Below are 144,179 nucleotides of genomic sequence, written 5' to 3' on the forward strand. Positions count from 1 at the left end.
CTGCTTCCTCCTCATCACTGTCCACAGGCTCCACAGCTGCCACAACACCGCCATCTGGACCATCCACCTGCAGAAAAGGCACCTGGCGTCGCAAAGCCAAGTTGTGAAGCATACAGCAGGCCACGATGATCTGACACACCTTCTTTGGTGAGTAGAATAGTGATCCACCTGTCATATGCAGACACCTGAACCTCGCCTTCAGGAGGCCGAAGGTCCACTTGATCACCCTCCTAGTTCGCCCATGGGCCTCATTGTAGCGTTCCTCTGCCCTTGTCCTGGGATTCCTCACTGGGGTCAGTAGCCATGACAGGTTGGGGTAACCGGAGTCACCTGCAAATGGCGAGGGACAACTGTTAGACACACACTAACTCTTAGGGACATCCCCAGACAACCATTCCCACTGTCTTGCTTCCAGGGGCTCACCTAATAGCCACACACGGTGCCTCTGGAGTTGACCCATCACATAAGGGATGCTGCTATTCCGCAGGATGTAGGCGTCATGCACTGAGCCAGGGAACATGGCATTCACATGGGAGATGTACTGGTCTTCCCAACATACCATCTGTACATTTATGGAATGATAACTCTTCCGGTTCCTGTACACCTGTTCACTCCTGTGGCGGGGGGACCAAAGCCACATGTGTCCCATCAATGGCACCTATGATGCTGGGGATATGTCCAAGGGCATAGAAATCACCCTTCACTGTAGGCAAATCCCCCACCTCAGGGAAAACGATGTAGCTCTGCATGTGTTTGAGCAGGGCAGACAACACTCTGGACAACACCTTGGAAAACATGGGCTGGGACATCCCTGATGATATGGCCACTGTTGTTTGAAATGACCCACTTGCTAAGAAATGGAGTACTGACAGCACCTGCACTAGAGGGGGGATCGCTGTCGGTTGGCGGATGGGTGACATCAGGTCTGCCTCCAGCTGGGCACACAGTTCATGTATAGTGGCTCGGTCAAGCCTGTATGTCAGAATGACATGTCGTTCCTCCATTGTCGACAGGTCCACCAGCGGTCTGTACACGGGAAGATTCCTCCATCTCCTCGCATGTCCCAGCGGACGGTGCCTAGGAAGGACAACAGCGAGCACAGAGTCAATCAACCCACAGGTACTTTCCTACAGCTTGCACACAACACAATTCACTATGCATTGAATGGTTTGTATGAGTGTTGATGCAAGGCCTAGGTATGTGTGACGCAGTAGAAATTAAGCCATGTGGGCCCTTGAAATGGCAGCTGCCTGACCGGTGAAGTGTGACAATGGGATGTGAGGTCAATGCGCTGGCGTGGCACACCGTGGCGGTAGGCGGTCGAAGACCGCGGCGCAAAGCCGCATTGGTTAACATTGAACCTTATGGGTTTCACGAGCCAATGACGATGTGCGCCGGCGGTCGCGGTACGCACCGCCGCGGTACGCACCGCCGCGGGCGTGACCGCCATTTTCTATCTACTTAATCACTCGATACCTGATCTTCCACAGGAGAGGACCTACACTGCAAGTGCTGCTGTGACCTCGGTCTGGAAGAGACAATGGCTGCTGCGACTGGGGAAAGGGCCCCTGCCTTCACTTCTGAAGAATTTTAGAAACTCGTGGATGGGGTCCTCCCCCAGTATGCGCTACTCTATGGTCCTCCAGACCAACAGGTAAGTACACTGGGACCATGCTTTGTGGCCAATGCCTGGGTTGAGTCGGGTGGATGAAAGATGGTGGGGAGGGCAGCGATTGAGGCATGCATCAGACGACAGATGAGAGCATGTGCCACATGGCAAGGGTGGGGATGGGGGGCCACTCACATCGAGCATGCAGAAGGTGCTGATTTTTTTTCTCCCCCTGTACATGTCACATAGGTCAGCGCCCACCATAAAGTCGCTATTTGGTGTGCCATCGCCAAGGACGTCCGGACCCTGGGGGTCCACAACAGACGGAGCACCCACTGCCGGAAGAGGTGGGAGGACATCCGACGCTAGAGCAGGAAGACGGCAGAGGCTCAGCTGGGGATGGCCTCCCAACGTAGGAGGGGTGCCAGTCATACTTTGACCCCCCTGATGTCCCGGATCCTGGCGGTGGCCTACCCCAATTTGGATGGGAGCGTGAGGACATCACAGCAGACACAAGGGGGTGAGTACACTCTCATTCTGGTGACTTTGCGCGCAGTGGAGGTGTCTGGGTGGGGAGGAGGGCCTTGGGTATCCCTAGGCCAGGGCGATTTCTGTAGGCTAGGCCCCTCCGTAAGGCATGGCCCTGTGCCCCCGCCCCCCACCTCTGTAGGGTGTCAAGTTCAGGTATCCATGGCCCTGTGTCATCTATGTGTGCAGTTGTCGTCCATAGGCTTGTAGGCCATGACCCACTGATTGAGTAGTGGACCCCAAGTGTGCGGCGTAGTGCAGGGGGCTTCTGTGTCTGTCCTCTCCGCCAACGGTGTCGCCTATGCATGCACTCAACATGTCTTTCTTTCTCCCCCCCCCCTTTTTGTGGTCATCCTGTTCATGTGTGCATTAGCATCATCAGGCGGAGGAGAAGTGATATCGGAGCACGAGGGAGCTGCATCCCACATGGCCCTGGAGGGCCATGCAACGGACTCTGAGTACACCAGTGGGACGGAGGGCGAGGGGAGCTCCACAGCGGGGACTCGTGCTGATGTCAGTGGCAGCGACTTGTCCTTTGAAGGGAGCTCCCTTGTGGTGGCGGCAACATCCGTGCCCCCCGCAACAACAGGTACAGCCGCCACCCAGCGCACCAGCAACGCCCTCCCACCAGCCCCTCAGCGTTTGCCCCGTGCCCGCTCACCCAGGAAGGTGGGCATCTCCTTCGCCCCAGGCACCTCAGGCCCTGCCCCTGTCACCACTGCTGCCCTCAGTGAGGAGGTCATTGACCTCCTGAGGACTATCATTGTTGGGCAGTTTACCCTTTTGAATGCCATCCAGGGTGTAGAAAGGGAGGTGCACTGGAGTAATGCATACCTGGAGGGCATTCATTCGGATCAGGCTGAACATCAGCGATCGTTCAACGCTCTGGCCTCCGCACTGATGGCAGCAATTGTCCCTGTCTCTAGCCTCCCCCTCCAACTTCCTCCACCCAGACCCAATCCCCAGTATCTCTGCCTATCCCAGACACACCATCAGACCAGCCTGCACACACCTCAACACCCAAGGGAAGCTCATCCAGACATAAGCACCACACATCACACAAGCATTCACACAAGCAACATCCACATGCAGACACACCAACACCCACTGCCTCCACTGTGTCCCCCTCCTCCTCGTCTCCCTCCTCCCTCCCTGTGACGTCTCCACTCACACTTGCATGCACAACATCTTCAGCCACTACGTCCATCACCAGCACACCCACCAGAACACTCCGCACACGTGCAGTCACCACCCCCACTACCATTTACACGTCCCCTGTGTCCTCTCCCAGTGTGTCTGTCACCCCCTCTTCCAAACCACACAAACGCAGGCAGCCACCCACCCAACAGCCATCCACCTCACGACAGCCTCCAGCCCAAGCACCTGCACCCAAAGACACCAGACTTCACATTCCTACAACCACATCCTCTTCCTCCACTCCCATACCCACTACACCTACCCGTCCCTCTCTTTCCAAATTGCTTTTCCTTTCCAAACTTGACCTCTTTCCAACAACTCCCCCACCCCGTCCATCTCCTAAGACTGCAATCAGCACCTCAGCCACCACAAAACCAGGACCTATCAAGACTGTTGTCCAAGGACTGTGGAGTCCCCCACCCTCAAGGGCAACTAGTTCTGCTAGGAGCCAAGGCACGGCCAGCCCACCCCCGGAAAAGCACCCAAAGATTACCAGTGCCCGGCGCGAAAGGCCAAAGACACCAGGGACCAAAATCCCTACACTGGCTCCGGCTGGAAGTGGGGTGCCACCTGGCACACTGCCAAAGGTGGGAAAGGGCCACAGACGACCAGGGAAGGGTGGGAAGGGCAGCACGCCCGACAAGTCCGGCAGCAGGCCAGCTGCCCAGGAGGGCCCCCCATCCCAGGTGTGCAGGAGGACCTCCAGAGGCCCGGTACTGCAGCCCAGGAGGGCCCCGCAAGCCAACAGACAGATGGGCAGGAAGGCCCCGCCAGCCACATGTCAGGTGGCGAGTGACATCCATGCCTGGGCCGGAACCGCTGCACTGGACACTCATCTCAAGCACCGCTGAACTGGGCCCTTCATCTCAAGCACCGCTGAACAGGGCACCGCCGTCTCAAGCACCGCTGAACTGGGCCCTTCATCTCAAGCACCGCTGAACAGGGCACCGCCGTCTCAAGCACCGCTGAACAGGGCACCGCCGTCTCAAGCACCGCTGAACTGGGCCCTTCATCTCAAGCACCACTGAACTGGGCCCTTCATCTCAAGCACCGCTGAACAGGACACCGCCGTCTCAAGCACCGCTGAACAGGTCACCGACGTCTCAAGCACCACTGCGCTGGGCCCTTCATCTCAAGCACCGCTGAACTGGGCCCTTCATCTCAAGCACTGCTGAACAGGGCACCGCCGTCTCAAGCACCGCTGCACTGGGCCCTTCATCTCAAGCACCGCTGAACTGGGCCCTTCATCTGAAGCACCACTGAACAGGGCACCGCCGTCTCAAGCACCGCTGCACTGGGTCCTTCATCTCAAGCACCGCTGAACAGGGCACCGCCGTCTCAAGCACCGCTGCACTGGGCCCTTCATCTCAAGCACCGCTGAACTGGGCCCTTCATCTCAAGCACCGCTGAACAGGGCACCGCCGTCTCAAGCACCGCTGCACTGGGCCCTTCATCTCAAGCACCGCTGAACAGGGCACCGCCGTCTCAAGCACTGCTGCACTGGGCCCTTCATCTCAAGCACCGCTGAACAGGGCACCGCCGTCTCAAGCACCGCTGCACTGGGCCCTTCATCTCAAGCACCGCTGAACTGGGCCCTTCATCTCAAGCACCGCTGAACAGGGCACCGCCCTCTCAAGCACCGCTGCACTGGGCCCTTCATCTCAAGCACCGCTGAATAGGGCACCGCCGTCTCAAGCACCGCTGCACTGGGCCTTTCATCTCAAGCACCGCTGAACAGGGCACCGCCGTCTCAAGCACCGCTGCACTGGGCCCTTCATCTCAAGCACCGCTGAACTGGGCCCTTCATCTCAAGCACCGCTGAACAGGGCACCGCCGTCTCAAGCACCGCAGAACTGGGCCCTTCATCTCAAGCACCACTGAACTGGGCCCTTCATCTCAAGCACCGCTGAGCAGGGCACCGCCGTCTCAAGCACCGCTGCACTGGGCCCTTCATCTCAAGCACCGCTGAACTGGGCCCTTCATCTCAAGCACCGCTGAACAGGGCACCGCCGTCTCAAGCACCGCTGAACAGGGCACCGCCGTCTCAAGCCCCGCTGCACTGGGCCCTTCATCTCAAGAACCGCTGGCCCATTGGCGGAAGGGGCAGTGCCGCATCTGTGTTGGGCAGGGCTGCACGAAGCACTCTGGGCACCAGTCCCCCTCCAGAACCAGTGGACACTGTCATCCACTTGAGAGACTGTGGCTTTGCACTCCCCAGGATGCAGCAGTGGGCAACCCACCCACTGTATGGACTTGAGAGACTGTGGCTTTGCACTCCCCAGGATGGTACAGTGGGCAAACCACCCACTGTATGGACCTGAGAGACTGTGGCTTTGCACTCCCCAGGATGGGACAGTGGCCATGGAGGCCCCTCGTAGATCTGGCGTTGTGTACTCATGTGGCTGAGGTGCCCCCCTTTCCCTTCCCCCTGAGGTGCCTGTAGTTTTTCTATCTGATGCCCCTGCAGTGTTCTCTCCGTTGGTGTCAGGTATCCTGTGTGGGCCTTGCCCATGTTATTTGGGCCCAGTGGTCCACGGACAATGACTGCTAAAATTATCAGACTTTTAATATTTATGTATATATTAGTTTTAAATGTGTGATATTTTTATAAGCCAATAATACAATATATTCGACTGTTTATGATCATTTCCTTTTGTCTTTGCATTCTTCTGGGGGGTTTGGGGGTTGTAACAGTAATGTATTGCTATGCATTGATGTGTGTGTTGTAGTGGGTGAGGGTGGTGGTCGGTATGTCGCGCATGTGTGCCCGTAATATTTTCTCCTCCCCCCTCCCCTGTGTCGTAGGTGCAGTACTCACCGTTGTCTTCTGCGCCGGCGTTCGTGCTCCTGGTAGAGGAGCAGGAATACAATAGCTGGTAGGATGTGTAGTTCGGGTTCCATGCTGTCCAGATTCCTCGTGGGGTGTATGGAGGTGAGCGTTTTCCGTTTGAAATGGCTCTTTCCGCCGTGTTTTTATCGGTGGGGCTACCGCCCCGGAAAAGGTGGCGGATTGGTGGGTTGTGATAGGGTGGGCGGTACATTGACTCCCGCCTGTCTGTTGGCGGTGACCGCCGCGCTGTTTGTTTGTCCCGCCGTGGCGGTCGGAGTGTTAAAGTGGCGGTCTCTGTTGGCGGTTTCCGCCAGGGTCAGAATTCCATTTTTTTAACCGCCAGCCTGTTGGCGGGTTAGCCGCCGCTTTAACACCGCCCGCCAGGGTTGGAATGACCCCCTTTGTCGCTGTAATTGCAAATACACTATTTTGAAATCACAGACAGACTCCAGATCATTTTGTGCTTTAGGTGTGTTTATTTAAATGCAAAATAATTGGAGGGGGAAGTTAAATGATGAGGGGTGATGGCGAGGAGTGTCCATGGCAGAGTCCAGTCTATTAGTCTCACAGCTGCATTGCCCATATGGGCATAGGAAGTGGAGCTGGGGCAGTTTAAATATGGACAGGGTGGCAAAGTGGGACAGTGGGATGACAATCAGGGTGGTCTCATTTCTTGGCGGGGGTCTTGGCATCGTTCTCTGTCTTGTTCCTGGATCTCAGGGACCGTTTGCGTGGTGGTTCTCCCTCTGCAGGGGGTGGGGTGCTGGTGTGGTGGTCCTGTGGTGGGACGTCCTGTCCACTAGCGCCGGCGGAGGTGGTGGGCAGTTCATCGTCCATGCTAGTGTCAGGGGCCCCTTGGAGTGCCACAGTGTCCCTCCTGGTGTTTAGTACTTCCTTCAGCACCCCTACGATGGTGCCCAGGGTGGAGCTGATGGTTCTGAGTTCCTCCCTGAAGCCCAAATACTGTTCCTCCTGCATGTGCTGGGTCTCCTAAAACTTGGCCAGGACCGTTGCCATCGTCTCCTGGGAGTGGTGGTATGCTCCCATGATGGAGGAGAGGGCCTCGTGGAGAGTGGGTTCCCTTGGCCTGTCCGCCCCCTGTCACACGGCAGCCCTCCCAGTTCCCCCGTGTTCCTGTGCCTCCGTCCCCTGCATCGTGTGCCCACTGCCCCCAGGTCCCTGTTGTTGTTGGGGTGGTGGGTTATCCTGGGTTCCCTGTAGTGGTGGACACACAGCTGATTGACGTGTCCTGGGGACGGAGGTATGGGCCCGCTGGGTGGGTGCTGTGCTGGTATTTTCAGAGGGGGGAAGGTCTGTGGTGGCCTGTGCCTGTGTGAGGGGAACCGACTGTCCCGAGGCCCACGATGGTCCGGGCTGGTCATCTAGATCCTGTTGGACAGAGGTGATGTCATCACTGTGGGCCTCTTCTGTGGGTGGAGTGGACATGTCTGGACCCTCCTGTCTGGTGACGTTGGGTAGTGGTCCTGCAGGGGTGTAAAGGCATGATTATTGCATCTGTGTGTGTAATGGTGTGCAATAGGTGGGTGACCGTGTACCCCAGTGCTGGCATTCCTGTGTGGGAGCTTGTGTGATGATGGTTTAGGGGGGTGTATGGATATGTGAAGTGGGCATGCTTTAGTGATGGGTGTCCATGCTTTGTTGTTGCATGCAGGGCTTGGTGTTGGGATGTGTGGTTTGTGATATTGGTACATTTGTGTGGAGTTGGAGTGATAGGGGTGAGGGGTATGTGAAAGCATGCGGGTAGGGTGGGGGGTGTAATAATTAAGATTTGACTTACCAGAGTCCATTCCTCCACCAACTCCTGCGAGGCCCTCAGGATGCAGAATCGCCAAGAACTGCTCCTCCCATGTTGTTAGTTGTGGGGGAGGAGGTGGGGGTCCGCCGCCAGTCCGCTGAACCGCCAGGTGGTGTCTTGAGACCACGGAACGCACCTTCCCCCGTAGGTCGTTCCACCTTTTCCTGATGTCCTCCCGATTTCTTGGGTGTTGTCCCACTGCGTTGACCCTGTCGACTATTCTTCGCCATAGCTCCATCTTCCTTGCAATTGAGGTGTGCTGCACCTGTGCTCGGAATAGCTGTGGCTCTACCTGGACGATTTCCTCCATCATGACCCTGAGCTCCTCCTCCGAGAACCTGGGGTGTCTTTGCCATGCCATGGGGTGGTGTAGGTGATGTGTGAGGTGGATTGTGTGGTGATAAGTGTGGTGATATGTAGTGGTGTGTTGTGTGAGGTGCGTGGAAGTTGTGTGGGTGATGGTGTTGTGTGCCTGTGGATGCTAGTTTGTTGATGGTGGTGTCTCTTTCTGGCCTTCGTTCATGAATTTTGGTCGTAGGGGTTTGTGGGTGATGTGGGTGTGTGTTTTGTATTGTATTGGGTGTGTGGGAGTGGTGTGTGTATGTGTATCAGGTGTGTGTATTTCGAATTGTCCAATGTGGCTGTGTTTTGTAATAGTGTGTGTATTTTGAGCGCGGCGGTGTGTACCGCCAATGGAATACCGCGGTTGAAAGACCGCCGCGTGGATTCTTGTGTCATGATAGTGTGGGCGTATTTCTGTTGGTGTGACGGTGGAGGTTATGTTTTCACCAGTTTATCACTGACCTTTGGTGTGGCGGACTTGTGTGGGTGTCTGAATTTTGGCGGATTCCGGGCAGTGGGTCATAATGACCGTGGCGGATTTCCGCGGCTGCGGCGGTGTGTTGTCGGTCTTCTGCACGCCGGTAAGCGCCTTTTACCGCCAATGTTGTAATGACCCCCAATATGTCTAATTTACAGTAAGGTTCATAATTAGTAGGGATTGCAGCATCTCTATATTTATGAGTTTTCCATGCTGGGATCTATGGTACTAAACTCCACTAATTAGCAAAATGTTTCAAAAGAATATGCAGCATGTGCATTTACTATGAAAGAAACCCCACCCCTATAATAGGAAGACCTCTAATAGAGAGATGATATGTAACTTCTGCCCGGAATAGGTGGTTGCACCATTCTGAGATAGATTAATAACATGAGACTCAAAACCAAAATTAAAACTGTTAATGACCTTTGAGAAATTAAGCACTTGGGAACCTGCAGTAAAAGAAGCAAAGCAGGTAGGCTCTATTACAACATGTCTCCTCTAATTGTAACATTTGGTATTTTGAGTGCATCATCCAAGTTTTGAACACTTCAGAAAATCGAACTCCAAAATCGATGCTATTGAAAATGTTTTATAAATTTTCATTCCAGAGCACAGGACCTTAATAGGCTTTCTAGAAGACACCCTCACATGAAGAAATGTTTAAATGTGCCAACCTGAGTCAAAATACTCGAAGAAATGCAACCCACTGAGCACTACTTGGGGCAGGTGTGTTTTAGGGAAAACTCAATACGGTGAGATATCAGTGGGCTAGTTAGTGGATCTCAAACTCTCTTTCACCAGGGAAAGGCACACTGAAGAACACTAAGCAATGAGGAATATACTATAAAATCCCTTAGTAGTCCATACAAGGTGAACACTAACTATCGTACCACAAAAAGCAGTAGTGGCAATCATACTTATCAGGAGAGTGAATACTACAACATATTGTAACACTGTGGTTGTATCATGAAGCTCATTTATCTTTATACTTCCCACTCCAACTTACTTTCATTTAACCAAACTAAACTTAGCACCAGAAATGGATTTGAATTTCAAAGATCATTCTCACATGTATACCTCCTCTGAACAATAGAACCAAGGTTCAGCAAAGTAACAGTGTCTACTATGTCTGTGTTGTGCATACATGGAAATAAGCCAGTCAATTAAAGACTAGGAGGCAGACTTATATTTTGTATTTTATACAACACACAGTCACTTTGTATGGCTTTGCATTGTTTAGTAAATACAAAGTAACACAAGGTAACATATAGCTCTGCCTTGTGTTACTTTGCTTTGGGTAGGCATTTACATGGGTAGAGCATGGATGTTCCCATGCATCCAGCCAGTTATTGTGACACAAACCCAGATTTACTAGTACTTGTGAACCTGAGATTGTGCAAAAATGATGCACATATCTGACAGGGGTGTATTAAGGAGAAATATCTTTATTTCTCCTTGTTACTCCCACCATCTAAGTGGTCTGCATTCTACAGCACATAAAGAAATGCCTCTAAGGATTGTTTATTGGGCAGAAAGGTATGCTTTCCTGCACAAACAAAATCCTGCATGTTGCACAGGCACCCTTGCACCACGCCTGCATTGGTGCTAGCCATTCTCAAGTGCGCCAGTGCAGGTAGTGAGCTGAAGAGTACCATATCTTAATAGATATTGTGGTCTTAAGCACTCTCCCATTCATGCAATGCAGTGCAGCAACTTATCTTTCTGCCCTCCATTTCCTGAATTATAATTAATCGGCACCTGTAACCTTCAGTGGAGGAAGCTAAATACAGCTCTGTATGGCCCTGATGTTTTGAGTCTCCTATACAAAGTACCTCTTTTCTGAATATTGTTAACCATCACATCACAATGAATAACAATATGAATAAATGTAGATTTATATTTGACAGTCATACTTAAATAAACAGGATTTATAATAAAACAATGAGGATATCTAGAAAAGATAATATATGGCATTTATAGCAGCATATGTGCTCCCAGTGGAACATGCACCATGCAGAAATCCTTGGCCCAGGAACAGGTATACCTTTATTATCAAGACTATGAGGTGAGACAATGATATTTTAATAACACTTTAAAACATTTATCACTAATTAATGTAACTGCAAACACTGTTAATTACAATTGTTCACTGCTCTTTTAGGCCAGTATTGAAACAATTTATTCTGCTCAGTTGAGAAATCAAAAAAGAACCACGTTCCATGCGTTATCCAGTTTTCCAAAGATCTGAGCAAATTTGCTGAATCAACAATGATGGTGAACTGGTCACTAGACCCAAGGGATGTGGCAAAATAAAGATGGCACCCTCTTTTGTTCTGCTAAGAGGAGTTCTACTGTCAGTCATGCATCTTCTCACTATTCAAAGATGGTCCATCTTTGTGAGGGGCAAGTTTTGTGACTTTCAGTGTGGCTAATGTGAAAATGTATGATAGGAGTGGTGGAGGAATATCAAATCAAATCACTTTATTCAGTTAGAAATCTTCAACCATGAAAACAAATAAATAAGCAGCACATCACATATCTCTTATGCCTCAGAGCCCCCAGTTATTTTTAAAACATTTAAGAATTACATTCAGAATTTCAATACCCAATAATGGTTCCAGATAGAATAAAAGTTTATATAAGCATTAAAAAAATATTAAAATTAACACTGTTCTGCCACGTTATAGCTCCCTTTAAAATGAACCAACTCCCTGCCACACCAGCGCATCAGAAGTCATACGTAGCCACAAAAAGGCTGGGCAACATTGCACAAAACCATTGTCCCTCAGCAGGGGGACTAGATAGCGTCACCTGAAGGGTGCATAAAAATCACAAAACAAAGTAAAGTGAATTAGGGTCTGTGGGGATACGCCGTCACACAGACACAATTTTATGGAATTTTGATCAAACTGGCCTAATGGAAAACACAAATTGTTCCTAATTACCCCCAAACACAATTGTGTAATGAGGGTCCGTTCCCATATATTTTTCACCTCCAGGAGGTAGGCCTCTGGGCCCGTCCCCATCTTTATAATTATAAAATCCCTCACAGTTTTTTTCTTAACTCCTCCTTCTCCCTCTTGGCCCCTGAGATTTTTAAGAAATTCTCCTTCACCCACCGTTTATCAGAGCTAGATAAACCCTCTGGTGCATAAAAAATGTCTAACCGACCAAGTTTTCTGGCTACCTTTCTTACCTAGGCCAACCAGGGAATTTCCTTCACGAGATTGCATTGCAAACAATCCAGCAGGATTTCCCCTGTTTAGGGACGCAAATTCATTAATCCAAATAGAAATCAACAAGAAAAGGGGAGCTATTTTGATGGCATCTTCTATAAAATCCAGATCCAGCTCAACATGCAGACAAAACCCAGAGATGTTTTGACCCACACCTAATAACCTTCTGCAAAATCGATTTTCCTCAATCACAGGGGCCCTATTTCCAGTATAGCCCCAAAGTGGGGCCCCATACGGCAAATTGGAAGGCATTTGCTCCTATATATCGCAAGCAGGGACTTAATAGGGTTGTTACCCACCCTGATAGCAAACTTAAACGTGGCACCTACAGTGGAATGAAAAAGCATCCCTTTCGTAGAGATACATGGTTTCCAGGTGCCCTTATCGTCAAAATTCCCCCCTAGGTAGGGGAACTCCTGTACTTGACCAATTACCTGAGCATTCTTCTTCAGCTCACCCACCGTACTGCCATAAAAGTTTCATATGCTTTAACTGCCTCACGTAGTACGTTCATGGTGTGGCCATAAGAACTGCATCATCCGCATAGATCAATACCGGGACATTCTTGCCATTGATTTTGGGAGCATCCTTACATCTTTCTACAAAAAAATCACAGCCCATTTGTGTATAGCAAAAAAAGGGTAGGGGCCAAGACACACCCCTGTCGCATGCCCCTATTTAGTTTACACAGCTCCGTACATTCACCATGTGGCCCAACCCTCACATTTGCATTAATTCCTTAACAAAGATAAATAAGCAGCTCTACAATATGAGGATCCATGCCCAGTCGGGTTACCCTTTCGCAGAGCTTGCTCCGATTTACCTTCTCAAAGGCACAGCTGAGATCCATAAAGGCGAGTTACAAAGTACCCCTCTTAGCTTGTGTATATTTGCCAGTCAGCATAAGCAGATTTAAGCATTTCTCTGTACTAACCCCTACTCAGGATTGAATTTTCAGACATCCAGTCCTCAATGCGCCTTAGGATGATCCAACCCAAAATTTGTGCTGAGGAGTTAAGAAGTGAGATTGGGCGGTACGACTTTGGTTCATTATGATTGCCCTTTTTATTGACAGGCACAATACATGCCGAACTCCAGGTAGCCGAAATTCCTACGGTGACTGCTGCATTAAGGACATTGAGCAGGATGGGTGCCCACAACTGAGGACAGTGTTTATATAAATTCATAGGAATAGTATTGGGGCCCGGGGCTTTGTTGCTAGCAATGCCTTTCAGCGCCTACTTCACCTCCTCAAGATTAAACCTAATAGCTAAATCTGAGGGGTGACTATGCTGTTTGCCCATTACATCCCCTATGGGGCCCCCCAAAAATATCCCACATAAATGGGTCACCCAAACCTCAGGGGCGATATTACAGGGCAGACCCTGAGAGGTTTCTGTCTCAATGGAGCTCCTGTTAACAATCTTCCAGTTGTTGCTTCCTGGCCCTCTGAGCAATTTTGTAGTGGGCCCTCGCACATGAGCTTTATTTCTAGGTTGTACTTTCAATGCCTTCCTCGGGGATTTCTTCGTCTCATAATAAGGCTTGCTGAACCAACTACCCTGATGCTTTCACAGAGTCTGAGCAGCTACGGTCATGCCTTCTTTGATAGCTACATTTACTTTAAGCATGGCGTCCATGACTTCCCCTGGAATGGGGAAATCGGCCAAGAGAATACCTAAGATCAGGTTAAAATTTTTACCCACCGCCCTCTGTGTTGCTTGCTGAATATTTACCTGTCTCCAACCAAGTCTTCTGCCCTGGTCTTTGGGTGTCAACAAAAATGGCCCACCTCACACTGATTTGCGTACTATCTCAGGAAAATTAAAAGAGATCCTGAGGGGATTGTGATCACTGAAGTACTGCACTACTACTTCACCATGCTTAACCATATTCTTTAGGGATGGGGACACAAAAATAGAGTCAATTGTTGTTCCGACCCCCCACCTACAAAAGTAGGGGCCTGATGTGTACCCACCACTTCCAGGTCGCATGTATTCAAAAGACCCAAACTCCTTAGGCCTTTAATCAGGACCCCAACCCTCACATCGTGTGATCCCTCACCTGAATATATCTCATAATCCTGCTCAAAAGGGTTCACCACAGTACTGTATCTCCCTATTTTGGCATTAAAATCCCCTGACACAACAGCACAAAATTCCAGTCCAAACCCCTCTAATCTGCACTTCAATTTCTGCAAAACAGAAAAGAGGACCCCGATTTGGCAACCGGAGTCCCAAACAGCATTGTAGAAGTTTATCAAGAAGACATTAAATTTGTTTGGTAAGACTACCCAGACAATTAAAAAGCCCTGATGTTTACAGGTAATTTGATAGGCTCTCGCTATTTAAAAAAATCGAATTAGGGTGACTAAACCCCCTTTAAGGGCGACCTCATTGCCGGGACAGCAAATCTTTGGAAGCCATCCCACACAGCCAGCCCATCCAACCAGGTTTCTTGGAGTAAAATGAAATCATAGTATGCCACAAACTTTATCCATTTACAGTCTGAAAGTTTAGGATCATACCCTGCTACATTCCATGAAATAAGGCCGCACTTTGCGGTCGATCCACCACAGCCTTCAGTGTTTAAGGCAGCAGAAGAAGATTTTATCACACCCACTGCGTGGCTCGGTACGTAGCATCAATCCACCCCCTCCAAATCTGGGGAAGTAGTAGAAACATTACCCACACTAGTTGGCTGTAAAGCACCCTGCCCTAAGTTACGATTCCTGGTTAAAATATCATTACTCAACCGGCTATGATTGTAAAAGAAACCCAAGGGGACCATACCAATCTTACTCTTCAACTGGAAAGCCAGTCGTTGGGATGAGAGGATCCTCTGGGCCAGGCCTGGATATCTACAATTTACAGTGATGCAATGCCCATTGTCAGCCTTTAACCGAGGCCCAAACCAATCAATTCTTTTGACAAACAGAATATCCTCAAAATCCTAACAAGCAAAGTCACAGTTTTTACTAAGCCAGTAGCAAGTCTTATTCTTTAGTTGGACAATGGATTCACTTTTACCCAACACTAAGGGGGGGGAATCAGTGAGCACCACCACATAAGGGGCACTGACCGGAGGAAGCTCTAGGCAGGCAAGTGGGGGGCCTTTAGACAAATGTGGGTTTTGAGCCTCGCTTCTGTCTTGGGTCACCCCCACATTGACCATGTGCCTACTACCTGTTGACCGACTATCCCTCATCCTGCGGTTTATCCCAGAACCTGCTGAAAAATCGCAGCTTAGAGGTTTTCCCATCTCTCTTATCAGGCGACTGGGGCTTTCCTCTTGTTCAAGCACTCCCTCGGACAATCTGCTTTGACACCTAGGATCCGAGGGGCCCCTTTTGGCTCAAGCCAAACTTGGCCATACAGGTCTCAATCATATCCTTAAACTTCGTCAGTAGATTTTCAATGCAGGGACCTGGGCACTGATCCGCAGTAACCAAGAGGATCGGGGTAGGGTTAGCAGGCAGGGGCAGTTTTGATTTTTCCCCAGTTTTTTAAAAAAATGTTTTCATTTTCAGGGGAGGGCTGCTACTACCAGGGGGAGAAACCATCAGAAGCCTCTTACTCCTTCTCTTAAATCCTTCCAAACCCTTTGCCCCTGTTGCCCCTGTTTCTGCATACACTGGGGTTTTGGGCAGATCCCCTTGGCCAATCCGAGGCAGCCCATCTTCATCCTCAGATAGACTCAAACCCACATTTTCTATGGAAGCTTGTCGCCAGTCGCATATCTCCAGTGAGTCTCCTCTCTGCCAGAGCAATCTCATTCTTAACTACCCCAACAGCTTGTGTAAGAAAGGAATCCAATGTTGAGTTTGTTTTCACCTTTTCCCCTCCACTCTGACCCCCGTTTAGCAAGGTCCTTCTCCTGCCCATCCTCACGATTTACCAGTGGGGCCTCTCAGGTATGTCACAAGTCAATTGCAGCCAGAAATTGGAACACTAATATCTCATAAGAAGCTTCTCTCCACCATAGAGGTTAGCTAAGATGAAGATTGTACATTGGTCTTATATTGGTCAATATAAGTTCTGACACTCCCCCACTGTGCCGAATGTGAGAGGAGTGGCCCAGCCCGGCCTCTTCCAGTCAAGGATGGGCAAGGGACGGACCCGTCCTTGGCCCAGGCGCGTCTCGTGCAGCAGTGTCTCGACGGCGCTTTAGAAGCGCTTCTGGTCTCTTGCGCCACACCCCTCCTGCAAGGGCCTCCTGGGACACAGAGTCCTGTGTTCAGCAATGCGCGCCCCACAAGATAAAAAGCCACATGCCTCTTCAGCTGCTTTGTTTTAATTTTTACCATACACTAGCACAGTTAAACTGGTAATGTCTAAAACAATATCAAAACATATTACACAGCAAGAAGGTGCCACTACCAATAAGGGAGCTAGTGATGGTATTATATACTTATCTATCTATCTATCTATCTATCTATCTATCTATCTATCTATCTATCTATCTATCTATCTATCTATTTATATATCTATGTGTATATATATATATATATATAAAAACATGTATATATGCAAAAAACAAAGGAGAACTCTGGGACATTCCCAAATTTAGGTGGAGAGCAGCTCTATATATATATATATATATATATATATAGATATTCACCACCAGTTGTCTTGCAGTTGCAACTTGTGTCTTTAAAGCCATGCACATACTTCAATTGACACGTTTCGACTGCAGCTTTTAGGCAGCAATAAAAAAGTCAAATAAGTCTTGTGATTATGTTTCTGCTATAAAAGGATCAGACTTTTGTCTAGTGTCAGTTTTGATGCCATAAAGTAGCGCAAAAGGTTTATATGCCTACTGCAAAATCAAATCTGTATTTTATGTAGATAGCTGAGTACGTTAGTAAAGTCAGCCATTACCTGGGCTATAATACAAATGAAATGTATGTGCAGGGGGCTATAGAGAGATGAAGGGCACTTTCGCTGGGTTGTAGTGAGGGAATCCAAGGAGGTCATGGGAGTGGGAGCAACAATAATGATTGTTGGACTGTGCGCTGGAGGTGCTAAAGACTGTGACGATTGGTATGTGACAAGGTGAAGTAATTGTGTGTCTTTTTTAGACTGTCTTGAAAGAACGAGTTGATTGAGGGAAGAAGCAAAGGTAAGGTGACCTCTACTGTTGTACGTATCACACACACACCCACCAGCAATTTTGTGACTGTCTACGGGGGCTAGTGTTTTATAGCATCAGTTTAGCCAGTAGCAGAGATGGCATCTCGTTGGATGACTGCTGCTCAAGCCCTCACTCGGGTTATAAAGGACAGCTCTGACGTAGGGTCAGAGACTGAGACAGCATATACGGAGACAGCATATGAGGGATAGGACAATGGTACAGACTCTGGGAGTGATTTTTCAGTTGGAGAAGTCCCATTTGATAACTCCTCATCCAGTGATTATGAGGGAGGCGATGAGGACAGTCCTGCTGTCCCTTTGCAAGCACAGTCTGTGCAACAGGATAATAGCAGGTTAGCCCAACCTAGAGAGCAGGTGCATGCGGCAGCAAGCACAGCGAGAGTTTTCTTTTGGGAGCTCTCCAATTTAGTTCAGTCCCAAATTCCACCGCCCAAATCGTATTGTGAAGACATCCAAATGATCTATCACAAAACAAACTGGCTTTGTAAGGCAGGAACCTATTTTTTAGGGCCTGGGCTTGGCGGCCATATAGGCAAACATACTAAACCCAGACATTTCTGGAAACTAGACATCCGGGGGAGTCCACAGAGGTGTGACTTGTATGGATTCCCCAAAGTTTTCTTACCCAGAATACCCTGCAAAGCTGAAATGTTGAAAACAAACTCCATTATTTTTCTTCCATTTCTGTCACACAAACTACAGGAATATGCTGGGATCCACAAAATTCCTACCACCCAGTGTTTCCCCACCTGTCCTGATAAGAACACTACCCCACTTGAGTGCCTGTACCTAGTTCCTGCATCAGGAATGGATCACCCCAGGGTCAACAGTCATGTAGGGACCAACATTGACAGTTGTGTGATCTATTCCTGTCGTGGGCACTAGGCCTACCCATACAAGTGAGGTACCATTTTTGGGGGAATGCTGGGTGGAAGGAAATTTGTGACTCCTCTCAGATTCCAGAACTTTCTTTCACCAAAATGTGAGGAATAAGGTTTTTTTGGCCAAATTGTGAGGTTTGCAAAGGATTCTGGGTAACCGAACCTGGGGAGAGCCCCACAAGTCACCCCATCTTGTATTCCCCTAGGTGTCTAGTTTAAAAAAATGCACAGGTTTTGTAAGTTTCTTTAGGTGCCGGCTGAGCTAGAGGCCAAAACCCACAGCTAGGCACTTTCCAAAAAACAAGTTTGTTTCAATGTAAAAATGTGATGTGTCCATTTTGCGTTTCCTGTCGCTTGCATTAGGCCTACTCACGCAAGTGATGTACCATTTGTATCGGGAGACTTGGGGAAACACAGAAACGCAGAACAAGTGATATTGCCCCTTGTCTTTCTTTCCATTTTTTCCTTCCAAGTGTAAGCCAGTGTGTAAAAAAGACGTCTGTTTGAGAAACGCCCTGCAATTCACATGCTAGTATGGGCACCCTGGAATTCAGAGATGTGCAAATAACCACTGCTTCTCAACACCTTATCTTGTGCCCATTTAGGAAATACCAAGGTTTTCTTAATACCTATTTTTCACTCTTTATATTTCAGAAAATGAATTGCTGTATACCCAGTATAGAATGAAAACCCATTGCAAGGTGCATCTCATTTATTGGCTCTGGGTACCTAGGGATCATGATAAGCCTACAAGCCCTATATATCCCTGGAACCAGAAGAATTTATGTAACAGTATATTGCTTTCAAAATTCTGACATCTCAGGAAGAAGTTACAGAGTAAAACATGGAGAAAAATGTCTGTTTCTTTCAGCTCAATTTCATTTTTTTTATTTGAGCTGGTGTTTCCTGTAGGAAAATCTTATAGGATCTACACAAATGATGCTTTGGTGAATTTGGTCTACTTTTCAGAAATGTTTAGCTTTCTGGTATCTAGCATTAGTTTCACAACCATTCCTGTCACTAACAGGGAGGAGTATGAAAGCACAAAAAATAGTAATAATGGGGTATGTCCCAGTAAAATGCCAAAATTGTGTTGAAAAATGTGGTTTTCTGATTCAAGTCTTCCTGAAGATGGGAAGATGGTTATTTTAGCACCGTAAACCCTTTGTTGATGCCATTTTCAGGGAAAAAAATCACAAGCCTTCTTCGGCAGCCCTTTTTTTTGCATTGTTTTATAACAAATGAAATGTTCAATGTATTTTGGCTATTTTCTTGGTATCCTCCAGGGGAACACAAACTCTGGGTTCCTTTAGAATCCCTAGGATGTTGGAAAAAAAGAACACAAATTTGGTGTGGACAGCTTATGTGGACAAAATCTTATGAAGGCCTAATCGCAAACTACCCCAAATAGCCAAAAAAGGGCTCAGCATGGGGGGGAAGGTCCAACAGCTAAGGGGTTGAGAAGTCACCAATAACCATAAGCCAATGCATACTCACCAATGTTTAACAATAGAGATTGTCACAAAATATGTTAGAAAACAGGTTTCTGATTGGCAGAGTTATGCACCCTTTCCGAAGCAGGAACCGCTAACATAGTCAGGGAAAGTCAAACACACCCTAAATTAACCTGTCATCATCCCCTGGTAGCTTTGTACAGAGCAGTCAAGCTTAACTTAAGAGGCAATGTGCAAAATATGTGCGCAACACTTCAAACATTAAAATAGTGGAAAACACCACACAAAAAGATACCACACCTGTTTAGAAAAGTAGAACCTAATTTAATAAATTGCAAGACCAAAACAACAAAAATTGAAAAAGTAGAACTGAGTTATGAATTTTTAAAGAATACACTGTAGAAAAGCACTTAGAAGTTAAAAAGTGTCAACTGGGGCTATATGGTCATGTAGGACCGGGACAAAGTCAAACGTTCAGGCCAACCACGATGGAGTCCGGGCAAGCTACAGGGACCCAGTGAGTCCTGCTGAACAAAAGTATCTTAAGCCTGGATGCGTTGATGTTAAGGATGCGGGGAGCAAGCTCAGGGGATCCCCGCTGTGGGGGTGATGTGTCAATCTTTTTCATGCAGTAGTGAAGATGCATTGATTTCTCCATACAATGTGCTTCAGGCCTGAAATAGGGTGGTTCCGAAAATGATGCGCTGAGGTTGATCCAGACTGGAGCGATGATTTGTCGACTCCGAGCCACGTAATGGGGCTGAAGCACCGGTTCTGATTCACGCAACAGGTATGGTGTGCCAGGTCTCATCCTCATAGGGCCAGTAATGCATTATTGCAACTGCAGCAAATACCTTAGGCCAGTTCCAAGGTTCTGGAACTGGCAGTGGTAAAACTTGGCAGGGCAAACTCTCAAATGGAAGAGTCTTGGTGTAGATGTATGGGATTTCGAAGTCTTTTATGTCCCTGAGAAATCAAACAAGCCAGCTGGCCCTTGGAGTCGCTCTAGGTTCTGGGTTTAAGTGATGTGGGTCCAGTCCTTCTCACCCAGGCAAGTAGAGAAGCAGGCAACAGGTCAGCACATCAGGAAAGAAGTTCTTCCAGAGCAGCAGTCCAGCAGAGTGACAGTCATTCAGCAGCACAGCAGTCCTTCTCCCTGACAGAGTTTCCACAGGTCCAGAGGTGTACTGAGGTGGTAGGGTCTGAGGTCCAGTTCTGATATTGAGTGGTGCCTTTGAAGTGGAGACTAGTAGCATTTAATTAGGCCCTGAGAATATGTAATGCACCTCACAAGGGACTCATAACTAAATGAAATATGCCAATTAGGTAGATGTCAATCAAACCTTGTTTTAGGGAGAGACTACAAGCACCTGAGCACTGGTTGCCAGTGGTAAAGTGTTGTGTTTAAAGGTCGACAAAAACAAATTCAGCAAAAGATTAAGGGAAAAGGCAAAATGTTTGGGAGTGACCCTGCAGAGAGGGTATGTGTGTATTTAATGTATTGCATACAGTGGACAACCAAATGCAATTAGTAAGAGCACAGCTGTGGACAAATACTGTAAAATACCAGAGAAAGGAGGGATGTCTGTAAAGGTTCATGGCATGTGACCAAATGTAGTATTGTTGTGGCATGGTATAGGATTGATAATCGTATATCCATATGTTATTCTTTTGCTGTGTAAGTAAACAAAATCACATGCTAATATCTACACTACAGTGGGTAGATGAACTCTTCATAATAATGATGTGTATAGGAACTCACAACAGACCCATCTTTGAGAGTGGTGCATATATATATATATATATATATATATATATATATATATATATATATGGATCTCGTAGTTCAGGTCCATATTCACACAAAAACAATATAAACAATACAAAATTTGTTAGACTTTAGATAAACAATTCTGATTTGTTCCATTCTTTAATTATTTCTACATCTTATTTACTTTTTGAAGACCGTTAGGTGCCTAGAAAATTTCTAAATATACAATTCCTTACATTTGGGTTCATACTCTTACATCTCAATGAAATTCATCTGTTTTGAATAAAAAATATGTATGGCCTTCTGTGGGTAGAGATTGTATTCTACCAACTTAAATCACCTCCTACTCCAACTATTCTTATAGGCATGAGTAAGAAGATTTTTTTACCCCTTGATAGTTGCTCATTAGCCTTCTGTTTTCATGTAATATTAAATATGTACGTAAAGTTCTTCATCAAGGGTCAACCCCCCTGGGTGTTTTGTTTTGAGTTTTAAATGTATCTTGACTCCTTTCTCCTCAATGTTGGATCTCTGTCTTCTCTTCTAGGTAATAAGCGTACTGTGTCCTCCCAATAGTATCTCAAATTCCTCCACATGGAATCTTTATGTACCTTATTGATATGTCCCACTACTACATATGTTGTATCTTTGTTCTCTATGGTTCTAATGTGTTCCAGAATTTTCCTTTTTAGTTGACAGATGGTACTGCCAACATACCTCAGCCCACACTAGCATTCAAGAATAAACACATCATATGAAGTTTCACAAGTGATCATTTGATGAATAACAATTTCCTTACCCTTCACATCTCTATATGCTTTAATATTCTTCCCAATAGTGTAGGCTTAATATTGGAACCATTTTTTGAAAGCTCTACTCATCTCATCAAGCCAAGATTTACACATTCTATCCTCAAGGTGGCTATGCACTAACATATCTTTTATGGATGGAGCTTTCTTAAAAGCAATGGAAACTGATGGTCCTATGTTCCCACTTATATCTGGATCTTCTTCCAATATATGCCAATACTTTTGAAGAGTAACTCAAATTTAACTACTTTCTTTATTGTACGACAGTATGACTCTTGATTTAGATATTTGTGATTTGTCTGCAATGAAATGTCTTTGTTGGCTTTGCACTAACATCTCACTTCGATGTGCTTGTCTCCCCTTCTCCAAATTATTAGACAAACTAATTGGCCATGTTATAGATCCTGAACTGAGCATTGGGGGGGTACCTTATTGTAGGATTAATCACATAGTTGTGGTACATGCAGAGAAAAACAGTATTTGTATCACATCTTTCATAAAGGTGGCCATTATTGGTGCATTTTGGGTATCTATGGCATGATGGTACCCACTCTTGCATTTATGATGGCCATTCTTTGGCATATTGTTGGCATAATTTGCAGTAAGAAGCTATATCCCTGTATAATGATGTGCTCTGCCTAATATTTGTCATAACTGTACTATTGTGGGCATCTTTGAAATGACAGTGCTAATCCAAGGATTATAGCTGTCCATTCCTCACATGTTGTGTGGATTATTATGCATTATAAAAGTCACAAGTCACACTTGTGCTATGGTGTTCATTGTTGTTGCAAAGTGTGTATGTAGTATGACGTTGGCAATCGCCCACCAGCACAATGCTTATGCTGGAGTAAGGAAGGTCACATGAGACATATTGTGGGCATTTTATTTTTTTAGTTGTTTATCTGTTTCTTTGTTTCCTTATTATTTTCAAGACCGTTCGCAAAGGTAATACAGTGTGTTAGAGAGAGCTATTGTACATGCCCAACCAATCAAAAAAAAAGCAAAGCACAAATGAAACTGCCAACCATTGTACATTAAAGATCCTAATAGTTAGAAAATTAGAGAGCCATTACAATATGTAAATCTATATCAATAATTTGTATCAAGTATTCAGTATTGGTAGAGTCAGTCAATCACAGCCATCATAACGGAAAGGGACAGTTGAACTGAATAATTCTATCTCTATTTAGAGGTGTTCTACAATCTGGGTTTCCTGATAGTTGGTGGAATAGATTTTCAAACCTTAGACACACAAGCTGGGATGTTTCATGTTTTTTTTTTTTATTTCATATGACCGCCAAGGTTTCAAAAAGTAGTTCCCTTAACGTAGCATTGGTATTTCTATGTTTTACATTTGAGTGCTTAATGGATAATACATGTCGGGTTGTGTTTGGAACTTATTTTAGTCTGATCATGCTTGGAGTTCTCTTATAACACCTTCATTTAACAGTGACCAACTTAAAGCTGCATTAATGACAACCTTGAGAAAGTCAAGAGTTTCTATAGACTGCGCTGAAAAACAAAATGATTTCTACAGATTTTAAAACTCTTCTTTAGGATGGATTTTTTTGTTTTGTGCCTATTGGGAATAGGAGTTTGGTTTGTGGCCCTTTTGGAGAATGTATGTGAACATAGACGATTAAGGCCCTATTTACAAAGGTATGTTTGCATGTGTGGATTTCATCACATGGAGACACATTACCATTTGATGAAATGACATTCTACTGTAAAGCAGAATCTGTTCATGTACTGAAATAGCAAAAATGAAAACATGATTGAATCATTAGCTTATGTTTCAGACCATATGAGTATTGACTTAAAATAAAATCTGGTATTTTTTTAGTCAAGTTTTTTTCATGAAAATTATATATTTGATTTGGAATAAATACTTTTATATATTCACATATGCTGTCCCTGAGGCACTGGGAGGCTTAGTAGAGACCAGAGGTACCATGGTGCTAGGATGCCTGCATCGGAGCTAGGCAGCACACATTGTGCCAGGGCGAGGAGGCAGAAGGAATGCTCTCTATCTTTGTTACTATTATACATTTTTGATGTCTCCCATGTATAAGAGAGTTGATGGTTTACTGGAGTGTGAGCCTTGGTCAAGCAAGAACCACATTCCCTTGCAGGATGAATCACAAAAAGTCACTACATTGACCTGTTCTTAAACTTGGGTAGCCTGGCACAAAAAGCTGTCAGGCTTAACTTAGAGGCAATCTGTACATTATTTATGCAGCAGAAAACAGTAATAAAATGAAAAAAGCACATGAAAAATCCCAAATCAATTTAGAAAAAAAAAGTTCATTTATCAATTATTTGACACCAAAACTACAAAAATCAAATCAGACTGAAGTTATGAGTTTTTACATTTCAAGGTTCCAAATGACCATGGACATCTGGTGAGACCAGCTCAAAGTCAAAAGTTAAGGCCCATCACAATAAGTAGCAATTCGCAAACAAGAAGTGGATTGGGCCTGGTCAGTGCTTATGTTTGGTCTTAGAAACATTTTGCACATATCTGAGAAGGTAGAAGCTCAGTAGGACAAGGCTTCATGAGCATCTGAGGAGGGAGCATTATCCTTGGATAGCTGTATAGAGCAGCACAGTGTAGAATTATGTCTTTGGACTTAATTGCTGAAAAGAAAGTCAAAAATCTCAGCGGAACAAAGCAGAAACCTGTAACTGAAGACACTTCTACTTTGTTGGATACCCCTTTGGCTAAGGGCAGTTGAAACAGATTTGATGCCACAGAGAGGAATGCAGCAGGAGAAACAGTGAAGTCAATTTGACCGGAGATGCAGCTCAGACAGATAGATGAGCAGTTTGGTCCTACTCTCCTTCCGGTTTTGAGAGCATGTTTTGGCCAAATTTTGTCTGTCCTCAGTTTTGGAAAATGGCCATCTTGGTAGCTTAAGCACCACAACCAAGGCTCCAGAAGTGCATTGTGAGCCTTTCGGGGTCTAGGCCACAATCAGGCTGGGTCCAGGTCTGGGTTCAAAATGGTCGGTGCCCACTATGCCCCTGTGGCTCTGAACAGGAGGCCAACAAACAAGCCTTTGGAATAATTTCTGGAGGTCCTAGCTACAGGACTAGATGTAGGGCTCAACAGCACATCTGGCCTCAGACTGTCCAAGGTAGGTTCGGGGCAACAAAGCAGTCTTTCCAGGTTCAGCAGCAGTCTGAAAGAGTTAACAGCAGGTTATAGCAGTAGGCAGTCATCTGAGGGTCCTTTTGTAAGTCCAGTAGTGAACTGAAGTGTGGGTCTGAAAGCCCTATTTTTGTACCCTGGTTCCCTGCTCCTAGAAAGTGGAAGAAAAGTCTGGAAAGGTTCTTTGAAATCTTGGAATTTCCTGACTTCTCTGCTCTGGTCTCAAGCTGGCTGCAGTGAACATGCAGGGTTATTAGGCCTATTGTAATGAGCAGGGCACAGCCTATTCAGATGCAAATGGGGCTGTGTTTAGCTCCTCCCTCCATCAAGACATTTAATGGCCCATTGAGGCACACTTAACCACATTATTGTGAGACAGCCTTGGAGGAATTCATAAAGTCTAACTGTCAGCTACTCCCATTCATGTGAACCAAGGCAGGCTGCACACACAAATGGCCAAGAACAGAAAAATGTCAGCTTTCTAAAAGTAGCATTTAAAAAAATGTAATGATAAATCTTGCTTTACCATTAAAGTAAGTTTATCATTACAATTCCATTAGTACCAAACATGACATATCTATCTTCTCTTATTTAAGAATTACAGCTTATTAAATGTAATAATAAATACACAATGCTATTCTAGTGGAGATAGACCTCACAGTAGTTAAAACTGAATTTGGCAGTTTTTCACTTCCAGGACATTTAAAATTAAATGTGCATATCCAACCTTTTAATGACACACTATCCTATGGGCCAAATACACAGAAATGACCCTCGTACAAAATGGGTTCCTAAAATAATAATCGCGTACTATGACCCACACATAGAAATCTGCCACTATACAAACATACAAACAAGTCTACCAGCCCAAAGGTCAGTGATAAAATGGCGGTACCAAAACCCACACGGTTACGGCAACAGAAATACACCCACAGTATTATGACCCATGAATCGCCGCAGCAGATATTCAACCGTGTTAAACCATTGGCTGTACATACTAGTGCGCTCAAAGTACACACACACATGCAAAACAACACCACATTGGACAATTCAGACTACACACACCTGAAACACATACACACACCACACCCACACACAAACCACTACAAAACACACACCCATATTACCCACAACCAATTAACACTAGAAACAATTTACAACAGAGAGAGAGACACGCCAGGAGCACCCACACAATCATAGCCACAGAAAACCATCACCCATACACCATCCACCATCCACGCACCTCACAACACACACAACAACACATAACCCCACACACCCTCACACACACCACTCACACTACACCCATGCCACCCAAAGACACCCCAGGTTGTCAGAGGAGGAGCTAAGGGTCATAGTGGAGGAAATCATCCGGGTAGAGCCATAGCTATTTGGATCACAGGTCCAGCAGACATCCATTGCTAGGAAGATGGAACTATGGTGGAGAGTCGTGGACAGGGTCAACGCCGTGGGACAGCACAACAGAACAAGGGATGACATCAGTAAGAGGTGGAACGACCTATGGGGGAAGGTGCATTCCGTGGTTGCAAGACACCAGATAGCTGTACAGAGGACAGGCGGTGGACCCCCACCTCTTCACCCACAACAAACAACATGGGAAGAGCAAGTCTTTGCAATCATGTGTCCTGAGGGCCTGGCAGGAGTAGCAGGAGGACTGGACTCTGGTAAGTCAAATCTTTACTACTTCCACCCTCCTACCTGCATGCCATCACATACCCTCACCCCTACCCCGATGCCCATAACCCCAACATCTCACATATAGTCCACCATCACAACCCACCCATCCCACCACCAATGCAAGGACACCACTGACAGCCCTGCATGGACACCCATCACCACAGCATGCACACTAGTGACAATCACTTAGCCAACCAAATCACAACTCACACAAGCCAAGCTGCCTTGGTAATAACAACCATAGGTAGGAAACATACCCATGCACAAGATGTCACACGCGGTAACAATAAAACTGCTTTTACATACCCACAGGACCTCTACACAACGTCACTCGAGAGGAGGTGCCAGCAACATCCAGTCCCCCCCCCCCCGAAGAGGCCCACAGTGATGACAGCAGCTCTGCACGCCTGGATCAAGATAATCAACCTGGCCCATCAGGGACAGTTGGTGATCCAGGCACAGTCCCATACCACCACCGAGCCTCCCCCCTCAGGAAACACCACCACAGCACCCACCCAGAGGGCCCATCCCTCTGTCCCCAGGACACGTCAATCAGCAGTGTGGCCAGCACTAAAGGGACCCCAGGCAACCCCACAAACACAGGATGATCAGGGACCTGGGGTCAGTGGCAGTGGACACACGGTTCAGGGGACAGAGGCACAGGACAACAGGGAAGCTGGGAGCACTGCCGTGCAACAGGGGGAGGACAGGCCCAGGGAACCAACTCTCCATGAGGCACTCACCAACATCCTGGGAGCCTAGTACCATTCCCAGGAGAGCCTGGGCCAGATACTGGCCAGGTTGCAGGAGACCCAGCGTCTGCAGGAGGGACAGTACCTGGGGATCAGGGAGGACCTGAGGGACATCCACACCACCCTGGTCACCACTGCAGGGGTGCTGGCAGACATGACCAATACCATGAGGGAGGCAGTGGCACACCAGCGGGCCCCTGACACTAGCCACATCGATAAACAGCCCTCCACCTCCGCTGATGCTATTGGACAGGAGGTCCCGCCACAGTAACAACAGGCCACCAGCACCCCTCCCCCTGCAGAAGGAGAAACACCACTCAAAAGGTCCCTGCAATCCAGGCAGAAGCCAGAGAGCATTGCCAATACCCCCGCCAGGAAATAAGACTCCCCTGAATGTCACCCTTGTGTCCCACTATGTCATCCTGTCCACCTTGGACTGCCATTGCTCCACTTCCTATGCCCCCTTGGACAATGCACCTGTGATACCAATACACTGAACTCTAACCTGGACTTTCCTCCACCAGCAGCCCAGCCCATTGCAATACCACCTCTACTTATTAGCACATAAATAAACACCTTTGGAACAAATACAAGTATGGAGTCTGTCAATTGATTGAAATTTGTATTTGTTTAACAAGCTGTAAACATTGCAATTCAACTGTACAGTTATGTATACATAGGTTATGTATACATAGGTATGACCTGTAGTTGGCAGCAGTAAACACACCAGGAACCAGAGTGGGGCACAGATATCTGAAAATAGAGATGCCAAAGTGTACAGTAAGTGGCCATAGAATTTAGAAAATCAGGCTGCCATGTACAATGTTCAACACAAAATTGCAATGGAAAGTGAAGTTACAGTGTCTTACCTATGTGTCACTGGAAGACTTGTGAATTATAGTTGTTCTGTTGTCCACATGCTCCTCCTCTGCCTCCTCTTCGTCACTGTCCACAGGCTCTACCGCTGCCACACAACCATCTCCAGCCTCCTCCTCCTGCAGAAAAGGCACCTGGTGTTTCAAGGCCGGGTTGTGCAACATGCAACATGCAATGATGATCTGGCACACCTTCTTGGGTGAGTAACACAGGGATCCACCTGTTAGATGGAGGCACCGGAATCTGGCCTTCAGGAGGCCAAAGGTGCGCTCAATGATCCTCCTTCTTCACCCATGTGCTTCATTGTAATGTTCCTCTGCCCTTGTCCTGGCATTCCTCACTGGGGTTAGTAGCCATGAGAGGTTGGGGTAACCAGAGTCACTTGTAAATATCGAGGGATACCTGTTAGCCAGAGCCTCACCCTTAGGGCCAACCCCACACCCATATACCAACAGACACTGGGTGGGGACCATGGGCTCACCTATTAGCCATACCCTGTGCCTCTGGAGTTGAGACATCACATATGAATGCTGCTATTCCTCAAGATAAAGGCATCATGCACAGACCTAGGATACTTTGCATTGACATGGGAGATGCACTGGTCCGCCAGGCACACTATCTTCACATTCAGAGAGTGAAAGCTCTTTCGATTTCTGAACACCTGTTCATTTCTTCGGGGGGGAAGGCAAAGGCAATATGAGTACCATCAATAGCATCGATGATGTTGGGGATCTGTCCCAGTGCACAGAAGTCAGCCTTCACTGTGGCCAAATTCTCCACGTGAGGGAATACGATGTAGCTGCACATGTGTTTCATCAGGGCTGATAACACTCTGGTCAGCACGTTTGAGAACATAAGCTGTGACATCCCTGCTGCCATGGCCACTGTCGCTTGGAAGGACCCACTTGCCAAGAAATGGAGCACTTACAGAACCTGCACAAGAGGGGGGATACCAGTGTGGTGGTGGATAGCCGAGATCAGGTCTGGTTCCAATTGGGCACACAGCTCTTGGATTGTGGCCTTATCAAGTCTGTAGGTTAGGATAATGTGCCTGTCCTCCATTGTCACCAGGTCCACCAGGGGTCTGTACACAGGGATATGTCTCCATCTCCTATTCATCCCAAGCGGTTGAACTATAGAGTGAAAAACGGTGAGCAGATGGTCATATTCAAAGATATCCTCAGAGTAAAATCCGTTACATTTTGTTACAGAATCAGTATGTGAAGGTGTAGGTCCGTTGATGTGCCTATGTCTGCTGTGAAGCAGTTAGGTGACATTGCCTGTTCCCCCCTGAAATGGTGGCTGCTTGACCTGTGAGGAGAGACAAGTGGAAGTGAGGTAATTCTGCTGATGTTGTGCGCCGTTGCGGGAGATGGTTGACGAGTTCCAGGAGCTAAGGATGATGTACGCCGGCAGTGACGGTACGCACCGCCATGGACGTGACCGCCATTTTCTATCTGTTCACTCACTTGCTACCTGACCTTCAACAGGAGAGGACCTACATTGCAAGTGTTGCTGTGTCTGGAAGTTACCATGGTTCGAGTGTCTGGGGAAAGGGCCCATGCCTTCACTTCTGAGGAGTTGGAGAGACTAGTGGATGGGGTCCTACCCCAGTACCGTTTACTTTATGGTCCTCCAGACCAACAGGTGAGTACACTGTGAGCACAATACATGGGGCATGAATGTATGGAGTGCTGTGTGTGTAAGCCTCGTGTGGGGGGTGGCTGAGGGGTCCTGGGAAGAGTGCTGCATGTACGGTGGGCAATATCTGTGCGTATAGGGATGGGAGGGATATGGTGGGCCATGAGTGTAACAGGCTGGACTGTATGACTAATACCTTTTCTCATGTATCTTTTTCTGCAGGTCAGCGCTCATCAGAAAAAGAGTATTTGGCGTGCCATCTCCAAGGAGGTGCGGACCCTGGGGGTCTTTGACAGGTGTAGCACCCACTGTCGCAAACGCTGGGTAAGGAAGAGGTCAGAGGCCTAGCTGGGGATGGCATCCCAACAAGGAAGGGGTTCCCATCATTCCCTGATCCCCCTGATGTTCAACATCTTGGCGGTGGCCTATCTGGAATTGGATGGGCCCTTGAAGGCATCACAGCAGCCACAAGGGAGTGAGTATAGTTTCAGAATCACAAAATTGCGTGTGTTGAGGTGTTATCTGGGTGGGAGATGTGGGTCTGTGGGTGCCCCTTGGCCAGGATGAACATGGCATGGTAGGTTCCATGATGGTCAGGCTCAGATGCACTCCAACCCCAATAATGTTAGTGGGCATCTACAACTGGGCAGGGTCCTGTGGGTTTCAGGTGTGCTGCTATTGGCGTTAGGCATTGTACCCCATAACCTGGTGACTAGCATTGTAACTGGTAGTGTTTGGCCTAGTGCATAGGGATGTTCCCTGTGTGTTGTGTACGCCAACAGTGGTGGTGTTGCTGGCATTGACCAAGTGAATCCTCTGTCTCTTCCCCCCTTTTTGTTTTGTCACCCTGTCCTTGTGTGCATTAGCATCATCTGGCGGAGGAGCAGAGACACCGGTGACAGAGGGAGCTGCATCCCACATGGCCCATAAGGCCAAATCCACCGATTGTGAGGGCACCAGTGTGACGGAGGGAGAGGGGAGCACCATGACGGAGACTGGGGAAGACACTTGGGACTGCGACACCTCCTCCGATTGAAGCTCCTTGGCGGTGGCGGACACCTCTGTGCCCACCCCAACTACAGGTACAGCTGCCACCCCCCCCTACCAGCACCGCCCTCCCAGCAGCCCCTCAGTGTGTTTCCTGTGCCCACTCACCCAGGAGGGAGGGCATCTCCTTCACTCCAGGCACCTCAGGCCCTGCCCCAGTCAGCCCTGCTGCCCTCAATGAGGAGGCTATTGACCTCCTGAGATCCATCTCTGTTGGGCAGTCAAACACACTGAATGCCATCCAGGGGCTGGCAGGGCATTAGCAACAAACAAATGCATTCCTTGAGGGCATTCATTCTGGCATGGCAGCCCAACAGAGATCATGCCAAGCTCTGGCCAACTCCCTGATGGCAGCCATTGTCCCTGTCTCTAGCCTCCCCCCTCCAACTCCCTCTACCCAGTCCTAATCCCCTCAACTCCAGCCTATCCCAATCACACCTTCAGACCAGCATGCACCCAAATCAACACAGAGAAGTGGCTCAGGCAAACCCAAGCACCACACTTCATCGCACAGGCACTCACACAAGCACCATTCAGATGCCGACACACCAACATCCACTGCCTCCACTGTGTCGCCCTCCTCCTCCACCTCCCTCACTCCCTTTTGTCCTTGCGTTATTCCTGTGGGGTACGGGGTGGATATGTAATGTTGTTGCATCTGTTTATGTGTATGGTGTTAGGGGTGGGGGTGTTGCGTGTTGCATGTGTGTGTCACTCTTTTTCCTCCCCCCTCCCTTGTGTGCTAGGTGCAATGCTCAACGTGGTCGTCTTCACTGTTGTTTGTGTTCCTAGTGTAGGAGGAGGTATACCAGCATGGGGAAGACCTGCATTCGGGCTCCATGGCATTGTGGTTTTTCCTTGAGTGTCAAGAGGTGAGTTGCTTCCCTTCTGTGTACTGTTTCTGCTGTGCTCTTGATGGCATTGGTACCACCCCAGAAAATCTGGCGGATTGGCTTGTTGTGATACTGTGGGCGGTACATTGTCTTCTGCCTAGCTGTTGGCGGTTACTGCTGTGGTGCTTGTTGCTACCGCCGTGGCAGTCGGTGTGTTAAAGTGGCTGTCTGTGTTGGCAGTTTCCGCCGTGGTCAAAATTCCTTTTTTTCTACCGCTGGCCTGTTGGCGTTCTTACCACCGCTTTATCACCGACCGCCATGGTTGCAGTCAGAGCCTAAATGTAAGGGACACCAATACACTCTTAATTCTTCCAGCTGCCAAATTTGTACAATAAAATGATAATAAACATAGTTTATTATTGTTTTATTGTATTATCGTTTTATTGTAAAAGAGGCGTGCTATGGGCTGAGATGGAGTGGTGTGGATACGTTTCCTTTAACACACCCCTTTCCAGCCCTCTCTTAATCTAATCAGGTGGCACCTGGCTGTCTGGGTTTGCAGTCTCAAATGTCTTTCCCTCCTTTGAAGACCAGTTTCGCTGCTCTCCCCCATCCTGTTCTACGATCTGCTGAGGCAGATACTTTGAGATAAAGTTTCTCCATGTTAGCTGATGGATCCCATTCATTGCAATGGGAAGAACAAATTTAGCTATTTTACCCCTCACCAAGGCTTATAAAACATATTTTATAAAGTCCCTGCTTATATTTACACTGCACCCAACGATGGAGGCAATTGTAGCATACCATAGGGGTGGCCTAAATATAGAAACAAAGGGGGTCATTCTGACCCTGGCAGCCGGTGACCGCCAGGGACACCGACCACGGGAGCACCGCCAACAGGCTGGCGGTGCTCCCGAGGGTATTCTGACCGCGGCGGTTTAGCCGCGGTCAGAAAGGGTAAACCGGCGGTCTCCCACCGGTTTACCGCTGCCCCATTGAATCCTCCATGGCGGCGGAGCGCGCTCCGCCGCCATGGGGATTCAGACACCCCCTACCGCCATCCTGTTCATGGCGGGTCTCCCTTTAAAATGACACTGCACACCACAGCACTGCACCTATGGGTGTACTACATATGCACATGCAAAGCTCGTAGTTAGCGGAAAATGGTGCTGTCTGGGACCAGGATGGACCAGATGGACAATACCCAGGAGGGGGGTTCATAGGGCACCCTCTGCAACTGACAGAGCCCACAGAAGGCCAGGCGGTGCACAGCATTGGGACAAATAAGTTGCAAAAGAGGCCCAAGCAGCACTACGACAAAGGCTCCCACGCCGCTGGAGAAGCACTCAGGAAGCTGTGCATTGCAGGATAGATTGCTGGGGGCCAAAGCCACAAGATGCATGAAGAACTTGGAGGAAGGATGCCAACAAACCTTGGCAGCTGCAAAACATACAGTGCACTGGTTACTGTCTTCTGTGGGGAGGCAAGCTCTTACCTCCACCAAAGTTGGACAGTGGGAAGTAAAGACCATCAGGACCACTTCAGTCTACCACCTATGATGCAGGATCCATGCTGCTCAGCAGGTGAGGGGATCCACGAAGCCGGTCATCATTTCAGTTGGTGCCTGCAAAAGCAGGGGAGTGACTCCTTCACCCCAAGGGAGATTCCTTCACTCTTCTGGTGCAGGCTGAAGCTGGGCTGTCCTCAGATGATGCACGACTGGGAAACAGTTGCAGTTACTGGCAGGTGCCAGAGATACAACGTAGCAGAAGGCGTCTTGCTTCTTTATTGCAGCTTGTAGAGTTCCTGGAGGGTCCAGATGCAGTTTCCTTGGTGCGAAGTTGAAGTGGAGGATGCAGAGGATTCTTTCTGGAGTCTTGCAATCTGAATACGAGGAACCACCCAAATTAGAGACCCTAAATAGTCCAGAAAGGGGGTTTGGTCACCTAACCATGTAAGCACCTATCAGGGTAGGGCTGTGATGTCACCTGCTGGCAATGGCCAGTCAGATGCTCCCAGAGTTCCCTGCCAACCTTGAATCCAACATGGCAAAACCCGGGGTCCTTCTAGAGGAGCTCTGAGAACCACCCCTGGGGTGGTGATAGACAGGGGAGTGTCCATTTTAATGCCAGAGCATGCCAGAGCAGAGACTGGGGTCCCTGAACCGGTGTAGATTGGTTTATGCAAGGAGGGCACCAAATGTGCCCTTCAAAGCATTTTCAGTGGCTTGTGGTGGCTACCCCTCCAAAGCCTGCAACACCTATTTCCAAAGGGAGAGGGTATATCAACCCTCTCCCAGAGTAAATCCTCTCCCTTCCTGGGCTTGAGCTTTTCAAGCAGCAGGATGGCAAAAACCTGTCTGTGAGGTGGCAGCAGCTGGGGCTGCCGGGAAAACCTCAGAAGGCTGAAATGGTAATACTGGGTCCTCTAAGGAGCCCCCAAAGTGGATAGAATCATACAGCCAATGCTTGAAAAAGCCTGGGAGTATGATTCCAACATGTTTGATACCAAACATGCCTATGGTCAGAGTTACCATTATGTAGCTGTACATAGGTAGTGACCTATGTCCAGCACACGTGTAAAATGGCATCCTGCACTCACGAAGTCCAGGAAAATGGTCCGGGAGGTCTTGGGGGCACCTCTGCTAGTGCAGGGGTGCCCTCACACACAGGTACTTCGCACCCTGCCCCTCAGGGCTGGAGGGCCTGCTATGGGGTGACTTAAAAGGGACCTGGTGCAGTGTAAATGGCAGTGAAAGGGGACTTGCACCTTTTCACACCGGCTCCAATGGCAGTCGTGCAGAAGCCTTTGCATGGGATACCTATGGGTGGCAAAATATATGCTGCAGCCCAAAGGAATCCCCTGGAACACCAACGCCCTGGCTACCTAGGTACCATATACTAGGGACTTATAAGGAGGCACTCACATGCCAATTTTGGGTGAAATACAGTAACCAACAACCATTTTTTAAGGGAGAGGGCATAACTACCGGGGTCCTGATTAGAAGGAACCCAGTAGACACAGTCAAACACACTGGCAAACTGGCCAAAAGTGGGGGTAACCAGCTAGAAAAAGGCTACTTTCCTACACCGCCATATTATGAGTTTGGCGGTCAGACCAACAAAAGACCATCAGCAGTCCGCTGGCACCCCCATGCGGCACAGACCGGTCTGCCAGCACCACCAGGCAGTATAGGCTGCCACTGTCACGAGGAAGCGCAAAGAGGCCAGCTGAGCCTGTGTTTCTTCCAGACTTATTATGAGGCTGCACACCACCAATGTGACCATGGTGGTCCAACCACCATGTATCAGAAGGTGAAAACGGACAGTCTTAATGGAGGAACCCACCTGCAGACAGCCTTTCACATCCAATGCTGCCTTAGATCCATTCACGAATGTCATGCTACTGCTGCTGATCCTGTAAGACAACAAAGTCACTATCGCCGTAGACACCAACGACAGTAAGTACTCACACCGACCTGCATCACCAACCTTTAAAACAGCTTCTAGCACTGGGGAACACATTGCCACTGGCAGTAAGTATATCACACACTCACAACGCACACTCACAAACATACATCAACACAGAGACGTACACAATCACAATATGCTCCCTTTGGGCAGCACACTCACACAGCACTGCAGCACCACATGAATACACACGGCTACACAGCTCAGGCACAGGAAGACTAAAGGCTAATCAACATTGTCTTACACATCAACAACAACACACCTGCAGCACATGTGCAAATACAACTCAGAACTCAAACACTCACATTCTACTCTGGCCAGGGACTGTCCTCACATAAAACACACTTATTTATTGATGTGTCATGGAACACAAACAACACCGTCAGTAAAAAACCCTGCAATGAACACATACATCACACATATCACAGCACATTTGAAGCACAAATGCACGCACAAAACACAGAGACACAAATACACCATGAACAAATGACAACTATACCTAGGCAATTGGAATGGGGCCACCTGGGTCATTAACAGAAGGAGACTGCACTGGGACACAAAACACTTTGAACAGGTCACAAAACAACTTGTTCACAGGAAATGGTCCTATATCAGTCTCAGGGACATACAAAACTAAAAACAATAGTCATGCATATCTTCACAATGGGAAATGCCAAGTCAAATAAGCACATGCAAACCCTCTTCCATAGGACAATCCTCTACAGGAACTTGCTGCAAGGGACACATAAAGAAATGGACACATGCACAGACAAATGCAAACACTGCTAGCACAGTTCATCATATTCCATGTCTGTACAAACAAAACGCAAGATGACTCACACCACATGTATACATAAGCCATATCAGAGAGACAAGTCTAACACCATGCCTGCCCACATTAGACAACACAAAAGAAGTACTTACCATACAAAACAGTACACAGTGCCATGACACCACCATTGTATTCACACACACACACACACACACTCACACACACACACCTATGAACACAATATACACCCTTTCTTGGGGGGACAACAGCAATGCACACAAACTCACATACTGCAAACAATAGCACATGGAGCTGCAAGCAGGCCAAAACACACACAACTAGAGGCACACAACCAAAGTCACTCAGGAACAACATCCAGCTAGAAAACGATTTGCAAGGCAAGTGTATACCTAAAATAAATACCTGTTTGGGATTATTAACTACGAAAGCTAGGACTGTCCAAACGATATTGGCCAGTCCATAAAACAGTTCAATATTAGCACAGTGTTGTGTATAAACATGACCCCCAACTGCCATTTAACTTCCACAGGAAGGGACATCAAGGGTACAGGCAGGTACCTCGGGGATTATCTCGGGGTTTGAGGGTATAGGATCGGATTTGGGAGGGGTGGTCTTCTTGGGAGGAGTGGGCTTGTTCTTCAGTGGCAGGCATGGGTACTTGTAGGGGGGCAGGGGAGGCTTTGGAGGTAGAAGAGATGGCCTGGGAGCTGGGTGGGATCCTCCTGGGTCTGGGATGGGAGAACAGGGCAAAGGTTAAGGGAAAAAACATTTTTGGGACAAACATGCATGGTCATCAGAAGGGGGTTGGGATTTGGAGGAAGTGGTTATCTGATGTGTAGGTGTGAATGTCATGGATGCATGCGTATGGAAGGTATGCTTGTCTCTGGTGGGTGTCTGTTGGGTGGGTGAGGGAGGGTGTTTATGTGTCGTTGGCTTACGGGATGGAGGTGCTAAAGGAAGATGTGGTGGGTAGGTGGGTGTAAGTTGGGGTTCTGAATGCAGGTATGGTGGATGTGCTGGATGTATGTGTGTCTGTAGTTGTGGTGTCTGTGGTGCATGTGATAGATGTCTGGGGTCTACTGGGGTGAGGTCTGCAGGTAGGATGGGTGTGGTGGCTGTGTCAGTAACTGTTGTGATGGTGTCTGTAGGTATGCTTGATGTCATGTGGGTGATGCTGAAGGTGGTAGGCTTCTCAGGGAAGGTGTGAGTGTTGCTGTGTCTGTGGGTGGATGTTTAAGTGAGTGCTGGTGTTTCTTGTAGTGCTTGTGTCTGTTCTGTTTTCTGTTCAGGTGGATGTCTGCAGATATTCTTGTGTGCTTTGCATAGGTAGCGAAAGGGGGATTTGGACTGAGAAAAGGGAGTTGGAGGGTGGATGGAAGGTGAAGGGTGACTGTCTGCTGTCAGTGTGGAGGCCAGAGCCTGGAAAGTTCTCTGTAGGCCAGCCATTGCACCATGAATGCCTTCCAGGATTGCATTAGTCTGTTGGAGCCGACTAGCCAATCCCTGGAGGGCATTCACAATGTCTGTCTGACCCACAGAGATACTTCTCAGGAGGTCAAAAGCCTCCTCACTGAGGACTGCAGGGGTAACAGGGAATGGGGCAGAGGTGCCTGTGGCAAAATGATGTCCACCTTCTTGGGTGAGTAGGCCCAGACAAATGGGAAGTAAGCAATAGGGAGGGACACAATAGAACTGGGGAGATGGACAAGGATGGTACTGGGGGATTCCCTGATGGGTCCATCACCACTAGGGAGTGGCCACTGGAGGAGAAATTTGAGGATGATGACGAGGTCCTGGTCTCCCCTATGGCACTCCCCTCACCCTCCAGGCCACTGGGTTCCTCTGTGTCGGTGGTCTCTTAATCCCATAACCCATGGCTAGTTGCTTCCCCACTTGGTTCAGCCCCATCTCCTTCACTTGCCTGTGCTGATGCTGCAACAAGAAAAGAGAAATAGTGTCATAACATATCCATTATAACATTTCAATCACAATTCTGATTGACATACAATACCTACATGTCAAGTAGGACCCAGTAAAAACATACATCTAAGTAGCACATACATGTGTCAACACATATGCATGCATGCCATCTGGATTTGGTAAAGTTGTCCACAGGAAAATGAGGATCTCAGACTACTACAATTACATGGTTGTGGTCTCGCAACTACAATAACCATACAACAACTAGGAGATGTCTCCATCCTCAAAGCTGTGCCACATGCAGCAGACTAAGTTAACTGTTGGCAAATAACGGAATCCCATTGCAAGGTCCATTCCCACATTTCACACACAAGGTCTTGCACACATCTATTTGGCACATACATAATGTACCAACAATTAGAAATGATGGCATGAAATACTGCTATGTTGATTACAAAGTGCAATATCCTGGAGTAGGTGACATGGAAATACCCATGTCAGACTATAAACATTTAAACAATGGATACTTCAACAAGTGACAACTGTCCCAATAGAGTCAAGGAGGTCGAATCCATATAATTCAGATAGGCCTCATATTTGCCATTAGAAGGAACACTTTTGGCATTCGGTTCAATATGACATGGAGAGATGTCTCCAGAATATACAAAACAATGATCAGTAAGCCTCAGGATAGTCACCACTAATGTCTGACACCATTACAATGACATTATCTGAGTGTGTCTGAAGTAACTATCTGTCCTTTGCCTGTTGGAGAGACACATAACTACCAATGACTTATAGAAGGACCTCAGCTTGTTGTCCATTGAGAAGCAACATTACTATCTACATCTTGGACGTGCCAACCTTGGTGTCTGTCTGCGGATGAATGCCTTTGCGCAAACACATGTGATGTCAAAATCACTCAACATCACTCCATGATATATGCCAACAGTTAGGGCACAATCCTCAACTATTACACATGTGCAGTGCACTTTTACACATGAATCCATATCAAGGGCACAGACAAACAGAGTGGTTCCACAATCTGGGCCTAAATGTCATGTCCCTCATTGTTTCTGCATTTCTACATGCCAAATTACATATTATGACTCATGGAGCTCTCTGTTAGACAATAAACAATGGTGACACACTCCTGTCTGTGGCACAACATGAAATGTGCCACAATTGTAACTGTACTATTCTACAAACACATTTCCATGCAAATATATGTGAGGGAATACAGCCATCATCCCACCAACATGGGTAGAACATGCACAAAACTGCAGATTAAAAATGTTTCCTAAAGAAAAAAGAACACATGCACATATCTACGCCCAATGAATGTTGGCAACAGCCATGGGACATAATTCATGTCAATGGACATTCCCCACTTACAAACGGAAAGTAGATTCCTATAACCCCAATTAGCCATGTAAGCCATGTGACATGTATGAAGGACTTCTACATATCACAGACTGCAGTGAGGCAACAGCACCCAATATAGCTTCTGGGTGGCAGATGTCTGCATACACATATCTCCAGACACATGACAGAAGACAGTAATCCATAACCTCCTTTCCTTAGGCCTGTAACATTTTGGGGTGATCTGCAGGTTAGAAATGACACCCACTACAACAGCAAACAGTACATGAATGATCACTCTACACAGCCATTTGTGGTCCTTGCAGAACAAGGGGCATTTTTAGGAATTGTGGCGCTGCACAGAGTACAGCTCCACTTTTTTTTTCGTCCCTTGGTGCCCCCCTACCGCCACCATGTGTGCGCAGTATTTAAAATACGGTGCACCAAGGCGCAGGGTAGGGGGCAATAGCATAACTTTTTTTAATGCCATTGATGTACTCTGCAGGAATAGTGCCAAACGTTTGGCACTACTCCTGTAGAGTACATATGGGCCCATTGTATTCAACGGCATGCCCCCTTTAATGCCTGCTGTGAGCAGGCATTAAAAGTGCCAAAAAACAGATGCAAGGAAATCAATTAGATTTCCTTGCGCCATTTTTTCGGCACCCTAACGGGGAACGCCACCTTTGCATACATTTTGCCTGGCACAAGCATAATGTAGTGCAAAGGGTTACAAAGTGTTGCAATGCATGCATTTCACCACTTTGTAAATATGGCATGACATTTTTGACCTTCTAACTCCACATTAGTGTAAATATATGACACTAATATGACGTTGGAATGGTGCTAAGGGCTCTTAAATATGCCCGCAAGTGTTTTGAGGATTCCCCTCAGTTTTGTACTAGGTCACAGGTTCAAAAGGCAAGGCACACCAGTGTAATACACAGGACTCCACACAAAAAATCTCCATTCTACTGTGTGACACATGGCTCATCCCTAATTATCTGGGGGAGCAGTCTGTGCCAGACTCAATCACCTGGGAATAGGACAGCCAGGAATTTGCTGTGAACTCACACCCTTTTGGCTGATGTACTGCCCTCATATGCCCATCAAGCTCTGAGTTAGCCACTGCCAGACTGCAGGCCACAGGGGGGGTCATTGTGTAGTGGGCCCCCCACCCATGTTGGGAGGACAGCCCCACCTGGGCCTCCACGATCTTCTGTGCCCAGCGTCATAGGTCCCCCCACCTCTTGTGACAGTGAGTGCTCCACCTGCTGTGGACAACCAGGGTCTGCACCTTCTTAGCAATGGCTCTCCATATCCCTTTCTTCTGATTGGTGTTATCTTTATGGATTCAAAAGACCAGAGAAGAAATTATGTCCACAAGTTTCATCCAAAATGACTGAGTCACATACATGTAAGTACACAAAGCTAAGAATATTCTTCTTTTGCCTAAACTGCTCAAGTGTGGAACACACTAGCCATTGAGTACTGGGACATGACCACAAACTCCTCTCAATCTGCTGACCAACCAACCACACTGCTCAGGCCCTCCCCTGACTAAGTAGGTCAACTGACATCTAGTGGGACATGCTCTGGCAATCTAACTGAGATCTGAGGAACTATGGGACACATCAAACCTCTGAGGTGGGGTGGGGTCCTGTGTCATGTACTTGTGCCGCAGAACATGCTTTTAGACTCATTATGACAATGGCGGTGAATCCTGCTTACTGCCACCGTGATGACCGCCAAGGTACCGTTGTGGAGGCGAACATCTGTTCGCCATATTATGACACACTCAATAAACCAACAGAATACTGCTATAAACAAAATCTGCCAGACCAAAGGTAAGTGGTAAAGTGTTGGTACGAACACCCATACTGTTACACCAACAAAACAATGCCCACCAAATTATGATTCACGAATCACCACGGCGGACATTCAACGGTGGTACACACCGACGGAGTCAGAATGACCACCCAAACACAAAACAATACAACATTGGCCAATACCAAAAACACACACCTGACACTAACACACACCACACCCACCCACCAACAGCACTATAAAACACCCACCCACATTACCCACAAACCTTTATGAACATGAAAAATAGCCAAGAGACAGACACACAAATCACAGACACAACTACATACACCACTAACACCCAGCCATCCGTCAGGTACCCCATATCCCACACCCCACCACATTACTCAGCACCCTTTGCACAACACACACCACGCAACACCCATGTCCCCAGCAAGGCATCCCCATTTCATAGATGAAGAGCTGCGGGTCATGGTAGAGGAAATAGTCAGGGTAGAGCCACAGCTATTTGGGGCACAGGTTCAGCAAATATCCATTGCCAGGAAGATGGAGCTATGGAGGAGAATCGTGGACAGGGTGAATGCCGCGGGACAGCATCCAAGAACAAGGGATGATATCAGGAAGTGGTGAACGGTCTATGGGGGAAGGTACGTTCCGTGGCAGCAAGGCACCAGCTCCCCATCCAGAGAACTGGTGGTGGACCCCCACCTCCTCCCCCACAGCTGACAGCATGGGAGGAGCAAGTCTTGGCAATCCTGCATCCTGAGGGACTCACTGGAGTAGCCGGAGGACTGGACACTGGTGAGTTAATATTTGCTACTCATCATCCCCAATACCTGCATGCCATCTCACCCCCTCACCCTGACTCCCATCACTCCACTCCATCCCACACAGTGCACCTACACATGTGACTAACCTCAATGCAAAGCCCTGCATGCCATACCAATGCATGTACAGCCTGCCCAGCCCTGCATGTACACCCAACACTAAAGCATGCACAGCATGGAGAACTAACAATCCCACAATACATCACCATACACAAACAAAGGTGGCAGTGCAACAGCAACAATGATGTGGAAGCTAGGGATGTACAATATGTCACAGACTTGAATCATAATGCATCACTTACAACCCCGCTGGTGCACCAGCCAATCCCAGCGGCGAGGAGGTGCCATGACTATCCAGTCCCTCACCAGAAGATGCCCCCAGTGATGACAGTAACTCTGGACTTCTGGATCTGGATGAACTACCTGGACCATCGAGGATCACTTGTCGGCGAGACACCCCAGCCCACTCCCAGTCCACCACAGAGCCTCCCCCCTCAGTATCCAACACCAACGCACCCACCCAACATCCCCACACCTCTGTTCCCAGGACACGCCAATCAGCAGTGTGCCCATCTGTACAGGAACCCCAGTCCACACCTAACAGCCAAGAATTTCAGGGTCAGTGGCAGTGGGCACACCGTTCAGGGGACACAGGCAAAGGGGGGACAGGGTCACACAGAGGATCACTATGCGCCAGGGGGAGGACAGGCCCACGGAACTGACTCTCCAGGAGCCAGTTACTAATGTCCTGGAGACTTACCAAAAATTCCAGGACAAGATGGGCCAGATCCTTAACAACATGCAGGGGAACAAGGGGATGCAGGAGGTACACCATCAGGAGATCAGGGAAGATGTGCAGGACCTCAACACCACCATGGTCTCCATAGCAGGGGTGCTGGCTGATATGGCCAACATCATGAGGGAATGGACAGTACACCAGCGGGCCCCTTCCACTAGCCAGTCAACTGAACAGCCCACCACATCTGCTGCAGATAGTGGACAGGAGGCCCTGCCACTGGACCCACATCCCACTAGCACCCCTCCTCCAGAAGGTGAAACACCCCACAAACAGTCCCTGGGACCCAGAGAGAAGCCAGAGATGCTAGCCAAGACTAAGACCACCTGCAGGAAATGAAACCCTCCTCAATGTCACCCTTGTTTCCCACCCTGTCACCTTGTCCACTTTGACCAGCCTTTGCTCCCCTTCCTATGGCCCCTTGGACACTGGATCTATGCTAAAAACAGACTGGACCAATACCGGGGACTTACCTCTACCATCACCCCATTCCATTACACATTTCTGTCTATAAATTTCACTACAATAAACACCCTTAAACACAACTTGAGTGATAGTGTTTTATGTCATGAAATATGGAAACAGTCACATCTTGTGCAAATGATCTGAACACTGTGATAGCATACAAATAATGATCTGTAGCTGTCTGTAGTCATCTTATCAGTACATAGGCCCTCATTATGAACACAGCGGTAAACACTGTCGCCCGCGGTGGCGACGGTGAACAGAAGACACCGCCAGGACCTTGTCGACCGAAATGCTGGTCCTCCCACCCTACCACCGCTGAGCATACAAACACCCGCCCTCCAAATAACAAAGCACAAATCACCGCAGTGGTCAGTGGAAGCTGAATGACCATTGGCGGTACAGACCGCCATGGGTGGCAAGTGGACCCAACAGCAAGAAATGCATACATTGGCAAGTTTGAAACCCACACAACTGACACACATCCACAACACTATAAAACACTCACAGACACACCCCACAATCCTTTGCAACAAAATGAGGGCAACTAATACAGAGAAACCAAGAAGCAGACACCAAACACCACAATACACGATACATACACCCAACCACACAAGAGCACCCTTACCTAGATCCACACAAGACACCATTCACAACACACACTATGGCACCCACCAAACACCCACGCTTCACAGAAAGGAAGCTAAGGACCATGGTGGATGAGATCCTGAAGGTGGAGCCACAATTATTCGGGGCACAGGCCCAGCACACACCCATCGCCAGGAAGATGGAGCTATGGCAGACAATAGTCAACAAGGTCAATGCAGTGGGAAACCATCCACGCACCAGGGACGACATCGCAAGAGATGGAACAACCTGCGTGGGAAGGTCAGGTCCATGGCATCCAGGCACCACATTGCAGTCCAGAAGACTGGGGAGGACCTCCACCAACACCACCAACACCACCTGACTACACTGACTGGGAGGAAAAGGTATTGGCCATCCTGCACCCTGAGGGACTCACTGGACTCACTTGAGGAATGGACTCAGGTAAGTCATCTACAATTACCCCATATCCATCTCACCTGGAATGCATGCACCACCTCACCCCTCCAACTACCACCAGGACCACAACCCTGCCCAGGCCACAATCACTACATACAGTCCCCCTGCATGCCCAAAAACCCACTAACAGGCCCACATCCTTTCCCCTGTGCACAGCCACCCACCCCTGAAAGGAATCACAATGGCCTACAGAACCCACAATGCACCTCCACATCCTAAGCAAAAAGCAGTGCTAACCTCACGAAAGCATCCTGCATGGCCCCAAAGTGTGAAAACCTGCACAAAACTGCCCAGTCCTGTGCACCCCATCAGATCATGCAATTGTAGCAGACATGTCCATTCCCCCCAACAGGCACCACCACCCATGCCACCCTGAGGACAGGACAAGGAGTGGCAGTGACAGAGGCCCCTAATACAGTTGTGGACTGTCATCATCCAGCAGCCCCACCCAGGATACCACTGACACCCCTACCACCCAGCCAACAACATCAGCCCAGGGCAACCATTCCCACATCTGTGTATCCAGGCCACAGACTGCGGGAACACATGCACAGCGGTCACAGTCACCCCCTACCAACAGACAGGAAGATGATGGCCCCAGTACAAGAGGTATCGCCAGACCTGTGCAGGGGACACAGGCACAGGGGGCTAGGCCCAGTGGGAGGGCATCACTGGCCCATGGGGAGGCCAAAAGATGGATGCTGCAGCCCAGGACGTGAACTCTGAGGTCCTGGGAGCATATCACCATACCCAGGACAGATTGGCCCAGATAGTATCCAACCTGGAGCAGAGTCAAAGGATACAGCAAGCACACCACCAAGAGGCCATGGGGCTGTAGAAACTGCACAATGCCACAATGGCCAGCATAGCAGGTGCGCTGCTGCACCTTGTCCCAACACAGCCTGAGGCCCACACAGACCAGGAAGCCCCTATTACAGGCCAGGATACAGACCGGACAACAACAGCAACGGCAGCAACTGTACATGTTCCACCTTCTCAGTACACACCGGGGACATCCATCTCAATCCGTACAGGCCAACACCACGCACTCAAACGGACCCTCAGGCCCAGATATGGCACTGGAACACCTGCCAAGACCAAGGCCCCCTCAAAGAAGTGACTCTGGCAAGAACTGTCCTCCAAGTGTCCCACTGAATCAGCGACCAAACTGTATGAAAACTACAACAAACTCCTGTAAACATTGATGTACCCACCACTGCTGCCAACAAATGCTGCGACCATGTTGACATATTGTACAACCACCAGTATTCCATTCCCATCACTGTAATCTGCACGATTTAATCCCTGCACCAAATAAAACACCAGTTCACCTGTCACAATGTCCCCTGTCATTATGTTTAAACAAAGTGAAGTATGGATGCAAGTGTATGATAACTCATTTATTATTATCTTAGTAGCAGGAAATGCACCACACGCATTACATGTTGTAGTGCCTACAGATGTGTTGAACTATTATACTATAATGTAACCTGTCCTATGCAAACCTGGTCACAGTGGCAATGAGTATTGACCCAACACCCCCTAGATGACAAGGCACACTGACAGTACACTGCACAGACAGCAATCTCATCCAATTGTCCTGCAGAGTGACTGGCACTAGAGTTGTATCAGTTGGGTCCTGGGATTTAAATCTTTACCCATCCTCATCATCACCATCACTCTCATCCCCTCTCTGAGGAAGCTGGTGTGGATATATAGTACCCTCCTCCTCCAAGAGGGGGATGGAATTTCTCACAGCCACGTTGTGCAGCAAGCAGCAGGCTACCACAAGTCTACACACCTTTTCAGGCCATAGGCCAGGGAACTGCCAGAGATATGTAGGCAACAAAATCTAGCCTTCAGGAGACCTATTGTGCGCTCTATCACCCTCTGAGTATGTCCATGGGCCTCATTGTAATTCCTCTCTGCATCTGTTCCAGGATTCCTCACTAGTGTCAGGAGCCAATGCAAGTTGGGATAGCCAGAATCACCTCCAAAATGGTGCAAAACAGGACTGTCATTGAAAACCCTCAGAGACACACATCCTGGCTGTCTGCTATGTGGCAATAAGTGTCAGAAACACCTACCTATGATCCACCCTCTGTCCTCTTGCAGTTGTTCCATCTTGTGTGGCACACTACTGTTCCTCAGCACAAAGGAATCATTGACTGATCCAGGGAACATGGCAGTCACATGTGAGATGTACTGGTCTGCAGTACACACCAATTGAATGTTCATGGAATGGAATTCATTGGTTAACATGGTTGTCAATGGGAATTGTTAGCATATCATGATCGCTGCCGGCAGTGACGGTGCATACCACCGTGGTGCGTACCTGAACTCATCACCCCAACTTCACTTGACTCCCGGATCTCGTGCATGCAGGTACTCCACTGAGTGTACTGCTGTGTCCTGCCTCTAGTCATGGAAATGGCACATGTTGCAGGGGAAAGGGCCCCAGCCTTCACCAACGAGGAATTGGAGAATCTGTAGGTGGGGTCCTGCCCCTGAATGCCAAGCTCTATGGTCGGCCAGAGGTACAGGTGAGTAGGAGGATTGGGGTGCATGGATGTGTGTAATGGTGGTTGTTGGCTGCATACATGTGTGCACTTGTGACACTGTATGGTCCACGGTTCCTGACATGCTGCATGTATGTGTGCTGTTAGGCTGTTTGAAATGTCTGTCCCATAGTGGACGTATAGCCAGCTGTATATGATTGGCCAGTGTCTGACCACAGTGTTACTTTTCTGTGTGTCCCTTATAGGCAAGCGCCCACCAGCAGAGGGGACTTTGGCATGCCATCACCAAGGAGGTGCGAACCGTGGGGGTCTACAACCAGCGGAGCACCCACTGCAGGAAGAGGTAGAGGACCTGAGGGGCCGGGCGAGGAAGATCTGTGAGGCCCAGCTGGGGAAGTCATCCCAACGAGGAAGGGGTGCCCGTCGGGCACACAGACACCCCTTATGCAACGCATCCTGGCGGTGGCGCACCCAGACCTTGATGGGCGCTTGAAGTATGCACAGCAGTCACAAGGGGGTAAGTACATATACCATATTTTGGCTCCTTTATGGATGTGTGAGTGTGTGTGCCAGGGACTCTGACTGATGTCCATCTACATAATGGCCCCCGTGGGGAGCAGGGATGTTTGGTTCAAGTCTGCAGTATGTCAGGTCTTTAAGTTCATTGGGGAATGGCTGTAGAGCAGGGTTTTGGCCACTAGTCAGGGGCATAGCCATGTGTATAGCGGTAGGTGCTGCCTGGTGGAATATTTTCTGGGTGGGTGTATGTGTGAACAACTAATGTACCTCCATTCAGCTATTTACAAGTGTCTCTCCTGTTTCTCCTCCCCATCCCTGTTCCCTTGTGTTGTCTGTGTACATCAGCATCATCTGGCGAGGGAGCTGAGGCACCGGCGAGTGGGGAGGCAGCAGCCCACGGATCCTCGGAGGCAGAGTCGTCCGACGCCAAGGGGACCATCCGGTTGGAGGGCGATGGGAGTACCATGGGGGAGGCAACTACCACTTGAGGTAGTGACTCCGATACTTCCTCCGATGGGAGCTCCCTGGCAGTGGCAGACCCTAGTGGGCCTACCCCTACTGTGTCATCTTTCACCACCCCCATACCATCACCACCCTCCCAGTTGTTCCCCACCGAGTTGCCCATGCCCGCTCACCCAGAAGGGTGGGCGTCTTCTTTGCCCCAGGCATGTCCTCCCCTGCCCCAGTCAGCCCTCCTGCCCTCACGGAAGAGGCTATTGACCTCCTGAGGACCATCTCTGTAGGGCAGACAACCATTGTCAATGCCATCCAGGGGCTAGCATTCGAGGTGCAGCGGACCAGTGCCTATCTGGATGGCATTCACAGAGCTGTGTCTGGCCTACAGAGATCTTTTCAGGCTCTGGCCTCCTCTTTGACGGCAGCCAGTGTCCTTGGTCATTCCGTCTCCCCTACAACCACCTCTACCCCTTCCAGCATCCCACTCCCTTCACCTGTCCAAAGCAAATATTCTGACACCCAGGAATACACCTCAACACAAGAAGCACACTTCAAAAGACAAGCACCACACCTCCCACCACAAGCATAAACACAGCCAACATACACATGCACGCACACCAACATCCACTTCCCACAGTGCACAGTGTGTCTCCCTGTCTGTCCCCTGTACATGCACCCCCACAGCCACTGCACTCTTTCAATGTTGATGACCCTATTCCTGCAGTCACCACAATAGCACACATCAATTCATGAACCCAGACACCACACCTGCACTCACCACAATGACTATAGTTGACATATGCAGCACGCTCACTAGACTTGCAGACACGCAGACAACATCCATTTACACTGGCACCCTGTCTTGTCCCACTGTGTCACCCCCCTCCTCCCAAGACACTCAAATGCACCAACATACCCACCCATCACACATCCACAACACCTCAGTATATTGTCCAGTCACCTGTACCCATATCACGCACACCTACACCTGCCACGACTACTCCCGCTACCTCCACTCCCATGCTTTCCTCCAGGTCCACCCCAATTGCACCTAAGAAACGTTTCCTATCCCGTGTTGACCTATTTGAACCCACTGGCCCACCTCGTCTCATCCCTAAACGTGCTCACCTCCTTGCCCTGCCCACTACTCCCACGTCACAGCCCGCCCCTGTCTGCCCTTCTCATTCCCGTGCTACCTCCCCTATGAGGAAGAGATCCTGTGCTGGCCCAGGAAAATCTGCCGCACCTCAGGCCAAGCCTGCTCCACCAGCTGCTGTGACAAAACCTAAGCCCCCTCCACCTTCCAAATGGAAATCTAAGCCTCCCCTCCCAGACGTAAATCCCCACTCCCACTTTCCCATGCCCCTGTTCCCTGAGGTACGTGGATGCCCCATTGTTGCCGCTGTGAGGTGGAGTACTGTTGCACTTGTGGGAGTCAAGTTGGGGCCATTGTGGCCCATCGGACTTCTTTGACAATGGACTGGCCATTGGCCTTCTCTGCACTTCTGTTGCTCAGTGAGCACCATAGAGGTTAATGTATGGCCTGTGTTGTTTGAGGCACATTCTGGATCCGTGGTCTCTAGTTTCATTGTTTGGGGGTATTGGGCACATGTATGTACTTTGGGCAGGTTGGATTTGCCTTGTGTCGGGTAAGTACCTCTTGCTGTGGGGTGTATGGCTTGTATTGCTGGGAAGGGTTGTGGGAGCGTTGCAGGGTGGGTGGAGGAGGTGGGTATGTAACTGTGCCCTTTCTTCCCTTGTTTAGTAGGTTGCTGTACTTATCATCATCGTCTTCATGGACAGTCTCGGTCGTGGAGGTATATGGCAAGGAGTAGGGCTGGCATGATCTGCAACTCCCTCTCCATGTCAGCTTTGGCGTGTTGTGTGAGCCTCCGGTGAGTTTTTCCTTATATTTAGTTTGTTTCCACCTGGCTTTGCGTGGACGTGGTTCCTGCCCCGGAACTGACGGCGATCTAGTGCTTCATTATTTGATGGGTGAGTAGGGCCTTTCTGTTGGCCTGTGGGTGGGCTCTGCTGTCGTTGTCTGCACTCCTCTGCTGGCGGTGAGTGGTTTTCAGGATGCCTGTGTTTCAGTTGGTTCATCATTTGGCGGTTCAGACCTCACGGCTGTTGGCGGTTGTCACCACCACCGCTGGCAGAGCGGTGTTTACCGCCATGTTCATAATGAGGGCCATAGTTTTTACCACACCAACATCTGTAAAATGAGAATCCATAGGTGACAGACAGTTGAGATGCAAAGGAAGTGAATGCCATCCTGCTACAGCCACACTGAAAACATAAATGATCAGAGGAATGGCAGTTCCACTGTCTCACCTGTGTGTCATTGGAAGTATTGACTTATAACTGATGATATGTTGTCCACATCCTCATCCTCTACCTCCTCATGCTCACTGTCCTCAGGGTCCACTGCTGCCACAAGGGCATTTCCAGTTTCCTCCTCCTGCAGATAAGGCACATGTCATCTGAGGGCCAGGTTGTGCAACATGCAGCATGCTACTACTATCACGCATACCTTCTCAGGGGAGTAGCACAGTGATCCACCTGTCAGATGGAGGCATCTGAACCTGGCCTTCAGGAGGCCGAAGGTACATTCTATGATTCACCTGGTTCGCCGGTGTTTATTAATTTACCAAATCTCAGCCCTTGTACTGGCATTCCTCACAGGGGTCAGGAGCCAGAATCACCTGCAAGTATTGAGGTACAAACATTAGCCTTACACAATGGTATGGGGGATGACTCCTGAAGGCATACATTGACATACAGTGAATGGGGACTCTGGCTCACCTATTAGCCACAACCTGTGCTTCTGTAGGTGTGCCATCACATTTTGGATTCTGCTATTCCTCAGGACGAAGGCATCATGCACTGATCCAGGATACTTAGCAGTGACGTGGGAGATGTACTGGTCAGCCAGGCACACCATTTGCACATTGAGTGAGTGTAAACTATTACGATTCCTAAACACCTGTTCATTGGCCGTGGGGGGGAAACAAACACAATAAGTGTTCCATCAATATCGCCAATAATATTTGGTGTATGTCCCATTAAATAGAATCCCGCCTTCACAGTGAACAAATCTTCTACCTGGGGGAAAGTGATGTAGCTGCACATGTGTTTGACCCAGGCAGACTAAACCCTTGCCAGCACGACTGAGAACATTGGCTGTGACATTCCTGCTGCCAAGCCTACTGACACTTGGAAAGAACCAGTTGCCGGGAAATGGAACTGATAGAACTTGCACAAGAGGGGAGTTCCCAGTGGGATGATGGATAGCTGATATCAGATCATGCTCCAATTGTGTATACAGCTCTGTCCAGTCTATAAGTCAGTATTATGTTCCTGTCCTCCAATGTAGCCAAGTCCACAAGAGGACTGTATACCGGGTCTTGTCTCCTCCCCCTTTTACTCCGCAGTGGTACGTATCTAAGGGACACAAGAGTGAGTATGGTGTCACAAATTGAACAATGGAAACACCACCTCAGTATACATGGAGCATTTATGTGATGGGACAATGTGAATGGCAATGTATGTGCAATTTACAACAATGACACAGTCTTTCAATTTTCAAAATGTTGTCCAACACCTTAAAATGGCGACCGCCTGTCCTGTATGTTGGGACAGGTGGAAGTGAGGTAACTCCGCCGGCATTGGGCGTCATGGCAGAAGGCGGTCTTGCACCGCTGTGCTACTCCTCATTGGCTAAAATGGGGCTGTATGAAGTACAGTGGCCAATGGGGATCACCAGCAGCGGTGACAGTGTACACTGCCGTGGACGTGACCGCCATTTTCTTTCTAAAACCACACTTGATTCCTGCCTTTCCACCAGACTACACCTACACTGTGTGTGCTGCTGTGACCTGTATCTGGATCCTGCCATGGCTCGTGTGACTGGGGAAAGGGCCCCTGCCTTCACTTTGGAGGAGTTGGAGCACCTGGTGGATGGTGTCCTACCCCTGTATGGGCCCCTAGACCAACAGGTGAGTACACCATGGGCACGATGCATGTGACAAGGTTGCATGGAGATGTGTATGCCTGCAGCGTGTCAATTGAGGGGATGTCTGGCATTTGTTTACATGGTGTGCGCCGGGCGTTGTGTGTGCCAATGTGGATGAAAATCGTATTTGTGGGCCATATGTGTGACAGGCTGAATTGTATGTTTAATGGTGTCCTCCTATCTGTATTACCTCTGCAGGTCGGTGCCCATCAGGAGAAGGGATTGTGGCGTGCAATCGCCAAGGGCGTGTGGACCCTGGGGATCTACAGCAGGCAGAGCACCCACTGTAGGAAAAGGTGGGAGGATCTGAGACGCTGGGCCTGGAAGATTGCAGAAGCCCAGCTGGGGATGGCCTCCCAACTAGTTGGAACCTCATCCCCCTGAGGGCCAGCATACTGGCAGTGGTCTACCCAGAGCTGGATGGGCGCTTGAGGGCAGCACAGCAGCCACAAGGGGGTGAGAACAGTGAGTGTGACAACCATTTTTATTGGTTGGCATGGGATCCTGGTGGTGGGTTTCAGTTAGTGGGTACCCCTTAATGTCGGCTCAGACAGAAATTTCCACGCAACACCCACCGGATCGACGCAGCCCCTGTGACTTTGTCCTGTCAGTGCAGGAAATCCACTCATCATCCCCGGGGTGTCCGAAAACCCTGCAACCCGAAGAGGATCCCCGACCGAGCACCGGAAATTGATGCACAGGCATCCTTGCGTGAAAACTAAATGACGCATCGCCATGTGTGGCCCGAGAAATCGACGCACACCTCCCTGTTTTCCACGCATCTCCTCCTCTGCGGTTCTTTACGAAGATTTCGAACGCAAAACAGGTACTTTGTGCTTGAAAGAGACATTTATTGCTTTTAAAAGACTAATGACACTTCATATCACTTTTACAGTGATATCTCAACATATACCCATTGCATTTGAATCATTTTGACCTGCATCTTATCAGATAAATATTATGGTGGTCATTCTGACCCTGGCGGTCTTTGACCGCCAGGGCGGAGGACCGCGGGAGCACCGCCGACAGGCCGGCGGTGCTCCAATGGGGATTCCGACAGCGGCGGTAAAGCCGCGGTCGGACCGGCACCACTGGCGGGGTCCCGCCAGTGTACCGCCGCACCATTGAATCCTCCGCGGCAGCGCAGCTTGCTGCACCGCCGCGGGGATTCCGACCCCCCCTACCGCCATCCAGATCCCGGCGGTCGGACCGCCGAGATCCGGATGGCGGTAGGGGGGGTCGCGGGGCCCCTGGGGGCCCCTGCAGTGCCCATGCCACTGGCATGGGCCTTGCAGGGGCCCCCGTAAGAGGGCCCCTACATGTATTTCACTGTCTGCTGCGCAGACAGTGAAATACGCGACGGGTGCAACTGCACCCGTCGCACAGCTTCCACTCCGCCGGCTCGATTCCGAGCCGGCTTCATCGTGGAAGCCTCTTTCCCGCTGGGCTGGCTGGCGGTCTGAAGGCGACCGCCCGCCAGCCCAGCGGGAAAGTCAGAATTACCGCCGCGGTCTTTCGACCGCGGAACGGTAACCTGACGGCGGGACTTTGGCGGGCGGCCTCCGCCGCCCGCCAAGGTCAGAATGAGGGCCTATATGTTTTTCTAAACACTGTGTGGTATTCTTGTGATGCTATACTGGGTTGTTGCATACTTTAGTGCACATATACTTTGCACATTGCCTTCTCAGTTCAGCCTGACTGCTCAGTGCCAAGCTACCAGAGGGTGGGCACAGGATAATTTGGATTGTGTGTGACTTACCCTGACTAGAGTGAGGGTCCTTGCTTGGACAGGGGGTAACCTGACTGCCAACCAAAGACCTCATTTCTAACATTGGTGATCAGCGATAAGGATAGAACTTGTATTTGTGCAGTGACATACAATAGGTAAGCGTTCACTACCTACCCCCAGCTGAAGGTCAACTTGATTTTTTATCTTTTCCTGCAATTTCGTTTTTCCTGACAATTGTTTTTAACTAAAGTCCTCATTCCACATGTTTCTGGCTGGGTCTCAATCAGGAGATGAAGATTTTTATCTGGCCATGGCCATCCTGGTTTTGGTGGACCATGCCACCCGCTATCCAGAGGCAATCCCTCTGAGAACAGTGACTGCACCGGTGGTGACCAGAGCCCTGATGGGAATATTTGCCCATGTGGGATTTCCTAAGGAAATTGTGTCTGACAGAGGCACAAACTTCATGTCTGCATACATGAAGGCCATGTGGGATAAGTATGGGGTGACCTACTGGTTTACCAACCCTCATCATCCTCAATCCAATGTTCTTGTGGAGAGATTCAACAAGACCCTCAAAGGCATGATTACTGGCCTATCTGAGGCCATGAGGCTTAGGTGGAACGTCCTCTGGCCATGCCTTCTCTTTGCTTATAGGGAGGTGCCCCAGAAAGTGGTGGCGTTCAGCCCCTTTGAGCTCCTCTATGGTTGTCCTGTCAGGGGACCACTAAGCATAGTGAAAGAGGGCTGGGCGAAAGCTCCCAAGGCACCTCCCCAGGATGTGGTCATCTACATGCTGGCCCTCCGCAACCAAACCCAACGCTTCTGGAAGCAGGCCAAAAGTAACCTTGAGGCCAGTCAAGAGGTGATGAAGGAGTGGTATGACCGGAAGACCACCCTGGTCCAGTTCTCACCTGGAGACAAGGTTTGGGTAATGGAGCCAGTAGAGCCTAGAGCTCTCCAGGACCGCTGGACTGGCCCATTTTAAATCAGGCAGCGGAAGGGGGAGGCCACTTACCTAGTGGATCTCAAGACCCCTAGACACCCCTAAGGGTTGTCCACCACAACCGACTCAAGCCTCATTTTGAGAGGTCTGAGGTCAGCATGCTCCTTGTGACAGATGAGGGCAAGGAAGGGGACAGTGAACCTCTCCCCAACCTCCTCTCTGCCAAAGAAGGTGATAGGTCAGTGGAGGGTGTCAATCTCTCTGACTCCCTGACTCTAGATCAGAGAGGAGACTTTTACGAGTTGCTTCCCTGTTTTCCCTTACTCCTGTACTCACCCACCTGTGTGTCCATGATATTGACACGAGAGGCAGTCCCCCTGTAAAAAACAAAATTTACAGGTTGTCAGATAAGGTAAAGGCCAGCATCAAGGAGGAAGTTTCCAAGATGTTGGCCCTAGGGGTTATTGAGAAGTCCAGCAGTCCCTGGACCAGCCCTGTGGTGCTGGTACCCAAGGCTGCTGCACCCGTTACCAAGCCAGAACTCTGGTTGTGTGTGGACTACTGGGGTCTTAACTCAGTCACACGGACTGACGCTCACCCCATCCCCTGAGCTGATGAGCCCAAAGACAGGCTAAGCACTCAGTACTTTTCATCTCACATCAGGGTACTGGCAGATTGCCATGACTGAGGGGGCTACAGAGAGATCTGTATTTTCAACACCTGATGGCCATTTCCAGTTCTGGGTGATGCCCTTTGGGTTAAAAAATGCCTCCGCTACCTTCCAACGGTTGATTAAAGGGGTGCTAGCTGGCAAGGATGCCTTCTGCGCAGCCTACCTGGACGACATAGCCAACTATAGTTCCAGCTGGGAGGAACACGTACTCCACCTCAAGGAGGTGCTTCAGGCTCGGCAACAGGCAGGCCTGACCATCAAGGCTAGTAAGTGCCAGATTGGGCAGGGTTCCCTGGTGTACTTGGGACACCTAGTAGGTGGTGGCAAGGTGCAGCCACTCCAGGCCGAGATTGAAACTATCAAGGCCTGGCAACCACCTAGAACACAGACAGAAGTGAGAGCCTTCTTAGGCCTCACTGGATACTACCGTAGGTTTGTCAAGGGCTATGGTTCCATTGTGACACCCTTGACAGAATCTACTTCCAAAAAGCAACCATGGTTGGTGAATTGGACAGAGGCTTGTCAGAAAGCCTTTGACTCCCTGAAGGAAGCCATGTGCATGGCCCTCGTGCTCAAGGCCCCTTGACTACTCCCAGGAATTTATTGTGCAGACAGACACTTCAGAGCATGGCATTGGGCCTGTTATAGCACATCTAAATGAGGAGGGTCCAGACCAATCAGCCCACTGGAACAGAGGTGGAGTGCTATTGAAAGAGAAGCATTTGCTGTGGTCTGGGCACTAAAGAAGCTGAGACCATACCTGTTTGGGACTCACTTCCGGGTTCAGACAGACCGCAGACCCCTCAGATGGCTCATGCAAATGAGGGGTGGAAATCGTAAACTCTTGAGGTGGTCCATTTCCCTACACGGGATGGACTTTACGGTGGAGCATCACCCAGCGATTGACCATGCCAACGCTGATGGTCCCTCCAGATACTTTTGTCTTAGCGATGAGAGCTCCCAGGAGGTTGGGTAGCTCTCCCCACTTTCAGCTGGGGGTGACACATGTTAGACCTGACAGCCTTAGGGTGGTCTCCCCTAACTTTTTTCCTGCCTCCCTCCAATTTTTAGATTCTGTTTTTGTTGGCTTTAAGACTGCACACTTTACCACTGCTAACCTGTGATAAAGTGCATATGCTCTCTCCCTTTTAAACATGGTAACATTGGATCATACCCAATTTGACTATTTAATTTACTTCTAAGTCCCTAGTAGAGTGCACTATGTGTGCCCAGGGCCTGTAGATTAAATGCTACGAGTGGGCCAGCAGCACTGATTGTGCCACCCATCTTATGTAGCTCCTTAACCTTGTCTCCGACCTGCTACTGCAAGGCCTGTGTGTGCAGTTTCACTGCCAATATGACTTGGCACTTATATGTACTTGCCAAGCCTAAAGCTCCCTTTTTTCTACATATAAGTCACCCCTAAGGTGTGCCCTAGGTAACCCATAGGCCAGGGTGCTGCCTAGGCAAAAGGCAGGACATATACCTGTGTAGTTTACATGTCCTGGTAGTGTAAAACTCCTAAAAAATTTTTTACACTACTGTGAGGCCTGCTCCCTTCAAAGGCTAACATTGGGGCTACCCTCATATACTGTTTGAGTGGTAGCTGCTGATCTGAAAGGAGAATGAAGGTCATATTTAGTATGGCCAGAATGGTGATACAAGATCCTGCTAACTGGTGAACTTGGATTTAATATTTTTATTTTAGAAATGCCAATTTTAGAAAGTGAGCATTTCTCTGCACTTAAAACATTCTTGTGGTCATTACAACCCTGGAGGATGGTGTTAAAGCGGCGGTAAGACCGCCAACAGGCCGGAGGTAAAAAAATTGCAATTACGACCGTGGCGGAAACCGCCAACAAAGACAGCCACTTTAACACTCAGACCGCCACGACAGTACAAACAAACAGCGCGGCGGTCACCGCCAACAGAAAGGCGGAAGACAATGTACCGCCCACACTATTATGACAGGCCGATCGGCCACCTTTTCCGGGGCGGATTCACCGCGGATAAAAACACGGCGGAAATAGGAATTTCGAAGGGAAAACGCTCACCTCTACACACTCCACGAGGAACGAGGACACCATGGAACCAGAACTCCAAATTCTCCCTGCAATAGTCTTCCTGCTCCTCTACCAGGAGCACGAACGCCGGCAGCGAAGACCACGGTGAGTACAGCATCTACGACACAGGGGATGGGGAGGCAAAAAACAGGGACACACACACGCAACACCCCCACCCTCACCCACCACAACACACACACTAATGCATATCAATGCATCACAGTTACACCCCCCAAACCCCCACGGAAGAATGCAAAGACCAAAGAAAATGAGTGTAACCATCGGAATATATTAAAAACAAGTAGGCAGAAATATATATATACACAATATACAAAATAAATACCAGCCATAGTAGTCCAGGTACTGCACAAAGAAAGTCAGTGGAACTCTGGGACCACACAGTATGGGCAAGGCCCATACAAGATCCCCGACCATGACGGAGAGAACACTGCAGGGGCATCAGACAGCAAGAAAACAGGCACCTCAGGGGGAGGGAAAGGGGGGCACCTCAGCCGCTTGAGTGCACAATGCCAAATCCACGAGGGGGCCACATGCCCACTGTTACATCCTGGGGAGTGCAAAGCCACAGTCTCTCAAGTCTCTACAGTGGGTGGCTTGCCCACTGTTCAATCCTGGGGAGTGCAAAGCCACAGTCTCTCAAGTCTCTACAGTGGGTGGCTTGCCCACTGTTCAATCCTGGAGAGTGCAAAGCCACAGTCTGTCAAGTCTCTACAGTGGGTGGCTTGCCCATTGTTCAATCCTGGGGAGTGCAAAGCCACAGTCTCTCAAGTGGATGACAGTCTCCACTGGTTCTGGAGGGGGACTGGTGCCCAGAGTGCTTCATCCTGTTAAGGACAGAGGTAGTGGATGACAGTCTCCCCTGGTTCTGGAGGGGGACTGGTGCTCTGAGTGCTTCATCCTGTGAAGGACAGAGGTAGTGGATGGATCTCTCCACTGGTTCTGGAGGGGGACTGGTGCCCAGAGTCCTTCATCCTGTGAAGGACAGAGGTAGTGGATGGATCTCTCCACTGGTTCTGGAGGGGGACTAGTGCCCAGAGTGCATCACTCACCCCGTGACGGACCCAGTTGCGTCAGTGCCCCTGCCGCTCATGGGCTAGCGGTGCTTGAGATGGCGGTGCCCTGTTCAGCAGTGCTTGAGATGGGGGTGCCCTGTTCAGCAGTGCTGGTGCTGGCGGTCCTTCATGGCCCAGCGGGGCTGGTGCTGGCGGTCCTTGATGGCCCAGCGGGGCAGGTGCTGGTGGTCCTTCATGGCCCAGCAGGGCTGGTGCTGGTGGTCCTTCCTGGCCCAGCGGGGCTGGTGCTGGCGGTGGCCTCCTGGGCAGCTGGGCTGGCAGTGGCCTCCTGGGCAGCTGGGCTGGGGCTGGCGGTGGCCTCCTGGGCAGCTAGGCTGGGGCTTGTGGTGGTCTCCTGGGCAGCTGGGCTGGCGGTGGCCTGCTGGGCAGCTGGGCTGGGGCTGGCGGTGGGCTCCTGGGCAGCTGGGCTGGCGGTGGCCTCCTGGGCAGCTGGGCTGGGGCTGGCAGTGGCCTCCTGGGCAGCTGGGCTGGGCTGGCGGTGGCCTCCTGGGCAGCTGGGCTGGGGCTGGTGGTGGCCTCCTGGGCAGCTGGGCTGGGGCTGGCGTGGCCTCCTGGACAGCGGGGATGATGGTGGTCTTCTCCGCCGTGCTGCTCTTCCCAGACTTGCTGGGTTTCTTGTGGTCCTTCCCCACCTTGGAAGGTGTCACAGCTGACTCCACACTCCCAACGGGACCCCTGGGAGCGGCTTTGGTGGCTGGAGTCTTCCCCCTCTCCCGCCGGGCACTGGACAACTTCTGATGCTTCACAGGTGGGTACTGTCTGTGCTGTGGCTCCGTGCCACACTGGCTGTCCTGGTGGCCGGTGCACTCCACATACCGGTGACTACAGGCATCACTGGACCCGGAGATGTTGTGGCTGAGGTGCAACTTTGTGACCTATGAGATGGATGGGGAGGTGTGGGAAAAAGGTCAAGGGTGGACAGGAAAACTTTTTGGACACACTGGGATGGGTAGCTGGAGGGGGTTTGGGAGTGGAGGAAGAGGTGGTGGTAGTAGGAGGTGTACGTTTGGTGACTTTGGGTGAAGGTGCATGCGCTGGAGGCTGTCGTGAGGTGGATGGCTGTTGGGTGGGTGGGTGCCTCCGTTTGTGTATGTTGGGAGGGGGCGTCACAGACACACTGGGAGAGGACACAGGGGACGTGTGAATGGTAGTGGGGGTGGTGACTGCAAGTTAGCGGGGTGTGCTGGTGGGTGTGCTGGTGAAGGACATAGTGGATGTAGAGGTAGTGCATGCAGGTGTGAGTGTAGACAAGACTGGGAGGGAGAAGGGTGATGACGAGGAGGGGGACACAGTGGAGGCAGTGGATGTTGGTGTGTCTGCATGTGTGTGTTGCTTGCATGAGTGCCTGTGGGATGTGTGGTGCTTATGTTTGCCTGAGCTTCCTTGTGTGTCGAGGTGTGTGCAGGCTGGTCTGATGGTTTGCTTGGGATAGGCAGAGGTACAGGGAATTGGGTCTGGGTGGAGGAACTTGGAGGGGGGAGGCTAGAGACGGGGACAATGGCTGCCATCAGTGCTGAGGCCAGAGTCTGAAAAGCTTGGTGAAAGGCCACCTGACCAGAATGAATATCCCTCCAGGAATGCATTTGTTTGTTGCAACTGCCTTTCTACACCCTGGATGGCATTCAAAATGGTAGACTGCCCAACAGTGAGGGACCTGAGGAGGTCAATGGCCTCCTCACTGAGGGCAGCAGGGGTGACTGGGGCAGGGCCTGAGGTGCCTGGGGCGAAGGTGATGTCCACCCTCCTGGGTGAGCGGGCACGGGGCGAAGGCTGAGGGGCTGCTGGGAGGGCGGTGCTGACAGGGGGGGTGACGGCTGTACCTGTAGATGCGGGGGGCACAGATATTGCCACCACCACAAGGGAGCTCCCATCAGAGGACAAGTCCGTGTCGCTGGTGTCATCTCCTGACCCCGCCGTGGAGCTCCCCTCGCCCTCCGTCACACTGGCGAATTCCGAGTCCGTAGTCTCACCCTCCAGGGCCATGTGGGATGCAGCTCCCTCGTGCTCCGGTGCCACTGCTCCTCTGCCTGATGATGCTAATGCACACAAGAACAGGGAGACCACAAAAAGGGGGGGCGACAGAAGAAAGACATGTTGAGTGCATGGATTACCGCTACCGTTGGCGGACACGACAGACACAGAAGCCCCCTGCACTATGCCGCGCTCTTGGGCTCCACTGTTCAATTCCTGGGAAATGGCCTACAAGGCTATGTACGACATCTGCACACATAGATGATACAGGGGCATGAATAGCTGTACTTGGCACTCTACAGAGGTGGGGTGGGGTGCCACATAGCCTGCCTTACTGAGGGGCCTTGCCTACGGAACTCGCCCTGGCCTAGGGAAACCCACAGCCCTCCTCCCCATCCAGACACCTCCACTGCACGCAAAGTCAGCAGAATGAGAGTGTACTCACCCCCTTGTGTCTGCTGTGATGCCCTCAAGCGCCCATCCAACTCCGGGTAGGCCACCGCCAGGATCCTGAACATCAGGGGGGTCATGGTGCGGCGGGCACCCCTCCCACATTGGGAGGCCATCCCCAGCTGAGCCTCTGCCATCTTCTTGCTCCAGCGGCGAATGTCCTTCCATCTTTTCCGGCAGTGGGTGCTCCGTCTGTGGTAGACCCCCAGGGCCTGGATGTCCTTCGCGATGGCACGCCAAATATCTTTCTTCTGGTGGGCGCTGACCTACATGAAATGGACATGGGAAGAAGAGAAGTCATTACCAACTGCACCGTCAAAGTGATTGGCCCCCATCCTTACCCTTGCCATGTGGCACATGCAATCACCGTCTTTCATGCACGCAGCACTCTGCCCCCTTCCTTCTTACAACATGCTCCCTGTGTACTTACCTGTTTGTCTGGAGGGCCGTAGAGTAGGTTGTACTGGGGGAGGACCCGGTCTACGAGTCTCTCCAACTCCTCCTATGTGAAGGCAGGGGCCCTTTCCCCAGACACACGAGCCATTGTCTCTTCCAGACCGAGGTCACAGCAGCACTTGCAGTGTAGGTCCTCTCCTGTCGAAGATCAGGTATTGAGTGATTGAACAGATAGAAAATGAAGGTCACGTCCGCAGCGGTGCGTACCGTCACCGCCGGCATACATCGTCATTGGCTCCAGGGACCCATAGGGTCCAATTTTAACCAATGCAGCATTGCGCCGCGGTCTTTGACCGCCTACCGCGACGGTGTACAACGCCAGCGCAGTTACCTCACATCCCATTGTCCCACTTTAGAGGTCAGACAGCCGCCATTTTAGGGGGCCCACATGGCTACATTTTCAACTGCGTCACACATACCTAGGCCTAGACTCAACACACATACAGGCCACCTTTTGTGTATGGATGGTGTTCTGTGTAAACTGTGGGTAGGTACCTCTGAGTTGGTTGACTCTGTGCTCGCTGTTGTCCTTCATAGGCACCGTCCGCTGGGACATGTGAGGAGATGGCGGCATCCTCCGGTTTACCGACCGTTGGTGGACCTGTCGACAATGGAGGAGCGACATTTGATAATCACCTATAGATTTGACTGTGCCACAATCCAGGAACTGTGTACCCAGTTGGAGCCAGACCTGATGTCAGCAATCCGCCATCCCACAGGAATCCCCCCTCAAGTGCAGGTGCTGTCAGTGCTCCATTTTCTTGCAAGTGGCTCTTTTCAAACAACTGTGGCCATGGCATCAGGGATGTCCCAGCCTATGTTTTCCAACGTATTGTTCAGAGTGTTGTCTGCCCTTCTGAAACACATGCAGAGCTACATCGTTTTCCCTCAGGTGGTGGATTTGCCTACAGTGAAAGGTGATTTCTATGCCCAGGGACATATCCCCAACATCAGAGGTGCCATTGATGGGACCCATGTGGCTTTGGTCCCCCCCCACAGGAGTGAACAGGTGTACAGAAACTGGAAGAGTTATCATTCTATGAATGTACAGATGGTATGTTTGGCAGACCAGTACATCTTCCATGTGAATGCCATGTTCCCTGGCTCAGTGCATGACACCTACATCCTGCGGAGTAGCAGCATTCCTTATGTGATGGGTCAAATCCAGAGGCACCGTGTGTGGCTATTAGGTGAGCACCTGGAAGCAAGTTGTCTGGGTCTGGGGTTATCCCTACAGGTTAGTGTGTGTCTAACAGTTGTCCCTCACCATTTGCAGGTGACTCTGGTTACCCCAACCTGTCATAGCTACTGACCCCAGTGAGGAATCCCAGGACCAGGGCAGAGGTATGCTACAATGAAGCCCATTGGCGAACTAGGAGGGTGATTGAGCGGACCTTCGACCTCCTGAAGGCCAGGTTCAGGTGCCTCCATATGACAGGTGGATCCCTATTCTACTCACCAAAGAAGGTGTGCCAGATCATTGTGGCCTGCTGTGTGCTTCACAACTTGGCTTTGCGACGCCAGGTGCCTTTTCTGCAGGAGGATGGTCCAGATGGCAGTGTTGTGGCAGCTGTGGAGCCTGTGGAAAGTGATGAGGAGGAAGCAGAGGAAGAAGACATGCACAACAGGGACTCAGTGATCCTGCAATATTTCCAGTGAGACACAGGTAGGAATCCAAACCTGCCTACTACATGTACTTTGACACTACTACCTCTCTCCTGTCTGTCGTTTTCACCTAGTGTATGGTCACTGAGTTGTCACTTTCCCTTATGATTTCACAGATGTGGGTCCCACTGTGTGACATCTGCTTAGATTCCTCATGGACTAGAGCTGTGTGACATGGGTATGTTGACATTACTATTTAAAAAACATTTTAGCTGTAATTGCTAATACACTATTTGAAATCACAGACAGACTCCTGATCGTTTTGTGCTTTAGTTGTGTATATTTAAATGCTCAATATTGGAGGGGGTAGTGAAATGGTGAGGTAAGGGGTGATGGCAGAGGAGTGTCCATGGCAGAGTCCAGTCTGTTAGTCTCACAGGTGCATTGCCCATATGGGCATAGGAAGTGGAGCAGGGGCAGTTTAATTATGGACAGGGCGACAAAGTGGGACAGTAGGATGACAATCAGGGTGGTCTCATTTCTTGGCGGGGGTCTTGGCATCGTGCTCTGTCTTTGTCCTGGATCTCAGGGATGGTTCTCCGTCTGCAGGGGGTGGGGTGCTGGTGTGGTGGTTCCGTGGCGGGGCGTCCTGTCCACTAGCGCCGGCGGAGGTGGTGGGCAGTTCATCGTCCATGCTAGTGTCAGGGGCCCCTTGTAGTGCCACAGTGTCCCTCCTGGTGTTGAGTAGTTCCTTCAGCACCCCTACGATTGTGCCCAGGGTGGAGCTGATGGTTCTGAGTTCCTCCCTGAAGCCCATATACTGTTCCTCCTGCATGCGCTGGGTCTCCTGAAACTTGGCCAGTACTGTTGCAATCGTCTCCTGGGAGTGGTGGTAGGCTCCCATGATGGAGGAGAGGGCCTCGTGGAGAGTGGGTTCCCTTGGCCTGTCCCCCCCCTGTCGCACAGCAGCCCTCCCAGTTCCCCTGTGTTCCTGGGCCTCCGTCCCCTGGACCATGTGCCCACTACCACTGCCCCCAGATCCTTGTTGTTGTTGGGGTGGTGGGTTATCCTGGGTTCCCTGTAGTGGTGGATACACTGCTGATTGACGTGTCCTGGGGACGGAGGTATGGGCCCGCTGGGTGGGTGCTGTGCTGGTGTTACCAGAGGGGGGAAGGTCTGTGGTGGCCTGTGCCTGTGTGAGGGGAACCGACTGTCCAGAGGTCCCCGATGGTCCGGGCTGGTCATCTAGATCCAGTTGGACAGAGGTACTGTCATCACTGTGGGCCTCTTCTGTTGGTGGTGTGGACATGTGTGGACACTCCTGTCCGGTGACTGTACTGCCATTTGATGGAGTTTGTTTTGACCAATGACTTTGTGTTTCACCACTGCGCATATTAGTTGCTCAATGTTCACCAGTAGCACATGGTATGTTTTGTTCAGTTTAGCCACCTATTGGCTTTGACATGGCATTAGCCATTACTTTTTGTATTCAGCTCAGTTGCCTATGGGCTTTGACATGATATTATACATTACATTTTGTATTCAGCTCCGCTGCCTATTGGCTTTGACATGATCAGCTCAGCTGCCTATTGGCTTTGACATGATATTATACATTGTATTTTATATTCAGCTTAACTGCCTATTGGCTTTGACATGATATTATATATTGCATTTTGTATTCAGCTCAGCTGCCTATTGGCTTTGACATGACACTAGACATTGCATTTGATATTTAGGTTAGCTGCCTATTGCCTTTAACATGACATTGCGTTTGATACTTAGGTTAGCTGCCTATTGCCTTTAACGTGGAGTTAGACATTGCAGTTGAGAATCCAAGCTGTATTTTTCCAAGCTGTGTTTTTGCACCAGAGAACCAAGATGTTTTTCTCACAGTAGACTAGACCTGATAAGAGAGGGTACATGGGTGTTGTTTTTCTTCGCTTGAGCTTGGGAACAGGAGTAGTCTTGGAGACCTGGCCAGTCTCCAAAAGGCTTGCTCAGTTTCCCAGGTCTGAGAGGAGGGGGCACACCTTTGTAACAAATGTAACAGGCTGCAGAGAGGCAGATTCGAATCTGCCGGACCTCGTGCTGGAGCTTGGCGCCAGCTGCCAGCAATCCCGTGTGGGTAGATGAATCTCTTTCTCGCGGCTGACAAGGGGTCATCAGCTTGCAGACCTTAGAAAGATGAAGCTGTAAATAGTTTCCCACACGGTGAAGTATTTGTTTTGCTTTGCATTCAATATCTTATAAATATAACCTGCTGTGTATATTGCAAACTGATATATTTTGTTTGATTAACGCGGGCTTGAAAGCTACTAATTCGTCATTCATAAAAAGTGTGGTTGGGGAAGAATTAACACAGAAGTGCATTTCTGGTGTGTTATGTTAGTGCTTAGAAACTAGATAAGAGGAAAGCATTACAATTGGTACCAGGAGTGGGGTCGGTCATTAAGAGGTGATTAAGAGGGTGTTGACGAGTTGGTAGATTTCTAAGTGCACACTTTAAAAGTGTAATTGTTTTTGTTGTTTGGAGAATTACAGAAATTGTTTTTTTTTTTGTTTGGAGAATCACAGTAGCACGGCAGACCATGTCTGAGAATGCATGTGTTGTTAAACTGCCCGATGGTGCTCGGAAAAACTGTGAATTGTTTTCTGTTTGGGGAATTACAGAAGCACGACAGACCATGTATGAAAATGCATGTGTAGCTAAAAGGCCTGATATTGCTTTGAGAAATAATTTCTGTTGTACATATGTAGAAAAAGTGTCTTTTGGAAGTAATGATGACAGAAAGGTCTGGATACCTTTATCTGCTTACAGAGAAATGCAGGAGAAATGTAGGCAGTTGGAACATGAAAATAGGAATTTACGTGAGCAAATTAGCCAGGATACAATAATTCAAAATAATTCTGAAAGTTATAAAACTGCTGTTGTAGAAGAATCTTTCTTTTCCCATTCCAGTAATGAGGAGGTTAAGACAGCTCCGAGCTGCTTTAAGCCGTGTGAGCCAGGGTTTTTGGCAGTGAAAGCGCATTCCTTAACTGATAACACGGACGAGAGAGACCAGAATGTGATTTACGAGTTACAGTTGCAAAATGCACAAGTAAAACGAAGGATTTTAGAGCAAGACACCCCGAGTTTCATTAGCTTGTTTGATTTTTGGAAAAAGAATAGCTCTCATTTGAGAGAAATCCTAACACTTTTGTATATGGTCACTGTGAAAAATTATAGGCAGCTGCGCGCTTGTGATTTGGCAAATGAAATAATGCAGACTTTAGGTTTCTGCGCAGTGCAAGAAGGAAATACTTATGTACATGTAACTCAAGAACAAGGAAAGAAAATAGTGCCCCTAGCTAGAATCATACAATGGATCTGGTACTTGCAAGACAGGGCTAGAGTACCACAGGTAAAAGAGTTATCAATGAAGTTGAGTGCACCATTTGAACTCGTGTCCACTGAAGATAAAAAGCATGTTTGTTTTACTAATGATTCATTGACTGAAATGTTGTTTTCTGGCACAGGAGAAGGAATGGAGTTGTATAATGTGTGTCAGATTTTAAAGCAAGAGCTACGTGAGATGTGTCATTTTTACGCTGATTTTTGGTTTATTGCTAATGTTTTAGCACCTAACTGGTTCAATTACCTTGCAGATGTTAATGAGAAAAATTCAGAGAGAGAAGTGTACACCCAGAATTCCGCCTTAGTGGGGATGGCTAAGTGGGTGCCCCAGAAATGTGAACAGCTGAGAGAAAAAGCCATTACAGGTGGGCAGAGATGAGAGAGATGCACATTCCCCTAGATTTGATAAAAACTGTGCAGTACGCCCAAAAGCAATCTGTCATGCAAGCAGTCACAGAGCAGTTGGGGAGAGGAAAGTTACCAGATCAGAAATGGCAAATTGATCAGGTTTTAGGGAGAGTGATTGCTGCAGATTACCAAGGAAAAATCGAAATTATGCTGATACCTAGAAAAGAATCTGATTCATTCATACAAATTGGAGACAGAATGGCCCAACTTGACAAAAATGCAGTGAATGGAGGTTTGGTAAAGAAGGAGTCTGCCCCAGCCCTTCTGACAGTGCAAGAAAAGGGAAGCTGTGGCGCAGCAGATAAAAACCTCAGTACTGATGTGTGGGCTGAAGCCCCAAGTGATCCTCCAGAACATGCAGGGAATATAACAAAGGGCCCCAAAAACGTCCTGCTGATCATAAAACAGGGAAAGAAAGAGGAAGGGTGCAGTTTAAATGAAAAATGTTATTTGCAAGAAAGGTCATACTTGTTTCTTTTGCAGATCCTACCACGTTTCGCCACTGTCCCTGAGTGTGCTGTGTGGTCCCCCTTCCGGTGTGTGCGTGTGGGGTCGGGGAAGGGACCGAACCCCCAACCTGAACCTGGCTGAGTAAAGTGCCAGCACCATGGATCCATTTTGCGCAAACTGCGCCTTCAGTTCAAGTTCAACTTGTTTGATTGCATTCTTCCACTGGAACTAAGCTGTGTTTTTTTTTTTTTTCCTTCTCATATGGAACTCCGACTTTTGCTTACCTTCCAGTATACCTTTCAGATGGACCGTGCATCTTTACATGAGTAGAACTCATGCCACATCAAATTGCTAACACAGTTGAATTAGAGACTCACTCAGAGTATAAAAATTTCCCAGTCTTTTCTGTGTAGATGTATCTGATGTGAAAGGTTATGAAATCAATGTGTTAATCCACTTCTATTGCTTTACAGGGATTGCTTTGATCATTCAAATCTGACTTGCTGATAATGTTTTTTTTGTGCTGATGTTTTTTGTTTTTTGTTTTTGTTTGAAACAGGAGATATGTGAAACAAAAATTCATTGGTCAAAGGGCGGAATGTACTGCCATTTGATGGAGTTTGTTTTGACCAATGACTTTGTGTTTCACCACTGCGCATATTAGTTGCTCAATGTTCACCAGTAGCACATGGTATGTTTTGTTCAGTTTAGCCACCTATTGGCTTTGACATGGCATTAGCCATTACTTTTTGTATTCAGCTCAGTTGCCTATGGGCTTTGACATGATATTATACATTACATTTTGTATTCAGCTCCGCTGCCTATTGGCTTTGACATGATCAGCTCAGCTGCCTATTGGCTTTGACATGATATTATACATTGTATTTTATATTCAGCTTAACTGCCTATTGGCTTTGACATGATATTATATATTGCATTTTGTATTCAGCTCAGCTGCCTATTGGCTTTGACATGACACTAGACATTGCATTTGATATTTAGGTTAGCTGCCTATTGCCTTTAACATGACATTGCATTTGATACTTAGGTTAGCTGCCTATTGCCTTTAACGTGGAGTTAGACATTGCAGTTGAGAATCCAAGCTGTATTTTTCCAAGCTGTGTTTTTGCACCAGAGAACCAAGATGTTTTTCTCACAGTAGACTAGACCTGATAAGAGAGGGTACATGGGTGTTGTTTTTCTTCGCTTGAGCTTGGGAACAGGAGTAGTCTTGGAGACCTGGCCAGTCTCCAAAAGGCTTGCTCAGTTTCCCAGGTCTGAGAGGAGGGGGCACACCTTTGTAACAAATGTAACAGGCTGCAGAGAGGCAGATTCGAATCTGCCGGACCTCGTGCTGGAGCTTGGCGCCAGCTGCCAGCAATCCCGTGTGGGTAGATGAATCTCTTTCTCGCGGCTGACAAGGGGTCATCAGCTTGCAGACCTTAGAAAGATGAAGCTGTAAATAGTTTCCCACACGGTGAAGTATTTGTTTTGCTTTGCATTCAATATCTTATAAATATAACCTGCTGTGTATATTGCAAACTGATATATTTTGTTTGATTAACGCGGGCTTGAAAGCTACTAATTCGTCATTCATAAAAAGTGTGGTTGGGGAAGAATTAACACAGAAGTGCATTTCTGGTGTGTTATGTTAGTGCTTAGAAACTAGATAAGAGGAAAGCACTACAGTGACGTTGGGTAGGTGTCCTGCAGGGGTATAAAAGGATGTTTATTAAATCTGTGTGTGTAATGGTGTGCAATGGGTGGGTGACCGTGTACCCCAGTGCTAGCATTCCTGTGTGGGAGCTTGTGTGATGATGGTTTAGGGGGGTGTATGGGTATGTGCAGTGGGCATGCTTTGGTGATGGGTGTCCATTCTTTGTTGTTGCATGCAGGGCTTGGTACTGGGATGTGTGGTTTGTGATGTTGGGACATATGTGAGGAGTTGGGATGCTGGGGGTGAGGGTGAGGGTGGGGGTATGTGATAGCATGCAGGTAGGGTGGGGGATGTAATAGTAAAGCTTTGACTTACCAGAGTCCATTCCTCCACCTACTCCTGCGAGGCCCTCAGGATGCAGAATCGCCAAGACCTGCTCCTCCCATGTTGTTAGTTGTGGGGGAGGAGGTGGGGGTCCGCCGCCAGTCCGCTGAACCGCCAGGTGGTGTCTTGAGACCACGGAACACACCTTCCCCAGTAGGTTGTTCCACCTCTTCCTGATGTCCTCCTGATTTCTTGGGGGCTGTCCCACTGCGTTGACCCTGTCCACTATTCTTCGCCATAGCTCCATCTTCCTTGCAATGGAGGTGTGCTGCACCTGTGATCCGAATAGCTGTGGCTCTACCCGGACGATTTCCTCCATCATGACCCTGAGCTCCTCCTCCGAGAACCTGGGGTGTCTTTGCCGTGCCATGGGGTGGTGTAGGTGATGTGTGGGGTGGAGTGTGTGGTGATAAGTGTGGTGATATGTAGTGGTGTGTTGTGTGAGGTGCGTGGAAGTTGTGTGGGTGATGGTGTTGTGTGCCTGTGGATGCTGTTGTTCTTGCTGGTGGTGTCACTCTCTGACCTTCTTTCTGAATTTTTTGTCTTGGGGGTTTGTGGGTGATGTGGGTGTGTGTCTTATATTGTAATGGGTGTGTGGGAGTGGTGTGTGTATGTGTATCAGGTGTGTGTATTTCGAATAGTCCAATGTGGCTGTGTTTTGTAATAGTGTGTGTATTTTGAGCGCAGCGGTGTGTACCGCCAATGGAATACCGCGGATGAAAGACCACCGCGTTGATTCGTGTGTCGTGATAGTGTGGGCGTATTTCTGTTGGTGTGACGGTGGAGGTTTTGTTTTCACCAGTTTATCACTGACCTTTGGTGTGGCGGACTTGTGTGGTTGTCTGACTTTTGGCGGATTACGAGATGTGGGTCTTAATAGCTGTGGCGGATTTCCGCGGCCGCAGCGGTGTGTTGGCGGTCTTCTGCACGGCGGTAAGCGGCTTTTACCGCCAATGTTGTAATATCCGCCTCTGTGCCTTACAATCCAGGTCTGGCTGGGTTTAGTTGACAGCTACCTTGTGCATTCACTCAAACACAGGCTACGCAGCCTCACTTGCATACATCTGCATTTTGAATGGGTCGTCCTGGGCTGTTAGGGTGGAGGGCCTGACACTTAAATGTCAAAGGACTGTAGCCTGGCCTCACACAAAGGACTCCCACCCCCCCCTACTTGTACCCTGGCAGACAGGATTGAACTGAAAGGGGACTTTGAGCACTTCTAAGCCACTCCTTGAAGTCTCGCCCACTTCAAATGCACATATGGGTATTTAAACAGAGCCTCTGCCCCTACCAACTCAGGCACTTCCTGGAGAAGAGAACCTGAATCAGAACCTGCATCCTGCCAAAAAGTCCTGCCTGGCTGCCCAAATGACTCACCTGTCTGCTTTCTGTGAAGGACTGCTGCCTTGCTGTTGCCCTGCTGCCCTGCTGCTCTCTGGCTGTGGTGAGAAGTGCTCTCAAAGGGCTTGGATAGAGCTTTCCTCCTGTTCCCTGAAGTCTCTGGACCGAAAAGACTTCATCTCTACAAGAAGGACTTCTTGTGCACCGAAAATCAAACGCATAGCCTGCCAGAAACGACACACAGCCTGCACCACGGTGAAAAATTCACTGCACGCCGAACCGGAATGATGCAGCCCGACTTCCCAACAAGAAGATCAACGAAGCACCAGCTTAGCGACTGGAAATTTGACGCATGGCCCACTGGATCGACGCACAGTCAAGCCGGAACAACACAGCCTAACTTCTAGAGAGGAATTGACACAGCGCCTGCTGTGCTGTACAAATTTCCACGTAATGCCCACCGGATTGACGCAGCCCCATCCGAAAACCCCGCAACCTGAAGAGGATCCACGACTGAGCACCGGAAATTAACGCACAGCCTTCCCTGCGTGAAAACTAAATGACGCATTGCTGTGTGCGGCCAGAGAAATCAACGCACACCTCCCTGTTTTCTGCGCATCTCCTCCTCTGTGGTTCTTTGCAGAGATTTTGAACGCAAACCAGGTACTTTGTGCTTGAAAGAGTCATTTATTGCTTTTGAAAGACTAAAGGCGCTTAATATCACTTTTACAGTGATATCTCAACATATACTTATTACATTTTAATCGTTTTGACCTGCATCTTATCAGATAAATATGATTCTATTTTTCTAAACACTGTGTGGTGCATTTTTGTGGTGCTATACTGGGTTATTGCATGATTTATTGCACAAATACTTTACACATTGCCTTCTAAGTTAAACCTGACTGCTCAGTGCCAAGCTACCAGAGGGTGGGCACATGATAATTTGGATTGTGTGTGACTTACCCTGACTAGAGTGAGGGTCCTTGCTTGGACAGGGGGCAACCTGACTGCCAACCAAAGACCCCATTTCTAACATCCCCTAAAAATAATGTCATACTCATCAAGAAAAGAGCCTCAATAAGCTGCAAATTAGCACACAACCTAGATTTGGCGACATGACGGGATGAACTGGAATACAGGAAGTATGCACAGTGCCAAAGCTGCATAGCAAACGTGACCCAACACCATCCTAGAATTGGACCCATATTGAGAGATACATTTGACAATCCCAGGTCACTGGAGGCTGAGAAGATAAAACCTAAATGAAACTCCATTCCCATCACTTCCATGCATGACAGTACAACAAGTAGCCTATAGCAATTTGGCATGTGTTGTGTATATGGCAATCTGAAGGGCAGAGTGAGTCAGGGTATGTCTTCAAAACAACAGTTTAGCAAGGCCAGAAGTGGTTTGAAATCTCACTGGCAACATACACGTGTCTCACCTTACACACACCTCACACATACAACATGCATAAACAGTTCATGCTGTCATGCAAATACATGTTGTGTCACATTGACAACATCCATGTGTCAAGAGATGCATGGGGATGACTGTGATGTCCTCTCACCTAGTTTTGTGCATCCAACGTAAGGTAGATCAGGGTACACTGAAAATCACCCAACAATGTATTAGGACTCAAACTCTGGCACTGATAACCAACCCCCATTAATGCCCCACCAACTGTGCCATTATTGCCTTGACTTTACATTCTGGCACACATGGGCACAATCTAGCCTGTGAGGAGGGAATACATGGTGAAATACAGAAAAATGAATGTTGACACGAGGCACTAACCTGCTCCTCTGGTGCACCATAAAGCTGTTCATACAGGGGTAGAACCTCTGTGACCAGTATCTCCAGCTCCTCCAGGGAGAAGGCTGGAGCACTATCACCTGCTGGACATGGCATGATTGCACCCAGAGGTGGTACACAGCAGTTGAGGTAGTGGAGGTCTTTTTGGCAGCAGTGTCAGGAGTCAAGTGAGGTATCTTGCAGAACATGGCAGTCACAGATGCCACATACATGGCCATCACCACAGGTGGACACAGCCATTGTCTTGCGACTGCCACTGGCAGCAAGGTTAGCCTATGGCTGTGTCCACCATGGTTGCAACAGCCTACTGCCCTGACAACTTCCTGTGGTGGCCGCCTCTAAATGTCCAGAAAAGTAGTCAGGCAGCCACCATTTTAGAGGCCTGAAATGCATTATATGCCTATGAGAAATGCGTCACAACTCTGACAATTTTGTTTTTTCTAGTGATAAGTGCCTATCTTGCCCTGTCATGTAGCTCCTACTACTCAGACACAATTATTGTACATTGTTAGGCACATATTGCAATTTGCTTTGGGGCACAGTCCCCACGACAAAGGTCATTTTTGAGCTTAGGACATGAAGTCACAGTCCAAGAGGCAAGTTTCATGCACAAATTGCTAATTACCACATACATAATGTGTGTACATGTGTTGCAAAGAAAGGGGGTAGTGTTTCTTCCATGTGACTAACAGTTGTGACGTAGACTGTGTATCATGTCGACTTATAACATGCCTTGTCACAAAGTGTCATTGACTTGCATTATGAATGTTGCAAGGGAGGCATTGAATGATGGCCACAGAGGTACCCAGGGAGGGGGAGGATCAGACAACCTCCTGTCTATCGCCCACTGCCAGACCTTTCGACCACGGAAGAACACCACATCATCCAGATCTACCGTCTGAAATGGCAAACAATCATAGATCTATGTTGTCTGTTGAAGCCAGATTTGATGCCTGCCATTCATCATTCAAATAGCATCCCACCAATTTCACAAGTTATGGCAATGTTACACTTGCTATCCACAGGGTCCTTCCAAAATACAGTGGGCCTATTTGTTGGTCCCAGCCTATGTTCAGTCTTTTTGAAGGATGTACTCTCAACAATGTTGAAACACCTGGACAGCTACATCCTGTTTCCTCACCTTGAGAATTTTGCACATTTCAAGGTTGAGTTTTATGGTTTGGCACACATCCCATATGTGGTGGGAGCCACTGAAGGTACATATGTCTCCTTGGTCCCACCGCAAGGCAACAAACAAGTGCACCACAACAGGAAGAGCTTCCATTCCATCAATGTCCAAGTTTGTTTGTTTGGCCGACCTCTACATTTCATAGGTCTGTGTCCGTTATCCGGGTTCAGTCCATGATGCCTTCATTGTGTGGAACAGTGAATCCCCCAGCTGATGTCACAACTCTAGCCAGAGAGGGCCTGGGTGGATGGTAAGTCACATAAGTTCTGTTTGTTGTGCAATTTCTTCTGCAAAAATTGCAATGAGAGGGACTCATAGTTCCACATATGTCCCATTCAACAACAGGGGTCTCTTCATACCCAAGCCATTCATGGTGTTGACACTGGAGAGGAACCCAAAAACTCCAGGGGAAGTACGCATAAATGATGCCCATGGAAGAACACAGCATGTCATGAGGAGTGGGCTTTTGGGCTCCTGAAGGCCAGATTTAGGTGTGTGGACAAGATAGGTGGAACTCTCCTCTACTTACCCAAAAATGTTTGTAAGATCATTGTGGCCTGCTGCATGCTCCGTAGCATTGCCCTGCATAGAGATATCCCATATATTCCAGATGAAGGAGAGCTAGCAGTGCCACCAGGGTACGAATCTTGAAACACCAAGTAAGGATGACAGTGATGAAGAAGAAGAAGACTTGAGAGCAGATTTCATCTATCACTACTTTACTTGAGTGTAAGTATATGATGGTATGTGATTACTGTGGCTGTATGAGGAGCTGTAGTTTTCAGGATGTTCTGAGTATTTTTTTTTTTTTCCAAAAGACAGGAGATCTTATGCTTTGCAGTATATAGCCAAGGTTTGATTGCTGAGTCAGACTGTAACATTTCACTACAGTGATTATCAGCTTTGTTTATGTCAGTCTCATTGTAATGTATGTGGGTCTACTGATGTTTGATATGAGGTTTTGGCCATAGTTATTAACTTTCCAACCTAAACTCCTTGTATTGTTTTTTCTGGGTACCTTCACCATGCCATCCTAATGTGGGCATTTCGGGGTTGTGACATTGGCAGGTATCTGTTGCTGTTCTGACATAATAAGCGGACATGGATTGATCCAGGTAATGTTGGTCACAGATTTAGGATGTATGAGTCCTGTGCCAATGCAACTTGGACAGGGGGTGGGTGGAATTCTGAAGTGCACAATACACTGGTTTGATGTGGAGGGTTGTTAAAATTGTCTCATGTGTGTGATCATATGGTCTTGAAATATGTTCTCATCAAATGCAATCAATGCATTCCCCCTTCGTTATGTACACAATGATCTAGTATGACCTTTTTGTAGCTGTAGATGTTTTTCGTCCTTTCTGGCCACAGTGCCTGTGCCACAAAAGTGACAAGGGTTTGTGTCATATCACAAGATGCGTGGTCATTGTAATTGAATGGACCTATGATCAGCAACTTTTGTGCTGCCCTCTGTCTGTGCCATGGCATATGTTATGTTGGCAGACCTGGTTCTGGTATGTGAAAAGGCTCAAGCTGGTCATAGCATCCACCAATCTGTGGAGGTCTGACAAAGCCCTTTCTTCTGTGGTCTGTGGGATGGTACATTGGGATATCCAGCCTGACTCAATGTGGTTCAGCTATTCTTGGCTATAACATTCCAGACATTTTAGTACAATAAAATGTTTGGTGTGACCAGACACTTGTATTATTGTGTTGCAAGTAATCCTCAGCATGACACTACCTGAAACATATCCTTTCTTCGATTAACATCCTGTGTCTTCCTCATGTGCATCACAATGCCTTACATTTCAACATTTCTGAAAGAATGTAGCAAGCAATGTTTTGGTAATAGGTGAGTTTATTGGCATAGGTTCAGGAAATAATTGAGAAATGCAACAGAAAAGTAGTGGGATCAGTCATGGTGAATGTTATCATATTAGTAGATGTCGCAACATTTGAAGTCCAAAGTCCAATGTACTACTACCATAGGAAATGGAAGGTGGTCAAAGAACGATTAACAGAGTTAATATGTGGCACACAGAGGAGTTCCTTCAGGAATAGGTCACTTGCTGACAGTAGTTGGTGTCTTGGCATTGTACCTCTTAGATGCTTGGCTGGGCATCCCCGCTTGCAGCGGGGCATTCTGCTGCTACAGAGGCAGGGGTGTTTGAGGTGGGTCCTTCCCCTGACAGGGCATCCCTTCCAGTGGGTGCCACATATATTGATGGGACTGGAGTTGCTTGGCCAAAGGAAGGGGTGTGGTGTTGCTCTAAATCACAGATCAGGGGACAGCTGATCTACCTGAACACCCCTGATAGGGAGGCCAGGATGGTGTTGGTGGCATCCCACTTTTCCAGAGAATCACAATGGAAGTCCCTCTGCATCTGCTTGATCTCCCTGAGTTCGGCAAGTACCGGCCCCATCACTCCTTGGGATTCTTGATATGTTCCCAAGACATGGCTGATGGTGTCCTGGCCAGGACCATCCCCAGTAGCCTCATGCCACTGGCCCACAATGTCCCTCCCACACATCCAGCCCCCACGTGCCTACACCCTTGGCACAACTTGTAGCCTTCCACTGGTTCCAGGACCATAATTGTTAGAGGTGTGTTGCTGTGACTCGGGATCCTGAACTGGAGGGCACTAAATGGTTGACACAGGTTGGGGGGGCAAATGGTTGCCTGTTATGTAGATGCAACTGAGCTGTGAGAACTCAATGTGGTCACTGTGAGGTTCACTGGTGCCATCTGACCAGGTTGCCCTGATGGGCCAGAACGGTCCTCAATGTCCAGATGTCCAAGCGTGTTGTCCCCACTGAGGGCTTCAACCATGGGGGTAGTGGCAGGGAGCTTGGTGTTTCCAGTTGGAGCTTGGTTTTATTGTGACATCTACCTCCAATAGGTTACAGTGACATTTAGCAAAGGCCATGTACACATTGGATTTGCAGGTTTTCCTTATGTGACCGATACACATGCTATTAATTGTATTGACCTGATATTTGAGTAACATACCAGTTCCATTTCAGTCAACCAGCTGCAGAATGTATGAGTTCATTAGCCCTATGGGAGGATGGTCATAGACTTACATCTTGCTAGTAGTGCAGGCAAAACAGTGGCTAGGAAGAATGTGGTTTGGATCATTTTTTGGCATAGTTGACTGTTATTGAGTCACACCCAGAAATTGTTTGTATTTTTGTGATTGTTCTCTTCATGTGGTCAATGCATTGTGAATGTGTCTGCCGCCAATACCATTCAGGTGATGAATCTTGATTGCCTTTGATTTTTTCTTCTTGCACACAGAAGCTGTCCTTCCTGTCCACAATATTTTCATCTTGGCTTAGCTGCTCAAAATAGATCTAGGTGGTTAGCCACATTACAGAGTGTATCATAATATGTATCTTGGTCCTTCCCAGGTGGATAAAATGCATGTGTGTTCATAGACGAATGCACAATGTCATATGGACACTAGCCTGGTTATTGGAGTTAAGAGGGGCTGGCCCTCCTGAGATCCATAGTCATGTTACTCCAAGTACTACACACAGTACACATAGTCATCCTCTCAGGTGAGTACATTTCCACTGCAAGTTAACAACTAGGATTTTTCGACAGATGCACATTAGGCTCGTGTTCGGATTTGGGGAGACAGAGCCTTTTGGCCTTAGCAGTCATGTTACTCCCTGTTTTGTATGCACTTGCTATGTGTCAGCCCCCTATGTGGGTACACTTCATGTGCAATTTTCAAAATAAAGGAGTATTTGCAAGTGTACACTTGACTGGTGTATGGCGTGACATTAAGGGAGTCTCTTGTGAGCTGCAGCCATGTAACTTCCTGCATTACACTCACTATACTGATGGTTTCATCCCAAGTGAGTACACTTCAATGATGATTTGGTACACAGGTGCATTTTGTTTGTAGTTAGGAGAGAATTGCCTGCTGTGCATTGCAGTCCAGTCAATGCTTCACAATACCTGCCAGACGCCAACTCCCCCAGTGATTACACATCATTTGAAATTTTATATACTGTTGTCTTCAGGGAAGGGGACACTGTTTTGGTGCTTGTAGTGAGATAAGGTCAAGAGACCAGCGTCTCTTGACCTTATCAGTCCTGTCTATGCCTGTACTACACACACACACACACTACACCAATGTCATCCTTTCAGGTGAGCACACTTCAATGGGGTGTTCAGTAACAAGGGTAATTGGAGCAGATGATACTGTGTTGGTTGAGTGGAGTGACAGTAGCAGTGCCTCCTGGCCTTATCAGTCCTGTCAGTGCCTGTACTACACACACACCATACAAATGTCATCCTTCCAAATGAGTACACTTCAATGGGGAGTTCAGGGACAAGGGTCATTGGAGCCGAAGAAACTCTTTTGGCTGAATGGAGTGACAGTAGCAGTGCCTCCTGACTTTATCAGCGCTGTCAGTGCATGTACTACACACACACCATACAGATGTCATCCTTCCAGGAGAGTACACTTCAATGGGGAGTTAAGGGATAAGGGTCATTGGAGCAGAGGACACTTTGTTGGCTGAGTGGAGCAACTGCAGCAGTGCCTCCTGGCATTATCTGTCCTGTCAGTGCCTGTCCTACACACACACTATATCAAAAGTCATCCTTCTAGGTGAGTTCACTTCAATGGAGAGTTCAGAGACAAGGGTCCATGGAACAGAGGATGGTCTGTTGGCTGAGTGGTGTGACTGTAGCAGTGCCTCTTGCTTGTATCAGTCCTGTCAGTACCTGCACTACACACACACTATATAGATGGTATCCTCTCCTGCAGGTACAGTCCAATGGGAAGGAGACAAGCAAGGTAACTTTGAGTAGGTTACACTTTTCTAGTTTTTGTTATTGTAGAAAAGTGTCTGTTGGGAATTGTAGTTTTGTAAATCTCTGTACTACGGATAATATACAGAGATGTTGTTCCCCCAGGTGTGTCTACTTTACATGTCGGATGCCAGACCTGAGCCTATGGACAGATGGACACTGGACTGGTGAGTGGGATGACTGCGAATGTGGCAAAAGGTGATCAGTGAGCATGCATGACAATACATTTTGGTGAAATGTTAGTGTTGTGACTTATGCAACTCCACTCTCTGCGGTGTTCCCGTCAAGCCCTCGGGATGCAGAATGGCCAAGATCTACTCTTCCCAGAATGTGAGTTGTAAGGGAGGAAGGAGGCCCCAGCCAGTATTCTTGACAAGTAGCTGGTGCCTGGATGACATAGATCAGACCACCCCTTGAGGTTGTTCCACCTCTTCCTGACGTCATCTGTTGTGTGTGGGATGTGGCCTACAGAATTCACTCTGTCCACCATCCTTTGACACATTCCCATTTTCCTGGTGATAGTGTGCTGGACTTCTGCTCCAAATAAATGTGGGTCTGCTCTTATGATTTCATTTACCATGACTCCTAACCCATCTTCAGTGAAACTGGGATTTAATGGGGTTGGGAAGTGCAAGTGAATGTGATTGGAAATAGAAGTGTGTTGATGGTGTGGGTTATGTGCTTAAGGAAAGTTGTGGGAGTGCCTAATCTATGGTTTGGTATGTTTTTGATGTGTTCTGGCTTGGGTGTTTGTTGTTGTAGATGCAAAGGATTGTGGTTGGTGAAGGGGTGTATTTTATGCTGTGCTTTGCAGATGTGTTGGGTGTGGCAATGTGTGTCAGCTGTGTTGTTTTCAAATCCATCCAAAGTAGTGTTTTGTATTACTTTGTTGACAGCAAACTGCTGAGGTTAGGACTGCCATTGATGGACTGGCATTGGTGTCTACCACTGCAACTTTGACTTGTTATAAGTTTGGTGGTTGGTTGACGGGCTGTCGGTACCAGTGGCCAGACTGCATATTTCCAGCCCTCAATGTTACTGGTATGGGGTTTTTTGGCTTGCTTTTGGTGGTCCTGCCGTTGTAACTTGTAATATGGCTGTCTGTATGACTGCCAACATGGTGGTCTTTTGGCATCCGCCACTATGGCGGTCTGGCAGTCCGACCACCAAACCTGTATTCAGGCCCTATATCTATGATCTGATTCTGGCGCTAGAGAATACAGATTCTAAATTACCCACACTGATAGTTTGTGATTCGTTCTACATTGTCCTGTCTTACAATGAAAACCTGTATTATTGGCACCTGAATGAATTTAGAGACTCCAAAGGGAGTACTGTCAAGCATAAACTGCCCTGGGTAAAGATGGCCCATATTAAAGATTATCAGTCACAGGCTCATGTAGTCCATACATTGAGTTACCATCATGTTGGAGTACATGTTGCAGGGAATGCACTGGCTGATGAAGGAGTACAAAGCAGTGGTTTAGACTGCAATTACTCATTCTCAAACAAAGGTGGATGATGGCACCATAGCCTCAGTCCCTTCTTCACCCAGAGGCAGCTTTACACACCTTTACATAACAGAATATCCAGAAAAATATTCCTATCTGTTGAGTTTCCAAAACATTCTGTTTGCCCACATTCCTCATGTGGGTGATCGAGTGATACCCAACCTGGACTGAAGGCAAAGCTAATATTAGCTGCACATGAAGGTTTGGTGTCTGAACATGCTGATGTGGTGGAAACAGTTTCTTTCTTGTAGAAACACTACTGGTGGTGTGTTCTGCATAATCATAGAAACAATATGTCTTTAGCTGTGACATTTACCAACAAATATAAAGTTCCACCACTGCAAGTCCATCACCGATACCCCTCTTAGATTTAAATATACTCTTACAGTGTTCATATTTAGATCTTTGTGGGCCCGTAAATTCTGATGCGACTTTTAAATACATTCTACTAGCTATAGATTCATGTTCTAGATTCTTTTGGGTGTGGCCACAGCGATCGAACTGTTATTAAAGATTTGCAGGTCTTTGTGAGGATATAATCTGTAGCGACATTCTACTCAGACCAGGGTCCTATGTTTGTAAGAAAGACTTACAGAAATACCATGGGAACCCTGGGTGTTGTGCATTGTTTCTCATCCTGTCATCCTGAGAGAAATCTGATAGTGGAGAGGAAGAATTGTGACTTAAAGCAGTCCTTAACCACAAGAGTATTAGGTTCAGGTCATGGTTGGATCCGTCATTTTTATGGAGTCCAGAGAGCTTCAAATAATCTGCCCAGAAGATCATTGGGAGGCCGTACCCCCTATTGGGTCCTTTTCAGCATCCAGATTTATGTTCCAGATCTCTATGATCCTGGTTCAATGGCAGAGGACTTACCTTTTGACATAAGGTTTTGCAGGAATTACAGGACTTCCTTGATGAGTACTCAAATGAAAATAGCAAACGTTTTGCCACTGATGAAGTGAAAGAGCAACCAGCACCTCCCGGCTGGATTTTAAATATTGGGTATCTAGTCTACCAGAGGATTGTCCACAAGAAAAAAACTCATCATGCCAAGAACCAGTACCAGTCATAAGCAATCAAGGTGCAAGAACTGTGATTTTGTACCCTCTTGCTAGTTGTACATGTAATCGCTTTCACTCAATAGATCAGATAAAGCTACACCATGCGGCCAGTCTTACACATTAGGCCACGAGGGCTTCTGAGTTGTTATCCGTCTTCTCTCACTACTCTGCATGTGATCCGTCTACAAGAATTAAGGAACACAAATAACACAAATTACTGTCTGGAGAATACAGATGGTGAATTTCCACTGGTTCCTGTTACTACTGCTGCTACAGGACAAGCTTCAAATGCTGTTACCAATTGTGTATTACCAATCACCTCTGGAAGAGACTACCATTTCCCCTTCACCATGTGAGATCCTTCTTTTTGCACAGACTGCCTCTGGTTACTTTATTGATGTTGATGATTTTTCCTGAAATTCTTCACACATTTCTGTGCATGGAGTACGTGCCTGACTAAAAAAAGACTTACCTGATTCTTCCTTGTTGTCTACATTTAGATTGTCATTTCACTGATTTCCCTCTTCATTTGGATTGGGTTTATCACACCATTCATCTTGATTTGAAATGGACATACATTCTGGATATCATTGTTCCTGAACTGGTAGCTGAGGTATTGAACACTCATTCCTCCTCACATAGAGTGAAAAGGGACCTTTCTCTTGTGAACATTTCTGCATTTTCCAACCATTGTGGGATTGTGAGCGGTAAGGTCCTACTAATATTATTGACCCTACCAAAACTCTGCAAATACCGTATGTTTTATAAATTCCAACGGACAATCTTAATGCCCTGGTGCTATCTCTGATTAATGGAATGTGACGATGTGGGAAGTATGCTGACCAAACTGAAATGTCATTCTATATTTTAAACTGAAAATTTGTATTTGAATTCTGCTAATTGTGGTGAAATGTTTTGTTACCATCATTATACTCATTATTTACACAGGGCTAGTTCTCCCCATGCAATTCTTTTATTACACACAATAGGAATATTGCCTGACACCACAAGTGGACAGTTCCAAAACATACATGAAAAAGTTTTCAGGACATATTTGCATTGAACCCGCTTCCTATGATTATAAACGTACCCATTCAGCAGCAGAGAAAAACATATTTGCACAAACTTTGGGCCTGATTTTATATATTGACTGACGGGTTACTCCGTCACAATGGTGATGGATATCCGTCTGCTGAATTCGAAATCCTATTATATCCAATGGGATTTCGATTTCGATGGACAGGATATCTGAAACTGTTGTGACAGAGTAACACATCTGTCAATATTTAAATCAGGGCCTAAATTGGTTTATATCTGAGTTAACCCTGCTGGGTTATGGATATTGGATAAATAATTTAGATTTTAAGTTTTTTGGGGGGTAATACATTATTGGCAAGTACCTGGTAGATATGCTATACTTAGAGCCTGCTGAAAACCACAGCAAATAATTTTCCCGAACAAAACAGTGCAACAAACAGCGCAAATGTATGTGGCTAAAATTAAAGACATGACTATGCCTAGCATTACCGCTATTGCATATTTTAAAAATTGGCAACATTTTGCAAACTATACAGAAGATCAATTAAATGACATAATACAGAATATTACATATAATTCTTCACGTTCAGGTCCAGACAGGTGATTATTGTGGCCAGTCAATACTAATGGTTGTCATGCACATATTTTAAACTCCACTTTGTCTTTTAAAGCAAGCAGACCAGAACCCAGACTTCCAGTCACATCATTCAGGGGGAGTGACCACTTACATTGAGGGGAAATAGTGTCAACTATGGTTACAACATTCTACATTAGCTGCAGTGAAAGAACACCTATTTCTCCTATTTGATGACATGGATTACATGAGTTTTTGTTAGGTCATAGAACACAATGTCAGAAACACTTCCTATATGCCATATATAATCAGATTTGGACATTTTCCGAGCAAGAAGTTACTGAATGATGGAAACAGGTTAATAGGGAAAATTTCGAAAATGCTTTAGCTTTTGCGGACAACTGCATGTCTTCTCTGTCAACTCAGATGTATTATTTGAAGAATATTATGTCATCTGCATTTTGCTATTATATAAACTGATATGTCTTTATTACAGCATGGGTAGACCTGGCTGAGAGCGACTACGCACTTGAATCGGACAGTATAGGTTTTGAAATCAAACTGTGCACCTGAACACAAGAGTGTTGTTTTTGACACCTCTAATTTGTCTACAAAGGGTTATGGCAAAGAAAAATGCAACTTACACCATGCAGAAAATTGAGCTGTTAGGGAAAGTACCTTTTCAGTAGCAGAACACCCTCAGCTCTATGGCTAATCCAAGGCTTTATATTGTTAACAATCTCTGCATTTTAGTTTACATCCTGTTTGATGCACTTAGGTAAATATGGAGCTATGGGGATAGCTTTGTTCACAAGTCCTGGGTTTTGGCTTTTAATTACAAGTATGCACGGAGAAACTGAAGTGTTCTTAATTGGAAATGAATGGGAAACTTTGTTTGGCCACCATATACTTTGTAAAGCGGTCATGTTTTATGGAACGTGTGTTGAATCTATGGTGAATTTGGCAGGTTACCTGAAAGGCTCACCAGTCTGCTTGATTTGTTCAGTGTTCCGGTAACTCTTGAGTGGGAGTTGCTTAGTTCTGAATGACCAAGGGTGTTGTGGGATGAAACCAAGTGTCCCATAACTGGTGACCATCTTCAGGGCTGTAACTTGTTGTAGCAATGTGGTATTTATGCCTGCACATGTAGTAAGGAAGACACCATATGGCCTTCCATTCCTATTTTTAGTGTGAATTTCAATACGATGAGCCAACTGGAAACTTTATTGTTTCAGAAGGATGTTGATATAACATCTGCTAGAGAGACCTTTGATCTCCAAGTTGCAAGGTCTTCTGCTGAAGTTCAATCGCTATTCCATACCAACTTGCCTCAGCATTTTGGTGGAATCTATTCACCGGACACTCATTACATTGTAAAGAAGTCATGTTGCGTTGAGCGTGTGATGAATCTATGGCAAATTCAGAATGTTATCTGAAAGGCTCACCAGTCTCCTTGATTCACCCAGTGTTCCGGTTTCTCTCGAATGGAAGTTATTTGGTTATGAATGACCAATGTTGTGGGAAGAAACTGTGGGGCAGATTTAAGGAAAGTGGTGCTGCACCTACTGCAGTGCCACTTCCTTTGATCCCATTAGCGCCCCCTACCGCCACCACGTGTGTGTCATATTTAAAATATGCCACACCATGGCACAGGGTAGGGGTCAATAGCATAATGTTTTATGACACTATTGATACACTCTGCTCTGAGCAGGCGTTAAAAGTGCTGAAAATATAGCACAAGTAAATATGTTAGATTTTCTTGCACCATATTTTTGGCCCCCCTAAGGGGGGAACACGCCCCTAGCATACATTATGCCTGGCACAGGCATAATGTGCCACAAGGGTATACAAAGTGGCAAAAATGCCACTTTAGCACTGTCTTAGCATCACAGAAATGATGCTATGGTGAAGCTAAGGAAGTGCTAGGGGCTGTTAAATATGCCCCTAAGTGTCCCATATGTGGTGACGGTCTTGAGGGTCATAAGCTGTTGTAGCAATGTGGTATTCACATCAACACATGTAGCAAATGAGGCAAAGTATGGCCTTCCATTTTTATTATTAGTGTGAATTTCCATAAGATGAGCCAACTGGAAGACTTTTTGTTTCAGAAGGATATTGCTTTAACATCTCCTAGAGAGACCTATGATCTTCAAGTTTCAAGGTCTTCTGCTGAAGTTCAATTGCTATTGGGTACCAATTTGCCCCAGCATTTTGGTAGAACGTATTCACCGGACATTCATTACTTTGCTAAGAGGTCATGTTGCATGGAGTGTAGGATGACTCTATGGTGAATTTAGCATGTTATCTGGAAGGTGCACCAATCTACTTGATTCACCCAGTGTTCCGTTTACTCTTGAATGAAAGTTATTTGGTTCTTAAGGACCAAGGCTGTGGGATGAAACTAAGTGTCCTATATGTGGTGACGGTCCTCAGGGTCACAACCTGTTGTAGCAATGTGGTATTTATGTCCATATATGTAGTAAGGAAGACACTGTATGGCCTTTCATTCCTACTTTTAGAGTGAATTTTGATAAGATGAGCCAACTAGAAGACTTACTGTTTCAGAAGGCTGCTGCTTTAACATCTCCTAGAGAGACCTTTGATCTCAAGTTGCAAGGTCTTCTGCTGAAGATCAATTGCTACTGCGTACCAACTTGCCCCAGCATTTTGGTGAACATTTTCACTGGACATCTAATACAGCAAATATTGTGAGAGTGGTACATCTTTTAAAGCGATTGGGTCAGGGTTTGTGAACACCTTCCAGACTGTATTTGGCGTGATCCCGTCCTTTCTGCACTCTTTGGTTTCCAGTGTTTTTGGAGGGATACAGATTGTACTTTTCCTATTCATTACTACTTTATTTTGGTTTCTTCTCCTCGACGATGTATGTTCCTTCACCGTTAGGCCAAATAGTGCTGAATCTGCCACACATACTGCTTTGCAATGAATACATGAAACAGTACTTCGGAGTGTCTCTGCTCCAGGAATTGAACATGAATTGGTCTCTGCTGTTTGAGCAGTGTAGTTAGAATACAGAGGCCTGTTTTCCACTGTTTGTTGGGCCCTTTTGAGAGTACACTAAACTTGTGTCTGGCTGCGCCATTGGTTCAATCTATGGATATTAACCTGCAAGTGAGTTTGTTGCAGACCCACCTATGGTGTTGTCCTATGATGCTGCCTTTTCTGCTGGATGTATATCATGAGCCTTCTTGTAAGGTTGACATGGATGCTTCGGCTCCAGGAATCCTGGAATATGGTTCTAGCGATGGAGATGCACAGTTGGTTGTCTTGCCTTCAGACTCAGTTGAGTTGGCTGTGTCTGACCACTTTAGTTCTTTGGAACGTGCTGCTCAGGACTTAGTGGATCTGTTGTCTGCGGTTGCAGGTTATTTCCTGAATCCCATTGACTTTGGACATGGAAATATATCATGAAAATTTCTTTGGCTTTTTAATTGGCATATTTCTTTAGACACATGGCTTTTATTTGTTTTTATTATTGAAATCCATTCTTTATGTATATAATTTTTACATTGATTTTAGGCTAGTTTTTATATTATTATTTTAGCGTATGCTTGTCTCTCATGACCAAGAAAGGGGTGCAGTAAATCAAGCCGAAGCCTTCTTAGACCCATCATTTTGAAATGCACATTTTTCACGTAGTATTTTTTTTCTGTTGGCAACTTTCTACATGGCTTTTCGTTTATATGATTATGTCCTGAGAAATTATTGTCCATGTTGATTGCCCCTAGTAAACGTTGATGCTACCTAGTCTGTACACTCTGTCTAAGGATGAGCACATAAAACACATGGCCTAAACATTCTGATTGTCTGTGGAGACAGTTCTTCATTTCTAGACATATCACAGCATCAAACGTGCATCTCTGACACAGTGTGACATGGATCGTGCTTGTATTATAAAAACTGCTTCTGCACCATATGTGTTAGAGGAACATTTTACTGGGGTTATCTTGGAACATAGCACACTGTGCCTGGGATGCAGCTTGGTTGACTCTGATTCTGATCCTGAATCTGACCTCTACCCTTCACAGGACTAATAGCCTTCATTACACCAGACCAGCTTCCTGGCTTCCCGGTTCATCTTACCCATGTATGGGGGGGGTAGGTTTTCCCAATAGATCTGGTGGAGGCTGCTCCAACTATGCTTTCAGTAGTGTAGGTAGTTATAGATAGTAGTATACCAACACAGTCACAAAACCATGGTTGAATTATCTTTTTCACCATGGTTGAATTGTTCATCTTTGTAATGCTGGTTACAGTGCTTTGTCTCGTTTAACTAATAATCACAGTTCATGTTTTCTATGCAAGCATAATACAATTGCAATAAATGCTCTAAAAGATATTATCACATCTTTCTTGTGTCTATTTTTGGGTACTCTAAGTCACAATGAAAGGGGAGGTCTGTCTACATGATTTCCTTGAGAGTCTTAGTAGTGGAGGTTGTGAAACCCATCTAGAACTCTGATGTGTTTGAGGGTTCATACAGGGCACTGTGAACTAGCTAGGATGTGGTGGAACTTGTGGGTGGAACTTGTGGAATTTCACTCCACTGAATTCCACTCCATGGAATTCCACAGTGTTACATAAAAACTCCACAAAATTCCACTGAGTCCACAAGAGAGAGGTATTCGGGCATGTCACACTGCTCGTGCGGATTTTTAGCACTGGGAGCTTCTTCTGTGCTGTAAAATCAGCATGCATAGCACCACACGGTGCACTGGAGGGCACTGCTCCTTTCTGCCACTTGAGTATATTTTCAACTCGCTTTCTCAACGTGAACAGTCAGCACCTGCTGCAACCGCCCGCATTGAGAAATCTCATCCTGAGGCATTCTAATCCCTGAAAATTGCACTAAGGGACTCAAATTATCAATCTTCTCAAAGTTATTCATGAGAAAAAAACTCCATCATGCTGCCATTGGTGGAGTATTGCTAGAACAGAGTGGCACAACTCCTTGAACTGCTCTGGCGGAGCGGAAAGTTTCACCCACGCCTAGGTTAACATTTCCTAGAGACGGATTCTCTATAACCTGATGTTTGTTTTGATCAGATACACAGTCCTACTTGATTTGTAGGAACCATATAACACTGGTCAGGCCATAGTGTGCATGGTCCTGGTAAACTTTGATCCTGAGACAGCAACTTCAGTCCTTTCTACTATGGTGTGGTGTTTTGAAATATATCATCCTATATCCATTACAATATATCCTTGCCTCTGAGGAAAGGAGTTATAAAAGACCTAGGGGCTTATATTATGAGCCCCTAGCTGCATTATAATGCCACATTAGCATAATTTTTTATGCTAATGTGGTGTTCGAAGGCCAGAAATGCTGCACCATATTTACAAAGTGGCGCAATACATGGATTGCGCCACTTTGTAACCGTTTATGCTATATTATGCCTGCACCAGGCATAGGGGGTTATTACAACTTTAGAGGAGGTGTTAATCCATCCCAAAAGTGATGGTAAAGTGACGGATATACCACCAGCCGTATTACAAGTCCATTATATCCTATGAACCTCGTAATACGGCTGGTGGTATATCTGTCACATTTGGGACGGATTAACACCTCCTCCAAAGTTGTAATAACCCCCATAATGTATGCAAAGGGGGCATTCCCTCGCTAAGGGGTCCAAAACAATGGCACAAGGAAATCTAACAGATTTTTATGGCACTTTCTGCACCTGCTCAGAGCTGGCATTAAAAGGGGGCATGCCATTGATTACAATAGGTCACTATGTACTCTGCAGGCGTAGCACCAAAGGTTCGCCAGTAAGATGCTAGAAACTATAAGAGACACCACATGGCACTCTTATAAATTGCTTTGGCATAATCCCAAGTAGAATATTTCATGGAAAAATCTATCTCTGCTCACCATCAACCCTGTACAATGAAATTCAAAAAAGAACATGACAGAAAAAGACAGTTATTCTTGACTATAACAAGGGAAGTATACATTATAGAAGAAGACTGGAATGTGTATTTGTTTTAATCTCAAAACCCTCAATACATGTAGTCAGTAGAAACACACAGAAACTCTGCTTTTGACTTTATTAGAAAGCTCAAAGAATTTAAAACAAGTAAAGCTAAATACATCTGATGAATCCTGGATACATTGAAAAATGAGGAGGCAATTCAAAAAACATGTTGCTTGATTTTGATTTATTGATGTTTCTGCACCTCAGCCAAGCAGCTTACTAGAAAAAAGTATTAATTCAAATGGAGTAGGTGCCTGACTAAAAAAAGACTTACCTGATTCTTCCTTGTTGTCTACATTTAGAGTGTCATTTCACTGATTTTCCTCTTCATTTGGATTGGGTTTGTCACAGCATTCATCTTGATTTTAAATGGACATACCTTCCGGATATCATTGCTCCTTAACTGGTAGCTGAGGTATTGAACACTCATTCCTCCTCACATAGAGTGAAAAGGGACCTTTCTCTTGTGAACATTTCTGCATTTTCCAACCATTGTGGGATTGTGAGCGGTAAGGTCCTATTAATATTATTGTCCCTACCAAAACTCTGCAAATACCGTATGTTTTAAAAATTTCAACGGGCAATCTTAATGCCCTGGTGCCATCTCTGATGAATGAAATGTGACGACGTGGGAAGTATGCTGACCAAACTGAAAAGCCATTCTATATTTGAAACTGAAAATTTGTATTTGAATTCTGCTAATTGTGGTGAAATGTTTTGTTACCATCACTATACTAATTATTTACACAGGGCTAGTTCTCCCCATGCAATTCTTTTATTACACACAATAGGAATATTGCCAGACACTACAAGTAGACAGTTCCAAAACATACATGAAAAAGTTTTCAGGACATATTTGCATTGAACCCGCTCCCTATGATTATAAACTTACCCATTCAGCAGGAGAGAAAAACATATTTACACAAACTTTGGGCCTGATTTAGATATTGGCTGATGGATTACTCCGTCACAATGGTGATGGATATCCGTCTGCTGAATTCTAAATCCTATTATATCCAATGGGATTTCGATTTCGATGGACAGGATATCTGAAACCATTGTGACAGAGTAAAACATCTGTCAATATTTAAATCAGGGCCTAAATTGATTTATATCTGAGTTAACCCTGCTGGGTTAAGGATATTGGATAAATAATTTTGATTTAAAAATTTTTGGGGTAATACATTATTGGCAAGTACCTGGTAGATATGCTATACTTAGAGCCTGCCAAATACCACAGCAAATAATTTTCCTGAACAAAACAGTGCAACAAACAGCGCAAATGTATGTGGCTAAAATGAAAGACATGACTATGCCTAGCATTCCTGCTATTGCATATTTTAAAAATTGGCAACATTTTGCAAACTATACAGAAGATCAATTAAATGACATAATACAGAATAGTACATATAATTCTTCACTTTCAGGTCCAGACAGGTGATTAGTGTGGCCAGTCAATACTAATGGTTGTCATGCACATATTTTAAACTCCACTTTGTCTTTTAAAGCAAGCAGACCAGAACCCAGTCTTCTAGTCACATCATTCAGGGGGAGTGACCACTTACATTGAGGGGAAATAGTGTCAACAATGGTTACAACATTCTACATTAGCTGCAGTGAAAGAACACCTAATTCTAATCCCTGAAAATTGCACTAAGGGACTCAAATTCTCAATCTTCAGACCAACGTTGGTAAGTTATTCATGAGAAAAGAACTCCATCATGCTGCCGTTGGTGGAGTATTGCTAGAACAGAGTGGCACAACTCCTTGAACAGCTCTGGCGGAGCGGAAACTTTCACCCACGCCTAGGTTAACATTTTCTTCGAGACTGATTCTCTATAACCTGATGTTTGTTGTGACCAGATACACAGTCCTACTTGATTTGTAGGAACCATATAACACTGGTCAGGCCATAGTGTGCATGGTCCTGGTAAACTTTGATCCTGAGACAGCAACTTCAGTCCTTTCTACTATGGTGTGGTGTTTTGAAATATATCATCCTATATCCATTACAATATATCCTTGCCTCTGAAGAAAGGAGTTATAAAAGACCTAGGGGCTTATATTATGAGCCCCTAGCTGTATTCTAATGCCACATCAGCATCATTTTTTATGCTAATGTGGTGTTAGAAGGCCAGAAATGCTGCACCATATTTACAAAGTGGCGCAATACATGGATTGCGCCACTTTGTAACCTTTTATGCTATATTATGCCTGCACCATGCATAATGTATGGAAAGGGGGCATTCCCTCGCTAAGGGGTCCAAAACAATGGCACAAGGAAATATAACAGATTTTTCTGGCACTTTCAGCACCTGCTCAGAGCTGGCATTAAAAGGGGGCATGCCATTGAATACAATAGGTCACTATGTACTCTGCAGGCGTAGCACCAAACGTTTGTGCCAGAAAGATGCAGAAACTATAAGCGACACCAAATGGCACTCTTATAAATTGCTTTGGCCTAATCCCAAGTAGAATATTTCATGGAAAAATCTATCTTTGCTCACCATCAACCATGTACAATTAAATTAAAAAAAGAACATGACAGAAAAAGACAGCTATTCTTGACTATAACAAGGGAAGTAGACATTATAGAAGAAGACTGGAATGTGTATTTGTTTTAATCTCAAAACCCTCAATACATGTGGTCAGTAGAAACACACAGAAACTCTGCTTGACTTTATTAGAAAGCTTAAAGAATTTAAAACAAGTAAAGCTAAATACATCTGATGAATCCTGGATACATTGAAAAATGAGGAGGCAATTCAAAAAACATGTTGCTTGATTTTGATTTATTGATGTTTCTGCACCTCAAGCAAGCAGCTTACTAGAAAAAGTATTAATTCAAATAATAGTTGTGGTAGACAAAAAATGAATTGTTCAAAATTGTTAAGGTCCTGGCCAATTGTTAAAGATTGGATAGAATAATTTTCCAGGTTAGGAAACTATATGAATACCTATATGTACTGCAATAAACAGACATCATTATTTCAATGGAAATTAGAAATCAAATCTTGTTTCTCTTGACCAAATGTTAAAAAATGTTTCAGTCTACAAAGCATATTTATATTTGTAAATTAAAAGGAAATTGTTTTGGAAATATCTTAAACTAATGGGAATTAACAGTGAAATTCCACATTATTCACACAAATGTTATTTGCTTAAATGTTTGTGAACCAAACTAGAAACATTACTTTGGTAAGCATACACATTTAATTGTATTTAGCTTTAAAAAGCAAGATACATTCATTTCTAAAAGATGCAATATTTTTAAATAACATTTTGAAATGTAAAAATAATATATAATTAATGTATGTGTTTACCTTTAAAAAAAATAAAAAGATGAAAATATACGTAACTTCAAAATAAGTTTGACAACTAATATAAAAAGTGTTTAATATTAAATTTAAATGTATCATATATCTATTGTACACATAAATACATTTGTAAATAAAATCTATTCCTTTATGTTGAATAAGGCAACACAATAGAAACGTATAAATGTTAATCATTTTTAAAATATTTAAATATATTTATTTGTAAGAAATAATTAAAATAGATTACATTTTATTAATATGTAATGAACTACAATATTTTAACCAATAAGGGTGTCATTAAGAGTTTGGCCATCTCAGGACAGTCATCTTGGCAGTGGCAGTCGAACCACCAACAGGCTGGAGGAGAAGACTGCCAAATTATGACCAATGCGGTACTTTCAACAGGATACAGCCAAATCACTACCAGCACTGCCAGTGTAGTCGGGCCACCATGAACGACGGTAGCCATCTGCAGGCCACTGGAGACCATTTTTCAGTCGGAAAGATTACAAGGCTTCACACCACCAAGGTTTGCACTGCGGTCGCACCACCACGGAAACCCAAGAGGAAACCAACTTTATAAAAGGAGACGCTCACCTTCAGGAAGCCATACTTGGCCAGAGCTGCCATGGAACCTGAACTACACATCTTCCTACTGCTCCTGCTCCTGCTCACCCAGCGACTTTGGAACCAGCGGCGATGATGAAGACAGTAACCATGAGTAAACACTCTTAACTGTCACTGTTCTAAAATGTGAAAATACCTATGCACACACAACATACAAATCGGGAATGGGTGGCGAGGGTAACAGACACACGTAATCCCACACAGACATGCACACTCTCACACAGCCACATACACAGCCACACATACATAGTACACAAGCTACAGCCATCACACACACACATCAAAAACATGCACCAACCCACAGATATACGGAACCGGCACAGTCACACACAATACCACACACCAGCAAACAACACAACTACACCACAATCACTACATCAGCAAAGCTTTGGCAAGGACCCACAATAGAGACTTGACAAATCATCCATACAACACAATGTACGAACATCAGGGAATAAGCACACACAATCACACATCCAAAACACACACCATATGACATACCCCGCAAACACACATCACAACTTATCTGACATGCCATTCTCCACAAACACACTCATGCACACAGTCCTACCACACAAAGGCACACACCACTGCAACTAGCACATGTCAACACAGACACCACTCAATACCAACACAACAGCATGTCCCCAACATACACATGGCCATCACACAACAGCCCCAACACTGAGGGACAAGTGTTCTGCATACAACCACACATGCTGCCTGACAGAACAGGTAGCACAACCACCACTGACACACAAATGTTCACACACAAGCAATGTCAGCCAAGACCAAAACTGCCCTAAGTAAAGAAATGAAGGACACAGATATAACAATGAAACCAACAGCAGGTTGGTCTAAATATATACTAACTGTAAATAAATAATACTATAGTCCAAGGTCAGAAGCCAGCCCAAAAAATGTATGTGCAACATGCCCAACTTGACTCCTGACTGCCATTTAACCTTCACAGGTGGGGGCATCAAGAGGGTATGCAGGCACCTTAGCAATTGGGGGTGGCGGGGTTTGGGTTTTGGATTGGGAGGGGGACCTTTGTATTTTGGTTTGGGAGGGGGGCTTAGGTCTAGGCTGAGGGGAGGTTTGTGTAGTCTTGGGAGGGGTTGATTTTTTGCTGGGGATAGGGGTATAGGTACTTGCGGGGGGAAGAGGTCTTGGAGGTGGAAGAGTCGGACCTGGGGAGGGACACAGAAAGTTTAGGGGCATGATGGGGTGGGAGAGGAGTAGGGAAAAGGGCAAGCTCCAAGAGCAAAGCTTTCGTTGACACACAGGGACGGTCATGGCAAAAGGGTTTAGGTTGGAGTGAGAGGGAGTGGTTGTCTGATGTGTTGTGAATGTCTTGGGTGCATGTTTGTGCAAGGGATGCTTGTGGGTGGTGGGTGTTGGGTAGTTGAGTGTGGGCTTTTATGTGTCTTGGGAGGCGGGGGTGTGGAATGCTGGCCAATGCCCTGGTAGATAGGTGACTGTCTATTGGGGTGGTTAGTGCAGGTATGGTGGATGTGCTGCACGTAGGTGTATCTGTGGTTGTGGTGTCTGCAGATGTGGTGACTGGAGTGGATGTTTGAGGTTCTGCTGTTGTCATCTCTGTAAGTAAGATAGGCATAGTGGCTGGATCTGTCTTGCTAGTGTGGTGTCTGCAGGTGTGTCAGGTGTTGTGTCTGTGATTCTAGAGGTAGTGGGGGTGTCAGGGCAGGTTTTGACTGTAGATTTGTCTGCAGGTGTATGTTGCTTGGGTGCATGCCGGTGGTATACCCTGAGGTGCTTATGTTTGTCTGAGCCACCCTTGGATGTTGAGGTGAATACATGCTTGTCTATCTGTGTGCTTTGGCTGAGACGGGGAAGAGAGGTTTGGGACTGGGAAGAGGAAAGTGGAGGAGGGATGGAAGACAAAGTGTGACTGGCTGATGTTAGTGTGGAGGCCAGAGCCTGAAAGGATCTCTGTAGGCCTGCCAGTGCACCCAGAATGCCCTCCAGGAACTCATTACTCTGTTGGGATTGAGTTGCAAGTCCATGGATGGCATTCATGATGATCGACTGAATCACAGAGATAAGCTTCAGGAGGTCAATAGCCTCCTCACTGAGGGCAGCAGGGCTAACAGGGGATGGGGCAGATGTGCTTGCGGCAAAAGGAGATGCTAACTCTTTTGGATGAGCGGGCTCATACAACTGGGTGGGGAGCTACAGGGTTGGCGGTGGTAGAAAGGGTGGTGGTGGACAACAATGGTGCTGAGGTGGTCCCGGATGGGTCCACTACTGTCAGGGAGTGTCCACTGGAGAAGGATTTTGAGGATGATGATATAGATTCTGTCTACCCTGCGGCACTCCCCTCGCCCTCTGGGCCACTGGGTACCTCGCTATTGGTGATCTCAGAACTCTGGGTCCCATGGACAGCAGTATCCTCACTTGCCTGTGCCTCGTCTCCTTCGCCTGCCAATGCTGATGCACACAAAAAGAGAGAGAGAGGGAAGGAGATATTGGGAGAGAGAGGGTCATCACATTCTTCACATATTACAACATGCACAACTGTAGCTATACATCTCCTGGTATTAAAGTCCCAGTTTAAAACCCTCAGATCCTACATCATGTCAAAATATGATACTTCCAACTATCACAATTGTCATCTGTCTCAACAACATCATCAGCCAAGTATTTTAGCACTACTTGGTCATCCCATCAAATCACCTGTAATTCTAAGACATTATGGTCATCATGGCCTGGCTAAAGCAAAGAGTTCATCCCTATACAGCTCATCACTGTCCACTATTTAATAGGTCTAAGGAAATGCAGTTGGCAGATAACAACATGTCACTTACAGATGTCCTGGCATGTGATTCCCACTACCTAAGTCCAGACAAAACACTTAATCCACTGAAAACCAATGTACACATGAACTGCACATGCACCTACACAATTGTAATTTTACTGACAACATATCCCACAACACCAACAGGTGTATGTGAAATGGAAGTCCATCTAAACCATGAAATCAGGCTAATATGAGGTAAGCCAAAGCCAAATCTGCCCAAAGAGCCCAGATCAGCTAAGGTAAGTGTGGCAAAGAATAGCCTACTACACTTGATCAGCCACCAAGTATCCATTGAGACACAATGTAGGAAAGTAATATCATGTGTAGCACTCTTATAGGTATGACATTGGCATATCTAGCATTGACAATGCACATGGTCAAAGGGGAGAACAGCCTAGCCACTTACCTCCTCTACAAGAAAGGCATTGGGATACAAGTTATTTGTACACGTTAATGTAATGCCAATAAATGTTAAGGGCTAATAGACAACATTAGTCCCCCATTGTTATATGCCCATCCTTTGCAAACTTCACATACCCTATTGTATGATTATGATATGACAATGTGGACACCTCCTCAAACCTCATAGGGACGGTTCTATATTGTCCATACCAATTATCTGAATGGGATGGCAGCCTCACATGAAGTCTATAACTTTTTCAGGACACAGGATAATCTTGCCCTGTAACTAATATGTCAGGCCCAATGTTGCACATAGAGCAGCTCCATTTAAATGGGAGTGGACTGACACCATAGAGCTACATTAAACACTAATTGGATGTTTAGACCTGGGGACACTAGATGGAAAGGATGATACAGTAGCTTACAGACGTATATATGGCTGGGTAGAGTCACACATGTTGCTCAGTCACATGTGCATCTCCACATGCAGGCATACCTATTGCTGGACACAGGTGATTAACATGTTTACATGCACAACCCAAAGGCCAGATCTCTATTTCTATATTAGCAACTGGAGTACTATGTATTGCCAGTAGTCAAAATACCTGTAGCACCTACTACATTGTCACATCTGTTATACTGAAACAACATACACCAAACTATCAGAGGAGCACAAATAGATGCAGTCAGTACTTACTCCTTGTGACAGCTATGCTGGCTTTGAACACCCATCTACCTCAAGGTAGGCCACCACCAAAATGTGGGCCATTAGGCGGGTTAGTGTCCGACGGGGACTCCTCCCTAGTTGGGAGGACATCCCCAGCTGGGCCACCGGTCTTCCGGTCCCAGCGTCTTTGGTCCTCCCATGACTTCCTACAATGGGTGATCTGACAGCTGTAGACACAAAGGGTCTGCACTTGATTGGTGATGGCATGCCAGATCCCCTTCTTCTAATGGGCATTGACCTGAATGGATGACACAGACAAAAGGAGAAAGTCATGTCCACATGCACCATACCAATAGGAGTGGACAGTACACATCAGTCACAGCAAGTTGGCAAACATACTCATCCTCTCAGCTCACACGCCTTCACAATATACCATCTGCATGAATCAACACCTTCACAAATGTACATTAACCCAGGCAGTGCCACGGGCCAATCTAATCGGCCTCATGGTAAAACTGAAAGTGCTCTGGCCGATCAGATCTGCCCTGAACTCCGCCCTCTAGTGGACAATGTTTTTTCTTCTCTGTCTCACTCATATATTGCAAGTAACTCCCTTGCATGACTCCTAACACATTCCCTGACCCCTCCCTCAAATATTTCAAGATAAGATTACAAACAAAACAATCATGCATGTAAAAAGTTTTTGCTGTTAAAATGTAGAAAACACGTTTTTCATTGCTAAGCATACCAGACATCTCCGTGCTGATGTACAAGATGACAGCCAAGTCGAATGAAATGACGTAAACATCTTCAAGGATTGGAGGAAGGGGAGGAGCTGTTTTTGAAAATGAGGCAAAAAGCAGCTATCTTGGTTGTGGCGGCATTTGAACAATGCAGCAGGCTTTATGGTGCACAACAAAGCCGGCTCCAACCAGTATTGCACTATTTCCTGATCCGGTCCACAGATAACCGCTGCCATTCACTGGCCAACGTTTGACCAATTTGGGTGGCAGTCAACTGTGATGTGCACCAATGTGCAGGATGCTACAATAAGCACAATTACATTTGGCGTTGAGCTCTCAAGCTGGAAGCGTGTTTGGTCGTCAGTCAATCACATGCAATTGTATTTATTTTACAAATAAAATTGCAGATTAGATTCCTGCAATTGATTTGTAAAATTTGTGAAAGTAAGTACGGAGCTGATGGATGCGCAGCCCTTGTCCTGTTTAATCTGTGTTTTGTTATGCAGGCTCAGCTGAGCAGCGTGCTTGCAGTAGTAGTACACCAGCCCCAAGAGATCAAGGAGCTCTCGCATATATGGGATTTGCTGTGTAAAAGTGAGTGGTGCGTTTATTTATTTTGTTTTGGAAATGCATGGGAAACGGATTCCTTACAGCATCAACAGGAGTGAAAACTGTTGTGCAGGTTCAGACACCAGGCCTTTCATTGGAGCTTGGAAAGTTCCCATCTGGCACTTGCTCACTCTCTTTTTTTCACAGTCAGTATGCACGATAACTCTGCAAAAGCTTCAGACAGCACGCATGAAATGTGCTACTTTTCAAAGTTCCAAGGCCTGGAGACGCATAAGCAGATATAGGGTGTGGCTTCACTATCTTGCCCAGCAACACGCATCGATGTGGAAGGGACTGACACCCAGTGTTCAGGGATGAGGAACACGTCGTGGAGGATGGTATATATTCTTCGGGGGGCCTGTATTGATTGACCCATATCCTCATATATCCACCCTGCAGCAGGCACTTTTTCTGCAACCATGCTGGGATGACGATGCTCTGTTTGCTGGACTCCTGATTTGCACCACTTCGGTTCTAGGTATTCACACTATACTCTGGCTCAGACCGCTCTCTCACTACAGTATCTGTAGATATTCAGACCTTGTATGGCAGCATGTACTTTAGACGTTTTTGCATTATAATTTCCTGACTATTGCACTATGGTCTATTAGATAGTGAGGATACACACAAGTTAACAGCTTTCCTCAAAGTCCCTCGCATTCTTTGGCTGTATGAGCTATTTTTTCCAACATTTACCCATCTCTGTATTTTGATGAAATGTGCATTCATTTTCTGTAGCAGATGCCTAGGAAAATCTCTAAATGCATGCAAGCCGTATCATCGCTTGTAAAAACAATGTAATTTTTGAGCAAAGAAATGCTGATCCCAAATATGTAGCACTGAGCATTTCTAAATGTAAATGTAATTAAAACTGTGCATATCACAGTACAACTGAGGAATTGTATCAGGCCTCAATGTAAGAATACTGGCTTTATGTGTGTCATAAGTGGACAATGAATCTAAAAAAATGTGACAGAGATCTGTTCCATTTTTCCGGATGTCTCTTCTGTACTTTATTTGCAGAAGAGACAGCAGGTGAATTGTTTTGTCACTTGTTTTTTTGTTTTATTCGCATTATTGTTGTTCACAAATGAAGTAACTGGAGACTGTTAACAGTTCTGCTTCCAGCAAGCTGTACCTTTCCATTCTTTTGCTCAGAAAAGTAATACTCGGGACTGTAGATAGTAAACACTCTTCAAATCTCCTGATTTCCCGTTTTGAGCCAGCAGGCCAAGCATGGGCGAATGCAGACTGAACAATGGGATTTCAGGGGTGTACACTTTTTTAAAATCTTTGCCGCAGTCAGAACTCTTATGTGGCCTCAGAAGAAAAAAGGACTGCTCCAGCTGTACATGAGGGGTGTGACTTGTGCCCCCCAGAATTATTCTTGATGATCAGGTTGGCTGGAGGGTTGGCAGAGGTTTACTTTAAAAAAAAAAAAATGTGTGTATCCCACATCTCAGACTGGGATACTTGGTACTGCATATCCAGTGTATATCCAGTGACTGAGAAAAACAGGCCCCTTGCCTCGTGTTGGTGACTACACTTTTGCAGACATCTGTACTCCTTCCAATTTCCTCTCAGCTCTTGTCAGGCGAGAGGATATATATAGGTATATACATAGTTCTATTGGTGGCAGGAATATCAGAAGGAGAACGAAAAGAGAGAGCAGCATCCGACTTAAAAGGGTGATGGTCAAGGTATTTGAGCAGGACAGACAGAGCTACACAAGAGATGAGTGGGCGGAGAGATAGAAAAAGCACGAACATGAGTTGAGAAGATAAAGGGAGTGGGCAATGTGACAGCTAACACCAGAAATGGAGGAGGGTTCAGAGTTGTGGGCTGCAGCGGAGATGGAGAGAGCTGCAACAGTAAAAGGTAATAGACCGCAACAGGAGTGCTAAATGAGTAGAAGAGTACGAAAAGTTGCAGAAAAGGTGAGAGGGTGGAAGTATAGCTGTAGGGGTAGTGACAAACATGTATGGGGCTTGACAACTGATAATGGTTTTAAAGTGATTTACATCTGATAGGTAAGAGGCTGAAGGGAAATTGCCTAAAAGGATGACACCACTGAGTGACATGGGGAGGAGCAGAGAACTGTACAAAAACAACTGACCGGTAGAGCTGAACGTGGCAAGAGCGTGTTTGGAAGTCATAGATGAAGAAATGGTATATTGGTGGGTGAAAGGCTGAGGTAGGAGAAGTGACAGAGCAGGAGGTAGGATGTGAGGGCAAGGGTCACCCTTGAGAAGAAGTGATGGAAAGATGAATTCGATGAAGGGAGAGTTGCAGTAGGAAACATGAACAGTGTAGCTATTGCGGTCAAGAGCCTGGAGAGAAGTACATGAGGACTTTTGACAGAGAAAACAGTAGGTGAAGTAGGAAGGGATGAGAGCTGGAGGAGGATAAGTAAGAGTGAGAAAGCTTCAGAAGTATGATTGTGGAGTTGCAGTAGTATGTCTGTATGTATGTATGTATGCCGTATTTGTAAAGCGCATTCCGACTCCCAAAGAGCATCGAAGCGCTGACGTAGAGGGAGAGGAGCAAAGGAAAAGTACCCAAAATCCAAGAACCCATACCAAAGAGCAGCTAATAATAAATATAAACACAAAAAGAAATTACTTGAAGATACAAACCAGGGTCCTGAGTGACTACTATCGGGGGAAGAGCCTTGTTTTAACCAGTTTCCTGAATCTTAAATAGCAAGGTTCTTGCCGGATATTCAGGGGGAGCTAGTTCCAACTTTTGGCAGCAGCCACGGTGAAAGCTTTATCCCCCCATATTACTTTATGAGTGCGGGGAACCTGAATTTGATAGGCATTCAAGGACCTTAGGTTTCTCTTGGGAACATGCCAGCAAAGCTTAGCGGTAAGGTAGCGAGGACCCATCCCGTGAGCAGCCTTATACGTCAGGCAGAGTGATTTAAAAATAATACGCTGAGCCACCGGAAGCCAGTGCAATTGTTTAAGCCTCTCTCTGACAGATACCAAATGTGAGAGGTTAAAAACCACTCTAGCGGCTGCATTCTGGACCAATTGCAATTTATTAATCAAGGCCTTATCCAAATCCAGGAATAAGGCATTGCAATAATCTACCTTAGACATCACCAATGCTAAAATGGCCGAAACTCTCCATTCATACTGAAGATATGGAAATTGTTTCCTGAGCATTTTAGTAAAAGAGAGGCAAGTCTTTAAGATATGATTTACCTGGTTTTTAAAAGATAGGCAGTCATCGAATAGAATGCCTAAATTCCTACTGACCGTAGAAGAGATTCTGAGGGCCACCAGCGTGAGTTCCATAACTCTTTTCCGAATCCAAAACAGAGAATTTCGGTTTAGGTGGCATTCGTTTTCAGCCAATTGGTCTTCATCCAATTGCTAACAGCTTGCATGCAGTTATTAAACCGATCCGCGACCTCCTCCCAAGGTTTTTTTATAGGGATGATAAGCTGAGTGTCATCCGCATATGAAGACGGGATGAAACCAAAGGAGCGGATCAGACTGACCAGCGGGGCCACATGCACATTGAACAGGGTAGGACTCAAAGAAGACCCCTGTGGAATCCCACAAGGTAATAAATAAGGTGTGGATCTAAAATCACCACAACTTACAGTGGTCCATCTGTTAGTAAGGAAAGATTCCAAAAGCTTAAGAGCTCTCGCTCTCACCCCAACTTGGCCGAGGCAAGACATCAGAAGGTGGGGGGAGATAGTGTCAAATGCCGCTGATAAATCTAATAGTAGTAGGATAGCCCCTTGACCCTCGTCCACCAATTTCCGAATAGCATCGAAAGATGAGATCAAGGCCGTCTCCGTACTATGCGCCTTTCTGAAACTATGTTGAGAGGTGTCAAGGGCTCCCACTTCCACAAAAAATTCAGCTGGTTCCAGGTTAAAAATGTTCTCTAAAATCTTTGCCAGATAGGGGAGAAGGGCAATAGGCCGTAAATTGTTAAAATCCTGGCTGTCTCCATCAGGCTTCTTCTTAAGGGGAACCACTATGGTTTCTTTCCATACGGGGGGATACACCCCGGATCTCAAAACCTCCTGAAAAATAGGTGCTAACGCCCATGCCATCAGATCTGGGGCTAATTGAAAAATAGAAGGGGGGCAAGGATCCATAGGGGAGCCTGATTTAATTTCTAAAATCCTCCTTCTAATAACATCCTGAGTTGGGATATGAAAGTCAGATAACGCTTTACGACTAGCTTTAGAATCGGTAGGCTCCCAAGAAGGCAGTTCCCTGGTAGTCTCATGATGGGTAAAATTAGCGTGTATTTGTAGAATTTTGGGCCAGATGTATGAAAAGTTATTGCACTCGCAAACGGTGCGATTCGCAAAAATCGGCCTTTTGTGAGGGCAAAAATGTGGTCTGCGATGCACGAAAGGCATTCGCAGACCAAAAATAAGAAATCACAATTTTTTCGATTTTTTGCATTGCGAGCTGGTTTTGCGAGTCGCATCTTGCAATTCGGTATTTCCAGTAGGAAATTGTGAGGCGCAAAATGCGATTCGCATAATCCAAGTCGCAAATAGATGCATCAAAAATTTCGATTTTTCGCAGAATGGCATTTTGCACATGCAAAATACCACTAAGTGAAACCAGGTGGTAACCAGGTGCAACCTATATAAAGAGGCCCAGAATGCCTCAGACACTTTTACACAATGGCTGCACTCTACGTCATGGCGAGGAGGATGAGGATCCTGGCAGGTTTGAGGAGAGGGAGGAGGAGACAGGAGCGCATTTTAAGAGTGCGCATTACACTTTTTGACCTGACAGAGGAGGGAATATATGAGCGGTATAGGTTGAACTCAGCCATGATACTTGACCTGATAGCTGAGCTACAACCCATACTGCAGCGCAGAACACTAAGGACTCACAGCATACCCACCCATGTACAGGTATTATGCTCCCTACACCTACTTGCCTCAGGGAGCTATCAAGGGGTCATAGCAGCAGCTGGAGGGGTATCACAGAGTACCCTCTCCAGATTTTTTAATTCTTTTAATCAACGCCATGCTGAGCAAACTACAACAGTACATCAGATTCCCCCACACCCCTCAGGAAATACAGCAGACAAAAATAGAGTTTTACCAGATAGCACAGTTCCCCAACGTCTTAGGTGCCATAGATGGCACACATGTGGCAATCTGTCCACCATCAGCCACAGAGTATGTGTACCAAAACCGTAAATACCAACATTCCATGAATATTCAGGTGATATGCAATGCCTCCTATATCATAACTGATCTCGTGGCCAGGTACCCAGGGAGCACACATCTTTCGCCACAGCGGCATTCACACAAGACTGCTAGCTGGGGAGTTTGGTGAAGGATATCTACTAGGTATTTTCCCTCTGTACACTGGCGCATTTATGCAGTTGTGACGTCTGACGGCTCACTTGCTCATTGTACCCTCTGTACCCTCTGTTCCTTCCAGGAGACAGTGCCTACGCAGTGCGCACCTACATGATGACGCCCTACCTCAATCCTACAACACCAGCAGAACGGAGATACAATGCAGCACACAGGGCAACCCGCAACGTGGTGGAGCGCACCTTTGGACTGCTGAAGAGTCGCTTCCGGTGCCTCCACAAAAGTGGAGGGGCACTACAGTACAGTCCAGAGACTACATGTAGAATAGTGGCTACTTGTGCAATCTTGCACAATATAGCTACAACCAGGGGCATACCTATAGAAATCAGTGACACTGAATCAGATGATGATGACGATCCCATACCACCTCTACAGCCAGCAGACAGGACCAGTGCAGCAGAGGGAAGGCAAAGGCGTGCCGACATTATACACACAACCATTTCAGACATGAGTATGAATGACACAAATCTACTGACAACTGTACCTGTAGTGATATAAATTTATTACCTTACTTCAGGTAATGTATGATTGAGAAATAAATGAAACAGGTGATGTCACAAACGCAAATAAACTAATTACCAGAGTCATGCACTATTTCCTCATAGTGGCAACAGCAGTCTAATGGCGGCAAGAGTCACTTTTTTCTCCCACTCACCCCACTCGGGTGCCCAGTTAAGTCACTGGCACCTCTATTGTGACCTTCAGTGGCAGTGCTGTGCCTGGCACTGCGCCGTCTGGTGTCTGCTGCTGGTACTGCAACACTGCTGAGGCTTGAACTGTCCTCAGTGTCCCCCAGTGCTACCTCACTTGGAGTGGCAGATCTTTGTCCCATTATGTGTTCTATCACATTCGTGATCTGAACAAGTCCCTGGACAACGTCCCTGCTGCTATGTGCAGCCTCCACTTGCGCCGCCACTGCGCGACGGGCAATCAATGCAGTGGAATTTGCCATCCTGTTAGAGGACCTGCAGTAGCTGCCAAACATTGTCCGGAATCTGTGCTCCTGTCTGCGCCGGCTAACCCTCTCGTGGCAGAGGTCACGGACAGCACTTGTTAGGTCCCTGGTGTCCTCTGAAGCCTGCACCTGTCCCTCATGCAGCTGTACAATATTACCTTTGAGTGCGTCCAGTTGGCGATGCAGGCCCATCATGTTGCGGTTGTGTATGCGCAGGTTTCTGTGTAAACTGAGGATCTGCTTATTTTGCAGACGCTGCTGCTTCAACATAGCAGCTTCAAGGCCCCCGAATAAGGGGGGACCCTCACCTGCCTCATGATGTTGTGCACAGGACTCTATCGCAATCCTGCGTGGTGCTGTTGTTGGATGACCCCTGCCCTCCAGAATCTGGCTGCGCCTGTCTGGTGCTGACGGTGTGCTTGGCCCTTCCTGCTGCTCATCAGAGTCCCCGCTGAACTCTAGCAGTGGCAGTGCCCTGGGCCTGTGTCGGACAGTGGACATGTGGAGGGACCCACTAGTGTTTGTATCCGAGGGCTGATGGGTGTCCGTCTCTCCTACACATGTAGATGGTGTGGCTGCTGGGCCTGGCCCACCTGCAACAACAATATGCAGCATGTCAGTTCTGTATGTTACATTATCTGTCAGAAAATGGCAATAAAGGTACAGGTACTGCTCTACACGGTGTTGTGTGTGTTGTGTTACCTTGGGTGTCACTATACTTCATTACATTGTTGTGCTACTTTCAGTACTAGTTTGTGGACTGCCACTCCCATAATGCATTGTTGTGTCACTTCTAAGATGTGGACTGGACTACTTCACACACTGCTTCACATTACATGCTAATTCCTAAGAGGCTTTTGTGCATACACATATAGGGTTACAAAACATTATTGCACTTACCTTGGCTGGTACTCGGTGTGCCGGAGGTGTCTATTTATGTGACCCCAGTCACAGTTTCAGGGAGGAGTGTGGACTCCACCTGGTCCTCCAATGGTGTTGATGGTGTTGATGGTGCTTCTGTTGGTGGTCCGCCACCTGTACCCCTGGCCTCCGCAAGTCTCCTTGCCACCCTCTCCTTTGCACGGAAGCGCAGGTCGTACCACCTTTTTTTGATTTCTTCGACGGAGCGCTGTGACACTCCAATGGCGTAGATTTTGGACTGTATGTCCAGCCATAATCTCCTCTTTTCACTCTCAGGCACCTGGAGTGAGCTTTTTCCAAACAGGCGGTCATGGCTCCTCACCACCTCCTCAGTTAGAACCTCAAGTCCTGTCCACTGAATTTCAGCTTGCGCTTCCTTTCAGCCTTCTCCTGTGCTTGGCCTGGGGTGTCCATCCTGGCTCAGGTGTTCTTGCTCCTTCTGAGTGCTGCTCTATGTGGCTGGGCTGCTCTCTCTCAGGATGCTGGTTTGGGTGTAGCACCTGAAACTGCCTGGGATGACTCATTTCCTGCTGGTGATGTCATCAGGCTCCTCCAGGTGTGCATTCTCAAACTTTACCGAATCGCAAAAAAATCGTAATTTGCGATAATGCAAATTGCGATTCGGTAAATGGGCCTCGCAAACCACAAATAGCGATTTTTAAGAAATTGCTAATTCCAATTCGCAATTTTGTTACATGGCCAATTGCGACTCAGAAATAGCGATTTCTTAAAAATCGCTATTTGCGATTCGCAAGCTCATGTTTTCATACATATGGCCCTTTGTTCTCAAAGTGCCTAGCAACCTTATCACAAAATTCTTGAGAATTTTCCAAATCAGATGGCCTCAAGGGGGTGGATAGCGACTTTATCACCTTAAATAATTCCCTTGGGGCATTTAGTGCCTCCTTCACTTTGGCAGTGTAGAAATTAGATTTGGCCTTAAACCACGCTGCTTTGTACGCCTTAAGGGTAGACTTTAGAGTCGCCCTTTCTTCTGAGGTTGAATATAATTTCCATCGACACTCCTGTTGTCGGTACTTTCTCTGGAGGGATTTAAGTTCTCTACTAAACCAAGGGTGACCAAGCTTCTTCTCACTGCAAGGACTCCGAATCTTTGGGGGTGCCAATTGAGCCATGGCCATCTCAACCCCATGCTGAAAGCTATCAAGCAGGTGCAAGGCTAGGTTCTTGGCCCTATCCCAGCCCTCTTCTAAGGCCGAACTAACTCTTCCCCTTTAATCTGCTTCCACGACCTAAATACTTTGCATTTCACCTTGCCCAGAGCAGGAGAATGCGTGATGTTAATAAAATTTTTTAGCAGATGATGATCCGTCCAACTTAACTGGATGTTAGTTATCGCCATCTGTAAAGAAGTACAAACAAAGATCCCGTCTAATATGTGTCCTGCCCTATGGGTAGCTGCTGAGACTCTGTGGGTCCAGTCCAAGGCCTCCATAAGATCTAAGAACTCCCTAACTATAGGAGTGCAGACCTCATCAAAATTAATATTAAAATCCCCTAATATTATTGCTTTTGGGGACAGAACCAGAGGTTCTATCAACTTAACCCAAGATTGTACAAACTTTGTAGGAGGGCCCGGCGGTCGATAAATCAATAGGCCCTCCAACAGTACTCTACTGTTCTTAGATATTGTCTCGCATGTTTCCGCAGAGGGGCGAGACCAAGCACACACTAGAGATGCCCTACAGATGATAGCCAGGCCCCGCCCCTATTGTGGGCCCTATCTAATCTGTGGCAATTATACCCTGGAGGGGATGCTACCACAAAATCAGGATCTGATTCTGTTTTACCCCAGGTTTCAGTTAGAAACAGGCAATCAATATGCCAGGTATCAATCATTTCACAGATTTCCAGTTTATGTTTTGGGAGTGATCGAACATTTAACTGCCTATGCTCTTGGCATGTGCAGTGCCGGGGCCCCTGTGCAGTACCTCATCACGCAGCTACACCCGCCGCACAGAGGCATTGATGGCAGCTCCATGTGGAGGCGCCGGCAATGTCCCGGCCAGGCATTCTGCTGGGCCGGCGGGTGGAAACAATGTTTCCACCCGCCGGCCCAGCATAATGTATATTGTACGGCTGGCAGGGTCCCAGGGGGGCTGGCGGTCTATAGAAAGTCTGCCAGCATGAACACAGCGGTGTTAACCGCTGTGTTCATAATGAGGGCCTTAGTTGTTCAAATGTTTTTTTTCTTCATATGTTGGAAACCGTACTATGATGATGATGGGTGTGCTGGAGGTGAAGTAAAGGAGAACACACACAAACATGTTGCCCTGCAACCAAGGCTTTTGACCATTGCCAAAGAGGTGTCATAAAGGTAAGTTGGTGACTAGAGGGTGTGCCAAATCTGTGGACCTCCTGGGAAGCCCAAAAAAAGAATCTTGGCATTTTTTCTGGGAATCCGGATCTATTCCAGAATCTTTTAATATGATTAGCATAAAGTTGGGTTACAGGCATACTTTTTCTTTAGGTGGACCAGTAAACATGTGAACATAAACATAGAATTAGCTTTGGGACAGTTTGTGGATTAATTCTTTGCAGTTTGCCTCCCAAGCCCTCACTGAAGTATGTTTGCTGGCAGGAGACCCACAGCATCACTTTGTACAGTTGGTTCAAGGTGACCTTGCTCTCATTTTGTTTCTGCTGCCTGTACCAAGAATGTTTATTTCAGGGACAGGTTCTAGGCACACTTTCTTTTTCCCCTTCTAGGTGGACCAGGAATTTCGGCAACCATCAACTAAACATCTTTAGCAGAAGGACAGTTTATAGGTTAAATCTTTGCAGTTTGCCTACCTGTAATGTCCTCATTAGGTGTGTTTGCTGACAGGAGACCCACGCATCACTTTATACAGTTGGTTCAAGGCAACCTCACTCTCATTTTGTTTCTGCTGCCTGTAACTAGAATGTTTATTTCAGGACAGGTTGTAGGCATACTCTCTCCTAGGTGGACCAGAAACTTCGACAACCGTCAAGTACACATCTTTAGGCTAGGGACAGTTTATAGGTTAATTCTTTGCAGTTTGCCTTCCTCCAATGCCCTCACTGAGGTGCGCTTGCTGGGAGGAGACCCACAGCACCACTTTGTACAGTTGGTTCAAGGAAACCTTGCTCTAATTTTGTTTCTGCTGTCTGTACCAAGAATGTTTAGTTCAGGGACAGGTTGTAGCCACAGTCTCTCTCTTTTTCCCCTTCTAGATGGATCAGGAACTTCAAGAACTGTCAACTGCACATCTTTAGCCTACAGGAAGTTTGTAGGATAATTCTTTGCAGTTTGCCTTCCTCCAGTGCCCTCACTGATGTGTGTTTGCTGGCATTAGACCCACAGCACCACTTTGTACAGTTGGTTCAAGGCAACCTCCATCTCATTTTGGTTCTGCTGTCTGTACCAAGAATGTTTGATTCAGGGACAGGTTGTAGGCACACTATGGCCCACATTATGACCCTGGCAGACGGGGGAGAATTGGCGGTAAAACCGCCAACAGGCCGACGGAAAGGCTATCATGTCATTACCTTTCTGGTTTTAGGGCACTTTAGGAAAGTATAGCTTGTCTCTGTGATGTCTGTCTTTGAGCTCTATAATATATTTTTAGCATATGCCAGTCACTAGTCCTGCTTCCAGTCAATTGAGGCAAAAATCTGTTTTGTTACCCGATCCAGTCTGTCTTCAATGCCCAGAAACGGTGCATTGAAGGAAGCAATGTCTGTTGTAGTATAGAGGATAGCAGCAAGGATTTTGTTGGCGTCATTGTTCTTCTGAGTGCTATTAGTTCAGTTTTCAATGTAGTATCCAGGGAAGTGACATTGAGTAGGGCCCTACTTTCAGCCAAGTTTTACTTCTGTAAAGAGGATTTGTCTAGCTCATTTCCACATCTTGTTATTGTTTACTAACAGTACTGAAATCCTCACTTTCAGTGGTTGTTTTGCTCCATTAGTAGTTGGCACTCAAAGTGAGGAATGCAGCCTAAGGCAATTAGCTTTGTTCCGTGTTGTAATCTGAGGGGGTACCATATAGTATCCATCTATCTTGATTTAATCTCCCCTGCTTGCCTCCACAAAAGTGAATAATTTATGTTAGCAGGTCCCACACACAGTAGAATAATTTGTGGACCCAAATCTCTTTAACATGATCTGTCCTACTATGGCTCAGGAAATGGGCCATTTACACCCCTTCCACATTTGACTGTCAAGGCAGTGAGGGTGAGCAGTTAAAAGTATCTCAGTGAAGATGTCTGAGCAGCAGAGACTCAAAACTCACATTCAAGCAGCAGACACTGTAATTAACCGTGCAGCCCAGTGCTTGTCTTTAAAAAAGGAAGTTCTTTAATGTCATAGGAAAACAATCTTCTACACAAATGACCTGTAGGTTCAGCAACAGTGTTCTACAATCTCACTTGCAGCTTCTAGTCATCTACTGTTGTAAATCTCATTTCTCAAGATGCCCCACTATCTTCGGTGGTTTAGCAGGGATAACTGTTCATAGATATTGTGTAGACACGTGAGAATTAACTAAGCAACTATCTTGTGGGGTAAACAGCAAATCAGGTTATTCATTTCTTCTGCAAACTCATTTATGCTAGCAAATGTTTACGTTGTGAAAGCAGGCTTAACATTGTGAGTTCAAGACGCAATTTCTCAGTCTTTTATCTCAGGGCATATTTTACCTGTTGATCAGTGGTGCACCTTAGTGAAGCATTGGATGGAGTGCTCATAGTTCCCTTGTATATCACTCTTGTCACTGCCATCAAGCAGCATGGCAGGCTTGGTCAGTAGTTATGACTTTTAGACCACTTTACTAGGCACTTGTACGGTTGACACTTGAGCGGGCTTTTGACATCTTCCTATTATGTTTTAGTACCTGCACTCACATACTCAATTTCAGCGGTCTTTGTCATCAGTCAGTACATTCTCACAGCTGAGTATGCGTTACAGGGAGGAAATATACTCCATTTTGTAAACTCATGAGGCCACATGGTCAACAAGTATGTTGAGCAAAATACAACTCTATCTTCAGCAGTCCACAATCAATTCACAGAGAAATAAACACAGTAGCCATTGAAGAAGACAGCATTGTTTTGTTGCCCAGGAGACAAAGGCCTTACTCCAGGACATACATGCTACAGCATGGGTTTCTTGGGCTCCCTATAGAGCCGCAGCCTCCCATTTTTCCATTTTGCTAGGTAAAGATACAGTTGGTAGGGGAGCAATGTGAGACTCCAGTGTTGTGTACCTGTGCACTTAAAGTGGGGGACCCATGTACACATTTTCTCCTGAGAGAAAACCTGTTTTTTCTGGCCATGCTGCGAAGAAGAAGATTCATCATTGTCCCTTACTTTGTGCAACTGGAAGTACATTGCTCATTGATAACCAAGTCCTATCTTCTTTTGTGTTCATCTGATTAGTATTGTAAGGGGACCCGAGGGTGCAGGCCTTCTGTCAATGCAGGTGTCCTTGCGCTGTGGTGCAAGGGTGCCAGCATTGTAGGTGGGATTGCTTTTGTGCAAGAATTATCTAACTGGAATGGATTCATGACCTTAAAAGACTTAGAAAAGTGTGATTAGAGGTCAAAGGTCAACATGCATAATCCCCCTTCCACCAATGAAACCAAGCAAAATCAAGTATTTATCAAGACAATTACAATATTGTGACACCAGTAACAAATGGTCCAAGAGTAATGCAATAATGACCTTGTAACACTTAAAGAAGTTTAATTAGAGGTCAAAGTTAAAAAAGCATAACCTCTTCTAGCACAGAAACCAAGTAGAATGTAAGTAGTCATCATGACGATTTCAATAATGCCTCACCTGTAACAAATAATCTAACAGGAATGGATTAATGACCATGGAAAATTTAGAACATTGAAAATAAAGGTCAAGGGTTAAACCTCATGATCCCCCCCAATTTAACGAAGAAAAATGTAAGTACTTATCATGATTATTCAAACAATGCACAACTTGTAAGAATTGATCTGACCATAAAGGAATTATCACCTTGAAACACTTACAATATGTGTAATTAAATGTTATGACCTCTCTAAGAATTTGAACAAGGAAAAAGAAAGGGCTTTTTATGTCCAAGTCCAAGAATACCACACTTGCAGAAATTGATCCAATGGTAATAGAATACAAATGAAAAACTTTTTATTTGGGGGTCAAAGGTCAAGTTTTTTTGACCTCTCACACAACTTGACTAGTTGATTTGTGAGTTCAGACAATGACCTTTTCAATGATACCTCATTTTGCCAAAACAAGTTCACTGTTACAAAGATACATCCTTTGCACATTTCCAAGAGCTATAATTTAGGGTCAAAGGTCATGAACCATGACCTTCAAGAGACTATGCATGAAATCATATGTCACCTTTTCACAAAATATGCATTACTACTATACATAAAAGCAGAAAATACATTTTGAGATGTTGAACATATCTCCAGTAACAAGACTGAGATCATTATATGAAAAAAATCAATGAACAAAATAGCATATTGACCATTTTGTAGCACGTAAACTGCTGTCAAAAGCAGCAAAATTATGTAATTTCATACCTTAACTAACAGCACTCTCTGAAACATCCTTTTTACTACTGTGAACCAATCTTGCTAGGCTTATAAGTATAGATTTTGTACACAATAGAAAGACATGAAAAATGTGTGTTCCTTACATCTATGTCATAGTATGACAATTAGCCCCCAAACAACACAAAAAATAAAAATAAACTACAAATCTGCCTATTTACCGAGTGGCTAAACAGAATAATAAATATTTCTGTGCATCTGCTTTTGGAAAAAACTATTTCTTTTATTACCCTACCAGCGCAGTCTTTACTCTTATCATTTTCACAGAGACCTGTCAGCCATATTGAATTGTGTCATGTGACTTCAGGGTGTTTTATAAATGTATGTTTTATATATAAATTGATAGTACAAGACGTACTGAAATTGAAAAGATGTAGTTTCCCAACATTATAATCATAATTTTGCAAACTACAGTATGTTAAAGCAAAGCACTCGAAAAGTCATTAAATTGCTTGGCACTGAAGGATTTTCAATGGGCATTAATAGGGTTTACGGTACACAGTCAAACACCACACCTATCACACATTGGTATGCCATTGGACTTACCTGCTCCTCTGGTGCACCATATAGTTTTTCCTACAGGGGTAGGACTTCCTCCACTAGCTTTTCCAGCACTTCAGGTGTGAAAGCAGGGGCCCTATCACCTGCAGGATGTAGCATGATAGCTCCCAGAGGCGGTACACAGCAGCTCAGATCATGGAGGTCTAGCTGGCAGCAGTGTCAGGAGTCAAGTGAGCACTATTGCAGAAAATGGCAGTCACGGCCGCCACATACATGACTGTCTCTGCTGGCAACGATTGCCATTTGGCGCAATTCTGCCAAAGGCAGCAATGTCTTTCAATGAGAAGTTATACCGCAGTTGTGACCGCCTACCACCATCACGACTTCTGCCGGTGGACTTAAGTCACTTCTACCTGTCCAGTACAATAAGCCAAGTGCCTGCCATTTTTAGCACATTTCATGTATGGAAATGCTTCCTAATCTGTGTCATTTACTTAACCCCTATTGTGCTGTACAGCATTGCGTACTGCCCTCATGTTTGGGTGACATATTGTGCATATGTGCTGTAAAAGATGTGTTGTTTGAGGACATGTGGTGATAGCTATGTACAGCTATTCAATCAATAAATCAATCAATCATTTGTAGAGCGTGCTACTCACCCACGAGGGTCTCAAGGTGCTCGAACAGCCAGGTCTTCAGGCGATTCCTGAAGGTCAGCAGGTCCTGAGTCTGTCGTAGGTGGGCGGGGAGAGAGTTCCAGGTCTTGGCGGCGAGGTAGGAGAAAGATCTGCCACCAGCTGTAGTTCAGTGGATGCAAGAGACGGTGGTGCGAGCGAGGTTGGAGGAGCGGAGTTGACGGTTGGGAGTGTGGAAGGTGAGTCGCTCGTTGAGGTAGGCAGGGCCAGCGTTGTGGAGTGCTTGGTGAGCGTGGATGAGGAGTTTAAAGGTGAACTTCTTCTTGACAGGGGAGCCAGTGTAGGTGTCTTAGGTGGGCTGAGATGTGGTTGCGGCGTGGGATGTCGAGGATGAGGGGTGTGGAGGTGTTCTGTATGCATTGCAGTTTTTTCTGGAGCTTGGCCGTGGTTCCCGCGTCAAGAGCATTGCTGTAGTCCAGTCTGCTGCTAACGAGGGCGTGGGTGACCGTCCTTCTGGTTTCAGTGGGGATCTATCTGAAGATCTTGCGGAGCATGCAGAGGGTGTTGCAGCAGGAAGATGAGACGGCGTTGACTTGCTGGGTCATGATGAGCGCTGAGTCTAGGATGAAACCTAAGTTGTGTGCATGGTTGGTGGGCATTGGTGCGGTTCCTAGGGTGGCTGGCTACCAGGAGTCCCACCATGCAGAGCGGATGGAGCCGAGGATGAGGATCTCCGTCTTGTCGGAGTTCAGTTTTAGGAGGCTCTTCTCCATCCAGTTGGCGATGGAATTTATTCTGTTGTGGAGGTTGGTTTTGGCAGTGGCTGGGTCCTTGATGAGTGAGAGGATCAGCTGGGTGGGATCGGTGCCATATGGTGTCGAAGGCAGCCGAAAGGTACAGAGGGCCGCAGTTTCGCCATTGTCGAGCATGGTCCTGATGTCGTCGGTTGCGGCAATGAGGGCGGTTCCGGTGCTGTGGTTCCTACGGAATCCGGATTGAGAGGTGTCCAGCTTGTTGTTGTCTTCCAGGAAGTGGGTCAGTTGGCCATTGACGATCTTCTTGATGACCTTCGCCGGGAAGGGGAGGAGGGAGATTGGCCGGTAGTTCTTGAGATCTTCGGGGTCCACTTTGGGTTTCTTTAGCAGGGCGTTGACTTCGGTGTGCTTCCAACTCTCTTGGAAGGTGGCAGTCTCGAAGGAACTGTTGATGATCATACAGAGTTGGGGGGCGAGGATGGGGCTTGCTTTGTTGAAGACATGGTGGGGCCAGGGGTCGGAGGGTGATCTGGATTGGATGGTGCTCATGGTCTTGATGGTGTCCTCGTCGTTGATGTGGTTGCAGGAGGTTGGTGTGGCTGGGTGCGTTGGGGTTTGTGGTGACCTTGGTGGTCGTGGGGGTCGAGGTGTTGAAGCTGTCATGGAAGTCCGTGATCTTGTGGTGGAAGAAGGAGGAGAGGTAGTCGCATACGTCTTGCGAGGGAGGGTGGTTGATGGAGCAGGACCTGGGGTTGGCGAGTTCCTTGATGATGTTGAAGAGCTCTTTGCTGTCGTGCCCGTTGTTGTCGATGCGGTCCTTGTACAAGGATCTCTTGCTGGTCCGGATTAGTTGGTGGTGCTTGCGGATGGCTGTCTTGAGGGCGGTGTGGTTGCTCTCTGTTTGTTCATTGTGCCACTTCTTCTTGATTTTTCGGCACTCCCACTTGGAGGCCTGAAGGTCGGCGGTGAACCAGATGGCCTTAGTGCTGGTGCGGTTGTTGGAGAGTTCCCTGATTGGGGCGAGGGTGTTGGTGCAGTCATTCCTATTTGGTGGAAAATGTTGATGGAGTCAAACAATATGTGAGAGTTATGTATAACAGATTAGTCTTGCACACATTGACAGTTACAGTTGTTTGGTAAGTTCTATCCCATTGTTATAGTTGGCTATGTGCACCAAGGAGCTATGTGCTATACTGATGTCAGATGTTGTAGCCTTCCTCTACAGCTGTTAGGTGTGAGGAATGTAATTAGCTGTACATGATGTGTGCATTCTGCATTTCTGATACTATGTTTACTTTTTTTTACATAGCTATCCTGCCATGGAGGGAGTAAGACAACCACAACTGTGCCATCCACTAGTAGATCTGCACAACATGAAGGAAATGCATGTCATTCAGACATATCATCTGAATCGCCATACCATCATGGATCTTAGTAATCAGTTGGAGCCAGATCGAATGCCTGCCATTCGCAATCCCTATATCATACCTTCATTGTTCAAGTCTTGTCAGTGCTACACTTTCTGGCCATAGGGTCCTTTAAGAATACAGTGGCTCTAACAGCAGGGATGTCTTAGCCCATGTTCAGTCTGGTTTTGAAGGATATACTGTGTGCATTGCTGAAACACCTTGACAGCTACATCAGCTTTCCCCACGGAGCGGATTTGGCCTATGTGAAGGCAGACATTTATGAGATGGGATACATTCCATATGTTGTAGGACCCATTGAGGGCACACTTATAGCCTTGGTCCCTCCCAGTGCAAATGAACAGGTGTAAAGGGACAGGAAAAACTACCACTCACTCAACATTCAGGTGGTGCGTCTGGCAGTCCAGTACATCTCACAAGTCACAGCCAAGTATCCATGTTCTGTGCATGATTCATTCATCATGTGAAACAGTATGACAATACACAGAGAGGGCATGGCTGGTTGGTAAGTTACCACTGAACTGTGTATTTGAAATTTATGTCTCCTGCCATCACAATATAGCATGTTACACATACATCTTTGTGTTGCTTTAACATTGTGTTCACAGGTCACTCTGGCTGTCCAAACTATCCTTGGCTGTTGGCACCAGTGAGGTACCCAACCACTCCAGGGGAAGTCTGCTACAGTGAGGCCCACGGGAGGACAAAGCATGAAGTTGAGCTGACTTTTGGGCTCCTGAGAACAAGATGTACCTAGAGGAGCCCTCCTCTACTCGCCCCACAAGGTATGTCAGATAATAGTTGCCTGCTAAATGCTCTACAATCTCGCCCTGAGATGTCAGATACCATTGATAGCAGATGAGAGGGAGGTAGCTCAACCTGTGATTGGAAATGCTGATGTGCCAAGTGAGGAAAAGACAGCAGAAAATGAAGCAGGTGACTCTAGGGCAGATCTCATCAATCAGTACTTCAACTGACACACAGGTATGTGAAGCAGACCTATTGTTGTATGTAAGTGTACAACCAGATATAGATGGCTGGCAACACACCTCCCTTCTTGCTTTATTTGTGGGGTTGTAATGAGCTCCAATGCCTAGAAGTGAGTTGTGAATCCAGACTGAAAGTTTGTATTGTATACAGGACAGATTGTTCTGCATTCTCATGCATTGTTACAGCAGATGCTAACTTACACTTCTGGAAATGATTTCTCAGATGTGAGATACGTTTTGTGCAATGTCCTATCCTTTTTCTTTTTCACTCACAGATCTGTTTAGATCCTGTTTGGCTCTGCAAACTTGTCTTGAAGAAACCTTTGTCAGAAGCAGATGGGAATTGCTGACAGACATGAGAAAAGCATATGACAGATACCTGGTAATATCAGTTTAGTTAAGTGGGTTGTAACTCTATTGTTTATCCATCATGAAACTGGGGTGGAAAATGCATTATACTTTTCCTTTAACTGTGGGGTAAAGGAAGATGCCAAATGATGTAGTATGTGGCTGAGAAGAATGTGCAAAGGTTGGATCATAGACTCTTGCTTCACAATGGGTGGAGTACTTTGTGATCACCGTTGGACCTAGCTGTCATTTTGTTACATTGCAGTCTAAGGTACATGTCACTGTAAACTGACTTAGGGGAGTGACAATCCTTCAGGTATGGGACCAATGTTAGTGAATGGTTTCAGTGGTGGGTACCTCAGTTATAATCTTTGTATGTTCCATGGAATATGTGATTTAGAAGCTATGGTATGGGTATGTGAAGAACCTATACCAGGTGATACAGAGGACATGTCTATGTGCCCCAGCTGTTTAGGTAGATTACTATGAGCCTGATTTCTGTATCATGTGTATTTGCATTGTATGACACCATTGTATATATCCTGATAGTATGCTCAGTCATACTCTATGTGATGATTGCAATGCTAACTTTAATTTGTGTGGCACTGAATTTCTGTTTGACATCTGTCCTGTAACATTTCTATTGTAATGAGTCTCCTGCTGATGGAGTCCCTGGTTGATCTCCTTTGCAATGGCTGTTCGACACAGGGAGGCATGACCACACCACACTTGGCATGCAGAACTATTGGACATGGGTTATAAAGGACATCTACACATGACCTGTGTTCAAGTGGGATTTATTGTGCATATCAAAAGGAAACTCTAACAATGATACTAATATAAATGGACATAACAGTGAGGGATGAAGTCATGGTAGATGATTTAATCAGGGTAGCTGCTACAATAGTTGGTAACACAGGTCTAGTATCCTTGTACCATGGGAAAATGGAGTAGGGTTTCAGAACAGTCAATAGGGTGTATCTTTGGCACACAAGGGGGACTAATCAGGTGAGTTTCACTTCCTGGCAGTGGGTTTGGTCTTGGCATTTGCTCCTACTGGATGTCTGGGTGGACGTTCACATTTGCAGGGTGGTTCTTCAGCTACAGAGGGAAGGGTGCATGAGGCATGACCTTCCCTTGGCAGGGCCTCCATTCCACTAGCAACCGCAGATGTTGAAGGGGCAAATGTTACATTGCTAGTGTAAGGGGCCAGATGTTGTGTATAGAAACTAATCAGGGTGGTATTGATCTCTCTCAGCACCCCTACAATGGAAGCCAAGTGGGCATTTTGTGCCTGCAACAGCTGCATGACTTCCTGGTGGTGGTCCCTCTGCAGCCTTTGATTTCCCCACAGCATAGTAACGATTTGGCCCATCCTGTCTTGGGAACTTTGGCAGGGAGATGGTCTCCTGGTCAGTGGTGTCCCTTTGAGGGCCCATTCTCTGGCCCACAGCATCCCACTCACGCACTCTACCCTCACATGCCTGTACCCCCGGCACATAGTGCCCACTCCCACTAGTTGCAGGACCATCATTGTCAAGGGTGGCAAGGTTAGACTTAGCTACCTGTACTGTGGGGCATAACAATAGATGATAGAGTCCTTGGGAAACAGGTTTGGGGGTGAATGTTTGCCTGTGATTTCGATGAAACAGGTTTGGTAGGAATTGATGTGGGCAGGGTGAGTTGTTGGCTGGCCCAGATGGGCCAGGTTGTTTGTCAGTGTCCAGACATCCAAAGCTGTTGTCCTCATTGGGGCCTTCACCCTGAGGGGGACTGACAGTCTCAGGTATCCTCTCCATGGAGGCAATGACAAGGTTACCTGTGAAGGGTGTGAGACACAGAGCTCTGTTACGACTCTGTCGTCCCATCTCTAGGTGGTGCTGTAAAATAACTATCTGGAGCCTGGGATTCAGAGTCCCTTTCTGATACCTGTTTGCTTCCCGTGTCGATGTGGCATGCTATTGCAGAGCTACATTTGCTTCCATGGACTTCAGGTCCCAAAATGCACTGCCTGGTAGTCAGTAAGACCTGGATTCTGCTATCTATTGTTTGTACTGGATTCTGTCCTCCAGGACTCGTGTGAGACTGGAACTGCACACCCCTGTGATCACTCTTGTGCAGCCCTGCCATGTGACTCCGCCCTGGGCTTGCTGCTACCTGGAACTGCTTATAAGCTGCCATTTCCTGAAGCTCCTTGTCGTGCAATGGAGTTTGTTTTCTTTGTGTACCAGACCTCTTGTTGGATTGAATGCCAATCCTGTTCCTGCCTTGCTTCAGCCTGAACTTGTTCTCCGTTTCCCAGCCCTGTTCCTGCTTGTTCAAGCTCCCTGTGTTCCAGTCCTGTTCTTGCTTGCTTCAGTCTGAGCCTGCTCTCTGTATCCCAGTCCTTGTTCCTGCATGTTCCAACCAGAGACTGCTCCCTGTTTCTCAGCCTTGTTCCTGCTTTGCTTCAGCTTCAGCTTGAGCCTGTTCCCTGTTCCTCCTTTTGCTTCCTAGTTTGTTCCTTCTGTTTCTATTTCCTCTTGGGTTATTGTGGGGGTCATTCTGACCCCGGCCGGTGGCGGAAGCCGCCGGCCTGGCTGGGACCACCAGAATACCGCTGCGCGGTCAAAAGACCGCAGCGGGTATTCTGGGTTTCCCGCTGGGCTGGCGGGCGACCGCCAGAAGGCCGCCCGCCAGCCCAGCGGGAAACACCCTTCCATGAGGATGCCGGCTCCGAATGGAGCCGGCGGAGTGGAAGGGATGCGACGGGTGCATTTGCACCCGTCGCGATTTTCAGTGTCTGCGTAGCAGACACTGAAAATCATGGTGGGGCCCTGTTACGGGGGCCCCTGCAGTGCCCATGCCATTGGCATGGGCACTGCAGGGGCCCACAGGGGCCCCACGACACCCCTTACCGCCATCCTGTTCCTGGCCGCCACGACCGCTGCGCCGCCATGGAGGATTCCCCAGGGCAGCGGTACACCGCCGGTTTTCCGTTTCTGACCGCGGCTGTACCGCCGCGGTCAGCATGCCCATGGGAGCACCGCCAGCCTGTTGGCGGTGCTCCCGCGGTCGTTGACCCTGGCGGTTTTTACCGCCAGGGTCAGAATGACCCCCTGTGTCTGGTAAGTGTACTATCAGTCCTCACCTGTACATAAGTGTTTTTCTTTGCATGGGGGTTTTCTCCTGGTTTCTAGGAGGCAATTCCTGCCCTATCCTTTGTCTAATGTTGTATGTAGTCTTAATTGTCTAACAGTGACAGTGTGCGCTTGCTGTTTTCCCGGAATTGCCACTGTGTTTCCAGCTGGATCCACAAGGGCTTGTCTTGTGTATGTAAGTACAATCCTTGTTTGTGCCCTGAGGGCCCAGAGACATAATCACTTCTGCTGCCTCCTTTCTATGGGACGTGCAGGGTGACTATATGTAAGACAAATCTGCACAGAGGCATTGATATTCCCAGTGGCTGTAGGAAGTACTGATTCTTACCTGTGTACAACCTTAGTGGTATTCCAGTGTGGTTGTCTGTTACAGATTTGTTCCCTCTTTGTTCACACTAAGGTTGCTCTGCCTTCAATATCCTGTTTCTATGCCTTAGCATATCTGTCCCTTCCCAGTGTGTGCCTTTAGGTGCTCTTCTGCTTTGGTACGCTACCTCATTGGGAGATCTTATGTGACCTCAAGGAGTGCCCCAACCAGAGTCCAGACAGAACCGGCCAGAACCGTGACAAGTTCAGGTTAAAATATGTGTTTTGTTGCATTTGTGTGAGATGCAGACAGTGGCTTAACATGATTCCGTGCAATGACATTTACAGCTGCTGCCCAGCATAATTTTGTTGTACATACAACTCTGTGACTTGATTTCTATACACCATGTTGAGAGTCGTTATACTAGGTTGGTACAGATTGCACTGCAGATGGGATCTAATATTGTCTGATTATTGGCATGATTGTTTACCTCTGTTAACTAGTGAATAGTCAGACTTGCTAAATGTCACACATTAAAGCTGCATAATGGTGTCCTACTGGGAACACAGTATGCGAGTTTGCAAGGGAAATTGTCCTGTATCTAGATGTTGTGCATGCATCGACTCAGCCATCTGACTTTCCAACCCAGCTCAGTCTATTTATGGCTTGGGATAATTGATCAGTGGCCATTAGGAATGGTCACTCAGCTATAGCTGTGTTTTGCTTCGGTTGCTATTGTGAGTGTGCCATTGCATTGTTGTCATTGCCATGTACTGTTCCTCACTAGAACAATCCAGATTTTGTAGCTAGTAATTTAGTTGTACATGCATTACATGTGATGTATTGTGCATATTCCAGGTTTTTACAATGCTGGTTTAGTGCAACTTGTGAGTCATACTGATATGATTATCCAGTAGTTAACGTGCCATTTCTAAGGGCTGTGAGGGTAGTAGGACTCAGTGGAGAAGTGGCATGCCCGAGAGGGGCAATAGGTGATTTGGAGAGAGGTGTATTGGGTTAAATAGTTCATTTTGTGGGTTATGGTGGTAAGGGAGCATGCAGGAGAAGACAATTGTGTGACATAAATATTGTGGGTACTTACCAGACTCCAGTCCCCCGGGTATGCCTATTAGGCCCATAGGATGCAGTATGTCCAAAACCTTCTCCTCCTATGAAGTGATATTAGGGGGAGGAGATAGGGACCCATCACCAGTCTTCTGTACAGCTAGCTGGTGCCTAGATGCCATGGAATACATCTTCCACTAAAGGGCTTTCCACCTCTTCCTGATGTCCTCCCTTGTGTGTGGATGACTGCCTACAGAATTGACCCTGTTGACTATACTTTACCATTACTCAATTTTCCTGGCAATAGATGTTTGTTGGACCTGTGCTCAGAACAGGTGTGGCTCTAGCCTTACTATTTCATCCACCATGACCCTCAACTCGTCATCATTGAAATGTGGGTGCTTTTTGTGGGGAATGGTAGTGGTTGTGTAGACAGTGTGTGGGGGTGTTGTGTGTGTGTGTGTAAGTGTGCCCTATTGGGTAATTGGTGAGGTGTGGGTGCGGCAATGTATGTTGGAGACAGTTGTAGTGGATTGTGTGTGCTAATGATGTGTGTATTGTTATAGTTGTGCTGATGTGGGATGTGTGCTGAGTCAAATGTGTATGTGTCACTATAGTGTACAAGTACAAATTATTTTCTTTTTTGGCTTCTCTGTGTTTGTGTATGGTGTTCTGGATGTAAAGGAGTGTGACTTGTGAAGGGGTGTGTTATATAGTGCTGTGAGTAGGTGTGTCTGGTTTGGGGTATTCAAACTATCCAATGTGGTGTTGTGTTCTAACAGAAGTGAGTTGTGACCACTGTGTTTAGGACCGCCAATGGTTTTCCGCTATGGAAGAGCCACTGTGGTGATTTGTGGATCGTAATTTGGTGGGTGGAATTTTGTTCTCCAGTGTCAGAAACTTGGCTGATTTTTGTCAGACTTCAAAATGTGACTCTTAATATGGTGGTCAGATTACCATCAACATGGCGGTCTTTTGGCAGATGCCACCACACCGGTCTTCCAAAAGACCACCAAAGTCATAATGAGGTGCTAAATCATGCAACAAATATTAAGAAATAATCTAAAAATAAATCAGCAAAAAAATTAAAGAAATGGAAAAAAAAGGAAATAAACTTTGATGAAAATGCATACATTGGGCAGGGCCAGATTTGCTATTTTAAATCCATTCTAAGGAACAGTGGATGAAGTGCATACATGTGATGATGTGATTTAATAATTTATTTCCAGTCCAACAAATGTTGGAGAAATTCCATATATCTATTTCCAGCATCAAAAACTTTGGGGAAATTACATATATTGGGGGGGAGTGGATTCAGATTTAACATTCTAACTCGAACCTAATACATGTTTGGGGAAATCCACACATTGTGAAAGAGAGGGGATCAGATTTATGATTCCAACTAGAGTCCAGGAGAAGCTTGGCAAAATGCATTCATTGGGGGAGTGAGTCCGATTTACCACTCTATTTGCAGTCTAACAAACGTTAGCAAAAGTGCCTGTATGGGGCGAGAGCTGATTTAGCGTCTAACTACAATCAAAGATGCAAACACTTGGAAAGGTAAATGCAGTGGTGATATACAGTCCAATATACTATTTTAAATCCAGTCTAATAAACATTTTGGAAAATGCAGATAATTCGATTGGGGCATAGGATGCTCATTTTTAGTATCCTGCATGTAGTCTAGGAAATGTTAAGGGAAGTGCATTCATGCAAATGTTAAACTTAGTATGGTTACTTCAAGCCTTACAAATGTGGGAGAAAGTGCATATATTTTGGGAGGAGGTGGCCAGGTTTACTATTCTATCCAAGCCAGGAAATACTGTAACAAGTGCAGATATGGGAGCTCAAATTTAAGATGGCATCTCCAGTCCAAGAAATATTGCAAAAGGTCATGGACTTAGAGGGGGGAAGGTTTCCTATACCCATAACATGTAAGTAGCTACTAACATTTTTAAGAAATAGAATAAGAATGTTTGAACAATAAAAACATAATTAAAACAACTTAAAATGATAAAAAAGGGAAACTATTAAAAAAAACTGAAATATAAAACAAACAATGAAAGCTATTGAAGTTTTACTTAATTAATTGTTAATTGTAGCTTATAAAGCTATGAATTATTTTATTTTAAAAAAACAGCCCACCCATTCACCCAACATTCCCACATAAATAATTTTTAAAAGTTATTTTAATAATTTTTAAATAATTATCTTTAAGTGTTATTTTTATTGCATTCAGGTGGACTAAAATCAGTAACAATGCACATTCTGAAAGGAAACACACTTACTATGCTTTTAGAAACATAGATTTTCATCCTTAAGTGAGCAGAAAAGCTGGACTCCATCAAAGGAACAGAGGCCAGCATTATGTATATTGTCTCCATTGCTCTCTGTGAGAAATTGGGCTGTTGGTTGAGAAGGGTGTAATGCCTTCTCCAGCAACAGCCGCACTCCTTGACAGGGTGAACCACAACAAGTCACTAAATTAACCTGTGCTCAACCCTGGTAGTTTGACACAAAGTAGTTATGCTTAACATAAGGCAATGTATAAAGTATTTATGTAGCACTTAGGGGCCGATTACAATTTTGGTGGTCAGAAAAATCCGACCAGTCTGGAGGTCTCCCCACCGGCCCCATTATGAGTTTTCCACTGGCCTGACTGGAGGAAACCAAGTTTTCCATTGGTTAGCTGTGTGGAAAACATGTGGTGTCATGTGACTCAGCTCCATATTGAGCATAGTCCAATGCTGTCGCACGTGGGGCCTCTTTAGCACCCTCAGAATGCGCACTGTCTGCACAGAAGACAGTGCACATTCTGATGGGGCTGGGCAGGAGGTCCCTGCACTGCCCATGCCAATCCAATCCCAATACCCCAATTTTTGCACTGGTTCCACAACTCCAAAACTATGGAAAACAGCTTGCATCACAGTCTTCTTCGAGAAAGACAACCCTCATTATTTTCTCAGTTCATACAGGCTAAAAATCACTGTTATGTGGAGATTCCAAGATATACTTGGACAATCACAGAAAGAATTAATGCAGTCATCAACTATCTGGTGTCTCCAATAGACATTACACGGCACACTAATACAGTAGTCTCCCTGAACGACTTGTTAGATGTCTCTAAAATTCCCTAAAAACATTGAATGCAGAAAAGGAATTTAGCCATGAAGAATCATCATTTCTCTGGGCAATAAGGTAAAATATGTTTTCTCTTCGACTTTTATTACGTGAAGCCAACTGCCAGTTTAAATCAAATAAATTTAGACACACAGGCATAATCCCTTTCAATGGGTGAGCATCTGCATCATTTGTTGTAGAGCGGATAACCAGATATGGATGTCCTGTGTCACCTGCCTTATACATGGAGCCATTTCAGCAAAATTAATAGCATCAAACAGTAGTTTAAGCTGTGTACCAGAAAAATCAAGTTCAAGTCCTACCGTATGCTGATGATGTCCTAATTATCACCTCAGGCTTACTATATGGGTCACTATAATGCAATCAACATCTCCTTCATATACTAAATATACCGGGGTAGATTTAAAGAGCCCCTTGTGCCATAATATCACTACATTTGCATCATATTTTCTCTAATGTGGCGATATTAAGCAAAAATGCTGCATCATATTTTCAAAGTGGTGCAATGCATGCATTGTGCACTTTATAACTCCTTGCACCACATCAAGCCTGCGCCAAGTATAATGTGTGCAAGGGGAGCGTTCTCCCATTAGGGGGGGCTGAAAAAATGGCGCAAAGAAATCTAAGAGATTTCTTTGTCATTTTTTAAGCATTTTAATGCCTGCACAGAGCAAGCACAAGAGGGTAGACACCTTTATTTATAATGGGCAGGGTTAATGCCAAAATGTTGGTGCTAGCCCTGAACAGTACATCAATACTGTCAGAAATTCTGATGAAATTGCCCCCTACTTTGCACCATGGTGCTCTTCATTCTAAATACTGCGTTCAATTGGTGGTGGTAGCGGGGTGCTAAAGGGTGCAAGGAAAGTAGCACTGCACTGTGTGCAGCACTACTTTTCTTAAAGTTCTCTTAAATCTGCCCCATAGCACCTCAAATAAAATATTTTGGCATTTTGGCCAATTACAACGTAAATTGGCTCCAAATATACCATTTATGCACCATTCCTAAAGAAGATGAAAAGCTATTTGTTAAATGAGAAAACATTCCCATATCATTAGTTGGAAAAATCAATTTAGTTAAAATTATATTGTTGCCAAAAGTTTTATATTGTTTCATACTTTAGCAGTGTATCTTCCTGCAACATGTTTTAAGGAAATCCAATTTGTAATTTCAGCTTTAATCTGGGGGTTATTTTACTACTGGGCAGTACTAGCCAAGAACATGAAAAAAATAATAGATGTCTCCTAAACCTTCACACATATAAATATTTATGTTCTAACCCCCTCCCCAAATTTTACTTGTTTAGACTAACAAATCCTAGAAAACACACTAAACATGTCAACACAGAAAAGTATGGGGTTCACCTTCCTCGCTGAGTGTTCCTCCGGAAATATGTGTTGTCTCAGGGTTTTCCTGAGAAGGTAACTGAGAAAAGGACTAAAACTTCTTGCTGTGGACCCCTCCATTATCATAAAGCCAGCTGACAAGGGTGGGGATACGGTAATTCTACCAGTGGCTACGTACAATGATGAGTGCCGGCGTTTGCTAGGTAACATACATCATTATAAACGCTTATCCCATGATCCCACCCCTGATATCCAGGAAGAAATCTCCTTCTTCGTTTCTAAAGGAATCAATAATGACTGGATAACTAGACACGAGGCAGCATTCCTGACACAACCCAATCCAAAGATACCATACTTCTACATACTTCCCAAGATACACAAGGGGAAGATCCTCCCACCAGGGAGACCCATTGTGTCCGGGATAGGCTCGATACTTGAACCACTCTCCCAATTTTGCAATGTATTCCTTCAGCCATTAGTGAAGCAGATCCCTACCTACCTGAAAGACACCACGGATGCCTTGGTCCTCCTGGACTCAATGCCCTTCTACAAAAACAGTGAACTTCTAATCACACTGGATGTTGAGTCTCTCTACACTAACATCCCCCAGGAAGCAACCCTTGGGGTGATATGTGAGCTGTTAGACAACAACATGAGGGACTCTCGGACTCCACCTGAGTTCATACTGGACTTAGCTCACCTGGCATTGACAGGGAACTATTTCGAATTTGAAAACCAGTTCTTCCTTCAGATACAAGGGACCTCTATGGGAAGCACCTTCGCCCCGAGTTTGGCCTGTCTATATGTAGACAACTTTGAGAGTCAGGTAGTACTCCATGAAGAAAATCCCTACCTGGAGCAAATCAAACTATGGAAATGATATATTGACGATATCCTCCTTATCTGGGTAGGATCCAGACAAGAAGCACACACTTTCATAGCCTGGCTTAACACAGCAAATCAATTTTTTAAGTTCACAATGACCAGAGGCAATGACCAACTACCATTCTTGGATCTCCTAATCTGCGAAAGCAATGGTCTACTGGTCACTGAAGTCTACCAAAAACCCACAGACCGAAACCATTTACTACAGTTTAAGAGCTTTCACCCGAGATCCCTGAGGGAGAATCTACCTGTGGGACACTTTTTACGACTACAACGGAACTGCTCAAGTATTTCAGACTATAACAAACACGGAGGTAACTTGTCCACAAAGTTACAAGAAAGAGAGTACCGTACACACCTGATCAGGAGAGCTTATAAAAGAGCGCAAAATAACAACAGAGACCAGCTACTGCTACCCCGGATCAACAAACCCAAGACGGAGCAGATAGTGTGTGTGACGACATTCAATCCACTATCTAATAAGATCCAAAAGATCAGCAGAGATGATTGGGAAATTTTGACATCAGGCGGTCTCCCTCTCCAACAACCTCTGCACGCATTTAAAAGGGCCACCAATATACGTGACATGGTAGTTCACACCAGACCCACTACTAAACTCCCTACAAGACTGCTGACCCTCTGGCAGCTACCACCACCAGCCGGCCACCACCCATGTGGTAACTGCAGTGTATGTAAAATTTACTCACAAATTGCAACAGCAAAAATGTGGTCTATATGATTAAGTGCCCGTGTGAACTCAAGTACTTCGGGATGACAACAAGAAAGGTCAGTACCCGTATCTGTGAACACTGGAATACTATAAGATGCAAACGGGACTCTACTAAACTCACAAGCCACTATGTCACAAAAAAAACATTCTCCTGATGACATGAGATGGACAGTGTTAGAACAACTGCCATCCACAACCAAGAATATGCCACAGAAGCTGCTCTACTATGAGCAACGCTGGGTCTAGAGATTACACACAGACACAAGCGGGTTGAATGATGATATCCCTTGGTCCTCACTCAACAAATGACCACTCCCTCTCCACCCTGTCCCCTACCCCTCGCCTTTTTGTCCTCACTTACTTTTGTCCCTTTCATTTCTCCAAACTCTCCTTTTTCCCAAGTTCTCTCCCCACCCCCATCCTTAACCCACCCCTCCCACTGTGTTTTCCCTTCTGCCTCCCATTGCCTTGGATTTTTCTTTCCTTCATTTGTTCTACCTCTATTCCTCTGCTATCATCTCCCTTTTTGCCCCCTACCTATTGATCTCACCTGTGTACCCTGGCCTTTTGTCATTTATTCTTCTCTTCAAGTTTGCTACCGGACGTTGTTCCTTTTTTCCTCTCTTTCTCTTCCTCCTTTTTCTCCTGTATTTATTATTAATATTATTTTTTTCTTCATTCCTTTTTTCCCCCTCTTTTCTTTCGTTGACTGGCCTTCTGCTGGTTCCCCTTATTATTATTTTTTATTCCTTCTTTTTCCCTGATGTTGTGTCCAAGTTCATAGTCCCCTTTTCCCTCTTTTTTCTTTTCCCCCTTTGTTTCTTTCTTCCCCCCCTCTTTTTTTCCCTTTCTTCTCCCCTTTTGTTCTCCCCTCCTCCTCTTCCCCCCCTCTTCCTCGCACCTCCTTTTTTTCCCCCTGTTCCCCAGGTAGAGAGAGGCTTCGGGGCTTATTCGTTACATACGTAACTAAGCCAAAAGGAGACTGGGGACTCAGTTCCCCAGCTTCCCCAGCGCCGACACGGCGTGACGCGTGACGTAGCTGTAAGCCGCCCGGAGGCTGGGACTACACTCCCCAGCACCCGCAACTCTGACTGGATGCAGCACCTCCCACAGGGAAGCTGAAAACTCGGCTTCCCTACGCCCTAGACGCGCAACCACATCATCTCTACAGCCCCCGGTGTGCCGATTCTGGCTGGAGCCGGTTTGCCTAAGCACACACGGGTGAATTCAATCTAAGCCGCACTACTTAAGCCGCCCCCACGCAGGACCACTTACCTCAAGCGGTCCAGCGAGGGGTCGGTCTAGGTGCACAGCGAACGCCTCCTTTGACGAAGTAAGTGCAGGAGCACTTACTTTGCAACCATTTTTTCCCTTGGACCTCTGTTAGACCTCCAGCCACGCAACAGATAAGATTGTGTGGTTGACTGGAAACGTGTGTGTGTTGCCAACAGCAATATGTGCATCTGTGCTCTTTTACTTTTTACCTTTTTCTTGCCTCTTTTTTACTGTTAAGCATTATCTGTCATCTGCTATTATCTCCTGTAATCAGGACCACCATACCGTAAATACGTTCTCCTGACCCCATATTCCCTCTGGGGCATGACTTCGCTATCCCCTGCACCCTTCTGAGCTAAGAGGGCACTGTTTATGTGTTTGGGTTCTCCCCAAGCATGTTTTATCTGCATTTACTCTCCCCTCGAACATAGATTTGATTATACATCCTTGGTATATAACTCCCAACGCTATCTATGTCTTTATCTCCCCCTCCCCAGAGTGTGACTAGAAGGGGACACTCCCACTCCTGGAATTTGAGGCCATTATCCTCAGTTATTAGGGTAAGGTATTATTTAACGGATAAATATCTGTTTCCACTGTGTTTTTTTGCATGACTTTGGCTTACTGTGGCACCCCTGATTTTTGTGTGGTTTGCTGTGTTGCACTTTTTAGCTAACGTCACCCATGTTTTTACTCCTTTAGGCCTCCGTGAGGTAGTTTCTTGCTTCAGGTAGGCCCCCCTATTTGTTCTAATATATTCCTGTTCTCCCCCTATCTCAGGGGAGATTTTTCCTTTGGCACACTGCATGCTGTTTAGGGATCCTAGGCCCTGAAGAATGCCCCCAGACCTTCCATGGCTCTTAGTAGTGGGCAGAAACATGTCGGCCGTTTTTTAGATAGGCGACCCAGTGAGCCCTCATTCTCACTGAGGTGTCCCGTCATTGTTTTTAATACACCAGCAGACACAACCATTAAAAGTGTAGATCACACACAGGTAACTGCCTAGGTGTTTTTATATTTCCATAGCTTAGCTGGATCCCTCAATCTCCAGATTAATATATATTTGCGCACTCCCTCCCGTTCTTTTATCGGTGAGGTCGAGTCCGCCCAGGTGGCACTGTCCTACCTGGGTGGGGCTAGGTGGTCAAATGATGAAGCATGACTCTATATAGTGTGTGACACCACCTAGTCCGTAAAGGAAATACCCCTCTCCTTCACTCACCCTATACAGCACCCACAATGCCCGTTCTTTAAACCTAGTGAGGTCTACGAGCCCACGGATAATCTCTCGTGAATATAGCTCCATAACATCGGTGAACCCCATACTTTTCTGTGTTGACTAGTTTTTCAAGTAGGGAGCTAGTATGGGCTGATTCCCACCAAATACATGTTTTTGTCTCGCTTAACCTCTCCGGTTGTGTTATAATAAATGACACACTAAACATCTCAGGTGTAAAGTTATTCAGATCTATTCAACAATCGAGAAATACATCTGGAAACGCTGTAATGGCTACACTTTCTTCATGGTGTCCTAAGTATCTAGAATAACAATCATTGGTATACCTTACACCTTCAACACATGCATTAACAATTAATACACTACACTTAAGAGTTTTATCCAGATCAAGGAGGAATTCTCTATACCCCAGAATCAATTTTTCAAATATTTCGAAATCCAAAGAGTATTTTCAGATAGGCAATGGAACGTAGACCTTTTTGTACTACTGAATATTTTTTCTTTACTAATGAAGCCATCCCCTGTATTAAATTCCTTTATTAAGAGTTTGACGCAGATTAGATTACTGGGATGAGAAATAGAGAGGATGGCTTGGAGAAGTAGCAACGTCTGCACATTTAATTTCATTACAACATATGAAACTTCATACAACTAGCACACACAAATATAGATTCAATTATCCTATCATATTTGATTTTTACATTTAAACCATTAACATTAATACTTGCCAAAATCAAATACTTGTGTGCTGCCTCCAAAGTCAAGAGCCATCAGCAAATCAAATAAATATGTTTGCAAGATATACCAGAAAAAGAATATACTCTAAGTGCATTTTTGCAATTATTTCTGGAGTATTAAAATGTAGGATGAATTAAGATACCCAATCTATACGTAGGTTCAGGTCAAGCTTAGTGTTCTTACTAATTTTAGTTAGTAGACTCAGTGCATGTCATTGGAAGGATTCGATTTGCCCAGATTTACAAAACTGTGGACATGATATACATGATGTCTATGCATATGAAATGCTGAAAATAATGTTCACCATTCCAAAAGGTTCCCCTTCATATGGGGTCAATTAGATACAATGGCATTTATGGCACAATTAGCCAGATTAACCATATATAGCTTCTGATAGTAACTATAGAGACATCAGTACAAAATCTATATTTTAGCTCAAAACTATATACTGCATTTTTTGTTTTGTGATCTCTGTGTATTGCTCAATAATATAATGAAGGTTACTGTTTGTTTTCAGTGAAACTAAGACATAAGATAACTGAAAGTCCACTGGTTTTAACTGTAATTAGAATTGTTTTAATAGCTCAAAATTATTTTCCAGTTGCTGCTGTAATTGGGGTTGTTAGACCTGTCAGCTTTAGGGGTGTCTTCCCCTAAACCTTTTGTCCTCACTTTCCTATTTTTGCTGAAATTCATTTCTGTTGGCCTTAGGCTGTGCCACTTTACCACTGCTAACCACTGCTAAAGTGTGCATATTCTTTCCTATAAGCATGGTGAACTTGGCTTACACCCAGTTGCCACATTTAATGTACTTATAAACTGCTAGTCTAGTGGCAGTACATATACTCATTGCTGGTAAATTAAATGCTACTGGTGGGCTAGCTGCACTTTTTGCGCCGCCCACTTAAGTAGCCGTTTAAATATGTATCTGCTCTGCCATTGCAGCCTGTGTATGTGTGTAATTTTACTGGCATTTTGATCTAGCAAAATACACATTTCAATGCATCTAAACAATCCCAGGTTAGACCCTAAACACCCTATTGGACACAGTGCCATTTATTTAAAATGTTGGAAATGTACGTTTCATTTTTTCATATCCTGGCAGTGAAACACTCCTAAATAATTTTTTCACTACTGCAAGGCCTACCTCTCCCATTGATTAAGATGGGGTTACATTATTACATTTAATAAGTGATAACTTTTGATTCGTTGTAGGTAGAAATGTTAAATTTAGCCTCTAAGGAATTGTAACTTAAACCTTTCTTTAATGTAAAGTTGCATTTTCAGTCACAATTCTGAAAATGCCAATTGGCATTTTCCTGTCCTAATCATATGGTGCCTACAGCCTTTATCTTGAGTCACATGACTAGGTATAGGTTGCAGTTGGTCTTTATGTATTCCTTCTAGACTGCCACAAAACGGAGGGACTGCGTGTTGACAGGATGGGCTATCTAAGACAGGATGAAGGGGTGGAGCTGTCACCTACCACACTTGTAATTCAAAGACACTGCCCCAGCACTCTAACAAATAACTTCACACTAGCCTATTGTGCCCCCAAGGCAGACAACTCCAGACACTTCTATGGGGGTAAAGTGGACTACAGAAGCTTCTTCCCTTTCAAAAGGGACAGCAGGTATAAATAATAAGATCCTCAGAAGCACTCTTCATTACACTCCTGGATTGTGAATACTTCATGAGAAGAAGAACTGCCTTTCTGCCAGAGGACTACTGTGTTGTCTGGGACCTGCCCTGCTGTCTGAGTAGGAAGACTGGACATGCTCCCTTCCTCCCAAGCTTAGTGACTCCAAGGGTTAGCTGACTTATCTCCTGTACTGAGCCACAGGGACACAACAAGGCTCTCTGCAACTGCCCAGCTGACCTGCACTGGACCTGCAAATAGACCTGTCTGAACCCTGCTGGCCTCTGCTGGAGTGAGTTCCTGATCCCCAAGCGATGCCTTTTCAGGTTCTGGTCCCTTAGCTGGCATCAAATAGAGCCCTCCTGGCCTAAATAAAGGTTCCACTAACATTGTAAAGCAATGTGAAGTCCCACAATGTCACACTGCACAGCTGCAAGCTTCATCAGAACTGATGCTGACTGACATGAAGCACCACAAAGTCATCGTATAGCTGCCAGTTTCATCAGAATAAATGTTAGCTGACACAAAGCCCTGCAAAGCTTTGCTGCACAGCTCACCAGAGCTGATGCAGAGTGATGCAAAGCATCACTGCTTATCTTCATAAGAACCAATGCTGGAAAAAAGGAGGCCTTGTAAAGCAATGGAGACCACACTGCCTAGGCAGAAGGCACAATCCTCAGTGGACCAAACTTGGTCGTGTGCCTGGCTTGGACTCTATTGTGGTTGTCCTAATATTGTGACTCTGTCCTGGTCCACTGCAACCAGATACTTCCAGTTGGTTCTACTTTGATCAACAATCTTTATATTGCATATCCCTCGTTCTACTAATTGGATTTTGGTCACAAGAATTTTATTAAAATGTACTCTATTTTACTAAATTGGTATGAGATTTTTCTTGAGTTGTGTTTCAGTTCTTTTACTGTTTAAGGGCCCTATTACAAGTCTAGTGGTCACAAGACCGCAAAACTTGCAATGGCGTTCAGACTGCTGTGACTGTGGCGGTCTGACCGCCACATTAGGACCCTGGCAGTCGGACTGCCAAAAGACTGCTTTCTCCACCAGGATCTTTGATCCTTACTGGATTATGGCAGTCATGGTTGTAATCAGCCACGGCGGAGCTGAAGTCAGAGCCGCAATGCTGATTACAATTATGTTCTCTGCCAGACTTTTTATGGAAATTTAACTGCCATCAAAATGCTGGCAGAAAACAAGGGCAGGAGGGCCAGAATGGCCCCCTGCACTTGTATCACTATATCTGTAATGTGCCAAAATTGGTATACTATTTACAAAACACAACGTTATCGCTGAGGTCATATTACATAAAAGACCCTGATCATCTATTATTTTGTGGATATAGTTTCTCCCCAAATTGTCAAGAGCCTGAATAGCAAGTAGTGCACCTGGCTCCATCTTTCTATTCATATCAATATTGTCTGGATGTGTTTGAAACATGACTTAATTTGACTTTGTGGTGTGCTTTAATTAGTCCTCTGGCATGTGGCAGTTTTGACTATATCTTGCTAAAAGATGAACATTGAGCTACAATACTTTAGGTATGTTGGATCTTCTCAGAAGGTCTCATATCACTGCAAGCCTGCTGGATTAGGGGCAGCAGCATCTCTGCGTGTAGGTGACTGAGTCACTCCTACACCAGTTGGCAGCTGTCAGCCTAATCCTTCTGGCTCTCTAGAAGGACCTCACCAAAACCCAAATTCCTAAGGTGATATGTGACAGCCTAGTGCATGGACTCTGAAAAACTCACAGTGAAATCATAGTGGAACAAGCCTTACCCTTTTCTCCTATTAGCAATAAGTCTCACACACATACATACACATAAGCAAGAAAGACGATGCAGGATAGTTTTCAATACATTAATTGAAAAGACTGCAATCTTTGATAAAATGCATGAGCTGAAATTATTAGGATACCAACAAGTAACACAATCAGGATTGCGAAAATATTTTAATAAACACATATATGCAAATTCCTCCTTAAAGTGTATTTTTTACCCTATAGAAAAGAAGGCATGATAAACCTAATCTGCCCATGCTATGTCCAAAATAAGCACCCCAAACCCTATTACCTTAGGAGAGAGTCGGCCTCCAGTCTCCAAATCAGGCTTCATAGAGCCAAAAAGGCTGAAGTTTGCTGCAAAGTGGCATGCAATATAGCTGGAATATCCTGGGTGAAAAACCCCTTCTAATGGGCTTGGTCTCACAAGATGTTTTTTATAAGACACATATTATTGTTTGTGCAGACATCCTGATGCAGTAATGTACCTAAATGCTAGATTGTGTGCACAAACTTGTATCAGCAATATCATAACAAAATGTCTGACATTCACATTCTGTTCCTTGTCAAACGTAAAGCAAATGAACAATGACAATCAAATATGTACATTACTGATAATGATGCTTTCACGGAATGGCAACTGATTACAAATGCAAGCAGTGCTAACATTAATAAAAATGATAATAAAAACAGAGCATGTTATTTAGGTACAAGGCCTGCAAGCGAAGCTAAGCTAAACTCCTGTACCCAGGCAGAAGTTAAATGGACCGACGACAATCCTCAGAAGGGCTAAACGGGTCCTTAGTGCTGATACTTTAGCATTTCTTAGGCTTATTCTGATCGGAAATGTACTGTATCGTGAAACCCATGATGCTTTCATACCATAAAAAGAAACAGACAAATATGTATTCTGAGTTGCTGAACTCCTTTTCCCATAATAATGTCTTGCTAAAGATATAGATAAATCTTTCTGGTCTGCCAGTAACTATCCACAATACCAGAGGAACTTGGATGCAATCTAATGCCCATATTTAATGGTATTTGATGTATGCATTTTAATAAAAACCCAACTTATAAGGCAATAATCAATACATAAGTAATGTTTGGATACATTAGAGTAGTGAGAAAAAACGTCATCTTAAGGATGTATTGGTCTCAGGGGTCCGTGATATCAAATGCATCTTCCAGAGATCTTATAGATTGTCTAATTTTGGATAGATGGGGGTGACTTTGTGAGTTGGTTGTATCATAAGGGGAGGACATGAAATAATTATTTCTCCAATACAATAAAATGTCTTTTTTCAACAACAAACTTAGTTAGTACTTGGTTGAACAATAGTAGCGTATCATCATTTGAGCTGTATTTGACAATCATCTTCCCTGCCATGCTGCCATATTAATGACCACTTGCAAGGATAGGTCATATAGTAGTATAGCAGTCCCCCAGAGCAGTATACACTAGCTAGCCCTCCTTCACACAACACTTTGGCCAGATGTATAAGGATTTTTACTGGTCGCATATGGCCCATCTGGCCATTTGTGACCGGTAAAAGGCTGTTTGGCATGTATCATCCCCATTTTGGGAGTCGATAACCTATTACGGACTTGCAAAATGGGTTTGTAATGTTCTATTAGGAAGTGATGTGCCAAGGGTACCCCTTCCTAATTGCGACTAGCAGGCAAATGTATAGGTTGTTTTGCGATCGGTTAGGTAGTCGCAAAAGAATCCCAATTACCAGTGGTAATCAATTCCCAAACTGGAAAGGGTCACCAAGGGACCCTTTTCCGTTTGCAAATAGGGGTGCAAATATTTTTTACGAGCAGGCAGTGGTTCCAGGGACTGCTGCCTAGTCTTCGAAAATGAAAAGAAAACTTTTCAGTTTAATTTTTGTAATGCATCCTGTTTTCCCTGGAAAATGAGCTGGAATACAAAAAAATGCTTTAATAAAAAAGCAGTCACAGACATGGTGATCTGTGTACCCCAGCAGGCCACCAACCCTTTTGATTGTAAACATTCACAATGGGTCACAAATTGTGACATTCCTCATGAATATTAAGGGGGCAGGTCTCTCTGCGACCCCATGCAAATCTCTAACAGTGTTGAGGACACTGTTGTGCATTTTGTATTACAACTCTTAATTTGTGATTGACAAGAATTCCAAATTGCGAGTCGCAATACAAAATGATAGTACATCTGGACATTTTTTTTTGTCCAGAACATATGCGTTTAATCCCATTATATCACAATCGATTTAGATCACGTAAATTAAAAATCTTTGAATGTATAACATTTCGTATTTCAAATTTGTATTTGAAAACTAAACATTTATTATATAATAGTTTAGGAGATTAACTCCGTAGTCTAAGGGCCAGATGTATCATTATATCCAATAGCAATTACCTAATTGTGATTTTCGTGAATCACAATTAAGTAATCACTATTGGAATTTATGAAACTCCAGGAGTTTCATACTGCAATTTGCAAGGGCTCGCAAATGGACCTACCTCATTAATATTCATGAGGTAGGTCAAAATGTGTGAGCCATTGCGAATGGCTACAATCACAAGGATGGTGGCATGCTGGTTTGAGCAGATCACCATGTCTGTGAATGCTTTCAATAAAGCAATCTTTTTTTTATTTTTTAAATGCAGCTAATTTTCCTTGAAGGAAAACGGGATGCATTTTAAAATGAAAAATGAAAAGTTTTCTTTTCATTTTTCAAGAGTAGGCAGTGCTCCGTGGACCACTGTCTGCTCTTAAAAAACGTTTTTGCATGCATGCGAATGGGTAACCATCAATTTGAAATTGGTGGTAACTGTGATAGTTTAACGACTGCATTCATGATCACAAAACAATCATACATACCTCTACAATTCTGTATTAGGAAGGAGACGCCCTTGACACGCCCCTTTCTAATACTGAATCGGTATGTAGTCACAAATCCAATTTGTGATTCGGTAACAGAGATGCCAAAAATCAGTTTTTGATACATCTGGACCCAAATCCGGTATGTTTAGCAACACAAAAGGATGATGGATGGATTCTGAACAATGCAAACACTCACCCCCAGTCACAGATCTGGGTTTAATCCATCGTTCTTTTGCTCACCATGCCACCCCAGTTTGGACACAGCCATATGCAAATCAGTCTTGACCCTGTTCCTCATGGGATCAGTTCAGCCCGAACTGCCAGGCCAGGTCCTCCCTGGACCGGAAACAAGCATCCTGGGACCGGTTTCAGGGTATCACCCTTCATCAGCCAGGCTAGCTTGAATCCAGTGGCACAGTGAGCAAGGGACCCACGTCTGGGCATACCCTTCCCATTTAGGGCAACTTTAGCAACACAAAAGGATGACATTTAAAATATAGCCATATTGCTTAATAGTGACTTGACCCAGATCATGAGATTTGTGCTGAATTAAATGTGTGTTGAATGGATACAAAGAATCGTAAAAAAATGTTTCTTTGATTAAAAATAGAAAAACAATTATCGTGGTTGTTTTCACGAGACCAAGGCATCTTTAACACCTTGTTCAGATGTATTGCTGCACACGTAAAAACAAGAACCGGTAAAATTGAGGCATTTTACCAGTTAACATTCATAATATGCTGTTCATTCTTTGTATTATTCATATTTGTCAGATTGACTGATTCTGAGCAGAGTGCCACTGCTGCATTCAAAATGAGGCTGGCGCCGCCATGCATTTTAACATCTGTCTGACTCAGTGAAAAGATTTATGCATTTTCCACAAAATAGAGGTATATATATAAATGTAACCTTGTGAAAAACACGAAAAAAATACCATGGGCATCATAGTGACAGTAGTAAGGTGAGATACAGCTGTGTCCTCTTATGAAAGCCAGGACACGGCTGTATTCTCTTTTCCCTAAAAGTCGTGTGTTAATAAACATGCATTCGTTTTGTGAAAAAAGGTCCTTGTATTCTTTTATTCTTCTCTGACTTTTTAATTTGGTGCTTTAGCATGACTTGTAAAATGTCAAGGAAACTGTGAACCATCCATCAAACTGATCACGTTCTTCCTTGAATCTGGCAGAAACTGTCCTCAAGAATGGATATTCTTTGAACTGAGGATTCCACGATCTTTACTGCTCCTTTTTGTGTTCTTTAATTGTGTTTTTCTCTAAGATAAATGTGGTCCTCAAAACCACTTCAGCTTCAGAAAGGAACGCTTTTAACATCTTAGCATTCGCACATTATACCCTTGAAATACAGCGCTCTTGTTCTTTCAGGCAGTCATTTTTAGTGTTTTTTCTAGTCGAATATCTCAATACGCTTGGAGGTCGGGAACATCATGCTGTTCATGTGTACTTTTACACCGTGCACGTGCATGTGAAATACATCTGCTTCTTTTTGTCTATTGATTTGACTGTAACAAAATGCGTTCTTTTATGAATCGTGCTGTGTAAACATTTAGCAAACATTTTCCTTGAATTGTACTTTGCAGGGAGTGATCATATTCATTTCAGTACAAAAAGCTGCCACAGCAGGATGAATGTTTAATGACTAAAACGAAAAGAACTGCATTGTTAATTAAAACCGTTTTGAGTCTCTGTTCCTGTTTTGAAAGAGCAGATCGATTTAATACAAACTGAAATTCCATTTGCGAATAGGATTGCCTCTTTCTCGCACCCATAAAGTAAAACATGAAAAGTTTCCAATATTCGTAAGCCCTTTGTTGTTAGAGATTTTCCACCCTCAGTGCCAAGCCCTTTTTCTGATTTAGGTATTTCGCACTTATGAATTCATAACATTTTCCCCACAAATGTCCTCCTTGAGAAATGTGCTTCGTTTTTTCCCTACAAACTGATGAATTGAAAGGTAACCAAGCTCTGTGGATTTTCCTGGAGGGAACAGAGAAAAAAAGCCAAAACATGCCTACTTTGAGGTTTAAAAAACAAAAATGAGGAAAAGTGCTGTGCAAGAAAACATAAGGGGCCACATGTATGAAGCATTTTTCTGGTCGCAAATGGCTTTTTACTATGTACTAAAGAATGTGACTCAGTAACTTACTTACCAAATCACATTTTGCCTTTGTGATTTGGTATTAGGAAGGGGTGTGTTGAGGGTGTCCCTTCCTAATACCGAACCGCAATGGCATGTAAGCATGTTTTGTGACCGTCAATGCTGTTGCAAAACATTTGCAGTTACCACAAACTTCAAGCTGGTGGTAACCCAACTGCAAATAGGAAGGGTCCCCAGGGACCACTTCCCTTTTGTGAATGGAAGAGTAAATATTTTTTCAGGGCAGGTAGTGGCCCCATGGACCACTGCCTACTCTAAAAAAAAATAGAAAGGAAGTTTTTCATTTTTTTGTTCGAAATGCATCCCATTTTCCTTTAAGGTAACAGACACTGCTTTATATAAAGCAGTTACAGACATGGTGCAGGCCATGTCCAGTGGGGTTGCAAATTGCGACCTATGTCATGAATATTGATGACGTAGTTCTTTAAGACCCCATTGAGAATCGCTAAATGCCTGAGACACATTTGGCCATTTTATTTTGAGAGTGTCTAATTGCGACTCGCAAGTAGAGACTCGCAAAAAAATAAAATGGAGATACATCTGGTCCATGTTTTCTTCTTCTAAAAATGGCATTAATGAAAGGTTTGAAATGGTAAGATCTTTAGGTTATCATTAGGTTCCTGTTTCTGGAACAAGCAGAGTTGTGAAGCAAGCCAAATTTTTAAATCATATTTTTGCTTTTTTCTAAAGTGTAGATAGTTTTTCCTATTTTTCATTGTTTAAGCTAACTTGCAGTTTGTAGTGGGAACAGGTGTGCATTTCATTGGTGAACCTTGAAAGCTATGCATTTTTTTAAACCAAGACAAAACTCTGAATTCAGCAAGTGGTGACTTTTGTAAATAGCAGATGATTTTCCCAAAGTACGCAGTAATTGAATTAAAAAAATAAAGGAAGAAAGGTAAAAATAGAAATAGGTGACAGTATTTTAATATCTAATTTTTTGTCTTAATAGACGATGTATCAACGTCACATACGATTCAATGGCTCTGATAATTCTAGACACAGATACATGAGGTGTTAGTTGGATATCCAAAAACATGTGACACTCAGAGACAACAATTGTGCTGCAGCTTACAATGATACTTCACTTTGTACCAACCACATATCAGTACATAAGGTAAAATGTCATTTATGAAAAATAGGTGTGAAGGGAATCTATTCTTTTACAAAAAAAATCTTCATCGTTTTTTAAACAACTTTGAGTATTTACAATAAATCAGCAGTAACTTCATATAATGGATTTATAAATGCAAATCAAACAATCAATCTTTCTGAGTGTTTGAACTCTCACATTGAGGTTCAGAGGACATCCACATACATAGTTATATTTTTTTCCCAGTGCTTACATGCAGGCAACCATCAAAAGGCAAATCAATCAAGGACGTTGAGGAACTATCCATCTGGGAATTCTATGAAGTGTCAGGATCGCCCAGGAAGTCCAAAGCATGATCAATCATCTCTTCCCAAATTTGAAAATCCTGTTCTGCATTTCTGTCAACCCTCACCATGCACATTGATGTTCCTCAGCCACAGACCATTCGTTCATATCAGCCCTTCAAGTGTGTAGCCTAGGGGGATCTGGTGAGAGTCATTGTATGGCTATTCTCTTCTTATCCAGTAGAAGTCCCAAAGACAGAAACCTGTTGCAGATTATATCACCTTTTTGAGTAGAGATATCAGCCCCAGCAGATATTGTCTACCTGTTACAATTACCAATATTGCTGTGACCCCCCCTTAAGTTCTTCACCAACTGCAACTCAAAAGCCCCACCGAGTGATGATTCTAAGTCATAAGCAGAAACAACATAGGTCTTGAACTAGATCACAGACACTCCTCAGTCCTCACAGGAAATATTCTACTCTAGTCTCTGGTAGTAAGGTAGGTGCTGTGTAGCTGATAAAGCTGTGCTGGTTTAAACCTGGCTTTACTGGCCACATCCTGCACCTGATCACAAGAGTATGTCCACTTTCCATCTACAAATGGCTCTGACAGATCAGCAAACCATTAGTTGTATGCCCCAAGTGGCCTACTCGATCTATTTATTTTCAAATCTGAGTAAAGGAGCAAAAACAAACCCATATTGGACCGGCATCAAGTATTAACCTCAGCATTTGCAACGCCATCAAAGTCATTGTGAAGGTGGTCTAAATCTTTCATACATCAAACTACAAACTTTAGACTGCCCCGGTCCAAAAGGAGCATAATTCCACCTCCTTAAAGTTAACAAACGTACAGTCCTGGTACAAGTCCTTCAGTGTCTGCCACCTCCCTCCAACCATTTTCACACACTCATGGCTGTTTGTATCTGTTGGAAAGTCCATAGCAATTACATGTCAGCAATGTGGCGTAAGGTGATGTACGACCTGTCTGATGGCCATCTCCAATTTCCCTGAAACCTGGTGAACTATAAAGGTGCAATCCTACTCCACATGAGAGCCACTCATGAAATGCTCAGGGACTACAGCTCCCTCCACCACCCCACATAAACCTCTTTTTGTACCCCATTCTGACCCACTCCCCTTATTGAGTCCGCAGATATATTGCCAGTGTCTCCATCACCAAGGTAAAGAGCTGTGGGGACCAGAGTCATTGCTGTCTTTTGTCGTTCACTATATCTATTTTTCCTAACACTAAGCCACCAGTAAGGACACAAACCACAGAGCATACAAACAAATATTTTCGAGATACATCCCCAATTCAGGGCATCAAATGCTTTCTCGATGTCTGGTGCCACCAAGGCACCTTTCATTTTTTCCCAATAGACCACATGCATTACATGAGGTAATCTGTGCAGATTAATGTAGGTTCCTCTACCTTGCATAAAACTACATTGATCTTCATTTACCAAATGGGTTCACCACATAGCACAGACAGATTGCAGGAACTTTGAGTGTACCTTCAGGTTCTTGCCAGATTTTGGTAGCATGATTATTATGGCCACCCTCATGGATTGTAAAAAAAAGGCCTGAGCTCTCAGCTTCATTTAACAGATCTAGGCACTTTGGGGCCACTTGTGCCATGTACACCTGATACAATCACAACAGTAGGCCAATGGAGCCTTGGGGAATTGGGCCAAGACTTCATTTTAGTGGCATTGACTGGTTCTTCTGCCTGGAGCTTGGCCTCCAGCTCCTCACAGTGGTTCTAAGTTACCCTAAAGGCAGATACTCAAGTCAACAAACAAGTTGCAAACTCCAAGTGGGCTTAGAGTGTTCCACTGATTCCCATTTGCATTGAGACAAATGTGCCATCTAGCTTTTCAAGGAATAGTATAACTGGAAGGAGATGTTACCTCTTAAGGAGCCATTACAACAGCAGTCTTGTTTTATCACCTTATTTGTGAAGTTTCTGCCTATGCTCCCATTGTGTGTATCAATCCAGTCTATCCCAGATGACATCCCCTCTATGCATAACTGACAACCACTGGGCTCCCTCCTCATCTCAGCCCAGTGCTTTGCTTTGCTTTGCAATCATGACAATTAGCTTTCACTGTTCAATAATGAATGCTCTATTTGATGCTGTGTCCCATAATTTTATTTAAGGCATCCGCCCTTGTAACCATATTTAGCTTCTCCCCTCCAGTACCCTGTCTGCCAGGTGGATTAAAAAAAAACTGTGATGGCTTCTCTCAGCTCTATTCAGTAGATCACATCCTGAAGAGCCTCAGGGCACAGTTTCCAAAGGGGGGAAACAGTGACGCACCCTGTCCATGCTGTATATCATCACCAGTGGGGTGTGAATAGAGAGAATATGTACCAAATATTTTACAGCACCAACTCTATGTGTTTGTGTAAATGTGAGCAAGATCCGGTCTAGTCATCTATAAGTGTCATGGTCTATTGTATGGTAGAAGAATTTCCTACAGTCCGAAAGTGTCTCCCTCCAGATGTCAATACAGTTGAGATTCACCATTGTTTCATTTAAAACAGGAAACCATGTTAGGCTTTGTTCTCACTTTTGGAGGGTGACAATCCAATTGTCCATCCAGAACACAATTTCCCCACCCACATTTTTTAAATATCCACATATGGGAGGAGCTTGTCCCATAAACCCACATACAAATCCTTATCATCAGTGGTGAGGGCATTTACATACAGGCTACTCACCTCAAAACCATCCAGCATGCCATAAAGCAGGACAAGCTTCTCCTCAACATCTTCCCTAGAATATTGCAACTCTGAAGACACAACCAGGACAAGTCAGACCAACAAAGCTGGTGCATAATTTGAGTAAGTGGAGGAGTATAATTTCCTCCTCCACTATCTCCTACTTTCTGCTTTCCTTTTTCAATAAGTTCATTTACTGAAGGAACACTATTCGGATGCCCTATGGATGCAGAAACGTATGCACTCTGTATCATTCAACAAATGTGTTTAGGCCACAAACATTTCAATTGAATATTTTAAAGGGAATTTTTATCCTTCCTCACACTCTATTCCCCTGCTCCAACTGTCTGTCAGACCAATCAATATTCTCCGATAGTCGTACCACACATTGGTTTCTGTGCCTTTTATAACCTTAGTACTGCCAGGCAAAAACCAAACCCCTTGTTCGACTGACCAAGCCCCAGTAAACACATATCCTACCCAGATGTGTCTCCCCAAGCATACTCAATCCACCCCCACTGCACCCTGACCTTCCTCCTCAAACCTATACAGTCAATGTCTTTCTTAAAACCTTTCAAAGTTCTATCACAGTGGCCACCACTAGACTTCTGAAAGCCGCAAGCTGATCACCAACAGGTGCTAATGACTAGCATCACTCAGTAGTTTCCACTTGGCACCAATCAATCTGCTAATTGCATCACAACAAAACAAATAAGCATACCTGGAGCACGGGGAGGGGGAGACAACCACAGTCTTCAATCAAAACCATCTGCCCCCAGATTTGTTCCCACCGGGCTACATTCTGAAACCCTATTGCTGCATATTGCATTTAGAACAAGAAAAAAACCACAGCAGCCGCATCAATTGAGTTTAGTTATATCCATCTGTGCAATCCACAAGCCTCAGACATATACACTGTCTCATGAAGCTTAGCTATTTAAGTCCACAGAGGGCAGGTGTCAGGCAGTTTGGGTGTTCCATCCAACACATTAACCGCTGCTATAATGCAGCTGCTGTCACTGTGCCCACCAACGCCTGGGCCTTCTCTCTCTCCATCCATCCATCTTTCATGTCCAGTGTCCTATCCTATCCAACCCCCATTCAGGACTTCAAATGGGTGCCCCTGTGACTCCACTGAGTCATCTCCTTGAAGATCTGACCCTTTGACTACATGAGGTCTAAGATGGGCCACAACATCTGTCAGCGCAGGGGTACAGCCATCTCTATGGATCTCTAGCCAGTCCCATACCTCTTAGGGTGA

The sequence above is a fragment of the Pleurodeles waltl genome, chromosome 5 (assembly GCF_031143425.1).
Source record: "Pleurodeles waltl isolate 20211129_DDA chromosome 5, aPleWal1.hap1.20221129, whole genome shotgun sequence".
NCBI classification, from domain to species: domain Eukaryota; kingdom Metazoa; phylum Chordata; class Amphibia; order Caudata; family Salamandridae; genus Pleurodeles; species Pleurodeles waltl.